General features: G+C 51.4%; 10 protein-coding genes and 2 non-coding genes across 15 annotated transcripts; 6 read left to right on the top strand and 6 right to left on the bottom strand.

The window, feature by feature from the left end:
- The first annotated feature begins 2,930 nt into the window (after positions 1–2,930).
- Positions 2,931–15,497, top strand: PRODH2 (proline dehydrogenase 2). The gene is made up of 10 exons (XM_049786614.1): positions 2,931–3,185; positions 3,309–3,505; positions 3,597–3,729; positions 3,824–3,910; positions 9,377–9,457; positions 9,560–9,715; positions 9,784–9,950; positions 13,163–13,273; positions 13,663–13,748; positions 15,270–15,497. Exons 1-10 carry the CDS (start codon positions 3,012–3,014, stop codon positions 15,437–15,439), a joined length of 1,362 nt encoding a protein of 453 aa, XP_049642571.1. The 5' UTR covers positions 2,931–3,011; the 3' UTR covers positions 15,440–15,497.
- Positions 15,498–26,005: 10,508 nt separating this feature from the next.
- ARHGAP33 (Rho GTPase activating protein 33) lies at positions 26,006–39,091 on the bottom strand. Of its 2 annotated transcripts, XM_049786565.1 has the most exons (21): positions 38,980–39,091; positions 36,631–36,728; positions 36,466–36,550; positions 36,023–36,103; positions 35,782–35,919; positions 35,308–35,400; positions 34,685–34,807; positions 34,524–34,601; positions 34,373–34,439; positions 34,233–34,292; positions 33,994–34,146; positions 33,800–33,902; positions 32,916–33,060; positions 32,757–32,839; positions 32,565–32,672; positions 30,453–30,598; positions 29,687–29,840; positions 29,461–29,606; positions 29,310–29,384; positions 27,725–28,399; positions 26,006–27,638 (listed from the first exon to the last, which is right to left on the bottom strand). In XM_049786565.1, the coding sequence occupies exons 1-21, from the start codon at positions 38,983–38,985 to the stop codon at positions 26,389–26,391; spliced, it is 3,867 nt and encodes a 1,288-aa protein (XP_049642522.1). In that variant the 5' UTR covers positions 38,986–39,091; the 3' UTR covers positions 26,006–26,388. The 2 variants fall into 2 exon arrangements, with proteins under 2 accessions (XP_049642522.1, XP_049642521.1); XM_049786564.1 differs by lacking the exon at positions 38,980–39,091 and having other exon boundaries at positions 36,631–37,096.
- A 3,955-nt stretch (positions 39,092–43,046) lies between these two features.
- Positions 43,047–57,878, bottom strand: PROSER3 (proline and serine rich 3). The gene is made up of 7 exons (XM_049786595.1): positions 57,758–57,878; positions 55,109–55,236; positions 54,895–55,001; positions 53,418–53,500; positions 53,184–53,326; positions 44,228–44,439; positions 43,047–44,113 (listed from the first exon to the last, which is right to left on the bottom strand). Exons 1-7 carry the CDS (start codon positions 57,811–57,813, stop codon positions 43,139–43,141), a joined length of 1,704 nt encoding a protein of 567 aa, XP_049642552.1. The 5' UTR covers positions 57,814–57,878; the 3' UTR covers positions 43,047–43,138.
- Positions 54,287–54,392, top strand: LOC126029140 (U6 spliceosomal RNA). Its single transcript, XR_007502792.1, has one exon. It is a non-coding gene; the product is annotated as a U6 spliceosomal RNA (small nuclear RNA).
- Positions 57,879–61,129: 3,251 nt separating the features above from the next.
- HSPB6 (heat shock protein family B (small) member 6) lies at positions 61,130–62,776 on the top strand. Of its 2 annotated transcripts, XM_049786673.1 has the most exons (3): positions 61,130–61,335; positions 62,239–62,361; positions 62,443–62,776. In XM_049786673.1, the coding sequence occupies exons 1-3, from the start codon at positions 61,153–61,155 to the stop codon at positions 62,614–62,616; spliced, it is 480 nt and encodes a 159-aa protein (XP_049642630.1). In that variant the 5' UTR covers positions 61,130–61,152; the 3' UTR covers positions 62,617–62,776. The 2 variants fall into 2 exon arrangements, with proteins under 2 accessions (XP_049642630.1, XP_049642629.1); XM_049786672.1 differs by having other exon boundaries at positions 62,239–62,776.
- An 854-nt stretch (positions 62,777–63,630) lies between these two features.
- On the bottom strand, positions 63,631–68,183 carry LIN37 (lin-37 DREAM MuvB core complex component). Its single transcript, XM_049786663.1, has 9 exons — positions 67,852–68,183; positions 65,994–66,069; positions 65,782–65,832; positions 65,347–65,376; positions 65,177–65,262; positions 64,929–65,095; positions 64,003–64,122; positions 63,839–63,912; positions 63,631–63,752 (listed from the first exon to the last, which is right to left on the bottom strand). Exons 1-9 carry the CDS (start codon positions 67,883–67,885, stop codon positions 63,671–63,673), a joined length of 720 nt encoding a protein of 239 aa, XP_049642620.1. The 5' UTR covers positions 67,886–68,183; the 3' UTR covers positions 63,631–63,670.
- A 2,387-nt stretch (positions 68,184–70,570) lies between these two features.
- Positions 70,571–70,632, top strand: LOC126029291 (U7 small nuclear RNA). The gene has a single exon (XR_007502914.1). It is a non-coding gene; the product is annotated as a U7 small nuclear RNA (small nuclear RNA).
- A 60-nt stretch (positions 70,633–70,692) lies between these two features.
- On the bottom strand, positions 70,693–71,774 carry PSENEN (presenilin enhancer, gamma-secretase subunit). The gene is made up of 3 exons (XM_049786684.1): positions 71,592–71,774; positions 71,115–71,219; positions 70,693–70,972 (listed from the first exon to the last, which is right to left on the bottom strand). The coding sequence occupies exons 1-3, from the start codon at positions 71,650–71,652 to the stop codon at positions 70,833–70,835; spliced, it is 306 nt and encodes a 101-aa protein (XP_049642641.1). The 5' UTR covers positions 71,653–71,774; the 3' UTR covers positions 70,693–70,832.
- Positions 71,775–72,086: 312 nt separating this feature from the next.
- Positions 72,087–74,576, top strand: U2AF1L4 (U2 small nuclear RNA auxiliary factor 1 like 4). The gene is made up of 8 exons (XM_049786667.1): positions 72,087–72,163; positions 72,320–72,407; positions 72,777–72,843; positions 72,939–72,988; positions 73,063–73,161; positions 73,309–73,442; positions 73,571–73,666; positions 74,292–74,576. The coding sequence occupies exons 1-8, from the start codon at positions 72,120–72,122 to the stop codon at positions 74,374–74,376; spliced, it is 663 nt and encodes a 220-aa protein (XP_049642624.1). The 5' UTR covers positions 72,087–72,119; the 3' UTR covers positions 74,377–74,576.
- A 98-nt stretch (positions 74,577–74,674) lies between these two features.
- Positions 74,675–77,437, top strand: IGFLR1 (IGF like family receptor 1). 2 transcript variants are annotated; one of them, XM_049786630.1, is made up of 5 exons: positions 74,675–74,829; positions 75,288–75,503; positions 75,824–76,011; positions 76,221–76,548; positions 77,068–77,437. In XM_049786630.1, exons 2-5 carry the CDS (start codon positions 75,350–75,352, stop codon positions 77,406–77,408), a joined length of 1,011 nt encoding a protein of 336 aa, XP_049642587.1. In that variant the 5' UTR covers positions 74,675–74,829; positions 75,288–75,349; the 3' UTR covers positions 77,409–77,437. The 2 variants fall into 2 exon arrangements, with proteins under 2 accessions (XP_049642587.1, XP_049642586.1); XM_049786629.1 differs by lacking the exon at positions 74,675–74,829 and having other exon boundaries at positions 75,167–75,503.
- A 248-nt stretch (positions 77,438–77,685) lies between these two features.
- Positions 77,686–99,374, bottom strand: KMT2B (lysine methyltransferase 2B). The gene is made up of 37 exons (XM_049786558.1): positions 99,000–99,374; positions 97,784–97,856; positions 95,459–97,548; positions 95,142–95,255; positions 94,895–95,045; positions 94,331–94,610; positions 94,118–94,173; positions 93,612–93,890; positions 93,226–93,320; positions 92,876–92,974; positions 92,641–92,754; positions 92,349–92,495; positions 92,164–92,259; positions 90,156–90,273; positions 89,610–89,723; positions 89,275–89,459; positions 89,106–89,195; positions 88,924–89,028; positions 88,753–88,826; positions 88,205–88,326; positions 88,024–88,115; positions 87,793–87,930; positions 87,099–87,257; positions 86,740–86,860; positions 86,582–86,660; positions 86,323–86,483; positions 85,127–85,354; positions 83,750–85,049; positions 83,570–83,659; positions 83,387–83,496; positions 79,981–80,118; positions 79,823–79,897; positions 79,548–79,725; positions 78,815–78,922; positions 78,618–78,701; positions 78,363–78,492; positions 77,686–78,281 (listed from the first exon to the last, which is right to left on the bottom strand). Exons 1-37 carry the CDS (start codon positions 99,372–99,374, stop codon positions 78,006–78,008), a joined length of 8,244 nt encoding a protein of 2,747 aa, XP_049642515.1. The 3' UTR covers positions 77,686–78,005.
- A 1,109-nt stretch (positions 99,375–100,483) lies between these two features.
- On the bottom strand, positions 100,484–102,552 carry ZBTB32 (zinc finger and BTB domain containing 32). Its single transcript, XM_049787460.1, has 5 exons — positions 101,693–102,552; positions 101,401–101,474; positions 101,243–101,311; positions 100,960–101,112; positions 100,484–100,770 (listed from the first exon to the last, which is right to left on the bottom strand). The coding sequence occupies exons 1-5, from the start codon at positions 102,550–102,552 to the stop codon at positions 100,484–100,486; spliced, it is 1,443 nt and encodes a 480-aa protein (XP_049643417.1).
- Between the last annotated feature and the right edge of the window lie 19,344 nt (positions 102,553–121,896).

The raw sequence follows: 121,896 nt of genomic DNA, 5'->3' as shown, positions 1-121,896 counted from the left end.
CATGATTTTTTTTTTGAGAGGGGCCACACCTGGTGACACTCAGGGATTATTGCTGGCTCTTGTGCTCAAAAATTGCTCCTGGCAGGCTCAGGGGATCATATGGGATGCCTGGGATCGAATCTGAGTCAGTCCTGGGTCTGCCCTCAGTGGGAGTTTCCCCCTTTCTTTAACATTTTTTTCGAAATCAAGTGTTATTTATTTCCTCTGTCACCATGGATGTCTTTGATGCTGTGGTACCTTTGAATCTTGGTCCAAGAGAAGGCCTCCTCTAAGCAGAGGGACTTTTCTTTGCTCAAGGGTGTCTGAGTAGTTATGCTCCCCTGCTAGACCCTCCAAACAAGCTCTCAAAAAAAAAATAAAGAAAGAAAAGAACCTTCTTCAGAAAGAAGCAGTTAACATCTTGAAAACTAGGGTCTAAAGTGCAAAGACTTTCACTCCACAGTTGGCCACCAACTGTGTGACTTCAGGTAGCTATACCTCTTTGAGCTTCTACTTTTTAACACCTGTAATGGGGGAGTTCGATCATAAAGGATTAAGTTCACACAACTCCTGGGATGAGATCTCAGCTTGTTTAAAAAGAGCTTGTAGTTTGCCTGTGGAACAGCAGTTCTCCATTTGGAAGAGCCGGAGGTGCAGGCCAGTCATGTGGGAGGTTAGCCATGCCCACACGTATGATCTCAATAACACCCCAATTCCGAGGTTCATGAGAACTCTGCTGGGGGCAGTTCTCCACTTACGTTGCTGGGAGAACTGAGCTCTGTTCACTCAATAACTGGGAGAGAAGGGTTTGAAGTTCATGTCTGGCATCTCCTGGGCCCTGCCTGCCTCTTTTCTTGGATCTTTTTGATTTATAACTTTTCACTATAATAAACTGTAACTGTGAGTACAACAGCTCATTTGGTTTTTCTGTGAGTCCTTCTAGTAAAACATGGGACCTGAAGGAGTTCTGGAATAGAAAAATAATAGGCACCAATGAGATTGTGTTTCCACCTGTAACATCACAGTCAGAACTCTCTGAGCATTTATTTGGTACCAGATTGTATGTGTCCATGAACTCACTGGGTCCTCATAACTGTCCCTGGAGACTGATACTATGACTGATTTTAACTTGTACTCTGAAATGTACATTAATTCCAGATGTAGAAAGTCTGTAGATATGGCTTGTAAAGTAATGGGACCAACCATAAATTATCATGAAGTTAAGAAAAAGGATTATGGGGGCCGAGCAGTGGCGCAAAGTGGTAAGGCATCTGCCTTGCGAGTGCTAGCCTAGGATGAACCATGGTTAGATCCCCTGGCCTCCCATAGAGTCCTCCAAGCCAGGAGCGATTTCAGAGTGCATAGCCAGGAGTAACCCCTGAGCGTCACTGGGTGTGACCCAAAACTAAAAAAAAAAAAATTATGTGGACTCACTCCTACCCAGTCTACTTCCTCCCTACTGAGGTCACCACTTCCTGACACACTTCCTCGTGTGTGTGTGTGTGTGTGTGTGTGTGTGTGTGCCACACCTGGTGGTACCCAGGGTTTACTTTTGGCTCTGCACTCAAGAATCACTCCTAGTGGTGTTCATGGGACCATATGGGATGCAAGGGATCAAACCCAGGTCAGCCACTCGAGTAAGCTGCATACAAGGCCAATGCCCTACCCACTATACTATCATCCTGGCCCCCTACCTCCTAACTCTTGTGATAATAATGAGTGGTACCAAAGATTGAACCCAGGGCCTCATACTTGTGAAGCATGCACTTGGCCACTGGTCCTCCTTTGAGTCTTCTTACTCAGAGTGATTCCCCAGACGTTTATTGCTATTTCGTTTTATTTGTGCTCAAATCAATTGCATAGAATAATAATAATAATACATTGTGTCCTGTGTGCCATCTGGCATCTTTCACTCAGCATATGTGTAAGATTTCTCTCGGTGGTTGCTTGGTTTCAGTCGTCCCTGACTATCTTGCTTATAGCGATGAATTCTACCAAAAATATGTCCTTAGGCAATTTCATCACTGTGCAAACTTCACAGAATTTAGTTACACAGAACCAGCTGGTGTAGCCTCCAACTCCCTCAACTTGACATAGGGACCACAGGTTTTGTGGGGGGTTTTGTTTTTGTTTGTTTTGGGGTCACACCCTGCAGCGCTCAGGGGTTACTCCTGGCTCTATGCTCAAAAATTGCTCCTGGCAGGCTTGGGGGACCATATGGGATGTCGGGATTTGAACCACCATCCTTCTGCATGCAAGGAAAATGCCCTACCTCCATGCTATCTCTCAAGCCTCTGGGATCACAGTCTTGTTCTTCCTTAACCAAAACACTGGAATAAGGCAAATGATTGGAATAAGACTTTTTTTTTTTCTCCCACATCTGTCTAGTGCCATATTGTATGATTAGACCACAATATGCTTATTCGTGCTCCAATTGATGGAAGTTTGGGTGGGTCCCACTGGGCTATCCCCAACCATGCTGCTATGGGATTTTCTTTCCCACTTCCTGACACCCACGTTCAAGTTTTTTAAGACTCTCAGCTTGTCACCTGACGAGGACACTGCCGTTGGGGTCAGCCACTGAAGCCACTGCTCTAAGCTGTGGACTTAGCACGGGATATCAGGATTATGGGTTCTGTATGTTTTTGGATATGATCAATATTTGCACTCTTGCCCAGTTTAAGAGAAAGCAATTCCAACCAGAGATTATGGGACTTCCCCAAAGTAACTGACCTTAGATGCTGCCTTGCACCTACAATCTCACTTTGCACCCACAGGTCCCCATTGGGCACCTAATCCTTGGGAATGCCTGTACTGATGGGGGGCTAGGGCTGCAATTTGGGGGGTTTCTTTTCCTCTTGCCCTTACTTTGAACTCTGTTCCCATCAGTTAATCATTAACTGCCCCCCAAAGAGCCTGTGACTCTAAAGATTTATCTTTTCACTGCCTGGTTAATCAGTCACGCTGGGCAAGGGGCTGTCTGCCTCCAGAGGAAGCCCCTTAGTTGAGTGTGGAAAGACTAAGGATTTGGGATGCTCCAGGCCTGGCGAGCATTGTGCTCCAGAGCTGGCCCCTCCACGGGGGGCTGGCAACAGCTGAGTTTCGACAGTGGTGCTTTCCGACTCAGGGGCACTGGGGAGCTGACTAGGGCACTGCTAGTGCTGAGGCTATGTGCCTGGCCCCCACTGGTCACTCATGGGCTGGCGGTGAGCAGGGACCCCAGGGCCTGATCTCAGGACATCCCCACTCTACACACACACACACACACACACACACACACACACACACACACACCCCTAGGTTCTGAGTCCCTATTCTTGTCACCTCAGCTTCAGGCCTGGTGCCAGCGACTCCTGGGTGCCCGACTCTCTCGCTTGCTTCTCAGAGCCTCCTTCTATGGCCAGTTTGTGGCTGGCGAGACCCCAGCAGAAGTGAAATCTTGTGTCCAGCAGCTTCAGACCCTAGGTCTCCGGCCCCTGCTGGCAGTGCCCACGGAGGAGGAGCCCGACTCGGCTGTTAAAACTGAGTGAGTAGTGCCCAGGGCTCTGGGGAGGAGAGGGAGCATGGCAGGAAAAGTATTAGGGGGCCCCAGGCCCTGACAGCTACTGGCTGGGCAGCGAGGCCTGGTATGAGGGGAACCTCAGAGCGATGCTGAAGTGCGTGGACCTTTCACGGGACCTTGCGGAGACCCCAGCAGGAGAGATCCTCATGCAGCTGAAGGTGACAGCGCTGGCCAGCACGCGCCTCTGTGTAAGGGACAGATGGGCAGGAGTGGGGGAGAGTGTGGCGACCCTCAAAATGATTAACATCCCCCCTTACCACCCTACTTGACACTCCATTCCAGAAGGAGCTAACATCATGGATCAAAAGGCCTGGGGCGTCCAAAGAGCTGAGCTCAGAGAGGCTGGCAGAAGCGATGAACTCGGGGAAGGTAAAAACCTCAGGCTGGGGGAGAGAAATAGTTTGGTGGAGAAATGTGAGGGGCTCAGAGTCCCTTAAACTTGGCTTGGTGGGCATGGAGGTGGGATGTTAATGTATTGAACTGCGGCTACTCTAGTCATTAGAATAATCGAGATCAAGGTGACTTGGAGTGGACACAGGTCATGCAAGGGTTCAAGAAGAGGGACTGGGGCTCCGAAAAGGAATGTCCCTGGTCATCCTGTCCTGACAGAAGAAAGTGTGTCACTGTCATTCATTGTCCTACTGGCTGACTCAAGGATGTCAGTGTGGGCTGGTTGACTGAAATGAACATCAAACCAGTAGACTTTGGGTTCATGCATTGTTTATTAGTATTTTTTCTTATTTCTTTTGTTTGGGGACCACACTCAGGGGTGCTCTGAAGTTGACTCCTGACTCTGCACTCAGGGATCACTCCTGGAGGGGCTTAGGGGTTGAGCCCAGGTCAGCAGCATGCAGGAAAAGTATCCTTCCCTCTGTACTACCATCTTCTTGGCTCCCCTTAGTCCTTTTCATCCATCTTTTTCTTTCTTTCTTTCTTTCTTTCTTTCTTTCTTTCTTTCTTTCTTTCTTTCTTTCTTTCTTTCTTTCTTTCTTTCTTTCTTTCTTTCTTTCTTTCTTTCTTTCTTTCTTTCTTTTCTTTCTTTCTTCTTTCTTTTTCTTTCTTTCTTTTTCTTTCTTTCTTTCTTTTTCTTTCTTTCTTTCTTTTTCTTTCTTTCTTTCTTTTTCTTTCTTTCTTTCTTTTTCTTTCTTTCTTTAGTTCTTTCTTTCTTTCTTTCTTTCTTTCTTTCTTTCTTTCCCTTCCTTCCTTTCTTTCTTTTTCTTTCTTTCTTTCTTTCCCTTCCTTCCTTTCTTCCTTTCCCTTCCTTCCTTTCTTTTCCTTCCTTCCTTCCTTCCTACTTCCTTCCTTCCTTCCTTCCTTCCTACTTCCTTCCTTCCTTCCATTCCTTGCTTCCTTTCTTCCTCTTTTCTATTTTGGGCCACACTCAGTGATGCTTAGGAGTTACTTCTGGTTCTGTGCTCAGAAATTGCTCCTGGTAGACTTGGGGGGTCGGATGTCAGGAATTGAACCTGGGTTCATCCTCAATCTGCATGTGCAAGAAAACATCCTACCATTGTGCTATCATTCTGGCCACATAGCTTCTAACATTGAGCTCAGAATTTGCTCCAGTTCTCAGGGGACTATATAGGATGCTGAGGATGGAACCCAGGTCAGCCATATGCCAGGCAAGCACCCTACGCACTGTTCTATCTCTCTAGCCCCCTGTGGTGCCTTATTTAATTCCAGGTAATATGTGTATACATTGCACTGGGAAAATGAAATATATCTTGGATAAGCATTATCAAGAAGGCACATCTGAGCTCTGCAAATTGCTCTGGAGATATAACATAGCCCCAGCTCACAGTGCTCCTTCATCAGGCCTTCCCCCCTGAGAACAACTGGGCAGCATCACTTCTTGTGGGTTCATTTGTTTGTAGTGCTAAGGGTCAAATCTAGTGCCCTGGACAAGACAATGACTTTATCCCCAGGTAGTTGATCCCAGACTGTCAGCGACAATGCTGGATGCTCTTCAAAGCCGCAGCCACATTCTGCTTCTTACTCCTCCACTGGGCCCTAATTTTAAGGTCCACGTAGGTGTCTCTGTGTGTACCTCATCTCGAATCCCTTGCTTCAAATTGCTGCTACTGGGAGGGACATCCTGTCAGAGTTGCCATTGTCCCTAAACAATAAGGGGCCAGAGAGAAAGTATAGCAGGTAGAGTGCTGGACTTGCACATTACACTACCAACCAGGTTGGATCCCTGATGCCCCATATGGTCCCCCTGAGCATGGCCAGGAGTGATCCCTGAGCACAAAACTAGGAGTAGGCCCTAAGCATTGCCAAGTGTGGCCCCCACAAAACAAAAACAAAAAACAATGCTGTGAAGATCATGTGGAATTTTTTTTCTTATTTTGTTGCTTTTGTTTTGGGACATACCCAGTGGTCCTCAGGAATCACTCCTGACCATGCTCAGGGGTTTAAACCTGGGCAGGCAACATGCAAGACAAGTGCCCTACCCACTTACCTATCTTGATTCTTTTTTTTTTTTTTTTTTTTTGGTTTTTGGGTCACACCTGGTAGCGCTCAGGGGTTACTCCTGGCTCTATCTATGTTCAGAAATCGCTCCTGGCAGGCTCGGGGGACCATATGGGATGCCGAGATTCGAACCACCATCCTTCTGCATGCAAAGCAAACACCTTACCTCTATGCATCTTTCCAGCCCCACCACTGTGCTATCTTACCAACGAGATATTTCACTTTGACCTCTGATGCTTTCTTTTCATTTTGATTTTTTTTCCTTTTTTGTGGAGGAGGCTTCCCAAGTAGTTGTCAGGAAGCCTGGGACCATTTGAGTGTTTTTCAGCCAATCAGACCAGTGGTTGAATATGAAGGCATAAAGATGAGGTGTTTCTCAGGACCTGGGGAACTGGGGACCACTACAGCCATCTTAATTGTACTGGAAATCTTCTAGGACTTGGTGATGAAGAGGGTCAGGTATGATATGCTGGAGACTGAACCCAGTGCCTTGCATGTGTCTATACTATTTCCCCAGACCCTTTTCATTTTTGATTTTTAAGTGTAATTTCATTTAACTAATTAATATTTTTTAATTTTGTGGCCACACTCAGCAATACTCAGGGATTACTTCTGGCTCTGCACTCAGAAATTACTCCTGGTGGGCGTAGGGACCATATGGGATGCCGGTGATGTGCCAGGTCAGCTACATACAAAGCAAATGCCCAACCTGCTGTCCCATCTCTCCAGCCCCTTAAGTATAATGTTCGAGACTGGAAAGATGCTCCATGGACCAAGCTCATGCTTTGTTCAGGAGGCCAAGGTACTGCATGCTTCTTTAGTACAGCTGGGAATAATCCCTAAACTCCAAGTTAGAAGTATCCCCCAAGCACCACCAGGAGTGACCCAAAAACAAAATTTGCAATTAAAAAAAATGTGCCATAGGGCCTGGAGAGATAACACAGCAGTGTTTGCCTTGAAAGCAGCCAATCCAGGACCTAAGGTGGTTGGTTCGAATCCCGGTGTCCCATATGGTCCCCCTTGCCTGCCAGGAGCTATTTCTGAGCAGACAACCAGGAGTAACCCCTGAGCACCGCTGGGTGTGACCCAAAAAAAAAAGTGCCATAGAACATGTGGAAGCAGGACAGAATGTTTCAAAAGATCAGCTTTATTTATTTATACCCTGAAGTGCTCAGGGTTTAGTCTTGATGAGAGGGGAATATCTTGAGAAAGAACAATAATATTGGGGACTGGGGATCGAATCTGGGTCATCTGGGTGCAAGGCCTGCGTTCTAACCACTGTGCTATCACTCTGGCCCTGACTTTGTTACCTCAGTTTCCCCACCTGTGAGGCAGAGATATTATAGTGGTGCAAGTAGTGATGACATGGATGGGGACTCTACCAGCAGCTGACACCCCACAGCTCTCCTAAAAATGCCCCAAGCCAGAAGGAGAAAGTTCTTCAGTGGAGGAAAAGTGGCCCAGGACCTCCCTGCTTTAGCTGGGACACAGCTGAGCTCAATCAGCCTGTGCAGAAGAGGTTCACCAAGAGGGGCCTCCTGGCTTCCATCTCCTCCTGTTGGAAAGACCAGAAGTCAAGTCCTTAGTTCTCATTCTTCAACTCCCCAGCGGGGGTCACCCCCCCCCACACCCCATCACGTTCAGTCCATGACTCCCCATAGCAATTGAGATAATGGGGCCAGAGAGGTAGGTTTATTTTTGTTTTGTTTTGTTTTTTGTTTTTGTTTTCTGAGTCACACCCAGCGGTACTCAGGGGTTCTGTCTGGCTCTACACTCAGAAATCGCTCCTGACAGGCTCAGGGGACCATATGGGATGCCGGGATTCAAACCACCATCCTTCTTACTGGAAGACAAACGCCCTACCTCCATGTTATCTCTCCAGCCCGGAGAGGTAGTTCTTATAGGACACCAGCATCACATAGGATCCCTCAGCACCACCCCTGCTTGATCCCCAAATAGAAATAAAAAAACAAACAAAAATAAGACAACCAATGAGAGGGCCCAGAATGATATAATACAGCAGGGAAGATACTTGTCTTGCACATGCCTGACCTGGGTTCAATGCCCAGCATCCCACATGGTCCTCTGAGCACCTCAAGGAAGCACAGAGCCGGGAGTAAGCCCTGAGCACAGCTGAGTGTGGCCTCAAAACAAAAACAAGGACTGTATACTAGGAGTCATCTTCCAGGCCTCCACTAAGTGTTTGTGGAACATCTGCAGGTCTGGGGTGGAGGAGACTGAGCAGGACTGACTGGCAGATGCCCAGCGAATGCCTGCCCTCAGCACTAACTGCTCCTTAGAACAAAACCTAAAGCTGTTGCAGCACAACTCAAGTGACTATCAACATCCCAGGGAAAAAAGGCTGAGGAGGGCTGAGGAGAGTCGAGAAATGCCACCGAGAGAAGTCAGGGAGACCCTCACGGAGGAGGCAATCCGGAACAAAGTCTTGGAAGAGTGTCAGAAAAGGAACGATACAGGGGCAGAGAGTGATTTAGATGGAATTAGGGTCCTAAACTGGCCTGGCCTTGGTCCCTTCAGAGATTAGCAGGAAGGCCCTTGTGGCTGGAGGTGAGAGCTGAGCCTTCAGGCGAGACCTCAGAGGTTGAATGGTGACTTGTGGTATTTTATGAAGAAAAGGAAGTTCCTGGAGGGTCCATTTAAGTTCCAGTGAGAGCTGGCTCTGGCTCAAGTGCTCCAATATGTTCATTCCTCTTTACTACACTCAGAGCTTCCATCTCTGGAAAGGACGATGGAGCTTGGACTAACAACAACAATCCCTTGTCATGGGATTGTTATAAATCATGGGTTTATAGTCATGGATCATTATAAAGAGGAAATCGAGAAGGTCGCCCCTTAATAAACCAGCCCATTGAATGTGGGGGTACGTAGGTCCAGGCACATCTCACCTATGAACTCTGCTGGGTCTATGCTCTTCCTTCATTTTACAGAGGAGGCAGTGGAGGCCCAGAAAGGTTGTCTGACTTGCTGAAGGCGAGGACTATCACCCAGACTCTAGGCTCAGGACATCCTCGTGACCCCCACGTGACCCCCCAGTAACTGCCTGGTGGCGGTCACACTCCCCAACCTTCCTGCTTCCGGCTAAAGGGCAGCTAAAGGAGTTCAAAGATTCTGCAGAGGGTTGGAGTGGTAGTGTAGTGGTAGGGCACTTGCCTTGCACGCGGCTGACCCAGGACGGACCTCAGTTCGATCCCCGGTGTCCCATATAGTCCCCCAAGTCAGGGGTGATTTCTGAACTCATAGCCAGGAGTAACCCCTGAACGTCACCAGGTGTGGCCCAAACCCCCCACCCCAAAGACTCTGCAGTGCCTGAGCCTCATGGAGGTGCCTCCTGTTGCCCTCCAGGAACTCCAGGTTTCCTGCCTCAATTCTGAACAAAACCGATACCTGCAGGCCACTCTGGGCCGACTGCACCAAGTGGCACAGGTAAGTCCCTGCTGGGACCCCCAGGAAGTACCTCTCCCTACTCTCCCTCTCCTAGCAGGTCTGGGGGGGCCCTGACATGCCCTCTCCCTTTCCCTCTCCCAGCGGGCCCGAGACCAACGCGTTAGGCTGCTGGTGGACGCCGAGTACACTTCACTCAACCCCGCACTCACGAGGCTGGTGGACGCCCTGGCACTGCGCTGGAACCACCCTGGGGAGGCCGGGCCCTGGGTGTGGAACACCTACCAGGCCTATCTGAAGGTGCCGAGGAGACTGGGTGGGATGGGGGACTGGCTCTGGGTTTTCACCTCACTCCAGTTGTCCGGCAGGACACGCCTGAGCGCCTGCAGCAGGCCGCAGAGGCGGCGGAGCAGGCAGGCCTGACTTTCGGGGTGAAGCTGGTGCGAGGCGCCTACCTGGAGCAGGAACGAGCTGGGGCCCGGGAACGAGGGGCCGAAGACCCCACTCAGCCCAACTACGAGGCCACCTGCCAGAGGTAGGGTAGAGAGGTTTCCTGAGTGCTCGTGACCTGACCCCAAAGTGAGGGGCATAGGTGTGTCCACCTAGCGCCCTCTCCCTGGCCTGAGATACCCCAAGACACCGCCAGTGAAGAGCAGCCTCTACCTGGGGCTCTCAGTGACCTTCTGTCCCCCCTTCCCAGTCTCTTCCCCACCTGCTGCAGCCAGATATCTGGGAGGCCCCATCCCTCTCCACTCCAAATCTTAGGCCTCCTGCTGAGCCTTCAGATGCCCGGTCCCTGATGCTTGCCCTGCTCCCTCCTTTGCTCCTCACTCAGTGCCTTCCACTGTACTCCCTTCCCACTGCTGAGACACTCCCCCGTCCCTCCTCTGCTCTCCTCACTGCTTTCTCAAGGCTCCTCATATTTTGTCTCAGACAGGGACCTGAGCCATAGCACAATGGGTCGGGCTTTTGCCTTGCATGCAGCTGACCCGGATTCAATCCCTGGCATCCCATATGGTCCCTTGAGCCTGCCAAGAGTAATTTCTGGGCTCAGATCCAGGAGAAACCCCTGAGCACCGCCAGGTGTGGCCCCAAACCAACCAACCAAACAACAACAAAACTAGAACAGGGGCCAGAGCTATAGCACAGTGGTAGGGCATTTGCCTTGCACATGGCTGACCCAGAACAGACCTGGGTTCGATCTCTGGCATCCCATATGGTCCTCCAAGCCAGAAGTGATTTCTGAATTCATAGCCAGGAGTAATCCCTGAGCATCATCGGGTGTGGCCCCAAAACCAAAAAATACATACATACATACATACATACATACATACATACATACATACATACATAAACAGAACATCCCAGGCCTACTCCTACCCAGATTTAGTCTCCTTAGCACTTTGCAGCCAAGGTCCCCAATCATCGCCCCCTCAATCACTGTCTCTCCCACCGGAACTTGGACCCCCAAGAACTGGTGTTTATCATTTGTCTGACTGCAGAATCTCATGCTTACCTACTATCCCAGGTTTGAGCCGGGGCAGAAAGACTCTAAAGTCAGTATTTGTTGTTGTTGTTGCTGTTGTTTTTTTGTTTGGGGGCCACACCTAGCAGTGCTCAAGTACTATTTGTGGTTCTGCACTTGTGGCAGGCTCGGGGGACCACATGGGATTCCCCAGGGATCAAACCTGGGTCCACAGCATTCAAGGCGAGCACCCTACCCGCTATGCTATAGCTCTGATTCTACTATGGATTTGTCTTTCCAGACATTTCCACACATACCCCCTTTCATATCAGGCTCCTTTGTGATCCACAGGTTTTTAGGGTTCAGCTATTCTATGCCTTGACCCAGAACTTCCTCTTTGTGGAGCAGCCACCAACAAACAAACCTTGGGAGTTTCCACTTTAGGGCTCTTGGAAATGAGGCTGCTCTGAGCATGCAGCATGTATTTTTGCAGAAATAGATATATTTTCCATGTTCTGGAAAGTCTGTTCTCTGGGAGCAGAATCGCTGGGTCAGATATGAGTCCCTGCTTGCAGGGTAGGCTATGAGATGTTTCCCGGAGCAGCTGCCCTTTCCATCACACCAGCACGGGATGAGCGTAATGTTCCCTGCACAGCACCATCGAGGTTTGCATCTAATTCTGGAAAACACAATAGATTCAAGTGATTCAACAATTGAGACAACACATGATGAATTCCCTAATTCATCCACAATAATTGCCTTATTTCCCCAGACAACCCTCGCCCATGGACTTCCCTGCCCAGCATTTCTTTTGATTTTCTTTTTTTTCTTACTTATATATTTTTTGTTTGGCTTTTGGGCCACACAGCGGCACTCAGGGGTTATTCCTGGTTCTGTGCTCAGAAATTATTCCTGGTGGGCTCTAGGGACAATGTAGGATGTCTGGGATCAAACCCCGGTCAGCCGCTTGCAAAGCAAACACGCTACCTGCTGGGGTATTTATTACACTGGATCTCCTTCCTTCCTTCCTTCCTTCCTTCCTTCCTTCCTTCCTTCCTTCCTTCCTTCCTTCCTTCCTTCCTTCCTTCCTTCCTTCCTTCCTTCCTTCCTTCCTTCCTTCCTTCTTCCTTCCTTCCTTCTTTTTTTGGAGTTTTTTTTTGGCCATACCCGGTGACGCTCATGGTTACTCCTGGCTATCTTTAGAAATCGCTCCTAGCTTGGGGGACCATATGGGACGCTGGGGGATTTAACTGTGGTCGGTCTGTACTAGGCTAGTGAGTGCAAGGCAGACGCTCTATGCCTTGCACCACCGCTCCAGCCCCCCTTCCTTCTTTTATTTTTTCATTTTTTTCTTCTTTTCTTTTTTCCTTCCTTTCTTCATTCCCTTTTCCTTCCCTATTTCCTTCCTTCCTTTGTTCCTTTCTTTCTTTTTGTATTTTTTTCCCTTTGGGGACCACACCAGTTGTGCTCAAGGCTGCCTCCTGCCTGACTGCCTGCAGGGCAGAGGGGACCAGGCTTTTGCCAAGTCAGTTTTGTTTTGTTCTGTTTTGGGTCACATTCTGCTATGCTAGGGGGTTACTCCTAGCTCTGTGCTCAGGGATCATTCCCGATGGAGCTCAGGAGATTATATGGGGTGCAGGGGAACCCAGGTCAGCCAGCCACATATAAGGCTCTACCGACCGACTGACTCTGACCAACGACAGATTTTCATGACTGTGACCAGAAAATTTTCTTGTTCACTTTCACTACAATGGGGGTGGGGGAGAGGTCTGAGTTCAATTCCAGCACTCCTAGGAGTGAACCCCTTCCCCCACCAAGGCACCACCAAGCCAGGAATAACTCCTGTATACCACTGAGTGTGGCCAACTAACTAACAAAATCTCTTTTTAACCACTGGGTGGTGCCCTGTGCTCTGAGTCCTCAGTCAGTCGGTGCCCCCACTTTTCTCTACAATGGTACGTAGCATTGCACCCAGGTCTCATGCAGACAAGGCAGCCCATCAGTTCCCTGATGGTGGGAACAGGCAGAGCTGCTCAGAATTCTGTGGACGGTGCTGCTGTGGGGCACAGAGCAAATCCTTTGCATGAGGGGCCCTTGAGCCTCCTATCTCCCAGCAGCAACCCCCAACAGGTTAACACCCTAGTACCAGACCAGGGAAGAGGCACAGAGAAGAGCACCTGAAGGCTGGTGCTGGTGGAAGGTGTGGGGCCCATGTCAACTTCCTAGGATGGGCCCCCATCACTATGGCCTGACCCTACTAGAAGCTGCTGGTCTTCTCTCAGTTACAGCCGATGCCTGGAGCTGATGCTGAGCCATGTGGCCCGCCGTGGCCCCCTGTGTCATTTAATGGTGGCTTCCCACAATGAAGAGTCCGTGCACCAGGCGACGAAGCGGTACGAGGCAGGGTGCAGGGGACCAGCCTGGGAAGGCCCCTCTCCTCCTCATGTGCATGCCAGGGATGGGCAAAGAGGGATGGTGTGAAAAGGGTGGGAATAGGTGAGGCCAGTAGGTCCCTAGGGGCCTTCGATCTAGAGATGAAGGAGGTCCCAGAAACAAGGCTTGGGGAACCTGAGGGTTCTGGGAAGGGATTAGTCCTCACAGGGCCACAATCAATGGATTCAGAGCAGTGGAGATAATGCAGCATAGATGGCAGAGCAATGGAGATGCCTCAGTATAGAAGGTAAAATTTCCAGAGCTGGAGCAGCCACTGTCTAGTGTGCAGTGGCTGATGTCAGCTCCACGTTCAGCCTCTGAGAGCACTGATGGGTGGCCTTCTCTGCAGCATGTGGGAGCTGGGGATTCCTGCAGATGGGCCAGTCTGTTTTGGACAACTTCTGGGAATGTGTGACCACGTCTCCCTGGCACTGGGTATGTGACTGTACATGCCCTACCCTGTCCTCGCTGGGGTCTGCCCTCTCTCCTCCCAGCCTCACCACTTCTCTCCTTCCCAAGCAATGCCCAGTGTGCCCAAGGCCTGAAGGCTGAAGACTCAAGGGCTCCAATGCCCACAGTTGCTGTTGTGGGGGAAAATGCCTTCAGGTGCTGCAAGCACAGCACTTCCAGTAGTGCCCTAGGGAGTGGGGCGGTGCTCGGGTTGCACCCCTGAGTCGCACACATGCAAGGCAGGTGCGCTGTTCCTTGAGCCACATCTGGGCTGCTGCAGACTATCTGGTCTTTGTTGCCTCCTCAGGGCCTGAAACCAATAACTCAGGGTTTGTTTCTTCCAGGAGCTAAGGGGCACATATTTGCTTCACCTTAAATTCACTGATGCCAGTTTCTTAAGCCCCACCCCCAAATTTGAGTGCAAATATCTTTTATTCTTTCTTTTTGAGTGCAAATGTTTAAGATGAATCCATGGCTACAGCCTCCCCACCAGTTGCTGTTTCTTCCCAGTTCTGCTTTAGGTCAAGGCTGTTGCTTATGAGTGGAGGGTGGGATGTGGGGTGGGGGAAGAGCTCTGGTTAACACTTCCTCAGTGGAGTGGAATAGGGGGTTTCAGTTTGACTGGGTGGAAAGGGCTCCTTGATAATTTTTTTATTTGTTTATTTGGGGGGCTACACCTAGTGACACTCAGGGGTTACTTCTGGCTATGTGCTCAGAAATCCCTCCTGGTATGGGGGACCATATGGAACACCGGGGGATCAAATTGCGCTCCATCCTAGGCTAGCGCGTGCAAGGCAGACACCTTATGCACTGTGCCACCACTCTGACCCCAAACTTGATAACTTTTTATTTGAGGTTTAGAGCCATACCTGGAAGTATTTGGAGCTGATTCCTGGCTCTGCACTCAGGGGTCACTCCTGACAGGGTTCAGGAAACCATATGGGGCTCTGGGATAAAACTTGGGTTGGCCTTGTGCTAGGCCTGTGCCTACCCGTGTGCTGTCTCCCTAGCCCTGGAGTTTTGTTTTTGTTTTTGGGTCACACCCAGCAGCGCTCAGGGGTCACTCCTGGCTCTGCACTCAGAAGTCGCTCCTGGCAAGCTTGGGGGACCATATGGGATGCCGGGAATCAAACTGGTCTGTCCCAGGTTGACTGCATGTAAGGCAAATGTCTTAATTGCTGTGCGATCTCTCTGGCCCCACTGGAGAATTTTTGGATTTTGGGACACACTCGGTGATGCCTAGGGGTTACTCCTGGATATGTGCTCAGAAATCTCTCCTGACTTGGGGGACCATATGAGAACCAGGGGGTCGAACCAAGGTCTGTCCTGGGTCAGCTGCATGCAAGATATATGCCCTACCACTGTGCTATCACCCCTGGTCCCCTGGAGAAGTTTTGTCCAGCTCACCTAGTCTGCCAGGTTCTGGAAAATGGACTCTGTTCTAGATGGATCTGCGGGAGCTTCGCCCCCATCCATAAGCCCAGCCCCTGCCAAATCTCCCCACAGGACAAGCCGGCTACTCTGTGTATAAGTCCATACCCTATGGCTCCCTGGAGGAGGTGATCCCCTACCTTATCCGGAGGGCACAGGAGAATCGGGGTGTGCTGCAAGGTGCTCGCAGGGAACAAGAGCTGCTGAGCCAAGAACTTCGGAGGAGGCTGCTTGGGGGTGCCTAAAGGAATCCTCTTAGTACCCACCCTGGGGTTATGGGGTCAATAAAAACTCTCAGCAGATTGTGTCCTGCCCTGAATCCACCTCCTTGGGGGAGAGTCTGCCTGGACCTGTCAGCCCAGCTCGGGGGCTCTGCAGCTTGAAAGATCTTTGGATGAAGCTAGATCATAGCCAAACATTGGTAAAGCATAAATGAGGTCTCCCCAGGCCTTGGCCCTGCCAGCCTGTCTGCAGTCCAGTGGGTCCCAGATGAAGATTGGATACAGAACCTCTAAAATGAAGGGCTGAGCCCAGGCCATAGATCCCAGGAGACACAGAAGTAGAGTCAAACCATTTACTTAAGAAGCATTCATTGGGGCTGGAGTGGTGGTGCAGCGGTAGGGCATTTGCCTTGCACACGGCTGACCTAGGATGGACCAAGGTTCGATCCCCAGTGTCCTATGGTTCCCCAACTCAGGAGTGATTTCTGAGCACATAGCCAGGAGTAACCCCTGAGCGTCACTGGATGTGGCCCAAAAACAAACACACAAACAAAAAAGAAGCATTTATTATAATTTCTTTTCTTTTTTTTTTTTTTTTGGTTTTTGGGCCACACCCGTTTGATGCTCAGGGGTTACTCCTGGCTATGTGCTCAGAAATTGCCCCTGGCTTGGGGGGACCATATGGGACGCCAGGGGATCGAACCTCGGTCCTTCCTTGGCTAGCGCTTGCAAGGCAGACACCTTACCTCCAGCGCCACCTACCCGGCCCCTATAATTTCTTCTTTTGGGAGGGCCACACCCAGTGTTGCTCAGGGATCACTCCTGGTGGTGCCTGGGCAATCATCTGGGATGCTAAGCATCGAACCTAAGATGCTAGAACATCTCACTCTGACCCTACTGGGGCCCCTTCTGAGCTAGGCTTTGAGGGGAACAAAACCAAAGACAGGATAGTGACAGAAACACGTCTCTGGGCCCGGAGAGATAGCACAGCGGCATTTGCCTTGCAAGCAGCCGATCCAGGACCAAAGATGGTTGGTTCGAATCCCGGTGTCCCATATGGTCCCCCGTGCCTGCCAGGAGCTATTTCTGAGCAGACAGCCAGGAGTAACCCCTGAGCACTGCCGGGTGTGGCCCAAAAACCAAAAAAAGAAACAGGTCTCTGCCATAGGGCTCTGAGTCCACCATGGTGACCAGATTCAAGCACAGATGGTGGCTACACAGAGTGCTTAGGGCCAGGATGAGGAAGTACAGGCAGAGGACCAGAGTGATGTTGTGGAAAGCCTGAAGGCTGTGGGATACAAGAGAGGCTGGAAGTCAAGAATAACTGGCCAAGGGGCCAGAGCAATAACACAGCTGGTAGAGCCCTTACCCTGCATTGCATGAGGACCAACCTGGGTTTGATCCCCAGCATCTCATATGGTCCCCTGAGCACTGCCAGGAATGATCTCTGAGCAGAGCCAGGAGTAACCCCTGAGCATTGCCTAGTGTGGCTCAAAAGCAGAACAGAAAAAGACCAACCACTGGCCAATGAGATGAATCCTCAAAGACAACATCCTGTGGGGCTGGGAGATGGAAGCAACAAGGATGGAAAGAATGGGGGGGCAGGCCCAGATGCTGTTGGCTTTTGTCAAAGGGGCCCACACCCCATGCAGTTCTTGGGGCTGCATCCTGGTACGGTGAAGGAACCTCGTTTCCTGCATTCAAAGCATGTGCTTCAGCATTGTGAATTATCCGCAATCTAGGATGCCTTGGACTCTGTCCTCTGGAGGGCCTGGAAGGTTATGAACTGGTGCTTAGTCTGATGAAACTTTAAAAGATGCCCCAGCTGACAGCGTGGGAAGAGGAACTGGAGCTTAGGAGAAACTGAGGCAAAGAAAGGGTGCCATGAGCTTGTGGTGCAGGGAGGAGAAGTAGAAAGTAATATGAGGGCCTGAGCCATGAGGAGGATGCATTGAGTGGGAAAAGTTCTTGAAAAAACTGGGGGGGGGGGAGTGAACACACCACTGTGGTTAAAATGAAGTCAGGGGCAGGCCCCACCCCATTAGTGTGAGGGTCTAGAGGACACCAGAGGGAGGTGACACTGTGATGTTCCTGGCTTAGAATAGAGGGGTGATAGGACAGGGACAAAGAAGGACATGGAGAAATGGTTGGCCTGAAAGCTGGCTGGTAGGTGAATGTTGCATGAAAATATAGGAGGAGAGAGAGAGAGAAAGAGAGGGAGAGAGAGAAGAGAGAAGAGAGAGGGAAAGAGAGAGGAAGAGTGGGAGGGAGAACAGGGAAGAGAAGAGAGGGAAGAGAGGATCTCAGGTGGGGAAGCTGGAGCACACCTCCATCACCTCTGGGTTCTAGGGACCCAGTGCAGGGGGTTGGAGCCACAATATGGTGCAGAAGGCCTTTGCTGTTACTGCACATGTGCCTTGAACTCCAGCTGAAAGCTGCCCGGTCACGTGACAATCACGTGAGCATCACTGTTGGATCCCAAAGGTTGGTGTAGAACTGCCAGGACTGTCTGGGCTCTAGACCTCCTGAAAGCCACTGGATCTTCTCAGATCCTCTCCCATCCCACGAATCCTACCTCAGCACTCCCCCACAAAAGTCCTCCCTTACCCCCCATCATTTCCATAGCCCTCACACCCATCCCGTCATCAGATCTGGCTGAGGGTCTGCACAGGACCCTTTTCTGATTCCTTCCTTCCTTCCTTCCTTCCTTCCTTCCTTCCTTCCTTCCTTCCTTCCCTCCCTTTATCTCTTTCTCCCTTTCTTCTCTTTTTCTCTTCCTTCCCTCTCTTTCTCTTTCTTTTCTTCTTTCTTCCTTCCATCTTCCGTCCATCTTCCTTCCTTCCTTCCTTCCTTCTTCCTTCCTTCCTTCCTCCTTCCTTCCTTCTTTCTTTCTTTCTCTTCTTTCTTTCTTTCTTTCTTTCTTTTTCTTCTTTCTTTCTTCTTTCTTTCTTTCTTCTTTTCTTTCTTTTCTTCTTTCTTTCTTTCTTTCTCTTCTTCCTTTCTTTCTTTCTTTCTTTCTTTCTTTCTTTCTTTCTTCCTTCCTTCCCTCCCTCCCTTTATCTTTCTCTCTTTCTTCTCTTTTTCTCTTCCTTCCCTCTCTTTCTCTTTCTTTTCTTCTTTCTTCCTTCCATCTTCCGTCCATCTTCCTTCCTTCCTTCCTTCCTTCCTTCCTTCCTTTCTTTCTTTCTTTCTTTCTTTCTTTCTTTCTTCCTTCCTTCCTTCCTTCCCTCCCTCCCTTTATCTTTCTCCCTTTCTTCTCTTTTTCTCTTCCTTCCCTCTCTTTCTTTTCTTCTTCCTTCCTTCCATCTTCCGTCCATCTTCCTTCCTTCCTTCCTTCCTTTCTTCCTTTCTTTCTTTCTTTCTTTCTTTCTTTCTTTCTTTCTTTCTTTCCCTTCCTTCCTTCCTTCCTTTCTTTCTTTTTTTTTTTTTTTCTTTCTTTCTTCTTTCTTTCTTTCTTTCTTTCTTTCTTTCTTTCTCTTTCTTTCTTTCTTTCTTTCTTTCTCTCTCTCTTTCTTTCTTTCTTTCTTCTTTCTTCTTTCTTTCTTTCTTTCTCTTTCTTTCTTTCTTTCCCTTCCTTCCTTCCTTTCTCTTTCTCTTTCTCTCCTTCTTTCTCTCTTTCTTTCTCTTTATTTCTTTCTTTATTTCTTTCTATCTGTCTGTCTTTCTTTCTTTCTTTCTTTCTTTCTTTCTTGGGGGGCCACACCCTGTGACTCTTCAGGAATCAATCCACTGTCTGTCCTGGATCGGCTGCGTGCAAGGCAAACGTCCTACCACTGTGTTATCTCTCAGGCCCCTTTGTCCCTAACCAATAGCCCCAACCCAACACTGACACTTCAGTCCAGGGCACCCCAACCCTCAGACCCATTCACAAGTGTCTGGTCTTCTTCCTTCCTGTTCTGCACAGCCCTGGCCCACCTCAGACCTCTTTCCCCAGGGAAGCCTCTTCCCAGTACTCCACTTGAAGTCCCATAGCTCAGACCTCTCAGAGCCGAACCTTCAGCCTGCTTCCCTCCAGCCCACTGGGAGTCTTTAGACCCTCTTCTTAAGTGCCCTGACTTTACCCTGGGTCCAAATGTTGTCCTTCTGGTGTTTATACAGGCTCCCCAGATGGAGAACTCTCCATTTTATTTCCACCTCCATTCACCCTTCCACTCTTTTAGGGCACTGAGCTTTTACTACATAGAGGTGTTTCCCAAGTCATCCTTTCTTATGTGAGTGTCTCCCACAAGATCAGAATTTCCTTCCTTTCTCAGACTGCCCCCTATCTCCTACACAGCTATTTGTTTTGGTTTTTTTTTTTTGCCCCCAAAGTTCCTTTTCATCATCCTCTTTTCATCATCTCCCACAAGACCCCCTACCCAGCAGCTGGCTGAGTCTGGAGCCCATTAATGTCCTCCTGGCCCTCGTGTTTCCCAGTGGAGCTGGGATCCAGGATCCAGAAGGGCAGGAGGGCCGCCTGCATGTGGAGGACTCCAGGCTGGGGCCTCCTCCCCTGGCTCCTACTGAAGCTGCCCTTCAAAGAGCAGGCCAATGAGTAGGATGGTGGGTGTGAGATAAGGTGGCCCCTCCACACTTGTTTTCTAGGCTTTTCTGTAATGGGATTTAAGTTGAACATAATTTTGTAGGTCATGAGTGAAATTATAAAGGGACTGAATTTACAGCTCAGCAAATGAGCTTGCCTTACATGTGTGAGGGTTTGGTTTCTTTTTTTTTTTTTTGTTTTTGGGCCACACCCGGCAGTGCTCAGGGGTTACTCCTGGCTGTCTGCTCAGAAATAGCTCCTGGCAGGCACGGGGGACCATATGGGACACCGGGATTTGAACCAACCACCTTTGGTCCTGGATCGGCTGTTTGCAAGGCAAATGCCGCTGTGCTATCTCTCCGGGCCCAGGGTTTGGTTTCTTACTGGGTATGGTGTCTGGCAACACACACACACACACACACACACACAAACCATATGTTACAGGAATTTAAGAGTGATGAGGATAAGTGGGTCTACCATATCCTTGTCACTCATGATATTCCCCTCTCATCACCATGCAGAAAGCTGGGGCAGGAATCCTTTAGAAAGACAGAAGTGGCAGGGGCCGGAGAGATAGCATGGAGGTAGGGCTTATGCCTTGCATACAGAAGGACGGACAGTGGTTCAAATCTCAGTATCCCATATGGTCCCCCAAGCCTGCCAGAAGTGATTTCTGAGCTCAGAGCCAGGAGTAACCCCCGAGCGCTGCCACCGGATGTAACCCCCCCAAAAAAAATTAGAGAATCAGAAGCACTGGAAGGATGCCACAAGGCAATGTGTCTAAGCTGTGAGACACAGGCACTTGTCGGATTTTGCTTCGTGTATGGGATAACGAGGTGCAGGCAGGAACCTGACCAATTCACAATTTTTATGATTGATTTTTATATATTAATTAAATAACCTATCCCCTTCTGAATATGCTCAATAGTTGTGCTTCTGTAGTCTTCACCGTTTTTGATATCTGCAGATAGGGACATTAGTCTGGGGCTTCAATCTTTTTTTTTTTTTTGGAGGAGGGCACACCTAGTGGTACACAGTGGTAATTCCTGGCTCTGAACTCAGGAATCACTCCTGGTGGCATTAGTGGACCACATGGGATCTCAGGATTGAGAGATTGAACTCATGCAAGGCAAACACCCTCTCCACTGCTATAGTCCCCCTCCCCTACAGAGGTGGCCCTGCTCCTAGACTGTGTTGTTGATGGTTGTTTCTCTTTTGGCTTTGATTTTCTAGGTGTGTGGGGTGGAATGAGGTAGTGTGGGCTGGTGGAGAAAAGAGACAGAGTAGGAAAGTCTTTTTGCTAGAAGAGTCTTGTTTTACTTATTTTTTTTGGAGGGGGTGCCATACCCGACAGCGCTCAGGGGTTACTCTTGGCTCTGTGCTCAGAAATTGCTCCTGGCATGCTCGGGGGACTATATGGGATGCCGGGGATCGAACATGGGTCCGTCCCGGGTTGGCCCCGTGCAAGGCAAATGACCCACCGCTGTGCCCCTGGGTTTTGTTTTTTTTTTTAATTTTTTTTTGTTTTTGTTTTTCTTTGGTTTTTGGGCCACACCCGGCATTGCTCAGAGGTTACTCCTGGCTGTCTGCTCAGAAAATAGCTCCTGGCAGGCATGGGGGACCATATGGGACACCGGGATTCGAACCAACCACCTTTGGTCCTGGATCGGCTGCTTGCAAGGCAAACGCCGCTGTGCTATCTCTCCGGGCCCTGTTTTTTTTTTTTTTTTTTAATTTTATCAAATCAAAGTTTCTATCTCAGGGGCTGGAGTGATAGCACAATGTGAGGGTGTTTGCCCTGCAACATAGCTGACCTGGGTTTGACCCCTGGCATCCCATATGACCACCTGAGTCTACCAGGAGTGATCCTTGAGTACAGAGCCAGAAATAAGCCCTGAGCTCTGCTGGTGTGGCCCAAATCTTACACACACACACACACACACACACACACACACACACACACACACACACACACACACACACGAGTTTCTGTTTCAATTTTCTTAGATGATTTTTTTCTAGTCTTGGCTAGGGATTCACATTTCTCTTTTAGATGGGGCATTGGAAGGAGCTGTGCTTCAGGCTGAGAAGCATGAACCATGCTCTGTTCCATCCCACCCTGCTCTCTCCAGTACTGTCCTGTTTCTGCTGAGTTACCTGCACAGCAGGCAGATGCCCGCAGCTGTCCCCAGCTACTGGAAGGTGGGCTCGAGACAAAGCAATGAGAACTGCAGTAAAGGCTTGCCCAGTCCAGGGGGCCTATGAACACTAGAATGGGGGGGGCAGGGAAAGCTCTGAGCCTCAATGCCCCTCAGTTGCCCAGGTGGACAGTGGGAACTCAGCCAGGCAGACGGGTCTCTCCTCTTGGCCGTGTGGCACCACTGGCCTCTGGTGCCAACCCCAGCCAGTGAGTGGCCAGAATTCATGCCTGAATCCTGCCCCCTCCAGGACCTTCTTCCACCTGACCCCTTTCTATCCCCAAACACATGCCTATATCTTGGGACCCACCCTGCCCAGTGCTCTCCTGGCACCCTCTGAGTCACCAGGACCCATGGTGTCAGTTTTCAGATCTTCCCCCCATTACCTGTCATCTCTTTCTTCTTCTCTCCTCCTTCAGTCACTGTCTGTCTGGACAGCAGCACCCTGGTGCAAGCAGCCACTGCTGATGGCAGGGGGGTGGTGTGGGGTGGTGTCATGAGCAGCTGCAGGATAGCAGGGCCACTGCCTTGGACTGACCCAAGCAGGGCAGGGCCAAGTGGACCTCAGCAGTTACCCAGTCACCCCACCTACCTTTAGGGACCCCATCCAAGCTGGAGCTGTTATAGCCCTGCCATACCTACTTATTGGGCTGGTGCATGGGTCCATGGCACCCACTAGTTCTGGGCCTATGGCAGGCCTGGCCTGCTCCCAGCCCAGCCTGGAAGTGACTGCTGCAGGCTGACAGGTAATACCCCAAAGCACACTGGCCCCACCATCAACTACCTGAAGCCATCTTGTGCTGCCATTCCCCAAATATTAAGGCCAGAGTGGGTTTGGAGATCCCCCTCGATTCCAACCTTAGAGTTTGGCCAGTATTGGGGATGCAGCTCTGCACTTTCAGGTCCCCAGGGCCGGCAGAGGACAGACCCCCAAACTCCTTTGGTCCTCCCACAAGTATCCCCTGTGATGCAGAGGGCAAGAAGGACTGAGGGTAAGGAGAACAGGTGGGAGATTAGGAAACACCCTGACTCTCTTTTTGCCTCATTGTATTCCTTCACCATCATGCTAGCTGAGCAGCTGTGGCCCCTGTGACTGGGGATGGGTGAACCCCTTAGAAACTCCGAGAAGCTGCTGCCAGTGCAGGGAAGTCGGTGATACATTTGAGAATATCTCCCTCACACTCATGGTCAATGAGAGCCTCTCACTCACGGGACAGCACAGCAGATACCCACACACCCATCTCACCCAGGTCAGTGTCTGCCTGTCCTCCAGCTGGACAGGGTGGGGAGCAGTGGCCCCTCCTAATGGAATCTGCCAGCATCATCCCTGGGAAGTGGGCGCACAGTTCTGTGCTGTGCCATGGAGGTTGGAGAAAGGCAGTAGGTCACCCTGGGCAGGACCTCTGGGTGCCAGCTCTCACATCTGAAGCTGCATATGGTGACTTTATGTGCTTCTTGCACTACCCCAACCTATTGCTGCTGATGGCCCTGAACCCCTGGCGTCCCTCTCAAGATGTACCTGCTCTTTGAACCCAGGCAACTGAGCTCCTGGCATGTGGGGTTTTTACCCATGGCTCTCATACGGTGTAGCTGCCGAAAGTATGAGTGTCCACTGCACCAGCACTGGCTGCAGCCCAGGTATAGTAGCTTTACCTGAACCCTCCCATGCCCTACATCATCCCCAGCAGCTGCTGACTCACCAGACCCCTTTGCTGCCACAGGCTACAGGTCACTACTGGATTAACCTTGGGGAGACCTGGGTCTGCGCTGCTGCTGCCTTCCAGACTATCCATGGCTGCCACTTGAGCTCATGCTTAGGGATGTGCCTGCCACCACCTGCCCTCTGCAGGTCTGTGTATCCTGGGCCAGGTCTTTAGGTCAGTGACAGCCCAAACCCAACCTCCTTGGGATCCCTCACCAATCCACTCCCCAATCCTGCTTCAAGGTGAGCTGCCTGGGGCTAGAGAGATAGCACAGCAGTAGGGCATTTGCCTTGCATGAACTGGGAGGGACCCAGTTGGATTCCCAGCATCCCATATGGTCCCCCAGCCTGCCAGAGGGGATTTCTGAGTGCAGAGCCAAGAGTAACCTCCGAGCACTGTTGGGTGTGGCTCAATAACCAATAAATGAATCAATAAAAATAAAGTTTAAAAAAAGGTGGGGTGCCTGGAGAGATAGCACAGCGGTGTTTGCCTTGCAAGCAGCCAATCCAGGACCAAAGGTGGTTGGTTCAAATCCCGGTGTCCCATATGATCCTCCAAGCCTGCCAGGAGCTATTTCTGAGCAGACAGCCAGGAGTAACCCCTGAGCACCGCCGGGTGTGGCCCAAAAACAAAAACAAAAACAAAAAGGTGGGGCCGGAAAGATAGCATGGAAGTAAGGTGTTTGCCTTTCATGCAGAAGGATGGTGGTTCAAAATCCCAGCATCCCACATCCCATATGGTCCCCTGTGCCTGCCAGGGGCGATTTCTGAGCATAGAGCTAGGAGTAACTCCTAAGCGCTGCCAGGTGTGACCCAAAAACCAAAAAAAAAAAAAAAAAAAAAAAAAAAAAGGTGGGACTGGAGAGATAGCATGGAGGTAAGGTGTTTGCCTTGCATGCAAAAAGACGGTGGTTTGAATCCCAGCATCCCATGTGGTCCCTTGAGCCTGCCAGGAGTGATTTCTGAGCATAGAGCCAGTAGTAACCCCTGAGCACTGCCAGGCGTGACCCCAAAACCAAAATAAATAAATAAAAATAAAAGGTTAGCTGGCCTTAAGATGACAGCAAAACTGGAGGCAGATGAGAGCTGTGTCCGTATTCACTCCTTACTGGGCCCTTGTTCTAAAGGGGCTGGGGCCTGCTGACCACCAGGGCAAACTGCAAAGCACCTGCTACCTGCTGTGGGCAGCCATGGCTCAGGTAAGAACAAGGGTGGACAGGACAAACCCTCTTCTCGCCCAGCCTCCTATCCATAGGACTCAGTTTCTGAGCTGAGCAGACTGGCCTCCACTGTCCCCAGCAGGTTAGAGGGCAAGATGGTGGCAGTGGTCAAGAGGTTCTTCCAATCTCCCAGCTCATCTCCATTTCCGGTGTGTTCTGGTTTCCTAGAGACTATTCTATGACATAGATCCTGGAGCCAACACTACCCTAGTCTGTGCCCCCTGATTGTGCCTGGTATTCTGCATCACAGGTCAGAATCAGAGAAGGGTTTCTTATGGGTCCTAGGGAAGTTCTGTCCTCTGCAGACCCTGGCAACCTGAGAGTACAGAGCTGCGCTCCTGGCACTGGGCAGCAGTGCCTCCACGGGTCAGCCTATACCCGCCAATATGGCTGCATCCAGGATCCTGGGCACCACCACCACCGCTGAGACACTTTCTTAGTTGGCCTCTATTTCTCTGACTGCTTCTCCTCTGACCAGACTCCCAAGAGCCTCCAAACATCACTGACCCTAACCCTAACCACCACTTAGCCCTATAGGGCCTGGGCCCAGGGACTGCGAGAAAAAGTTCTCTGCCAAGATGCCCTGCAGTGTAGGAGTGCTATGGCCATGAGGGAATGATGCCAAGGCAGGGGGGCACTGTCCTAGGCCCATCTCGATTTCCAGTCATGGAGGCCTGGGGGTCAGCCTTGGCCTTTTCTCAGGCAGGGGCCTGGCACTGAGCCATCACAGGGTATTTCTTCAGCCTGCAGAGGTGAGAAATGGGGTGCTCCCTCTCTTCAGACCCTATTGCTCCCTAGAATGGATCTGCTCAAGGAGATTCTTACTGAGCCTGACAACAGGTTATGCACCCCTGAGATGACATCTTGGAAGCCCATGGTCCCCTCTACAGTGTGGCCCCCAGCCTATCTAGGGCCTATTGCACTGAGTAAAGAAAGGAGAAGCAGCTCATGTCTGTCTGTGCCTTTATTCGTGAAGCCTGGCCCAGCACAACGCTAGCAGCCACCTTGTCACTTTTTATTAATTTTGTCAGATGGTTAGTGGGGGTAGGGGCAGGGGAGCAAAAGCGTCCCCCCACGCCCATGCACGTGCCTGGGGCTCTTGGGAGAGGGAGAGGGAGGATGGAGTGTCATCCTGGCCCTCAGATTTGGGCGTGAGCCCCAGGGTGGAGGGGCAGGGAGGAGGGCGGCTGTGGGAACAGGTTAGGGGGCAGTATCAGAAGCAAGTTACAAAGTTAGAAACCGGGATAGGGGTCCAGAGCTCAAGAAAATATGAACCAGGAGAGGGTGGGGCCACAGCAGGGAGGGACTCGGGGGGCTGAGCCACCTTGGGCTCAGCAGTAGCTGCGGGTCTGGCCCTCGGAGCGGAGGGACCAATTGGGAGTAGGGTAGGGAGGTGGGGGACCAGCCCCCTCCCTTCCTGGCCCATTTCTGTACAAGGAGCCTCGGTGGTGCTCACTCCCTCTGCCATAGGGTGGTGGGGCTGCCCTACGGAGCAGGAGAGGTTCAGAAGGGCCCCAGGGCCCAGGTACCCTGTGAGGGGTATGAGGACCCCAGGGGGACCGCTGCTTCTGAGGGAGGCGGGGGGCTGGGGGCCCTGGATCTGAACGGCTTCGGGGGTGGGCAGGAGGAGAGGAAGAAGAGCAGGAAGAAGCAGGTGAGGGGCCCCTGGGCCCAAGGGCCAGGTTGACATAGAGGGGCTCGGGCCGCGGGGGTCGCCGCACAGATTGCTGGGGGGCCAAGTAGACCATGTGGTCATGGGGAAAGCAGGAAGGGGGCGGGGGGTAGCTGAGCAGGAAGTCGGGGGAGCTATGGAGTGGAGGTGACTGGCCAAGCATGCCATAGGAGGCATTGAGCCGATCGGGGGGCACAGAGCGAAAGGGACTCCAGGATCGGGGGGGACCAGAGTAGGGAGACCCCTCACCCGCCTCAATCTCATAGTACAGGTTCTCTCCTCTATCCAGTGCTGTTGGGCCCTGAGGGGTCCTCCAGACCGGGGCTGGGGAGCTGGGCTGGAAGGATGGGGAGCCCAGGGAATAGAAGCCAGACTTAGGGACCCCCAGGAAGGGTGGCAAGCACTCCCGGGGGGCTGAAAAGCTGGGCGCAGGGAGCTGTGAGGGGACAGGACAAGGGAATTGGGCTGCTGTCTCGGGGGCCTCTCTGCTCCCATCTCCCCTAAGCGGGGCACTGGCCTGGGCAGTGCTTCTGAGCCCCCTCCTGGAGGTGCCTGGGGGCCTCTGGCTCCTCACCAGACTCCCATCACTTTGCTGCCTTGGGAGGGAGGGTAGGGGGCCCGGAGCCCAGGCACCAGAGTGGGCTAGGGAGTTGGAGGGGAGCCCACTCCCTGGGGTCTCTGGGGACTCACTGCCCACCTCCAAGGACAGTGAGCGGCGGAAAGGGGAGCGGGAGGCAGATGGGGTGCTCCTGTGCTCCTGTCGGCTCTGTCTCTGGGCCACCTGCTGAGCCCGCTCAGCTAGGGCCAGGGCCATGAGGCGTGCTGGGTTCTTGGGGGGTGGGGGCGGGGCTCCCCCAGGCCTCAGGAGGGAGAGTGGAGGGGCCAGTCGTGGGGAGTCCATCCTGGGACCTGCAGGAAAGGAGGGGAAGGAGGTTAGCCAGGCTGTGGATGCCACCAGGGCCGGGAGGAATGCTGGCTAGGCAAGGTTCACTCACTGGGCTGGCCTTGTACACCCCGGGGGCCTGGCAGTGCCAGCTTGCTGCTGATCTCCTGTTGGCAGTTGTCACTCAACTGTGCTTCTGCACCTCGCAGCAGCAGGGGGATGAGATGAGGGCGCAGGTTGGGGCTGGAGCTGAGGGCTGGTGTTGGGGTGACTGAGGCAGGTGTGCCCCCTGCTCCCAGCAGCTCCAGGACGGCAGGTGGCACTGAGACAGCCAGGGGCTCTGAGATGTCCAGGGCTGTTGGAGAGGCAGGACTGGTGGGGCCTCGGGGGGAGAGGGTCTTGGGGGTCGCCCTGGGTGGGAAGGCAGAGGCAGAAGCAGGGGGAGCTGGACTGGCTGGAGGTGCAGGGTCACCGGGAGTGGGGCTGCTGCAGCGGAAGGTAAGGGGGTCAAAGTCAAGGCCCCGGAGCCCCTCCAGGCAGCGAGGCGGGCTGAAGTCCAGCTCATCACCATCATCCAACCAGGCAGAAGTACGGTGCGGGGGAGAACCAGAGAGCGCCCCCAGCCCAGCTGCTGAGGACTCAGAGGAGGACCCGGATGACGAGGAGGAGGACTCGGAGGAAGAGGAAGAGGAAGACAGACTCTCACAGGAGCCTGCTGGTGCAGGGCCCACCGGGAACGCATCGCTGCTGGAGTGTGGCCGCCGGAGCCTGTGCAGCCTCTGGAGGCCTGGAATGGTAGACAGGAATTGGGGTGAACCACACACCCAGACACCCATGAGTACCTGGCACTCTTCAGTGGTGGGGGACTGTGAAGGAAGGGGCAGTTCCTCCTGGAACACTTTAGATTCAATTTAGCATTCAGACGCTCAGAGGATGAAGGAAATTGGATGTAAAGGCCAGAAGAGGGCCAGTGCAGACAAGCAGGAATGCAATTAGATGGGACATGGCACAGCAAAGAAGAAACTTCCCTGCCCCTGCACTCGGCCCTGGGTTCTAGCAGGTGTGTGCCCTTCAACCCCCAGGGAGAGATCTCTGAGTGCAGAGCCAGGAGCCTGCTGGTGAGAACCACACCTGGGTTATTTGACTGTGGGCCACCCTTTCCACACCCCACACATTGTCCTGGTCCTGTAGTGTGGAGCGTGAAGCTAGCAGTCGGCAAAACCCCTGCTCTGAGGATGGAAATGTCTGAGGGGAGGGGACATGACACTGTGCTGGGTAAGCCAGTAGGGTAGGAGGGAATGGGCATCGCCACCACCCAGCTTGGGGAGGTTGGAGGCAGAAAGGCCCACCCCAGTGCTGATGGGGCCTCCTGGGAGTTTCACAGGAATAGCAGTGTGCAGAATGCATGCACGGATAAGGAGTGACTGCCCCACATCCAGAGGAGCCTGGGGTAGGGATGGGCAGTACAGGTGGGAGAGGGGTGAGTGGCTGAGTTCTGCCCAGTGGGCTCCCAGATGCTCTTTATATTGTTTACAAATATTTTCTAAGAAAAGTGAAAAAACACAAGAACAATATCCCACGAGCCCCAATGTATTGCTGATCTTGGCGCAGCATCTGCCAGAGAAGACGCTTTCTCTCCCGCACTGAACCTCACACCCATCAATCTCATTCCAACAAGCCCGCCGAGCCCCACTCACCAGCCCCGCTGGCTTGCGATGACAGCGACTCCTCACTCTTGGCAGAACGCAGCGTGACTGTGTCAGGGCGACTGCCTGTAAGAAGATGGAGAGGGGAGTCATGGGCACATTCCACTGCCTCCTGCCCACCCCCAACTACCCAGCCTCTGACCTGAAGGCTGCGCTGGGGTGCGAGTGCCCCCCAGCCAGGGCAGAGGCTTCTTCCGGGGGATGCTGGGGCCCCGGCCCAGGGCAAAGAAGGTCTTCCAGCTGCTGCCTCCAGGCTTCCGAGGCTTCTCACCTCTCTCCCCCTTCCTCCTAGAGTCCAAAGGGGAGACAGATTGCGTAAGGAACTGGGGGAGCCTTCAGGAGGGCCCCCTACCTCTGGAACCCCTTACCTTTGGGCAGGTGAAGCTGGGGCTTTGGAAGCGATGGGTTCCGTGGGTGTCCCCAGCCGGCCCTGGGTGCGCGCCTGTGCTTCTTCCAGCGTCAGCAGGCGGGTGGACTGGCTGCTGCCCGCAAGGGACTTGGGCCTGGGGAGGAGGCAGCGGCCTGGAGAGTTGGAGAGAGACACTGGTCAGCCCAAGGAGCCATTCGAGTCCACAGGCAAAGCCAAGCTGGACAGCCCAAGCCCCGGCCCGACAGCGTGCCCACCCGGGCTGGCAAGGCAGGGCCAAGGTGGATCAGGCGGGAACGGGTGGGCAGCAGGCAGGTGAGGTAGGAGTGAGGCAGAACGAGCTGATGGAGGCAGCTCCCGGCAGCCAGCGAGGGCAGCGGTTCTGGCTTGTTACCTCAGGCCCGGGGCCCCTCCGACGAGCTGAATCCTGACTGGGCTGGGGTCCGGGGCAGGGTGGGGATTCTGGGGGGGGTTGGGGAGGGACCAGGTCTGGGGGCCTCCCACCTCCTCCCAGGTGGACCCACAGCCCCAAGAGGCCCCAGGAGCTACAAAGGGTGAAGGAAGAACGATGTCCGGGCCAAGAAGTGGGAATCCTGAGCGTAGGAGCTGAAATGAGAAGTGGGGGGGCAGGGAGAGGCCGGGGCGGGGTCCTCAAGGGGCCGGGAGGGAGGTCCAGCCTCAGTGGGGTGAGGATAGAGCCGAGAGCCCCCCTGCCCTCCCACAGCAACAGGGGCCCTAGTTAGGAGTCAGGGCTGGGCCGGGTTTACCTGCAGGGTCCAGGCCAGCCGAGGCGAAGGTGTCGCTGAACAGGACATCCACATGTGTGAGCAGGAATTCTACCACAACCGACTGCACCCGCACCTCCCGGAAGGCAGCAGCGCCGCCCAACCCCACGGACTCCAGCTCCATAGACCTGGGGGGGGGGGGGGAAGGTGCTCTGTGTCAAATGAATGGGGATTCTGCTAGGCCACTGGGGGACAGTGGGAGTGATGCAACAACTCTGACTTGTCAATCCCATCACAGCTGGAACTGGGTCCCCAGCCTCTCCTGAGTCAGCTGTCACTCCTCATGTCCTTGCTATTCTAGGGATTCAGGGCAAATGACTGGATGCCACTGGGGCCGGGTAGGTGGCGCTGGAGGTAAGGTGTCTGCCTTGCAAGCGCTAGCCAAGGAAGGACCGCGGTTCGATCCCCCGGCGTCCCATATGGTCCCCCCAAGCCAGGGGCGATTTCTGAGCGCTTAGCCAGGAGTAACCCCTGAGCGTTAAACGGGTGTGGCCCAAAAACCAAAAAAAAAAAAAAAAAAAAAAAAAAAAATGACTGGATGCCACTATCCTGCATGCCTAACTCTAATCTATCTGTCACCCCCCACAAAATCATTCCAGAACTGAAACTGCACCATGCTGATTTGACTGCCCCATCTGGGTTCCTCATACAGCTTGAGAGAGGTTCAGGTTCTGTTGGCTCAGCAGCTGAGGCGCTGGTGGAAGTCAAAGTCCTCGCCATAGCCACCCGCCCATATGGCACAGCTCTTTGGGGGCCCCTTATTACCTCTGGGCCATCACCTCCTCTCCAAACCCTCCATTCCTCCCTCAGCTCCAGCCACGCAGGATCCCTGTGGCTTCTCCCCTATGTGACATGATGCTGACATAGCCCCTGGCCCTTTGCATTCACTGTTTTCTCACTGACTTGTTCCTCCCCGAGAATCATAGGAGCCCACCCCAACTCTTTACCAAAATATTACTTTTGCAATGGACTCTATGCCACCTACCTTTTTTATTTTATATGTATATTTAATTTTGGAGGTTCTGGGAGCAAACCTAGGGCCTCACAAATGAAAGGCGGGTAGGTGCTTTCCCATTGAGTCTCATCCTAAACTCTCAGTCACCTTAATTAAAATTGTAAATCCAAAGAGCTGGAGTGGTAGGACAGCAAGTGTTTGCATTTCATGCATTTCATGTAGCTTACCCGGGGGTTTGATCCCTGGCACCCCATCTGGTTCCCAGTTCCCGCTAGGAGTGATCTTTAAGCACAGAGGAAGGAATAAGCCCTGAGCACAACCAAGAGTGGCCCAAAAGCCAAAACAAGATTATAAACCCCCATTTCTCTCCAGGTCTTTCTTTGCCTCCGGAGTTCATGTACTACTATCTGATATATCAGAGATTTTATTACCCCAGAAGAATGTGAGCAGAGAGGCCAGATAGTACAGTAAGTAGCATGCTTGCTTTACAATCTACCAAACTAGGTTCAATCCCTGGCATTCCGTATGGTCTCCTGAGCACCACCAGGGGTGATTCCTGAGTACAAAGCCAGGAATAATCCCTACACATTGCTGGGTATGGCCCCCAAACAAACAAAAAACAAATAAAAGGGCTGTGAGTGTAGGTTGCATGCCTGCTGGATCATCTTCAAACCTGCTATCCCATTTTCCCTTGCACTCTATCTACAAAGGCCAAAATGCAGCCAGGGTTTGGTGTGGTACAGGGGGTATAGGGCATGCAGCTGACCAGATTTTATCTCTGGCACCCCGAGCCTGTTTGGAGCAAGCCCTGAGGACAGGCGGAAGCCCTAAATGTTGCTAGTTGAGGCCCCAAACAAAAATAAACTAAAAAACTCAAAATGTCACAGTACTGCACACCTCCTTTTCCTGCTTCATGTCTTTCTCTTGCACCCCTCACCATCAGACAGCACCCTGTGTCTCCTGGTGAGGGTCACTGTCTGATTCTTACACTGTAATATGAACCCCAGAACTTGCTCAAGTAGTCCCAGTGCCGAGGAAAGGGGTAGATCCGTGGAAAGTATGAACAAGAGTCAAAGTTCCTGAGTCCCTGGGATGGGGGTAGCTAGGCTAAGGGAATGGAGACAAACTGCTGAGCTTACCGTAACAAGTTGGGTGCCCAGACAATGGCCAGGTTGCGGGCATGCATGCTGGTGTTGGCACTGTGTTTTGCCATGCGGGCCAAGTGCCTTAGCAGGTACTCAAGGGTCCTGGGGGCAGAGATAAATGGAGACATCTGAGCCTCAGCCTCCTTGGGCACCTACCACAGCCTTTCCTGGCCTCTGCTGGCTTACCTATAGTGCGGCGGGGGCAGCTGCTGGATGACATCATGGACCCGCACCAGGCGTTCCTCCTCCCCTGGCACTGACATGGCTTCCTAAGATAAAGGACGGGCATGCTGGGCACAGGCCGACCACCCAGCACCCACCTGCTGTGCCAGCTCCCTTACTCACACTGAACTTTCCATAAAGCTGATAGGTGAGCAAGGGGTTGGGCAACTCCCGAAAGTAGAGTTTACAGAGTGAGGACACGCTGTGGATGTCCTGCAGGAAGGCGGGGCCAGACAGCTGGGGGATCCGCTCACTGTCAAACTCATGCCTGCGGCCCAAGAAACAAGAGGGAAGCAGAGTCGGGCAGAGCCGGCCCAGAGTCCAAAGTATCTGGGTCTCTCCTTGGTGAGGCAGGACTCGGAGTCCCACTGCTCAAGGTGACCTCATGCCTGGTTTCTCATTATCCTCATCTTTGGCACTCACCTACGTCTCTCCCTATGTCTGTGCCCTTGGTCTTGGTTCATCCCAGGATCCTCTGGCTGCTTCTCAGCCCCTAGAAACTCCAGCCACATCACTCCTTCCATGTCAACTGCAGCTCTTTCCTCCCTGTGTGTTTCTGTGCCTTGAAGGCTCTCCCAGGACACCTGCAGGCTCTCCCCTTCATATCCTTCAATGCAAGCTCCCCTTTTGGCTGGCCCCGGTCCAACTGTTCTTCTCCTCTGCCCCGGACACTCACAAGGAAACTTCCTCAAGTTTCCCCTCCAGCATGGGGGTCCTAGTGGAGGGTTTCTCTGCTTGTCACCCTCATTATTGTGGTCCCTGTTCCTAATACTTGGCTGGTGATGAGTGCTAAGTAAAAGCTCATCCCTCTGCTATAAATATGAATTCCTCTCTCCTGTCTCAGGCCTCACTGTTACTTCCTCCAGATAGTCTTCCATAATGCTTCCCACAAATCCAGTTCCACTCTGCACCCTCCTAACTCCCCAAAACTGTCCTCAGCACAGGGCCTAGACTAGAGAGACTGCTCAGTGAAGCCTGTGGAAGGTAGGGCAGGTAGCAGCTCTCACCGCAGCCTCTGGATGTTGGACGACACGCCTGAGAGCCGGTAGATTCCATCCACCACCCCATGAGCCTCAATGAACTCAGAGCAGCAGCGAAGCACCTGGGGCACTGGAAGGGAGAAAGCAGTGGTGTCAGGCTGAGTTGTTGGCAGCCTGGGAGGGAGGGCTGGGCGGGGTTGGGGCAGGAAGGTGGGACGCACCATCCTGGCCGGAGTTGCTGAGATGCTCCCCGAGGTCACAGCCAAACACTCTCTGACGAAGAATGCCCCGTTGCCTCAGTCGCTGCCGTGATGGACGTGAGCGCATGAAAGTTCGGAGCAGGCCAGCCAGCTTTCCACGTGGCCGGGGCACAGCTGTGGGCAGAGGTGGGTCACTCAGTTCAGTGGAGCCACCAGTGTGGGACCATCGGGGCTGGGGCCTGACCCCTGATTCCTATTACCTGAGGTCAGTGCAGATACGCCCTGGGCAGCTGGGACACCACTGAGGGGACTGTCAGCATCTGTGGGGGTGAACGTGGCAAAGGCTCAGTGGACAGCAGTCAGGGCAAGCGGACCTCCCCACCATGCCCAGGGCTCTTACCCCCTTTGAGGCCCGGGCTTGGCCGTTCAGTGAAGAGTTCTACACACTCGCTGGGGAAGAAACCAACCTGTGGGGTTTGCAGGGTCAGTAACCGGCCATCTGAGCTGGTCTGGAGACCCCTGTCCTCCCAGCCACCCTCCACCTGGGTCACCTGAAAGCCTCGCTTGCCCCGCCACCAGCTCCGGTCCTCTGTGGGCGGCATGTCAATCACAGACACGATGTCCCCCACCTGACCAAGGCAGGGGTGAGGAAGGAGGGTCAGAAGCAGCCGGGAATGGGGCAGCCCACGGGTCTATTCCCTGCCAGCCTCACCTCGAAAGACAACTCGTCAGGTGCCTGGGCTGTGTAGCGTTTGACCACATGGGCCGCAGCCACAGCCGGGACATTGAGCGAAGCCTCCTCGCTAAGGAGCAGGCGCCGGCCATGGTTGTCCAGCTGGGATGGGATGAGAGTGCGTGCAAGGAGAGATCAGAAGATGACAATAAAGATGCTGGAGAAGATTCTTCCATGTCCATGGAGGCCACTACCGGGACCCCATCTGAGAACCCCTGGCATCCACACTGACTACCTCAGTCCTCACTCCTCTCTTTCCCCTACATGTCCCACATCCTTGCACACCCACACCCACCCACAGATGCAACATGCTTGCCTTCTAAAAGCTGCTTCAGGTCATTTTTAGGTGCTCAGAGTTCAGCTAAACCCATTTATTTTTAACTAATATACCTTGAAATCCTTTCAGTCTCACAACCCAATGCCTGCTCACATGCACACTGTCACACGGGCACGCACTTGCTTCCCTCACCGGCAGGCGCCCACACAGACACTGAAATGCCAGCGCCGCCTCTGTCCCAGCTCATTTCTGTCCTTCGCCTACACGCTCCCAGACAGGCTCTTGGCTCCCTTCCTGCCCCCTCGAAGCCCCCCCCCCCACCTACCTCCATCCAGGTGAGCACAGGCCCACAGTTGAGGTTACTGTCCACCAGTCCTGACAGCGTCTCCAGGTACTGCAGCAGCAGTGGAACCAGCATCTAGGCAGAGGATAGGAGGGAGGACACTTGTGGGGGACCCCTAAAAAGAACACACAGCTGTCCTTTAATGCCTTAACTTGCTCTGGGTGCTGAAATCCAACCCTTGCAGTAACAAGGTGCCCCCGGTACCCCCACAGCTCTGGCCTTGCTGACCTCCAGCAGGGTGCCTGAGACTCCCTGTGGTGATGAGACTAAAGGCAACTTCCAGAACCCTGCTGCTGTTCTCAGCCTCTCCACCACAGGTTTCTCTAGAGAACTGGGAGGGAGAACGGGACATTTGTGCTGAAATGTTCAACTACCCTCATTCAGTGATTTCACATACGGCTGAAGCTGAGGACACATCCCCAGGTAAGGCAGGGCCTGGGACAATGAGTGGATTACCTGCGCAGCCCTGGCACCTTCTGGGGGTGGGGGAAGCTCTGGAAGGCAGGAAAACCTCCGGTCAAATATGCATCGGTGGAGGTGGGCATCCAGAGAACGAAAGTCATCATAACTACGGAGAACTGGCCAGGAGCGACCCTGTGCAATAGGGAGAAATGGGAGAGAGCCATTCGCCTCTAGTGGGCTGAGGGCCTCGAGGTCCAGTCCATGGGGCAGCATTTGAGCAGGTAAGTAGCCTCACCTGACAGGTCACCTGCACCCCAAACACCAGCTCATTCTCTCCAGAGAAGCTGAGGCCTTCGCGCTCTGGAGACAGCAGAAGCTGGGGGGGAAAAAGGACCAGAAGGACCTCTTATTTCAGCCTGGAGCTGTCCAAGTTAACTCTGCCTAGGAAGGGGTCAGGTCTTGTCCACCCCCGCCCCTCTGGGACTACCCCCAAGGGCAGTGCCTGGTGATGTCTCTGTCAAGGGACAGGCTTCAGGCACAGAACGTACAACTAATGAAGAGTAGTTGCGAATGGATAAAAGAATAAATGAATGACATGCACCAGCAATTTCTCCCAAGGACTGCACAGATGGCTGGAGCAGCTAGTCCGGAGATAAGTTTCAGGGAAAAGTGACTGACACTGCTTCAGGTTGCTGGGGGTGAATCTCACCATCCCATCTGCATGCTGAGCCCCCATACCTGGATGTGGCCAAAGTCAACGTTCTCGTAGTGGAAATGGGCACAGTCGGCCAGCCGAGGGAAGGGGCCTCGTGGAGCAGAGAGCCTGCGGGACAAGTGGCACATCACTGGCGGCTCCTGCGCTTGGCCCCCCCACCTATGCTGAGCCTCGCCCTCACCTCTCACCTCTTCCCAGGCTTCCCCTTCACACTGGGCCCCCCAGTGGGGGGCAGGGGCTGCACTGAGCCCTCCCCTGGGCCATCCAGGCTGTCAGTGCTGCGAGCCTTTGGAGCAGAAAGAAGAATCAGAGGCCCCCAGAGATGGGAGCAGAGATACAACGGGAGCATTGTTATCTGCCAGTCTGGGCACAGAGGCCCAGATCATGCCACACAGCGTGAAGGGTAGGTGGTTTGTGTGTGTGTGTGTGTGTGTGTGTGTGTGTGTGTGTGTGCGTGTGGGGAGGGTGGGCTGAGTGAGGATAGGCCTGCTTGGTGTGTGGTCTAGAATGGGAGATTCAAGAGCTAGGGCTAAAGGAGACAGATCATGCTGGCATCATCTTGCCCAGTTTAAAATCCTCCTTAGAAGCCAGGGAAGTAGCTTAGGGACAGCATCTATCCTTCACAGGTTCAAACAAGCCACAAGCAACCACCCCAGCTCTGTCTGGAGCACCTGCAGAACTGTCTTCTTCACAGGAGGTCCTGTCCACCATTTGCCTTCCTGTGTCAACACTCACAGTTCCCCTCTGATCAGTTTATTAGTTTTGTTTTTGAGCTACACCAGGTAGTGCTCCGAATGTACTCCTGGCTTTGCAATCAGAGATCATTCCTGGTGAGTTCTGGGAACCATATGGAATACTGGGGATTGAACCTGGCTCAGCCACATTCAAAGCAATCACCTACCTACCTTACTATCACTCTAGACCACTTCCCAAACTGTTTTATGACGGCTAGCTCCCCATTCTTGCCAGGCGCTTCACATCAAGCAACCACTGATTTTTCCCAAGTCGCGAATCTGCCTCAGTCTGTCTCTTCTGTGGTTAAAGAACTTCCTGAATGTTCAAGGGAACTACTTGATTTTCTGAAATCTATTCACCTCTCTTGGGCCACCTGCATCTTCCCACTACCTTTACTCAGAGTTCCCGACACTTGAAAATTCCAACAAAAGCACTATCTCTCATTTCTGTCTCTGTCTTTACAAAGGTGGTTCCCTCAGTGTGACACACGCTTCCTTGTCCTGTCACCAGGATCACTCTCCTGCATTCCCTTGAGGGTCTTGACTCTCAGTTCCCTCCTCTGGGATATTAAGACCCTCCAATCAATGCTATGTTCCTCTTTAGAAATCCTTGAAGATCATTGATCCTGGGGCTCAGGACTATCCAAGTTCCAATACTGCCCTGGGTGCTCTGAGATGTCATGGGTGACATCTTTGTCCCTTGCTGGTTCAGAACCTTGCCTGGAGCATTGGGGCCGTGACCCCAGCACAAAGCTGAACACAGAAGCAGAGGTCTCCTCACATCAATCTTGACTCATAGCCTTGGGTCTAGTCTCTTTGCAGAGCTCAGTGGGGGTAAAAATCTGACAAATACAGGAACCAGCAGCGGCCAGCTGGGGATTCCCCAGCCCGGAATCTAATTTCTGCCTCCACATCCCTGCAAACCCAAATCCATCATGCTTGGGTCTCATGCATCCTCCTATCCGCCCCTCCTCCTGCCCAGGCAGAAATCCTGGATGGGCTGGATGAATGGGCTCGATGGATGGGCTCAGACTTGCTCTGGTGTCTCTTGCAGGGGTCTGCACAGAGATCTCAGTAAATGTCTTGTAAAGCCAGCGAGCCAGGGAGGGAATGAATGGATGAATGAGCAGGAGTGCTGGGTGGTAGAGGGAGGCCAAGGAAGGAGGGAGGAGGAGGAGGATGAGAAGATGGAGAGGACCCAGCCTTCAAGTGGGAGGCATGCTGGCTTGGAGTTGGATGGAGTGAGGAGGAGGGGAGCAGCTGGTGGGCCCCGAGGCATGGATTCAGAGGCATGGATTCAGGGTGCTGGAGGGGTGGCTGGTAATGTCGAGGAGAAGAAAGGAGGCTGATGGAGCATGTGGGGGTGGGGCTCCAAAATGAGGGGCTATAAGGGAAGAAGAGGGGGGCCAAGCAGTGGGTTTGGGGGCAAAAGGCTGGAAGAGGCCCCTGAGGATGGCTCTGGGTTGGGGCGGGTGGAAGATACCCTGAAATTTAGGGGATCCAGCTGGGGGCCACTAGGGGCTCCCTGCTCCAGCCCCTCCTCCCGAGCCCAGGTCCTCGGGGCCACGCTGTCATCCTCTCCTGGGGCGTGCAAGTGGGGGGATAGGGAAAGGGGCGGGTCCGGCGGGGACTGGGGGTTCAAGACCCGGCCGGGGACCCGAGCGACCCCCCCAACTTGGGGTGAGGGGCGGTGCAGGCCGCGGGGCTCGGGCGGGGCCGGGGGCGGGGCCGCGGGCGGACAGACAGACTGACACGCGGACGGACGGACAGACGGACCGACGGCCGCGTGGGGGCCCCCCTCACCACCATGGTCGCGTAGCCCTCCTCAGGCGCCGGCCGCGCTCGACCCCTCACTCGTCGTCCTCGCCGCCGCCGCCATGGCGACACAAAGGGGAGGGAGCGAGCGGCGCGCGGGCGGCTGCAGGCTCCGCCCCTAACGGCTTCCCGTTGCCCAGGCGCGCGCTTCCAGGGGGCGGGGCTCGAGGTAAGCGGCTCGGCTTCTCATTGGTCCTAGGCAGAAGCACCTCCCACCTTCCGGTTTTCCATTGGCGGCGGCTCGCCCAGGAGGGCGGTTCCTAAGTCGAGGCACCGCCCCCGAAGTTTGACAGCGCCACGCCCAGGCCCGCTCGCCATTGGCTGTCATTCAGCGCTCGGACACGCCCCCCGGTCCTTTATGCTCTGCTTCCCTGGTTCCTAAGACTTAAGCAATTGGACCTCCCCATTCTGTCCAGTTTTTTTTTTTTTTTTTTTTGGTTCTCTTGGGCCACACCCGGTGGCTCAGGGGTTCCTCCGGGCTAGGAGCTCAGAAATCGCTCCTGGCTTGGGGGGACCCTATGGGACGCCGGGGGATCGAACCCAGGTCCGTTCTAGGCTTGCGCGTGCAAGCCTTACCGCTAGCACCACCGCCAGTTTTAAAGCCCATTCTTCCGTTCTTTAATCGGACGCTCAGGACTTTTCTCCATTGCCCCAAGTTAGCCTTTCAAAGTCTTAATCCTTTATTTGCACTTCCACAGACCTGATTTGGACCTTGCCCACAGAAAACCAGGGGTGGCTTTCATTGACTCAGATGCGGATAATGGACCTAACTCCAGGCATTCTGGACTTGACCTCGCCCTCACCCACTGGACGGTTTGTTTCATCGTCTCTTTTGCTAGATTGTTACAGGCCGACCTCCAGACTTGACTCCCTTCCTAGAAATATGTTAGGTCACAATACCAGACCATGACCGTGCCTCCCATGTAACCCATCTCAGTGCTTTCCAAGACACTCTGTAACAATGTCTTTCCAAAAGGAAGCTCCCACCCAGCATATCCATAATGAGTCCTCCTCTCACCATCCATGCTACAGTTATTCAGTCAGCTACTGTGGTAACTTAAATTGTGGACACAGTAATAACCAAAAAGAAAAAAATTAATCCCTATCTACATGAAACTCTAAAGCTAGTGGGGAAAGACAAATATTTAAAATACCAAATATTAAGTGAGAAATTATATAATAGAAAAAAAAGAGGGATTGGAAAAGGGGATGTTGGTTGAGTGGCAATTTTGGGGAGAGGGCTATCTCTGAAACCTTGGCTACCTATGCAGTATTTTTTTAAGCTCTGATAATTGGGGGATTGGATTTAACTTTATTCTGTTTTCCATAATATACCCAAAAATCTATACTTATGCCAATAAAGTAAGCCCATTGCCTTTTAAATTTAAACAAAAACCAAAACCTTCAGCTTCCTACATGCAAAACATGCACTCCAGCCTGTTGAGTTATCTTTCCGGCACTTCTACCATTAATATTTTATATTTAGTTTTGGTTTTTAGATCATTCCTGGCATTATGGGGAGTGAACATGGGTCAGCTGAATGCAAGGGAAGCATCTTACCTGCTGTACTATCTCTCTAGTCCCTATTACATATTAATCTAAATTTTTTTTGTGCCACACCTAGTGGCGGCTCAGAAATTGCTCCTGGCATGCTCGGGGACCATATGAGATGCCAGAAATCAAATCCAGGTCTGTCCGTGGTGGGCCGCATGCAAGGCAAACGCCCTACTGCTGTGCTATCCCTCCAGCCCCTAACTTTTAATACATTTCAAGATAAATTAGATGTTTATATTATGTATTAAATGTATAAATATCTCAGCATGCATATCTTTCAGTTTTGCTTCTGATGAAAATTTGAATTTGAAAATTCCCATCGAATTTGAAATTTTCACTGACTGGGGCTGGAGCGATAGTGCAGCAGTAGGGCATTTGCCTTGCACGTGGCTGACCCAGGATGGACCAAAAAAGAAAAGAAAATTCTATTGAATTTGGACAAGTTCGTACATCAGTGTAACTAATCTCCTACCCAACATGGCAACTAAACTTTTCATATGGTAACCCAGGGATCCAAAGCAAGTATTGGGGGTAGAGTGAGGGGGCAAAGAGAACAAGATGGAAAACTGTAGCATCTTTCCTAGTCATTATTAAAGCAGGATTGCTTCCTCTGTGTCCTGTTGAAGGAGTCACCACAGTTCTTTGCAGTTTCAAGGATGAGTAACGAAGACTATTTTTGGATGAGATATCAAGACAAAACAGACTTTTCAACAGTCCAGACTGTTGTTGATAGCCTCGACCAGGTCAAAAGCAGGATTAGGGGAGAGTTTTATTCTGGATAGATTTGGGGAGGCTTCTCTCTCCCCTCTCTCCCTTGTCTTCACTTTAGTGATAACTGGTGGTTGCACATGTGTCTTACTGTAACACTTAACACTTAGTTTCTTTTTGCACACTGAGGGCCACCCATCAGGTGCTCCTCAAGTTTTGTGCTCACTCCTTCAGTCACAGTGTTTACAAGTACACTAGCTTGGGCAAGCAGACTCTGCTGAGGTGCTGCTTTCTGAGGTTCTATGATTGTGCACATACATTCTCGCCAGAGGTTGAACATTCTGGTTCTGGTGCTCATACATTTTTCCTAGCTCACCAAGGACCTCACTCCCCTTTTGAGAGAGAGAACATTCAGCTGTAATCAGGGATTATTCCTGACTCTGCACTCAGGGACTATATGGAGTTCCAGGGACCAAACCCAGTTCAGCCATGTGCAAGGCAGGCACCCTACTTGATGTACTATATCTCCAGCCTGGGCCTCACGACTATTTGTGGAATTTACAAATATTGCACTGCAATGTGGACAGAAATACAATTCCTAGCGTAGTAAACAGTAGCTTCACTAGCAGAGGTTGAGTATCATGTTCATTACATATATGACATGTGGGATTTGACCTCATGACCATACTCTTATAAAATAGGAGCTCTAAACAACTATGTCATTTCCTCTGGGCCTATTGGATAGTTGTTATTTTATTGGATGGGGATATTTGGGGCCATACTTGTCAGTATTCAGGATCTATTCCTGTCTCCAGGTTCAGAAGTCACCGCTCCTGAGTGAGTCATTATTCAGGGGAACACAGAGAGAATTAAACCATGGTTGGCACACAAGTGTCTTAACCCTAATACTATCTCTCCAACTCCCTCTGGATAGATTCTAAAGATAGAGAGAATAGCTATTGCTGGTTAACTATAGATATCAGGAAAAAGAGATGACTTTTGGCCAGCAGGTAGAAAGATGAGACTGAGGAAAGCAAAGGAATAGATTGAGGAGGAAGAATGAAACTCCACTCAAGACCAACAGAATTCCAGGTATCTCTAGAATCTGAGGGTAGAAGCAGTGAACAGTCCAGGTCTTTACTCAAGAGAGAAATTTGGGGACTATCAGAATTAGAGCTGAGGTTTAGAGACAGGCTAGATATCACCTAGGAGTGAATGTGGAATAATCAACCAAGGTCTGAGCAAGCAAGATGAGAAGGCACAACCAGAGAGGTGAACAGAAGGTGGGGTGCAGGAAACCAGGATAGGAAACAGTAAAAAGTAGGAAATCAGTGCATGGAATGCTGGCTGACTGTGGTGACAGAGGAGGGATGATCATGTGACACTGTTGGTCCATCAGTCCCCCGGTCTCATCTGAGACAGGAAGGCACACCCATTCCTGAGCTGAGTCAGATAAGGTGAATCCCAGGCTTGCTGAGGTCGCCCAGGAACCCCTCCCCAGAGGAAGTAGCATGACCCTTGCCCTTTTCGAAACAGCCCCTTTCTTAGACAGCAGCTGAAAATGAAATCCCAGTAACCTGTAACAATATTTCATTGGGAAAATACAAAATGTGTACAAAGTCATCTCCTTCCCTCTGCAGTCACACCATCAGGGAATCTGAGGATGAACTCAGCTGAAGGTTAAGACCCTGTGTATCTTCAGCCTTGTTCAGTAGGAGAGACAGTTGGGCTTCCACTTGCCTGAAAAAAAGGTTGGGAGGGCGAAGGCTAAAGTAGGTGCTCAGCACGGGGGATGGATGGCAACTGCTGTGGGCAGTTAGTTTCAAGAGAGGGGGTTCAGACTGGGCACCCAAAGGACGTGTCAGAGATCTTTGGTGTGGGGGGATCACCTTTTCTGGCTCCGCAGCTCTGCTCTCTGTACCCTTAGCACTTGCAACACAGGGTCGTCCTGGAAGTCATTGCCGTCGGAGTCTGGAGGGAGAAGAGCGAGCTCTAGCCAGGTGATGGAGGTACTCAAGGGGGGTCTCCGGCCTAGCTTACCTTCAGCAGCTTCTAGGAGCTGGGCGGCTTGGGCCAACAGGTCCTCCGAGGGGGAATGGTCAGGAGCTGTTGGGGTGGGCGGGGCTCTAGCACGAGCCGCCTCCTCCCCTCCAACTGCAGGGCTAGGGACCTGAGGGTGTGGACCCCGAGTTCCCGCCACCGAAGTGTCTCTGTCTTGGTCTGATCCCACGTGGAGAGGCGTAGCCCTGGTGTTCCGGGCCTTCGATGGCCTTTTTGGCAAATGCGAGAGATGGGGCATCATCTCGGGTTTGGAGGGTGTGGCACAGGCTCCTGGGGAGTGTGGTGGTGGAGGCGAGGTATTGGGGTGCGGGGACATGTCCTCCAGGCTGTCTGCGAACAGGCGGGTGGACACCACCTGGCCCAGGGCGCCTCGGAGCTGCGGCGTGGGCCCCTCATCGGTAGCTCTGACACCCCCAGCTCTGCTCCTATGAGGCTTACGACCCTTCGGCTGGGTCTGGGGGGAGCAGCAGCTTGGAGCAGGGGGCGAACGTCCATGGGCTGCAGCATGAGGCGTGGGAGTGGAGGCCGAGGGAACAGGGGGATTGGGGGGAGGAATGGGAGGAATAGGAGGAATGGCCCCGAGCGAGACCCAGGGTCCAGGTTGCGGGGTCCAGAAAAATGCAGGAGGGCTGGGGCCCCAGAAGACTTGGGGTGGGAAAGCTGGGGGAATAGGAGGTCCCCCCACATGGAAGGCCTCGGTGGGGCCTGGCGAGGCCACGCTGCCTCCCAGGGGGGCACAGGGAGGCTGACTTCCAGGCACAGGAGCAGGCACAGGTGGTGGACAGATGGGGGCAGCAACCTATGGGAGAAAGGGCCAAATCCTCTGATCCCTGCAGGCTTCTTCTCCACCCACACTCCATCTTCTTTTAGGACCCCCCTCCAGTACCCATGTTTCTTCTGTCCCGCTTCTCACTGGAGGGATGCTGCTAGGGGTCTGAGGGCACACCCAGGTTCCATCTTTCTGGCCTCCGGGAACCTGTTGAGGCCTTGAAGCCAGCTGGAGCTTCTGGGCCTGTTCAAGTTTCCGCTGCTGCCGCCACTGGTACAAAATGTCATCCTCTGGCCGCAGAGGAGTCTGGGAGGAAGTTGGGGGTACAGTAGGAGTGGGGTCCGGTGCTGGAGTGGCTGTGGGGTAAGCCAAGAAGAAAGGGGTCAGGGCGAGAAGGGAGATGAGATGGGTACTCTGAGGAGGGTTCCCCCCCCCCCCCCACATACTAAGCACACCTGAAGATTATGTGGCTATGCTTTGCAGGCCCTGCCTTAACTCATCACAAGTGGCAATCGGGGAAAGGCTCAGTCAGAAACTTCAGTTTACCTGCTCTTCACCACAACACTGGGCCTTACTATGTGCCAGGTATGATTCTGAGTGTCAGCCATGAGCAAAAACCTAACTTCTCTCACTTCCCTGCTGCACCAGGTCCCAGGCATAAAAACCGCCTTGGGGGGCCGGTGAGATAGCATGGAGGTAAGGTGTTTGCCTTGCATGCAGAAGGACGGTGGTTCATATCCCAGCATCCCATATGGTCCCCTGAACGATGCCAGATGTGACCCAAAAACAAACAAACAAAAACAAACAAATAAACAATCAAAAGCCCTCCTTGGCCACAGAGTGTAGCAAGCAGAAAAACTGAGTGGAGAAGGAGAAACACAAATACGAAAGGATGGAGGCCAGGGGTCAAGTGGTCTCAGGTGCATTGATGGTGGTAAAAAAAAAAAAAAAATCAGAATTGAATATCCAAGCCAAAGGCAACAACAATGGAATCAAACTGTAATAATCTAAACAAAATGGGCCTGTTATGGAGCCAGAGAGATAGCATAGAGGTAGGGCGATTGCCTTGCATGCAGAAGGATGGTGATTCGAATCCCGGCATCCCATATGGTCCCCTGAGCCTGCCAGGAGTGATTTCTGAGTGCTGCTGGAATGTGACGTGACCCAAAAACCAAAAAAAAGGCCTGTTACACTGACAGGTTGGAGAGCAGGGGGAGTGATATGGGATGCACTTAGGGAACATTGATGGAGGGAGGTCGACACTGATGGTGGGATTGGCCCTGATTCACTTTATGTTTGATGAAACCCAACTATGAAGAACTTTGTAAACCACAATGGTTTCAATAAAATAAAATGACACGTAAAAGAAGGCTCCTCCTGGTGTCTCCTCTCAGCACTCAAGCTGCTCTCACTGTCAGCAGAAGAAGACTGAATGCCTGCCTCAGTCAGTGCTCCTGCTGAGCTCTCCTCAGGCTGCAGCTGGGAAGCAGCAAAGGCCTGGGGTGTGGAGAGCTCAGTGGCTGAGCACATGCCTTCCACCTAGATAGCTCTGTTGGCTGTCACTGGCTATCCTTAGTTCAGCAGGGCAAAGGGACATCATCTCCTCCCCCAGAGAACCCTTTCCTCAATCAAGACTAAGGCCTCCCTTATCTCTCAGAAGCCCTCCCACCGGACCCAGCACAAAGGAGGGGTTCTCAGCCCAGATATCTCTATATCCCGGGATTTTGCCTCCGAATCAACACGTCGTCTTGTTCTGCTCCGTGAGTGTGTGTGTGTGTGTGTGGGGGGGGGTGTCTTTCCTGGCTCTGCACTAGGGAATCATTCAGGCAGTTTCATTCAGGGGACCATATGGGATGCTGGGGATGGAACCCGGGTCGGCTATGTGCTATTGCTCTGCCCCCAACTAGTGACTATATTGACACTCCTCCAGGCTCGCCAGCACCCAGCATGACCAAAGTTAGTGACCTTCCATGCTTCGGGGCCTCTGCCACTCTGACCCCTGGTGCTTGCTGTAGACAGTCCACCCTTTCATCATGCTCTTCTACCCAAGTTTTCTGGATGGGCCAGAGGGCTGCTTCCCGCCAAACCACTCAAGACCCCATGGGCTGGAGAGATAGCATGGCGGTGGGGCGTTTGCCTTGCATGCAGCCAACCTGAGAGATCCCGGTTTGATTCCCAGAATCCCGTGTGGTCCCCCAGACTGCCAGAGGAGATTTCTGAGTGCAAAGCCAGGAGTGACCCCTGAGCACCGCTGAGTGTGGCCAAAAAATCAATCAATCAATCAATCAATCAGTTAAAGGGTAAATAAAGTTAAAAATAAAGACCCCAACTGCACAACACCATGTCCATGAAGTGCTCCCTGACACTGATTTTTGGTCACATCAGCATCCCCTTAGGGGGTTATAAATTGTTCTCTGCCCCTTGCTGTCTATGTTCTGAGAGCCCCAAAAGTGAAACCATGTGTACTTAGTTCACTGTGGCAGCCCCAATTCTGCTCACTGGCCTTGTAAACAATCAGTATAAAAGTGTGAGTTGGAGGCTAGAGAGAGAGCACAGTAGTAGGGCGTTTGCCTTGTGTGCAGAAGGATGGTGGTTTGAATCCCGGCATCCCATATGATCTCCCGAGCCTGCCTGGGGCAATTTCTGAGCACATAGCTAGGAGTAGCCCCTGAGCAATGCTGGGTGTGACCCCAAAAAACAAACAAACAAACAAAAGTGTAAGTTAGATGAAAGAGTGAATACAGTCAAATTGTGAAATCTGGGCCTGAGCAAGTAGAGCAATTGCTTCACATGTGGCCAATCCAAGTTCTATTCTCAGCACCCCAGAGGTTTTATCAAGCCCTCCAGAAGTGGCTAATGACTACAGAGACCGGAATAAGCCCTGAGCATTGCCAGGTATGGCTCCCCACCCCCCCCCAAAAAAAAGGGCAAAAACAACAACAGCAACAACAACAAAAAAGCCCTATGAAACCCACTTTACAGATAGGAAAAAAGGAGGCTCAGGAAAGTGAGATGAATAAAGAGAATGAAACAGCAACAGCAAATGCTAGGCAGGATCAAGCACCTTGGTTTAGCTGTGCTTGCCTGTGCCCATTCGTGGTAGCCCTGAGAGACATGGGACACCCATCCTGTGTATACCACCGCACCCCAGAACCTGCTGGGTATAGAGTAATAGTAACAACACTGTGGCAATGATAGCAGCTAGGACCCCTGCTGCCCTCTGTCTTTATCACCACCATAATCTAATGAATCTCCTCAGAAGGCCCACTGAGAAGTCTTCCCTCAGCGTAGATGGTTGACCAAGATTTTTGATAGTGAAAGGTGATATTCTTTTTTTTTTTTTTTTTTTTTTTTGGTTTTTGGACCACACCCAGCGGTGCTCAGGGGCTACTCCTGGCTGTCTGCTCAGAAATAGCTCCTGGCAGGCACAGGGGACCATATGGGACACCGGGATTCGAACCAACCACCTTAGGTCCTGGATTGGCTGCTTGCAAGGCAAACACCGCTGTGCTATCTCTCCGGGCCCAAAAGGTGATATTCTTTTTTTTTTTTTTTGGTTTTTGGGCCACACCCGGTAACGCTCAGGGGTTACTCCTGGCTATGCACTCAGAAATCGCTCCTGGCTTGGGGGACGATATGGGGGCGCCGCGGGGGGGGGGGGATTGAACCGCGGTCCATCCAAGGCTAGCGCAGGCAAGGCAGGCACCTTACCTCTAGCGCCATCGCCCGGCCCCAAGGTGATATTCTTATGCTTAATAACAAACACTTTTTTGGTCTAAATATAAATCTCCCTTTTGCTGTATTAAGTGTGTATATAGTTGAACCTTTCACTTCCAAACATAAGGATTTTTTTGTTTGTTTGTTTTGTTTTGTTTTGTTTTGTTTTTGGGCCACACCCGCCGGTGCTCAGGAGTTACTCCTGGCTATCTGCTCAGAAATAGTCCTGGCAGGTACAGGGGGACCATATGGGACGCAGGGAATTAAACCAACCACCTTAGGTCCTGGGTCGGCTGCTTGCAAGGCAAACAATGCTGTGCTATCTCTCCTGCCCCAAACATAAATTTTTTTTAAAAAACATAAGGATTTTTGTGGGTTTTTTGGGGGGGAGTCACACCCGGCAGTGCTCAGGGGTTACTCCTGGCTCCAGGCTCAGAAATTGCTCCTGCCCCATATGGGGCGCCGGGATTTGAGCCGATGACCTCCTGCATGAAAGGCAAACGCCTTACCTCCATGCTATCTCTCCGGCCCCAAACATAAGGATTTTTAAAGGCAACTAAACTCTTGATTTGGGTGCTGGAAAACTCAGCACCAAAATATACCCCAAAACAACTTTATTTCTCTTTGTCTTCCATATGTCCTTGCAGTTTTAAACAGAAAGAAATGTTCTGCCTTTTGGAGATCTCTAAAAGGCTTTTGAGCATTTGCTAATTCTTGCCTCAGAACTTACATCCAAAGTTTTATCCAGAAAACAGCATTGAGCTATTGAGAAAACCTTCACCAGGTAGGTTTGCATCTCTTTCAGATAAGTTTGTTTTCCCTAAAAACTTTTTCTTAGTCAGACCTTATAGAAAGTTAATTATCTGTATTAGCCCCGAAAATTACAAAACCTGTTCCTCAGAAATTAGGAAAAACCGGCTCCTTGCAAACTCCCCATATCAGTATTGACATCTAGGACTACCCGGACAGGAACTGCTTGAAGATGTTTTTTAACTCTGGATTCTTACTTGAAACATATCTACTCGTCAGGAGCCATGTGAATTGTTTTGTTTTTCTGTTTACAAGAGAGCCATGTTATAATTTAACATAGGAGAGTATTCTTTTCATGCCATAAAAAAAAACTATAGCTGGTAGTCCTCATTTATACCTCTTTATTTTATTTTATTTTTTTTTTGGTTTTTGGTTCACACCCAGCGGTGCTCAGGGGTTACTCCTGGCTGTCTGCTCAGAAATAGCTCCTGGCAGGCACAGGGGACCATATGGGACACCAGGATTCGAACCAACCACCTTAGGTTCTGGATCGGCTGCTTGCAAGGCAAACACCACTGTGCTATCTCTCCGGGCCCTCATTTATACCTCTTATTCTTCACGCAACAACTCAGAATGCTGTTTCTCTCACACGCATTATGTAGTCTCTCTTTTCTTCATATTTCACTGTTCGTGTCACCCACTCTCCTCGAGGGAACTCAAAGTTCTTTAACGCAACAACACCCAAAAGCTAGCCCGTGGCATGCCTTCTAGTTTCTCTGGGTCACACTTGACAGCACTCTGGGATTACTCCTGGCACTGTGCTCAGGAATGACACCCTGTGGTACTGGGGGACCAAACACAGTTTTCAGTATGTTAAGCCTTGGCTCCAGCCTTTGTGCTGGCTCTTGGCTCACTCTAAAACCACAGGGAAGAAATTTGAGAGTTTGATAGTGTGTTTGCCTATTTAGTAAAGTTACATAGTACAAATGGCATAAAAAGGAATCTGGGGGGTTGGAACAATAGCACAGTGGGAGGGTGTTTTCCTTGAAGCTGACCCAGGATGGACCTTGGTTCGATCCTGGTCATCCCATATGGTCCCCCAAGCCAGGAGAGATTTCTAAGTGCATAGCCAGGAGTAACCCCTGAGCATCACTGGGTGTGGCCCAAAAAAAAAAAAAAGGAAGGAAGGAAGGAAGGGTGGAAGGAAGGGAGGAAGGAGGAAGGAAAGAAGGAAGGAAAGAAGGAAGGAAGAAGGAAGGAAGGAAGGAAGGAAGGAAGGAAGGAAGGAAGGAAGGAAGGAAGGAAGGAAGGGAGGGAGGGAGGGAGGGAGGGAGGGAGGGAGGGAGGGAGGGAGGGAGGAAGGAAGGAAGGAAGGAAGGAAGGAAGGAAGGAAGGAAGGAAGGAAGGAAGGAAGGAAGGAAGGAAGGAAGGAAGGAAGGAAGGAAGGAAGGAGAAAGAAAGGGATCTGAGAGGGCAAAGTGAGTAAGGCACTTGCCGTGTTCTGTCTCCAGAGCCCCATTAGGAATGAGTCCTCAGTTCAGAGCCAAGGAGTAACCCCTGGGCATCTCCAGATATAGCCCCAAAATAAAACAAACGGAAAAAGGGGTCTGGATATTGGGTTAAAAAAAAACTGTTCTCAGAATGAGTGGGACAGTCTCCTTCCTGCCTGAAGGCACAGCAGGCCACAGGCATACCCATCACCCTCTAACAGAAATGGCCCAGATCCATGACTAAGTACAAATAACATGAGCATCTGAACCTTCTAAGTGGGACCAGACTATGAGCTGAAAACTCTGAGGTATTACTGAATGGGAATAGGCTAAGTGTCCCACACATGTCCCATGTACCCCACACATCCACCACCAGAAAACCCAGCAGCCTTGCCCCCACACCTGCCATCTTCCTGGTAGAAAAATGCCCCCCCCCCCCCACTAAGCTCCAAAAGAAAATGATGGTCACCAAGTCAACCCAGGTTGTCTGGTCCAGACTGAAAGCTCTGGCGACTTCTCAGAATGGATGAGGGCAGATTCCTTCTTCTGTCTGAAGCTACAGCAGCCTAGCACCACACCCAACACTCTGGACAGAAACAGTTGAGCTCCCCAACTGAGCCTTATCAAACAGCCAAGCCACCAAGCTCCGGATCTAAAGATACTACTGGATCACTTGTGGTTACACAACAACCCTTAATTTCATAAGACTGTCAGGCCAGTAGGATCACAGAAAATATATGGGAAAGTTACCCAAAAGACCACCAAACTCAGTGAGCCCAAACAGTAACCAGAAGGCTCAATTAGCACTAACCACAGCCCAGTAAATCCTTAGATACACTGACTTTAGTAACAATATGGAGATAATTATTTCAAAATGATCTTCAGTTATCTAAGTTTTGACGATTCCATTTGTCATAACAAATGATATAGATTTATTGTGTGTGTGTCTGAAAGAAAGCAGGCTAGAGTGGTGGATGGTAAACTGGGGACACTGGTGGAGAGAAGGTCACACTAATTGTGGGATTAGTGTTTGAATATTTAATGCCTGAAACACCTGCATTATATACAACTTTGTAAAGCACAGTGTTATAATAAAAATGTTTAAACTTGTTTGAAAATATGGTGCCAATAAATAAATTTGAAACTAAGGGGCAGAGCAGTGGTGCAAGCAGTAGGGTATCTGCCTTGTACACGCTAACCTAAGATGAACTGAGGTTCAATCTCTGGCATCCCAGAAGGTCCCCTAAGCCAGGAGTGATTTCTGAATGCATAACTTGGAGTAACCCCTGAGCATCATCGGGTGTGGCCCAAACTCCCCCCACAAAAAGAAAGAAATTTGAAACTTGAAAATAAAAAATGAAATTGTATGGTCTACTGAGCACTTCCAGGAGTGATCCCTGAGCTCAAAGTCAAGAGTAAGTCTGTGGCCCAAACACATCTCGGCAAAATTGACAAGTATGACATTTTCTAGTTGTTGTTTATTTTTTTGTTTTTTGGGTCACACCCTGCATCGCTCAGGGGTTACTCCTGGCTCTATGCTCAGAAATTGCCCCTGGCAGGCACAGGGGACCATATGGGATGCTGGGATTTGAACCACCATCCTTCTACATGAAAGGCAAACCCCTTACCTCCATGCTATCTCTCCGGCCCTGAAATTTTTAATATTAAACCATTTTAGTGGTTTTGAATTGTCAATATTAAACCATTTTAACTACACATAAAGACAAAATATTTCATATAGTTTGGTGTCATACTCATAGAAAAAATTACACATTTTCACTGTTATAGATCTATTACTTAAACTACATGATTTATATATAAAAATGATACATATAGGGACTGGAGAGATAGCATGGAGGTAAGGCATTTGCCTTTCATGCAGAAGGTCATTGGTTCAAATCCCAGCATCCCATATGGTCCCCAGAGCCTGCCAGGGGCAATTTCTGAGTGTAGAGCCATGAGTAACCCCTGAGCGCTGCCGGGTATGACCCAAAAACCAAACAAACAAACAAACAAAAAAGACATATATACATAATTTTTTTTTTGTTTTTTTTTTTTTGTTTTTGGGCCACACCCGTTTGACGCTCAGGGGTTACTCCTGGCTATGCGCTCAGAAGTTGTCCCTGGCTTGGGGGGACCATATGGGACGCCGGGGGATTGAACCGTGGTCCGTCCTATGCTAGCGCTTGCAAGGTAGACACCTTACCTCTAGCGCCACCTTTCCGGCCCCACATATATACATAATTTTTAAATAACTTCATATTCTTTTTTTTTTTTTAATCTTTTTTTTTTTCCTTTTTGGGTCACATTCAGCAGTGCTTAGGGGTTACTCCTGGCTCAGAAATCACTCCTGGCAGGCTCGGGGGACCATAGGGAATGCCAGGAATCAAACCCTGGTCTGTCCCAGGTTGGCCGCATGCAAGGCAAATGCCCTATCGCTGTGCTATCACTCCAGCCCCTTATTTATTTTTATTATTTTTTGAGCCATACCTGATTGTGATCAGGGTTTAGTCAGGCACTGTGCTCAGGGATCAATCCTGATGGTCTTTGGGGGACCATAATACAATGCCAGGGACTGAACCAGAGTTTATTATGTGCAAAGACAGTCCTTACCCATTATACTATTTCTCCAGCTGCTAGCTCCATAGTCTTTAGGTCAGACTTTGCTGGGAAATCAGGTATGGTACCAAAATTAAGAAAACCTTCTGATTTTGGAGCTTCATGTTCAGATGTGCAGAGAGAAGCAAAGAACCTGTGAATAAAGCCAGGCCCAGTGCCCCATGTACTTCCCAACTCCAGGAATCCTCCTCACAAGACTGAATTCAACTTGTTTTTGTTTTTGTTTTTGGGTTACAACCGGCGGCAGTGGTGCTCAGGGGTTACTCCTGGCTCTCAGCTCTCAGAATTTGCTCCTGGCTGGCTCGGGGGACCATATGGGATGCCGGGATTCAAACCACCGTCTGTCCGGGATTGACTGCATGCAAGGCAAACACCCTACCACTGTGCTATCTCTTGGGCCCCTGGAGTCAACTTTTAGCCCTATTGTCTTAAAGTTATGGGAACCAGGCCCCAAGAGATGTAAGTGGCAGAGCTGGAATCCACACCTACACTGCCCTCAATCCTTGCCTCAATCCAACACCTACCAGATACCCGGGAACAGCAGTTCTTGCTGGAGTCAGCGGTGAAGGTCACAGGGAAGGGAGAAAGGCCATCGGAGCTAACAGGCAGTGAGGAGTTGCTGACATCACAGGGGCTGAGGGAGGAGGAGGAGGAGATGGAGGTCTTGCTGGAGGGAGAAAGCAGAGTGAGGTCACTAGGTCTCTGAGATGGGCACGAAGAGTGGGGAGTGGGCAAGCAGATGCTGCTAAGGGAGTTACCTGCGTTTGAGAAGCCTGTCAGCTCTGCTCTGCAGGCTCAGTGTCTCCAGGTCTAGCAGGGATGAGTTCCACGAGTTGAGGCTCTGTGGGGTGAGAGGGGTCAGAGGTCAAGCTTCATCCCAAAGACTTGTTGGGAAAAGGAATCTGATGTGGTTAATGGCAAAACTATCTTGTTTCATGGGGCCAGAGAGGTGGCGCTAGAGGTAAGGCCTTGCAAGTGCTAGCCTAGAACAAACCATGGTTTGATCCCCCGGTGTCCCATATGGTCGGTCCCCTGAGCCAGGGGCGACTTTCTGAGCACAGAGCCAGTAGTAATCCCTGAGCATCAAATGGGTGTGGCCCAAAAAACAAAACAAAACAAAAACAAAAAAAACCTATCTTCTGGTTCCTAATGATTGGCTCCAGGATAAGGGAATGAGAAAAAATCTGGGAATTTAAATGGGGCAGTAGAGAGGCTAGAGTCATGTACAGCAAGTAGGCCACTTGATTTGTTTGGGCCAACCTTGACATCTCAGATGGTCCCCCAAGACCACCAAGGGTGATTTCTGTGTGTTGAGCCAAAGGCAATCCATGAACACTTCTGGGTGTGGCCAAAAAACCAAAACTGCCCTGCTAAAAAAATTTAAAAAATAAAATAAGGGGGGCCATGGAGAGATCTCCCTTTTCCACTGGTATAACTAAAAGTCTAGAGGGGGTCCAGAGCAATGGCATGGCAGGTAGGGTACTTGCCTTGCATAGGGCAGACCTGGGTTTGATCCCCAGTATCCTATATGGTCCCCCGAGCTTGCCAGGACTGATTCTGAGTATAGAGCCATGAGTAATCCCTGAGCACCACCAGGTGTGGCCCAAAACACAAAAAATAAAATCTATTGCTCGCTTCGGCAGCACATATACTAAAATTGGAACAATACAGAGAAGATTAGCATGGCCCTGCGCAAGGATGACAAGCAAATTCGTGAAGCGTTTCATATTTAAAAAAAAAAAGTCTAGAGGGGTAAAGATAGAGTGTTTGTCTTGCATATGGCCAACCAGGATTTGTTCCCCAGCACCCCATATGGTCCCCAATTTCTCCAGGAGTGATTCCTAAATGCAAAGTCAAGAGTAATCCCTAAGCACTGCTGGTGTGATGCCAAAATTAAAAAAAAAAAAAAAAAGCACCAGGATCCAGTCATTCCTCACTGTATTAGTTTTAAAAATCCTTATTTGTTGACTCTTCCTTGAATTCCTTTGTTTGCTTGTTTGTACCATACCTATCAGTGCTCAGGGGTTACCCCTGCTCACACTCATGATTCACTCCGGGTGGTACTCTGGGGACAATATGGGATGTAAGGGATCAAATCTGTGTTAGCCACATGCAAGGCAAAAGTGCCCTATCCACTGTATTATCTGTCTGGTCCCTCGGTATAGACATTTATGTCAAACAGGGCTGGTAACAGTCGTCCAGATATGTAAGGGAGAGAGTAGATTGAGATGTCACCTGTTTTATTTCTTGAAGAGGAACCATTGTGTTAATCTTGGATGCACTGGCCATTTTGGTCAAAGTTGAGACTGCAGTATTGGGTCTTCCTTCTGGTTCACTGGTTCCTGCTAAAGAAGCCCCAACTTGAGTTAGGGGGAACATGTGGAGTGGCTGCAGGGGCACAGGTCAGGATGAGTGTTAGGCTAGGAGTGGATGGGGTGGATGCAGGTACCTGCAGCAGGTTGGCTGCTGAGGTCTGGACAGTCAGGCTGAAGCCACCAAAAGTCAGCTGGAGTTGGCCCTGCAGACTGGCGTTCCTCTCGGCTTGTTGGCTGGGCCTGGCGGAACCTGTTTATGTATCTGTGAAGGCAGATGGGGAGAAGGGCCAAATACAAATAGTAACACCAACCCTAGTCTCTTATTTCCTTAAGTACTTAGAAATAGAACTTACTACTTTGGGACTGAAATGACTCTAGCTTCTGGTTTCTTTATTATTTTGGTATTAGGGCCACACCCAGCAGTGCTCAGGGTTTACTCCTGATTCTGTGCTCAGAAATCACTCCTGGTGAATCAGATCGGGTGGGTGTCTGGGATCGAACCCGGGCTGGCCATGTGCAAAGCAAGAGCTTTGCCTGTTGTACTTATCTCTCTAGCCCCTGAATCTACTAATTTTTTTTTTCAGTTTCTGGGCCACACCTGCCAATGTTCAGGGGTTAGTCCTGGCTCTGTGCTCAGGAATTATTCCTTTGGGGTTCAGGGGACTATATGGGATGCCTGGGATTGAACCTGGGTGAGCTATGTGCAAGGTAACTGCCTTACCCACTGTATTATCTCTCCAGCCCCTGAATCTAACCGTATTTTTCCCCCTCCATTTGCTTGCTAATAAAAACATTATTTTATTTATTTATTTATTTGTTTGTTTGTTTATTTATGTATTTATTTATTTTGGTTTTTGGGTCACACCCAGTGGTGCTCAGGGGTTACTCCTGGCTGTCTGCTCAGAAATAGCTCCTGGCAGGCACAGGGGATCATATGGAACACCAGGATTCGAACCAACCACCTTTGGTCCTGGATCGGCGGTTGCCTTGCAAGCTGTGCTATCTCTCTGGGCCCTAAAAACATTATTTTAAACATTAGAAAAAGAACAATTGAGCCCAGAGAGATAGCACAGCGGCGTTTGCCTTGCAAGCAGCCGATCCAGGACCTAAGGTGGTTGGTTCGAATCCCGGTGTCCCATATGGTCCCCTGTGCCTGCCAGGAGCTATTTCTGAGTAGATAGCCAGGAGTAACCCCTGAGCACCGCCGGGTGTGGCCCAAAAGCCAAAAAAAAAAAAAAAAAAAGAAAGAAAAAGAACAATCATATCAGATACTGTTTGTTGAATAGCAGCATCATAGTACCAGTAGCTATGCTTCACAGCATTCATCTTTAGGATATGGTAGAGCAGTTTTTATCTGTGCACATAACTGATCATTTATACTTATATTTTCCAGGTATCCTTGTAGCCTATGGCTGGGTAACTAGGTTCCTGATCAACTGAGTATGAAGAGACGATTCTGAAAAGTGGTTGTGGTTCGAAGCCATTTAGCTCCAGAAGTGTAAAGTGTAAAGTGATGCTGGTGGCTTCTGTCTAAACTACTGGGGAAGGGAGAAATCAATGTCTTTTTTTGTTTCAGCCACAAATAGTTTGGGACTCTTTTTGTTACACTAGTAATTTGTGTCCTACAAATCCAATTTCTCACTATATATATGATGACACTGTTAATGATGCTTGATAATAGTAACTCACTGAAAGCTTAAAACAAGCCCTAGGAGAGGCCGGAGTGATAGTACAGCAGTAGGGTATTTGCCTTGCACATGGCCAACCTAGAATGAATCTGGACTCGATTTCCAGCATTCCATATGGTCCCCTGACACTGCCAGGAGCAATTTCTGAGTGAAGAGCCAGGAGTAACCCCTGAGTGCTGCCAAGTGTAGCCCCAAAACAAAACAGACAAATAAACAAACAAGCCATAGAAGGTAAATGCTATAAATCTCACCAATTTGCTGATGAAGTAACTGAGACCAAAATTCTACTGTGAGTGACAGAACTAGGATTTGAACCCAGGCAGTCTAGTCTTAGGAACACTACAAAGTTGTCCTTATTTTGGAGGGGGGTGTTAGGGCCCCACATCTGGTGGTGCTTATTCCTGACTCTGTACTCAGAGATCACTTCTGGTGTTGTTAGGGTTCAATTTGGAGTTCCAGGGATCAAACTTTGGTCAGCCATGTGTAAGGCAAATGAAATGCTCTTCCTGCTATACTAACCCTCAGACCCCACAAAGTGCAGTCTAACAAGAGCTGCATAAGAGGGCTGGAGAGATAGCACAGTGGTATGGCATTTGTAGATTCAGGAAGAATGGTGGTTTGAATCCCAGAATCCCATATGGTCCCCCATGCCTGCCAGAAGCAATTTCTGAGCACAAAGCCAGGAGTAACCCCTGAGCAGTGCTGGGTATTATCCAAAAATCAAAACCAAGCAACAACAACAACAAAAGAGCTGCATAAGGGCCTGAAGAGAGTACTCTGGCAAGGCATGTATTAGGCCTCAAGCTCAATCCTTGGCACCATGTGTCCATTTCCCCCTACCATACCTGCACTGGGTGTCTCCTGAGCACTGCCTGGGTGGCCTTGGTGGCCTCCAGAACTATTGGGACCCAAACAACAAGTATGGTCAGTCAAAGCACCAGGCTTTTAAGCTCACACTACAAGGCTGAGAGTGGTCCTGAGCACCACTGGGGAAATACTTCCCCCCAAAATAACAGAGTACTTTATAAATAACCACTGTTGTTCTCTTTTCCCAACTCAAACGCTTCTCTGGTGCTGTTATCTGCTGGTACTTACTTGGCCACCACAGAGTCCCCACTGTCAAGCAGGGTGGGTGGTGGGGAAGCTCCCATATTTTCCTCGGGGGTGCTGGGCAGGGAAGATGTCCCTGAACTGGATGGCCAAGACTCCTCAGTCAGCTCAGCCTGTGTAACTTCTGAAAGACTTGATTTTTGGGATCTGAATGCACTCAGGGGCTATAATAAGAAAGAGGATAGAAGGAAAAGTTAAGACTGAGGGGTCACCCCTAAAAGGAGCAAATTCCCCCCAAGAATTTTCAGTTCAGAGAGGAAACACACTAACAGTCAAGTGGCAAGGGTGTTCTGGGTGGGAGGATTCCAGAAGGCAGGGGTGGGGGGCTGAGAAAAGAGGAGAGAAGGGAGGAGGGAATGTCTTTCAATCACTCACTCTCGGGTTTTTGGCTTTTGTTTTAGGTGGTGGAGGGGAACCTATACCCAGCAATACTTAATGGTTACTCCTGGCACTGCACTCAGGAATCACTCTAGGTGGTGCTTGAGGATCTTATGGGTTGCTGGGGATGGAGCCACATGCAAGACAAAAGCTCTACCTGCTATGCCACCCCCTCACACCTGGTTTTCATCATTCTTCCCTCTAGTTGCTCACTCCTTGCTACTGGGCACACACAGCATTCTCTGGGGGACATTCTCACCTTGAGGTGCTTGGCTTGCCTTCCAGATGGCCAGCAGTTGCTTTGACTATGTGGAGCATATCCAAAGGGGCGATTTTGCAGGGAGGAAATTGGCAGGCTGCAAAGGAAGAGTGAATTTATACCCCTGGGGATGGGGCCCTGGGGTGGGTCAGGGTCAAGTTATGAACACACAGGTTAGAATACCCATGAAGTTACACAGTCAAGGTAATGATGCTAAAGGTACAATTCCCACCAGCCCAAAGCAGTCTAGGAAGAATCCAGGAATTGCCAGCCAGTAGTCTCAACCCATAATTCAGTCTTTAAAAAATATAGGCATGGGACTGGAGCAATAGCACAGTGGTAGGGCGTTTGCCTTGCACAAGGCCAACTGAGGACGGACAATGGTCTGAATCCCGGCATCCCATATGGTCCCCCAAACCTCCCAGGAGCAATTTCTGAGCGCAGAGCAATTTCTGAGCGCAAAGCCAGGAGTAACTCCTGAGAAATGTTGGATATGGCCCAAATATATTTATTTCTATATAGACATATAGACATGCAGTCCTCACCCCATACCAAATTAATCAACCTATATGCAAGTGAAACTAGGTAGCATCTTTTTCACAGTCTCCAGGTGACTTGGACATGGAAGTGAACACCGGATTAAAAACCAACCTAGAGGGGCTGGAGAGATAGCATGGAGGTAAGGCGTTTGCCTTTCATGCAAGAGGTCATTGGTTCGAATCCCAGCGTCCCATATGGTCCCCCGTGCCTGCCAGGAGCAGTTTCTGAGCATGGAGCCAGGAGTAACCCCTGAGCACTGCCGGGAGTGACCCAAAAACCACAAAAAACAAAACAAACAAACAAAAAAAACCAACCTAGAAACTGGGAAAGTAGAAAAGAGGGTAAAAGCGCTTACCTTGTACACAGTCAACAAGGGTTCGACCCTCAACATTGTATACGGGCCTCTGTGCCTCACCAGACGTGATTACTGAACACAACTGAGTGTGGCCCTCAAACCGAAAAAGAGCCGTGGCTAGCAGCCAGAGAGATTGCACAGCGGGAGGGCGTTTGCCTTGCATGAGGCTGATTCAGGAGGGTCTGAATTCGATTCCCAGCATCCCATATGGTCCCCAAGCCTGCCAGGAGTGATTTCTGAGTGCAGAGCCAGGAGTACTCCTGAGTACGGCTGAGTGTGGTCCAAAAACCAATCAATCAATCAATCAAGTTTAAAAAGAAAAAGAACCATGGCTAGAACACAGCACCTTACATGGCCTATTAATCTTTGGACTACAAACCCCATCTATATCATTGGACTCCTTTGCAAGAGTACAAAACCAACCCCCACGGAAGTCTAGGAACAATATCAAAACGATAAAGTGAACCCAAAAGTTGCTGGTGGACCCTTTTTAGAGTTCAAGAAAAAGGAAAACCTACAAGTCCTGGAGCTACTTAAGAGAGCTGAACGTGGACATTGCAGGACCCTCCAAGGAGAAGATGCAAGTCAAAGACTTGCAGTTGCACAGGCCAAGCGCTGCGGAGCATCATGGGAATTGTAGTTCCATGCAGTGGAAAACGCGGCAATCCTGACCCAGCCTGTATTGCCCTAGCCTAGCCCCTCGCCTCGCCCAGGGCCCTGGACTCACCTGCGCTCCATCTCGCAGCGACTTCAGTACTTCCGCCTGCTGGTTCCGTTCCGCGGCAGGCCCGAGGCGTTGCCTCTCCGTCGCTTAGCGACGTCCGCTTGGCCCCGCCTCTATGGGCGTGTCCGCGCGGGAAGAGCGCGGCCTCCGAGTCGACCAATGACAGACAGGAACAGAAAAGGAACGTCAAGAAGCCGTCCCACGATTGGCCGTCACGTTCGGCCTGCCTGAGAGGGCAGATCTGATTGGCTAGTCGGAGTGTAACTGTCACGTTCCTGGTCCAATGGGAAGGGCCAAAGGTTGGCCTGGCTGTTAGATGCTATAAAGCGACACTGACTTTCCAGCCCGCGTGTCCCCTTGCCACGCCCTCTCTCGCAGAAACCGTCTCTGGACCTCCTGGGGTCTCTACCGTTATTTCCCCCGTTGAGAACCAAGCTGGCAGCTGTCCCTTCTCTGATGGCTTGTCCTTCCATCCCTGGGACCAGCCGCTTTCTGGTTGCTGCAGGAGCAGCTGGCTCTACAGGGTGCCAATCCTGGGCTCCAGGCCCAGGTGGCTGGATCAAAAGGAGCTATTTCAGGAACCCAGCGTGGGCCCCCCCTGTAAGGCAAGGCCAGCCTGCACCCCCTGGCAACCACTCACCTGGCTGTCTCCGCTGTCCTGCACACCCTGGCTGAGTCAGAGGCACAGAATTAGTCCTGGCTTAAGGGGTGGGAAGGGGGTTGGGCCTGGAGCAGGGTCTGTTCTGTGTCCTCCTGACAACCTGGCCCTGCAGCCGCATTCCCTTTACTCCTAAAAGGGCCATCTGCGTCATCCGCAGGGCTGCCTGCGAGGCGGGGTGGTGGATGAGAGTGATTGGAAACTCGGCTGTGAGTGTGGGCCCTACTTTGCCTCCCCAGCCTCAGTTTCCCTTTGGAACTTTGGCTCTTACCGGCATCTCGCAAGCATTCATCAGGAGCTTAATAAAACAGTCAAGTCATCCTTGGGCTTGCTAAATATGGCCCAGTCTGGCCCAGGTCCCGATGTTCCCGGGCGGCCTGCCGAAAGGGCGGACACAGGGTGTACTTAAAGGAGGAGGCTGCGGACGTTGGGGCACTGCAAGCCCAGGAGGCAGAGAAGAAGCAGGATGGAGATCCCGGTGCCTGTGCAGCCTTCTTGGCTGCGCCGCCCCTCGGCCCCCTTTCCTGGGCGCCTTTTCGACCAGCGCTTTGGAGAGGGGTTGCTGGAGGCAGAGCTGGCCACCCTCTGCCCCGCTGCACTGGCACCCTACTATCTGCGGGCACCCAGCGTGGCTTTGCCCAATGCCCAGGTGAGTGACCCGAGGGGAGAAGTGGCAGCCCGCTTCCCAGATCTAGGGGTCTTTCTTGGTCATCCAAAGCAGGATGGATGTTGCATGGATTTTGCAGGGCTGCTAGCAGAGGGAAGATCAGAGGCAGGCTGAGTGTTGAGTGAAGTGGTACAGTCCCCAAGGATCTAAGGAAGGGATTGATGGGAGGTGTCTTGGTGACTCTTTTTATTTTTTACTTATTTATTTATTTTTGGTTTTTGGGTCACACCCAGCAGTGCTCAGGGGTTACTCCTGGTTCTATGCTCAGAAATCGCTCCTGGCAGGCTCAGGGGACCATATGGGAGGCCAGGATTCGAACCACCGACCTTCTGATTGCAAGGCAAACGCCTTACCTCCATGCTATCTCTCCGGCCCCTTCTTGGTGACTCTTAATTGGTCTAGAACCCAGGACTCTGGGGGTAAGGGCCTCCATGACTCCTAAGGGGGAATGTTGACTCTAAGGACTGGTGACTTTCCGGGAGGAGGAAGGGTCCTGTGACTTGAAGAAAAAAGGGGTTGTTCCCCTGAGGAGTGTAGTGGAGCACCTTATATATGCTGAGGACTCGTGACTGGAGTGGGAGGAGAAAGGACACTGGAAAGTCTGACTTCAGGAATCTTGGCCTTTATTTACATAGGGGGCCCTGGGGATCTGGGAGGTAGGGAGACCCAAAAGGAAAATGACTTATACAATCATCAGCCTGGCTGGAGGGGGCAGTGTCTATGTGGCAGAGGGAATGATGGCAACCTTTTTGTGCCAAGAGGTCCTAGGCTGGGGTGGGGGTGGGCTGATGGATAAAAGGGGACCTCTGGTTCTGAAGTTAACTGTGGAAACTCAAGGGTGAGTGAGGCCTTTGCTACACCCAATGTCCACCTGACTTTGCATAGGTGTCCACCGACCCTGGCCATTTTTCTGTGCTGCTGGATGTGAAGCATTTCTCCCCAGAGGAAATCGCTGTCAAGGTGGTTGGTGACCATGTGGAAGTGCACGCACGCCATGAGGAGCGCCCGGTGAGCCGGCTGGTGGGGACTGTGAGGAGTGGGGGGTGGACAGGAGCAGGGGCCTCGCCGCTCAAGCCTCTCTCTTTCCAGGACGAGCATGGTTTCGTCGCTCGTGAGTTCCATCGCCGCTACCTCTTGCCACCTGGCGTGGACCCTGCGGCCGTGACCTCCGCACTCTCCCCGGAGGGCATTCTGTCCATCCAGGCTGCCCCCGCACCCGTCCAGGCCCCACTGCCAGCGCCACCAGCGGCTGCTGCCAAATAGGGGTCTGCGCGTGCCTGAACCCTGAGGCCCCCCCGAGGCCCTCTTTTAAAGCCGACCTGACTCCACATAGCCAGAAGTCCGGAATGTGTCAAGACCACCCTCCCCTTCAACCTGGAACATTGCCCTGACCCTTCCAGCCAAACCTTTCCAGGGCATGCATGCCTCCTTAGCTATCAACACCACAGCCACACTTCCCACACTCCGCCCCCAGCGCCCAGAGTCTGTAAGCAAACTCCTTAGCTCAGGATGTCCCACTGCTGTGGGCCCCACTCTATCACAGGACCTCATTAGAAATTCCTTCTACTCAGTGACCCACAAATTCAAGCCTCATTTTGAGCTCTAACAGACAGGCCTCACCCACCTGAGCCCAGACCAGCTCTGGAAGGCTCCAAACCCTGCATAGGCTGCCCACCCTGACCATCCACAGCTGGTCCCTCATACATCCTCCGCTTTTATTAGGGGGCCCCACACTTGGTGGAGCTCAGGGGGTTACTCCTGGCTCTGCACTCAGAAATCACTCCTGACAGGCTCAGGGGAACATATGGGATCCCGGGGACTGAACCAGGTAAGCTTGGAAAATGCCCTACCTGCTGTGCTATGGCTCCAGCCCTCACCCTTCACTATTGTCTCACCTGAAACTCCAGGTTCCCCTTCAGCCCCCTTGCCCCTTCCTTCTGACCCTCTCCCCTTAGGCCACCAGTACTCTTAAGCTCACATTGTATAATATAACCCATTTCCCTAAACCTGTAGCCATTTCAGGCTCCTCGTCCTAACTCTAAGCAGAAGTACCCCAGTCATTTTGTCTTCCAGCCCCATTAACCCTGGTAAATCCATCTCCTGTCCATTTTCCCTGAGCCTCCACGACCCAACCAGCCCCTCTTAAGTCCTCACCTTGAGTCCCCTGTGCTCCATCTATTTATGCTCACCCCTCCCCATCCCCAATAAATGTCCAATCTATGCCAATTGCTTCCTGTCTGGGAGCAAAGGGTGGGCTGGAGCAAGCGGATGACAGCGTGGTGGTGGGGATGTTTATTGGGGGAGGGCGTGGGGGTCATCACTGGCGCTCGTACATCTCCCGTAGAATCTTCATGCTCTCTGAATACCTAAGCTGGTTTCGATGAGACGCCTCCTTCGACCTGGGGGCGGGAGGCAAAGGGAGGACTCAGTGATTAGGGCCTTTTGGGGTCGGGGGGAGAGGGACGTGCAGGCTGGGGATCCTCACCTCTGCCGGATACGCTTCCAGCGCTGCATGTTGCAGTAGATGAGTGAAGAAGTTGAGGGTTCTGGCTCTGAGGGCTGTGGGGACAGAAAAGCTGGGCCCAGTGACCAGGCCAGAGCCCCAACACACTAGCCCTGCCCAGAGCCCAGGGCTAACCGCATACCTACCTCATCCTCTGGGGTGCTCTGCAGGGGAGATGGTATGCGGGACCTGCAGGCTTCTCCAGGGGCTGTGGGTGGAGGCAGTTTGTAGACATCCCGGTTCTTGCTGGTGGTGACCTCTGAACCCTAGGGACAGAAAAACCCCAACCCAGGGCCAAGAAAGTCAGAGCAGAGCAGAGGACTTGCATCTCACTTCGCCTGTTCCATACAATAAATAGATGAGAAATCTCAGGAGAGAACTATGCTTAAGGCCATGTCTGGGATTTTGTTTTTGTTTTGGAGTCACACCTGGAGGTGCTCAGGATCACTCCTGGAGTTCACTCAGGGGACAATAAGGGGTACCAGGTCTCAAACTTGGGTTGACCACAAGCAAGGCAAGCGGCCTTACCTGACATGCTATCACTCTAGTTAGGATCACTGTAGGAACACTTTAGCCAGCTTAGAGGTTGAGTTCATTGGCTTTGGGGCCCACTGTTCTATTTCAAGTCACATAGCCCCATTCACCACAGTCTAGCAAGGGACCCCATATCACTTCTTCCTAGCTCAGTTCAAGAAATTCCCATGGGGGGGGTCAAAGTGATAGTACAGTGGGTAGAGCATTTGCCTTGCATGTTCTAGCTCCTGTATATACAGGTTCTAGCTCCTGTATCCCATACGGTCCCTTGAGCCTGCTGGGAGTGATCCCTGAGCACAGAACCAGGAGTAATCCCTGAGTGCAGCTGAGGATGGACCCCCTCCTGCAAAAAAAATTCCCATGTATGGCAAGGGGGTCACTACCTGTTGGCATGAAGGTTCCCATCCTGCCCCTCAGTTCTTCAGGTGACACCTACCACTCCAAGAAGCCCTGGCTCCTCTACTTCTAGACCAGAAAGTCATTTTTATTCCCATAGTGGGAGATGTTGGGGTGGGGTGGAGGGCAGCCACCAACCCACCTCCTCGTCCTCAGGCAGTGGGGGCAGTGGGGAGCCAGGTGAGCGCTCCTGCTCACGGACTGTGGGGCTGTTGCGCATCCAGGCACGGCAGATGGGGTATAGGGGGGTATTCTCGCTGAACTGGGCCAAGTCCACACTCCGGTCAAACAGCTTGATCACATATGTGTCTGGAGAAGGGATGGAGGTGAACCTCTGCCTGCAGTCCCCATTCCTTGTCCCCCACTCCACTACTCTCTCCCACCACTCACTGGACCGCTGGGGTCCTCCTTCAGCCAGTCCATCATCCATCTCTCTCCTCTTCTTCCTCCGCTGGTGAGGGAAGCGTGCTGATGGCCTGTGCAGAGGCAGAAGGTTATGCTGGGGGCTGGGCCCCCTCACAACCGCTGGCCAGACTGTGGGCCGCCTCTGTGCCTCTTACCGTTTGCCGGTGGCTGTAATGGAGCAATCCCTGAGGGGAGAGATGCAAGTTGAGAAAGGAAGGCATCGAACACCTTCCCAAGGGCCCCCAGGGGTGTGACCAGAGCGCTAGCACAGTGGGTAGGGTGTTTGCCTTGCATGCAGCCAACCCGGGTTTGATCCCTGGCAAATGGTCCCCTGAACCTGCCAGGAGTTAACTTCTAAGCTCAGAGCCAGAAGTAACTCCTTAGTGCTGCCAGGTGTGACTCAAAATTTAAAACAGAAACCTAGGGCACCTGGGAATACTGAGAAATCACACTCATCTGGCCCTTCTCAAGCCCTAGAGTGGCTCTGGCTCTCAGACACAGAGCATGGTGGTAAAGACTGACAGGGAGGAAGAGGAAAGAGGGGTGTACCAAAGAGTCTCAGAGACAGAGCCCGCCGTGGGCTTACTTACTTGCTGTGGGAATCTGTGGGGGTCTTCCCGGCTTCCTCATCTAGATGCTCCCTGGTAGCAAGACAGAACTATGGGCTCAGGGTTCCAAAGGCCCAGAATGCAACAATGCCCAGTGGTTTTCCTCTGGAATACCTGCCGTCCCCAAGCTAGTATCTGGGATCCCACTTAGATCCACCAGGACTAGAGTGTCCAGGGTGGGGCCAGCTCCCCACCTGTCCATGTGACTCTTCTCCAGAAGACATTGAAGAACTGCGTCCAACTGGTTCCGGGCCTTGGTCATCTCCATCTCTGGCAAAGATAGTACCACGCAGAGGTCAGTACTTGGGCCCAAAGAGGTGGATAGTAAACTGGGTGGGATCATAAATGTATGTCCATGGGGCCGGAGCCATGGCGCACCAGTAGGGTGTTTGCCTTGCACGTGGCTAACCCAGGATGGACTGCGGTTTGGTCCCCAGCGTCCCATATGGTCCCCAAGCCAGGAGTGATTTCTGAGAGCATAGCCAGGAATAACCCTTGAGTGTCACTGGGTGTGCCCCCGCAAAATATATATGTCCACACCCTACTATGGAAGGCTATGGAAGGAAGGCTATGGCACACTATGGAAACCACAAGCAGCAGCACTGGTTCCCACATGCTCATGCAAGATCGAAGGCAGGGCCTCTCACTGTGCTGAATTTGTTTCCCCTACATGAATATGGGTCTCAAAAACTCTCCTGCCAGGGCAGTTTTGAAATTTCAATAAAGCTTTGTTGTATACAAATCTCTTGGAGTGATGCAATGGCAATAAATAAAATGTACAGAAAGCTTCTAAAGCATCAAGTATTCCAAGAACAACACACACAAACACACACACACACACACACACACAAACACACACACACATTTGGGCCAAGGGACCAAGTAGCACATGGTTGACAAAGATCAAATCCTAGGACCCTACATGCAAAGTGTGCACGCTAATCCTTTGAGCTATCTCCCAGCCACGTTGCAGGTAAAAATCTACTTGTTCAAAGTCACAGAGAAATTGAATTGAATTGCAGGTTGAGATTTTGTGTGCAGGTCACTATGGGGTAAACTGGGTGGAGAATTCAGCCCCCCAGTGTGCCGTGCATCTGAAACAGTGGTGTGATCTCACATCTGAATTAATGAGTGAGTAATGAATTAATAAACGAGCTGACAACGTGGAGTAACTGTAACATGATTCAAATAACTATTTCTAAATCCTTCCCCAAAGGAGATATATACAGCGGTCAGCCTGTATTACAAATTCTCTGTTACAGAATCAAATGAGGTGATCAGGGGGCTGGAGTGATAGCACAGCGGTAGGGCGTTCGCCTTGCATGCTACCGACCAAGGTTCGATTCCCAGCATCCCATATGGTTCCCCCAGCCTGAACGCAGAGCCAGAAATAACCCCTGAGTGCTGCCGGGTGTAGTCCAAAAAACTCAAAAACAAACAAAAAACCATCAAATGAGGCGATTAACCTTTCACCACTTCCAACAATTTAGCACAGAGTTCTGATTCTATGCAGAAGGTTGGTTCTATGCCTGAAAGGTTTATTGCCTGGAAGGGTCATTATGAACTGGTTTTGTCAGCCCTGGTGACAAAGTTTCCTGAAGAAACCTGGAAGACAGGGACCACTCAGGGGAGCTAAGAGTGGAACTGTCAAAGGGTTCCCCAGTTCTTTTGTCTGTCTGATTTTGGACCATACCCGTCAATGCTCATGGATCACTTCTGAAGGACTCCGGGGTTGCTGGAGATAGAACCTAGGCCGGCCACCTACAAGGCAAACACCCTACCCACTGTACTATCGCTCCAACCCCTGGGTCCCCATATCTCCACGCATCCCACTGCCAAGACTCTACCACTCATTCTTCCAGTTATCCTGAGCACAGAAAGACCCTGAAGGTACTGAAGTGGGAGCAATCGCATCGCTCTTGCCTGATAGAGCGACTGTCAGAGGGGTTGGCAGAGGGGAATCACAACCTGTTTACCAAGACACCCCATAAGCAGATCACTCCGGAGCTCTTCTTCTACAGGTCCCCAACTTCGGGGTTGGGGGATCCTCACCTGATTTCTCCACTTTCACCTTCACCGGGAACATGGTCTGGGTCTGGGGTCTGTCTAGTTGAGTCAAAGTAGCTCCCAAGGACCTGGGGTCACAAGTCAACAGAGGACGCAGGCAGACAAGGAAAGGTCAAAGGTGAGCTTCGAAATACAGCCAGCCCTGCGCCGAGATCGCGATGGGCCACGATCGCTGCCGCTGCCGCTGCCGCCACCTTCTCCGGATCCCCTTCTCTGGGAGGGCCCTTTCTGCAAGTCTTTGTTTCCATTAGTTAAGATGCCAGTCGATCTCGTGCTCCGCCCAATGGATGGATTGCAGCTAATGTCAACTTTCCAGCTTCAAGCCCCACCTTTCTGGGGGGTTCGGCTTCCGAAACAAACCAACGATATCCGGCAGTGAATTCTGGGAGTTGTAGTTCTCGCTGCCCTCGAAGAAACGTTTGCGCCTGCGTCGCGCGAGGCACTGTGGGAATTGTAGGAGCGGAGAATCGCAAAGCTTCTTGGGATTTGTAGTGTTCGAAGCGTTGAGTGGGCGTCCCCACCAGGAGTTACTGCGCAGGATTTAATGAACAAGAATTCTTCTTGCCCCTAGATAAGCTTAGCTCCCCCTTACCAAACACTCTTCAGTTACCCGTTAATTTAGCTTTCAGACAAAAACATTATGTTATTAATTTATCAGTTATTGGGGGATATTAGTGAACAAAAGAAAATCCTTGTTCTGATGAAGCTTGTATTTTATTTACTTGTAACTATTTTTCTTTTTTCTTTCTTTATTTTCTGTGCCAGGAAGGTAAGTGCTCATTTGTCCATAAAGTATTTTATTTTATTTTTTAAAAATAATATCTTTATTTAAGCACTGGGATTACAAACTGTTTGTAGGTGGTTTTCAGTAATGAAAAATGAACACTTCCCTTCACCAGTGCAATGTTCCCACCACCAATGCCCCCCAACTCCCTCCTCCCCCACCCACTGCTTGTATTCAAGACAGGCATACTACTTCTCTCACTCACTACCATTGTCATGATAGTTGTTAGTGTAGTTATTTCTCTAACTGCACTCACCACTCTTTGTGGTATGCTGCATAAAGTGGCCTGGTCCTTTCAGCCCTCATCTCTATTGTCTGGGTGTTATTATAATAATGTCTTTATTTTTCTTAAAACCCATAGATGAGTGAGACTATTCTCTGTGTGTCTCTCTCTCACTCTGACTTATTTCACTCAGCATAATAGTTTCCATGCCCATCCATGTATAAGAAAATTTCACAATTTCATTTTTCCTAATGGCTGCATAGTATTCCGTTGTGTATATGTACCAGTTTCTTGGTTTTTTAGTTTGTCTGTTTGTTTATTTTTTGTTTTGGGGTCACACCCAGTTGTGCTCAGGGGTTATTCCTGGTTCTGAGTTCAGAAATCACTTCTAGCAGGCATGGGGGACTGAAAGGGATCCTGGGATTCGAACCATCATCTGTCCTGGATCAGTTGCGTGCAAGACAAACAACTTACTCCTCTGCTACCTCTGTGGCTCCATATACACGGTTTCTTTAGGCACTCATCTGTCACAAAGTTTGTGTGTGTGTGTGTGTGTGTGTGTGTGTGTGTGTGTGGTTTTTTTGGGTCACACCTAGCAGTGCTCAGGGGTTATTCCTGGCTCCAGGCTCAGAAATTGCTCCTGGCAGGCACGGGGGACCATATGGGATGCCGGGATTCGAACCGATGACCTCCTGCATGAAAGGCAAATGCCTTACCTCCATGCTATCTCTCTGGCCCCTGTCACAAAGTATTTTAAAGTGTGGTAGACAAACAAAATTTTTAGGATAAAATATAATAACGGGCTGGAGATAGTGCAGTGGGTAAGGTGCTTGTCTTGGATATGGTTGACTTTGATTGAATCCCCAGCACATCATACGTCCCCCAAGCCTGCCAGGAATTATCCCTGAGCATAGCCAGCTGTGGTTCCCAAACCAAAACCAAGGAAAAAATATGAGAAAAAAATAGTCTAAAAGAGATATGGGGTAGACCAAGGGGATCACAATTTTTCTTCTTTTTTGGCATCACAAATTTTAAAAAGATAGTAAAAGAACTATTTTCTGGTAAGGCTCTAGAGCTGGTAGATTTCTATTTACCAAGTATGCCATGGACCTATTAAATTCTTTTTTTTGTTTGTTTTTTGTTTTTTTGCTTTTTTGGGTCACACCTGGTGACGCTCAGGGGTTACTCCTGGCTATGCACTCAGAAATCGCTCCTGGGTTGGGGTCCATATGGGACGCCGGGATCAAACCTCGGTTAGCGCGCACAAGGCAAAGGCCCTTTTACTTGCGCCACTGCTCTGGCCCCAGACCAATTAAATTCTAAGAGACAACATTGTGATCTGAATGTCTGTTGTATGGGAACATATTTCAAACATTTCGAGTTATAGGACAGCAGCCCCTGGTGATGGAAGTATTCCTTTCTTGGGTCATTGTGTATAGAAAAGTTTCTAAAAGTAAAGTTCCTATTTCAGGGGGTCCAAATAGAGCAATAATTCAGCGTGTAGAATGTTTTTTGCACATGGCTATCCTGGGTTTGATCCCCAGCATCCTCTGAGCACCACCAAGAGTAATCCCTGAAAGGTCCGATTTCAGAGATTTATGAGTAGTTTTCAGTGAAAACGTGTATGAAGGACTAAGCCTAGCACAAAGTGAGCATCATGAAATATTTCTAAATACTAAAATCAATCATCAGAATGCTAGTGTTACGGCTCTTTTAGAATTTGTCCAGCAGGCCTTCTGGTCTCCACCGTAAGGTCCAAAAAAGAAGAAAAAAAAATCAGAATGCTTCCATTTCCAAAAGATCCCAGAAAGCCAATATAGAGAGTTAGGGTATTTTTATTGAGGGATGTCAGAAGAATACACAGGGGAGGGGAAAAGTCTTCAAGGGTTGAGAGAGGTTTTAGACCTTTGGAGCCCATTCTGGAAGAATGAGCAGCTTCCAGAGATTGCACAGAAGATGTCAGGGGGTACCCAAGGGTATGGTGAAAGAAAGATAGTCCCCAAGGGCACCCCAACGGGGCCGGTAGATCTGGAAAATGGTGATCCAGGTGGTAAGTACAATCACCCAGAAGAGGAAACCCACAGCTGAGCGCCAGACATCTGGAAAAGAGGACAGGGGTGTGGGGAAGCTGATATCTCCCCCTCTCTACCACTAATGCCCTGGAATCTCTGCCACCTTTCCCTCCGAGGGTCCCCCCAGTCCTCCCCACACAACCTAGGATCTCCTTTGCTTTGGACTCACAGCCTTTAATTTGGCTCTGTTCAGTGTATGCAGGGACAATGAAGGCCTCTCGGAAGAACCAGAAGATATTTACCAACCAGAGGAAAGGTAGGAAAGCAAATCCACCTGAAAGATAAAACAAAATAAACAAGCAAACAAACAAGGGAGAGATTAAGGCAATGAAGGTTTCCCTGCAACAGCCCTCTCCCGCCCCTAGCACCCTCAGAGGCCTGACTGGAAGATCCTCTGCGTACTCAGATTCAGAGATCTCTGCCATCAGGGACCCAGAAATCCAGGAGCCCCAGCCCTGTCCCTGCACATTCAAGTCCCAGGCTCTTTGGGGACTTAAGAAACCGAGATCTCAACGTCCAGGTCCTTCTGGACACAGGGCCCAGCGGCTTCTAACGTTAGATCGAAGCACACAGGCTTCGGGTCCTCTAATCCAGCCCCCCCCCCCCCGCATTTCTCCTGGGACCCTAAAAAAAAACAGGCCCTTACCCAGGTAGTACTTCCGGCATAGGTTCAATTTCTCCTCGTTGGACACCCGCTCCAAATTCATCGTTGCGCTGGGTGGGCTAGGTGGTCCCGGGTGGGTAGGCCGGGCAGGACCTAAACCTCGATCCTATTACAAAACAAGGCTAAATGGGGGGACAGGAAGAAAGATACCCCCGCCTCACCTGCAACTGCGACGTTTGGTGTCAGCTGCGATGCGCAACAGGACCCCCCAACTTGCCTCTGCTGTCGACTTCCTCCTGCTGGACCGCCTCTGTCAATTTCAACCCTGAGCGCATGCGCGAGATGTCCCAATGCTTGCTGGGATTTGTGGTTTTTTTGTGGCTCGGCAAAGGGTGGCGCGCATTACACATGCGCCCTTCGGCAGTTGGGAGGGGGGAAGAACAAGGAGGGTTTCTTGCACGCACGCGCACTGTGGCGCCTCTGCTGTCACAGCGACGAACTACATTTCCCAGAACTCTTAGGCAACAGACTTGACGCAAGGCGCAGGCAGTTGGAGGGTTCGGATTAAAAATGGCAGAATATTTAGCTTCGATCTTCGGGACTGAGAAGGACAAGTGAGAATGGGCGCAGGGGAGTGCCCCCTCCCCACACACACATCGGGGATCCAGGACTAGGGCATTCGATGCTTCTGTGGCTGGGCGGCTTGGGGGAGATATTTCTGGGGGGTATCCGGCCCACTCGATTCACCTCTGTCTTTGCACCTCTTCCAGGGTTAACTGCTCTTTTTACTTTAAGATCGGGGCCTGCCGGCACGGGGACCGGTGCTCCCGGCTTCACAACAAACCGACTTTCAGCCAGGTGAGATCCTGCATAGAGCCGGGTGTTTGAGGGGGGGGGGTTATTTAAGGCCTCCTTAGCCTGTCCCCCTTCTGTTGTCTTATCATCACGAGGTCCCCCTCCTTTTCAGGATTGCTAACTCCCACCCTAGGCCGGCCCATTCATTATGAGACCGTCCAGGCAATGTGGCTAGTCCTCGACCCCCGCCCCCTCACTTTTAGGTCCCCTCCCTTCTGGTTTCCTTAGGCACTTGCATCACTGATGCACCTGCGAGGCTTATTAGACTGCTTCTGAGGTGCCGGGTCCCGCTCCCCCATCTTCATCTCCCATCCCCTTTGCATGCAGCCCCGCTCTCTGAACTCAGGCCCCGCTCCCTGACATTCTATTCAGACCATAGTGCTGCTCAACCTGTACCGGAATCCACAGAACACCGCCCAAACTGCAGACGGATCGCACTGTGAGTGGGGGTGGGGGTGGTGGCTCGACCTTTGGGAAGGTCAGCTTCTTACAGACCACCCCCGATCCCATTCCCTCCGTGTCATCCTCCTCTAGGTCACGTGAGCGATGTGGAGGTGCAGGAACACTACGATAACTTCTTCGAGGTGAGGCCTGGCAGGGGTGATTTGAGTTCCCGATGGGCCCGGAGCTCAGCTAAGTTCTGTCTGGTCTTCTGCAGGAAGTCTTCACAGAACTGCAGGAGAAGTACGGGGAGATTGAAGAGATGAATGTGTGCGACAACCTGGGCGACCACCTTGTGGGCAATGTCTATGTCAAGGTGCCTGTGCTTCCCCCTTAGTGCCCAGAGGCCGAGACATCTCTGAAGCCTCATAGCTTGCTGGCCATTCATAAATCCAGTCTAGATGCCACTAGTTGCTTACTAGTTTCCTGAACTAGTTGGCTGACCTTGCCAACTTTCCCCTAGTTCCGGCGTGAGGAGGACGCAGAACGGGCAGTTGCTGATCTCAATAACCGCTGGTTCAATGGCCAGGCAGTGCATGCCGAGTTGTCTCCTGTCACCGACTTCCGGGAGTCGTGTTGTCGACAATATGAGATGGGGTATGGTCATGAAATGAGGGGGTACTGGTAGTGAGGGAGATGGGATGCTGAGGCACAGGAGAAGAGTGCTTGTATCTGGAGGAACGGTCAGAAATCCTGCTGCCTCCATCTGTTCATCTTCTGTCCAGGGAATGTACCCGAGGTGGCTTCTGCAACTTTATGCACCTGCGCCCCATCTCCCGGAATCTCCGGCGGCAGCTCTACGGGCGGGGACCCAGGCGCAGGTACCTCAAGGCCTGCCAAGGACTATTCCTATCCTACCCTGAGTACTCTGCCCTGAGAAGAAACCGATTCAACATGCCAGTGACCTTCTTCCCAGGCCTTGTGTTCTAAAAGCCCTAAGCCCCATTGCAACTCCACAGCTAGCTCAAACCTCAAAGTCTTGTTTTAGGTTTTGTTTTTGAACCACACTTGCATCAGTCAGGCAGGGGGACTATATGGGATGCTGGGGAATCGAACCTGGGTTGATCACATGCAAGGCAAGCGTCCTACTTGCTGTATATGTGCTACCTGCTCTAGCCCCCAAGCTCCAAATTCTTGTTTTTGTTTGGGCTATATCTGGCGGTGCTCAGGGTTTGCTTGCTCCTGGCTTTGTGCTCAGGAATCACTCACTCCTAGTGGGGTTTTGGGGACCACATGTGGCACAGGAGATTGCATCCAAGTAGGCTGTGTGCAAGGCAAACCCCTTGCCTGCTCTGACACTCAAACCCAAAGCATTTAATCCTAAAATCAGACTGCTCCCCAATCTTAGGCTTGCCAAAAACTTATATTACCCGCCTTGTCCTGTTCCAAGGAAGAGAAACAGAGTTGGAGGTCTATACTAATCTCCCTTTCTTCACTCATCTCCAGGTCACCCCCAAGGTCTCATACCAGCCACCGTCCTCGAGAAAGGAACCGACGACACTCACCAGACCATCGCCATGGCCGTTTTTGAATCCCTCATCCCCTTGTCCTCCACCCATCAGGCACAGACATTCTGGCCAGATCCCTTCCTCTTTCAAGTTTCCTATATAAGCCCCAGGGCCAGATCTTCCCCCACTGGCGCTGGGGTTCCATGATGTAACCTATTCAGCACAGAGACTTTTGCCATTCCCCCCCCCCAATAAAGTTCTGTGATAAGGGTTGTTAGCCTTGCCTAGTTGTGGGCTGGCGTTTCCTTTCAAGCCCACGTTTCCTGACTAGTGGGGCTGGGCTCTGACCACAATATCAGTTGAAGAACTTGAAACAGTAGGTCGGAAAGAAAGGGGTCCAAGAATCTAGATACATTTGGGAGGGCACCATCGAGACAGAAACCTCATCCCCTCCATCTGAGGCTTCTCAAGGGGGAAACCTGGTGGTGGCAGGTTGGAGGATTCCAGCTCAGAGGAGACTGGGCTTAGGAACTAAGGTAAGATGGCTGGGTGCCAAGTGGGAACCTCCAGTGGGGGGCGGGCTGGGGCCTGAGTGTTAGCTGCGCTAAAGTGGGTGCTGACAATATCTAGTATCTTTAAGCATCACACTTTCTAGTAATTTATTTTCTAGTTACCCCCAAGGATACTTAGGGTTTACTCCTGGCTCTGTGCTCAGATGGAGTCAGGCAGACGTGGTGCTGGATATCAAACTCAGGTTGGCCATATGCAAGGCAAGCACCTTACCCACTGACTCTGGATCAAACTGTATTCTATACAATGATGTTACGAGGAAGATGCTATTACCCCTTTTTTTAGCTGCGGGGAAAGAGAGGGCAGGAAAACGCGAAGGTGAGCCTCTGACTATCAGGCCAGGAGATGGATTGGCTGGGTCCCCCTGGCCCTCCTCTGTACCCACTGGTGCCTCCTGTCCTGTTTCCTCCTATGTGTGTGACAGGGCGACAGAAGTGGGCTGTCTGGAAGTCCTGTGGTCACGACCTCCAACGCAGGCCTTTCCCAATGGGGCCCAGATTCCTCCTGAAGGCCGTGTTGCTCCTGGCCCCGCCGGCGTCGCTGCAGACCTCGCAGCACTGTGGCCGCCTGGAGTACTGGAACCCCGACAACTTGTGTTGTGCCAGCTGCCTGCAGCGCTTTGGGCTGCCCCCCTGCTCCGGTGAGGGGTCCACAGTGCATCGCAAGGGGCTATGCCCAGGAGTGACTGGGGGGGAGCTGCGTACTGGGGTGAGGGTGGCAGAGTGGGGCATTGGTACTGTCACGCAAAGGGGTGCGGCCTGTGACGAGGGACCCAGAGGAAGGCGGGGGCGGGGAGTGGTGAAACCCCTGTCCATGTGGTCGTCGAGAAGTGGGGGGGCGGAGCCTGGTCAGCGGGTTTCGGGACTGGTGGAAGCAGGCTGGGCCCGGGACTGGAAGGGCTGGGGAGGGGCGTGAGGGAGGCGGGGCTCGGCTGCCGGAGCAAGCCCTGTGTACCTCTAGGCTACGAGTTTTCTGAGAACTGCGGACTCAATGACTTCGGAGATCACGTGGCACACCCCTTCCAAGAGTGCCCCCCTGGGCATTGCAACCCCCAAGGCGCCCAGCTATGTAGCCCCTGTGGCAGCGAAGCCACGGTTCCCGCTGCCGTGGAGAACAAGGGGAGAACCCGGGCTCCCCGCTGCAGAGAGGTGCTGGTTGGGGCAGTGGCCAGGGTGCAGCAGGCGGGGGCGCTGGAATGCTGGGTTTGGGGTGTGGGATCGGATGGATGGGCAGGGTCTGGGTGCTGTGGTGGGATGAGGGTGGGAACGTGGTCCCATGGAATAATGATGGAAGTTGGGGGGGGCAGGAAGTGGACCTAGCCTCAGCTTTTCTCCAAGCTCCCTTCCCCCATTTCTAGAAGCCGGTCCCCGTCGAGGAGCCCTGCCCTCTTGCAACTTCCCGCATCTCCCAGACAGCGGAACCCATACAAAGTGTCTCCAAGCCAAGCTTTGTCCTGCTCGCGATGCTGGCTCTGCTGCCCGCTGTGGCAGTGGTTCTTGTGTTTGCTCTACAAACGCATTGCAGTCGCCGGCGAAGGAAAAACAGTCCTCATCCTTATCCTGGCTTTGCTTGCAAGGATCTTGACCCCCGCTTCAAGCTGCACTGGTCCACTCCAGGCTCCCCCAGCACTTCACAGGCAGGAGAATCCAGGAAGGCCGCGTCTCTGCTTAAGCAGCTAGGCAGTGGTTAGTAGGGCTCATGCCAACAGGGGAGGTGGATTCAATGGATTGAAGTTCTCCTTGGGGGTGACAGTACAACAGGTAGGGCACTACCTTGTGTGTGGTGGGCCTGGGTTTGATTCCCAGCACCCCATTTTCTCCAAGCACCTCCAGGAATGGTCCCTGAATGCAGAGCCAGGAGTTAGCCCTAAGAATCACCAGATGGGGCCCGGAGAGATAGCACAGCGGCGTTTGCCTTGCAAGCAGCCATCCAGGACCGAAGGTGGTTGGTTCGAATCCCGGCGTCCCATATGGTCCCCCGTGCCTACCAGGAGCTATTTCTGAGCAGACAGCCAGGAGTAACCCCTGAGCACCGCCGGGAGTGGCCCAAAAACAAACAAACAAAAAAAGAATCACCAGATGACACAATTATTTATGTAATCAAGATGTTTAAATAAAGAAAAAAAAAAGGAAAAAAAATCACCAGATGTGGTTCCCCCCCCCAAAAAAAAAAAAACTAAAGCAAGCCCCTTTTTTGTCTCCCAGAGCTGCCAAATCTGACCTCACAGCCCCTGTCTCGGCTCCTGGATGAGCTGGAAGTGCTGGAGGAGTTGATTGTGCTGCTGGACCCAGAGCCAGGGCCTGGTGGGGGACTCGGCACCACGCGACATCTGGCTTCCAGATATGGCCTGTCTGCAGTCTGGTCCAACTTTGCCTACTCGCTGCGACCAAGCCACTCACCTCTGCGTACCCTGATTGAGGTGGTGGTGGCAAGGGAGCCCTCTGCCTCTCTGGGTCAGCTTGGTGCACACCTCGTCCAGCTGGGACGGGCAGATGCACTGCAGGTGCTGTCTCGACTTGGTGGATCTGGGGCTTGTCTGGCTTAATACTCTATAATAAAGTTTTCTTGAACTAAGTGTTCATGGACTCCAGGTTTCGTTAAGAGGCCCCTCTCTCCAAGTTTTAGGCAGGTCAGGATCCCATAGACCTCCTCCCATATTTCTTGGCCCCCTACACTCCCCTGCTTCTCTCAAATATAACCCTATTCCAGGAATTCCCAAGGCCTAGATTCTGTGGTTGGAAAATGTAGCTCCCCAACTTACTAGTTGTAAAAACTGATGTCTCCCTTAGTTGCTCCCACACCAGACAGATGGGAGGACCACCTTTCCAAACATTGACAGACTTTATTGTGGGGGGTTTCCCACCTGGGATCCCACCCTCTTAAATAAAAAAGTGCATAGAAAAGAAGGGATTTAGAAACCTTTGTACAGTATCTACATCTTGGGCCCCCAGAGTAGGTAGAGGGCGATTGCTGGGTGGACTGGAGAGGGTTGGGGGACAGCATCACAGGCTGCCACTAGGATGCCCACATCCACCATGAACACAAGTAGGGGTGAGATGCTCTGGGAGGAACTAGGAAGTCCCCAGGTCGGGGTAAGATGGCAGCAGGGATTCTGGTGTTATCTTGCTGGGCAGCCAAAGCTTCAGTTTAGGAAGCGCCGACAGCGCTTGGCGCCACAGTTGCAGGGCAGCTTGTTGCTGGCATCTTCGATGGGGAACTTGTAGTCATAAGTGAGCTCCTCACCACGCAGGATGCGACGCAAGGCAAAGATGACAATGTGCTTCTGGCCCTCCACGTGGATGACGCGCGAAAAGCAGTTGGGCTCACACGAGTGGTTGATAAAGCGGGCGGCATTGCCGTGCATTGTGGCATCCACTACATCAAAGTCATCCATGCGGAACATATAGCACCCGATGCCCTACAGGGATGAGGTGAAGTGGTCAGGCGTACTGTTCTCCGGAGCAGCCCGCGCCTTACCTTCCGGCCTGACAGTGCCTACCTTCCCGTCATAGAACTTCTCCCGCTTGTCAGTCAGCACAGAGCGAATGACAATACCAGAGTATTCAATGACCATCTCGCCCGCGTCGATATTGCGCTTACAGAACAGGCCCCGCCCATGGATGGCAGATCTGCAGGGCAGGATGGGCAAGGGGATGATCAAGGGTAGGGGGAAAAAACCCAAAAGAACCCCCCAAAGGGTGCCTATCCATCCACCCAAAGGGGAAACTCCCTTATGTCCCCTAGCCCCACTAACCTGTAGACACCCACTGCCTCTTTGGATGTCTTCTTGAGGTGGCGAAAGCGCATGGCCATGGGCAGCTCCAGGCTGGTGGCACGTCTGGTGGGAGACCAGAGTTATAGGCTGATACCAGCAGTGAGCACTGGGCCTAGCACTTTAGCACCCTTTCAACAAACCAGCCCAAGCAGCATCCTGACATACTGCCCTCATACCTGGTTGACCTGAGCTGCACCTCATCCTCTTCTTCATCGCAGGTGGCACCCTCAGGTAGAACACGGTGCTGAGAGGCCAGGAAGTTGAACATGTCAAAGGTGCACTTCCTGCAGGGTAGGAAGGAAAGGGAGAGTCAGAGCTATTCCTTTTGAGAGGAGCTACCCTGCTGTACTGTGCGTGAGGAGTGATGCTACAGTGAATCGCTGTTTGCCTAATGTAAACTCAAGGAGCAAAATAAAGGAATTTGCCTTTACTTTGTTGATTTGTTTTTGGGCCACACCTGGTGGTGGTCAGGATTTACTTTTAGTTCTGCACTCAGGATCCCCCGATGGTACAGGGGACCGTATGGAGTAAGAAATCAAACTCATACAGTTCACCTGCAAGGCAAATGACCTCCATCCTGACCCCATTGCTCCAGCCTGTTTGTGTGTGTGCCACACCCAACAGTACTCAGAGCTTACTCCTGGTTTTGAGCTTAGGATCACTCCTAGGGGGTGCAGTGGACTATATGGAATGCTGGAGCTCGAACCCAGGTCAGCCACATACAAGGTAAGCTCACACTGTATTACTACTCTGGTGCAGTATGAAATTATTTCTAGATAAACCAAATAACTCTTGGCCTGTTATCTTCTCTTCAGGACTCAACTTCCAAAATGTTTCCAATCTAGTATTTTGCTCCCACCCTTGAAAACTCCCACTGGACTCCCCAGGTATCACCCTCAAACCTCTCACCGGAGATAGACCTCAGCACGGGCTGCCCCATGGGGATTCAGGGGTGGTTCCTCCTGGCCCTCTCCCTGCTGGTGGTACCGGAACTTATAGTGCTGGCAGCGCTGGGCCCCAGGCAGTTGCTCTGCCAGGAAGATGACAGCATCGTGGTGGATGCCCAGGAGCCTTGCCCCACTCATTCCTGGAGAGAGTAACAGGTTAGGACATATCCCAGTCATGCTCAAATCCCAGCCTGCCCTCAGAAAGTCACTGCAGTGCCCCCTCTCAGGGACACTTACCACTAAAGGAGAGATGCCTGAGCCGGGCATGCCCTCGAGCCTCTTGCACTTTCTCAATCAGAGTTCTCCATGCCCCTGAGGAAAACAGCAGGTTCCCAGCAGTAAGGCATGGTGTTCTCTGGACACTTTCCCACCCAGTGAAGCTGCTCCTCACTTACCCTCCAAGCTTTCTGCCTCCACACTGAATCCATCCTCACTGCTGATCTCAAAGCGCAGATGTGGGCCAGCCCGTTTCGGGGCCTGATTCTCTTTGTCTTCTGGAGATTGAGGCTCTTCCTCAGAGCTCGAAGCTTCACCTGGTTCCAAAAAGCAAGTCAAAGCAAGTGAGGATCATTCTTTTCTTGTTCAAAAGCCCTGATTGCCCCCTGCTCTACTTCCTTCATGACAGAAACAGGATCTCATGATCCCTTCCTTTTGATTATTCCTGACTCTGTGATCAGAAATTATTCCTGGTGGTACTCTGGGGACCTTATGGGGTGCTGAAGATAGAACCTGAGATGAATGCATGTAAGACAAATGCTCTACCTATTGTGCTATCATCTTGGACCAGGACCCCTTATGACCCCTTAACTTTAACCTTTCCCACACCTTAGCAGGCCTATGGGCCCTTCTCTCCAGGACTTTGGACAAATGATCAGTTCCATGAAATGTTGTAGCTCTGCAGGACATACTTGCTTCATTCAAAATCGACCGACCATAAATATCTAACATTCCTCATTCCTCTCATACAAAATACAAGAGAATCTTTTTTTATTTTGGTTTTGGGGCCATACCCGGCAGGCAGCACTTGGGTTATTCCTGGCACTGTGCTCAGAAATCGCTCCTGGCAGGCTCAGGGGACATGGAATACCGGGAATTGAACCTGGGTTTGTCCCAGGTTGGCCACATGCAAGCCTGCCCATTGTGCTCTGGCCCCCAAAAGTGGAGAATCATATTTCACATATTTGTTTTGGTTTTGGGCCACGTTAGGTGGTGCTCAGGGGCTACTCCAGACTCAGTGCTCTGAGGCCACTCCTGGCTTCTGAGATTACACAATACCAGACATCAAACCAAAGCTCTTGCATGCAAAGCATGTGCTCCAGTCCACTGGAGCTCCAGTCCACTCATTCAGGCATTTTTCACATATTCTAAATATATAGACCCAGACTTGCATAATCAGAAGAAAAGGCACTTACTAATACAGGAGATGTAGACATGAGAGAAAAATGGGCAAAAAACAAGGCCAGGGGCCGGTGAGATAGCATGGAGGTAAGGTGTTTGCTTTTCATGCAGAAGGATGGTGGTTCGAATCCCAGCATCCCATATGGTCCCCCGAGCCTGCCAGGGGCAATTTCTGAGCGTAGAGCCAGGAGGAACCCCTGAGCACTGGCCGGTGTGACCCAAAAACCAAAACCAGAAACAAAAAATAAGGCCAGAGCAGTGGCGCAAGAGGTAGGGCATTTGCCTTGCATGAGCTAACCTAGGACGAACCACTATTTGATCCTCTAGCATCCCATTTGGTTCCCCAAACTAGGAGCGATTTCTGAGCGCATAGCCAGGAGTAACCCCTGAGCATCACCAGGTGTGGCCCAAGAAGAAAAAAAAAAAAGGGCAAAAAAAAAAAAAAAAGAACATCAAAAATAACTCTGAGATCTATGGCCATAATTAGAAAAGCAAAAGTGCCTCTACCTTTGGTAAGGGTAGGAGAGGGCAAAGTTTGGTGTAGATACCATGAACTATTTAAGACTGGACTATTTAAGCCTAATTTGTTGAGAGGAAGAAAGCAGCAGGGTACAGGAGTAGTCAGCAGTTTGGAGACTATCAGAACAGAGATGGGGTTTAGAGCCAGAAAGTAGGAGTGAGAAGGAGAATAAGTCAAGGCCACGGTCCTGAGACAGGCCAGAACTGAAAGGCCAGAACAACAGGAAGACACAAAGACAGGGTGTCCAGAGGGCTGAGAACCCATTGAGAGGTGCTTCAAGGTGGAACAAAATAGAGTGATAGCTGCAGCTAGCACAAACCAGTTAATGGCTGAGATGTGGGAGCTGCCCTGCAGTGTGTTGGGCAAAGTGTTTGAGTCCTCTTTGAGAGATTGGATGCTCATTCTCCCCACATTTCCAAACCCGATTCTCAATGGGTGACCAACATCACCTTTAGGCCTCCGTGTCCCCTTAGGTCCACCCGACTTCTTCTTTTCTTCAGTCTCCTCCTCATTCTCCCTGCCCTGTTCTATGAGTCTGTACCTAATATCTTCCCATTTCTTCTTTCTCACATGCAGCAGATTCCCTTATCACTTATCAGTGTCTGGTCCCTATGAGCAAGGACTACTTTGTCAGTCACTGCCACACACATGCATCTCTGGTACTCATAGGTAGCCTTAAGTGCTTTTCTTCCCCCTCACTCCATTCCACATTCAGTAGTTGGTCAGTGCTGAAAAATTGACACATCTAGATAAGAAATTCCCCCAAAAAAGTTTGTTCTGTTTTTGGCCACACTCGGTGGTGCTCAGGGACCATCTGGGGTGCCAGGGATTAAACATTGATTGGCTGCATGCAAAGCAAGTGCCCTATCCATTGTACTCTTGCTTCAGTCCTGGATTCTGACCCTTGAACTGCTTGACTGATAACTGGTTTGGCTACAAATCCCCCTCTCCCACTGTCTCCTGTGACCAAGAGAATACCACTTCCTTTCTGGAGCCGTAAGGCACGGTCCCATCCTGTATATCCATGTCTCTACAGTTAAACCTAACTTCCCACCTTTCCCTCAGCACAGGTCTCCTAGTCAAACCTCCCTTCCCTCCCACCCCTTTTTCTCATGCATCTGTGGCTTTGCTTGTCTTGGTCTTCATGCAAAACATTTCTTTTGTTTTGTTTTGTTTTGGGCCACACCCAGCGATGCTCAGGGGTTACTCATGGCTATAGGCTCAGAAATCATTCCTGGCTTGGGGGACCATATGGGACGCCGAGGGATCAAAACGTGGTACGAATGCCCTAGGTTAGCACGTGCAAGGCAAACGCCCTACCGCTTGCGCCACTGCTCCAGCCCCATGTGCAAAACATTTCTAAGCTGCTTCCTCATCTCCACCTAGAAGCTCAACTCAGATTTTGGCAGGGTGCCTTTGTGTTGTTTTGGCTTCAACCACACTGTCTTCAATTCTGGACTGACACATATTCCCCACAGTATGCCACCTGCCCTCTCTGCACATCAATTTCATATCCCCGAGGCTGGGGGTGCTATGCCTACTCACTACTCTCTTCCCTGGTCCTCTAGCCATGCCCATCATCTTCCAAGGTGTGCTCTACTCTCTATGAATGAGTCTCAAGAGTTTCATCTGCAGGTTTCATCTGAACCTAGGACTGGCACAGACCAGTCTCTGAGGTATGCCTGGCATGCCGTGGGCCACCGAATAGACCACTTTCAGAGGATGTCAAGAGGACAGCAAGTGCAATGTCTGCTCTGAGTTTTGCCAGAGATGAGGAGTGCCCAAGGACGTGCCTGTAACTTGAGAACGTGGGGTGGCGAGGTGGTGTGCGACTCCACTGGGCAACACCCAAAAGGGTTATCAGGGAGAAGGCTGCTCCCTACCTGAGTAGTGGTGCCACTGGGACTCGAGCAGCAGGTCTGATGGGCCATCACAGACTACTGGAGGCCCAGCTTCTGGAAGTGGCAGCAGAGGGGAGCTGTCCTGGAGGGGCCTGTGAGGAGAGACCTGTCAGAAGGGGAAGAGCCCAAGTCCCAGACTCTCCAGGAAAGGAGACCGGCGTTCACCTTGGGCTCTCCTCCCCAGTGGGCTCCCTGGGCTCATCCAGGTCTAGAACTCCACGCACAGTAGGTGTTTTCATGCGCACTCGGCTAAACCTGGGATGGGTGGGAGCCACATGAAGGCTGAGCTGCAATCTTCCTGCCCACCCTGCTGCCCACCTGTGCAGCTTCAGTACAAGGATTTACCTGCTACCACTAATCCCTGGATCTTGGGGGTTATCTTCCAAGGACTCCCCATCTTCCTCCAGCCGGGGGGTCTTGTTTGGAGGTGGTGCTGGTGGGGAGCGGCCAGAAAAAGTGGACACTCTCTTGACGCGAATGGCCTGGCGGGGAGGGCTAGGGGGCCCACTGCTCAATACCAGTGTCAGTGGAGGAGGTGGAGGGGGTGGAGCAGGGCGGACCACCCCCACCCCTACGACTGGCAACACACCCAGCAGGGGTCCTGGGGGCAGAGTCCAGGAAGTGGGGGCTGTAGGAGGGATGGGAGGGGACAGAGGGGACTGCTTCACTGGGGGGGAGACAGGCTCGCCTTCCCCTGCCATCTTCACAAACACTTGCCCCAGCTTATTAACAAGGATGATTTTAGATGTGGCAGGTTTTGGGGGCTCAGGATTAGGGCCCAGGCTCAATACTCGAACCCCCGGAGCCCCCGGAAGCCAGGCAAATGTCCGGGTAGGGTCTGCTGGGCTAGGGGACAAGCCCTGGGGGGCCTGGCTACCATTGGCCAAGGGAGGAGCTGGGGGGATTGGCTCCTCTCTGGGCCCAGCACCTCCTTCTCCAGGACCACCTAGGTTCTTCAAGACAAAATCCACAATTTCAGAAGGCAAGTCCTCAGGAGGTCGGGCCCGGTCCCCTGCGGCTCCAATGACTCCAGCACGGCCTGCTCCTGGCCCTGAAGGAGGCGTTCCCTGACCTCGAGGCTGCTGGATGGCCTCGGCTTCGCTGTCCGTGCCATCATCTACTCCATCGAGCTGTTCGATGCGGGGCATTCCAGGGAGGGGGCCTGGGGCCAGAGCTGGACTCGATACAACAGTCACAGGGAAGTGGACATAGCGGTGGGTGGAGCTGGCCTCCTCTTCTGAGCTGTCCCCTGCGCCCCCATGGCTGCTCCCTACTGCCCCTGCAGCCACAATCTCTTCCTGGAAAGGCTCAGTCCCCAGCAGGCTGGCCGCAAAGTCCAGATCAGCAGCGCTCAGTCCTGACACCACCTCCATATCCTCAAAGTCTGGGCCCAGGTCTTCAGAGGGTGGTGGAGACGGGACTGGCCCAGGGGGAGCCAGCTCCCCTGAGGTAGGTGTGAGGGCTCTAACAACTGAGGTAGGAGGGGGCACCCTGAGCTGAGGGGAAGTTCTGAGTGGTGAGGAGGCCCGCCTTGATGCTGACAGCCTGGGAGCAAGGGGACTAGGACGACGAGAGCGCCTGGGGGGAGCAGGGAAGTCCGGGTCTCCCACGGTTGGGATGTGATGAGTCAGAGAAGATGGACTTCCTGTGAGAAGAAGGTCAGTGTCAAGGAGTGCCTCTGCCCCACCTGTACTACCCTGCCCTGACTCACCAGAAACTCACCAGGGGAAGGCAGGGGTCCGAAGGAGACACCCCCCAAGGGCCTCCGGGATGGCGAGTAGTTGGGCACTTTGATTCGAGCCCCTGAGAAGGAGCGGGGCGCTGGAGGAGGGACACTGCCTGGATCTGGCCGAAGTGGGGGGTCCAGGTTCTGAATGGGTGAGTGGTGCTCAGGAGCTCCAGAGATAAGGGCGTCTGTATCTGGTGGGGGTTCCACATGATCTGGGGGCTCTAAAGAGGCATCAGAACTGCATCAGAGATGGAAGGGGCTGCCTGCCAAAGTTTCCCACCACATGTGCACCTTTCCTTCGCGCCAACTATGCTGCCTCCACCTGGGAGCTCCATTTCCAGTGCCCACCCAGGCTGGTTCCCAACAATCACTCCTGCTCATTCTCCTGTGGCTTCTGCACAACCTCTGTGAACCCCTGGGGGCTGCTTCCCTTATGCTCCATACGCCTCCACCTCCTTCCCCTTTGGCAGCCAACTGCCTTCTGAGGACCCGTGTGCATGGAGGCATTGCCCTCTTTAGCATAGTCAATACGGCCACTCTCTTGCTCTGCGCATCCTGGCCACGTCAAATGCAGCACCTACTCTGGAGCTTGCCGCTCACCATTCCCTGGCCCCACCCAACCCACGCAAGCTAACCTCTGCTTCCTGCTGCCAGTTTCTAGTCATAGGAGAAATGCACCTTTTGCTCCTTTCCATTTCACGTAATGCTGCACTTAGAACAAATCCCTTCCTACAAACAATCCAAATTTCTTCCTTTCCCGGGCCACCTGGGACTCAGCTGCATCTTTAGACAGCATGGCTGTTAGGTGGGAACTGAGTTACACCCTAGTTCTACCAGGTTACTACAGTGGAGCAACTGCTCAGGAAAGCTGTAGTACCACAGAATTTATACTTCCTCAGAGGGCTGCGGGAACATTACTCAAACAGAGCCCAAATCGAGAGACTACAAATGCTCTCGACATCTGTCTCGAAGTTGTCATCCCACAATAAGCAGGTAGCATGGTGCTTTCCCCCCTCACTATTGTGAAATGAAGGGCACAGCTCCTGGCATGTAATGCAAAGCCTAGAAATTACCAGATGGAAGATAGTAAGCACCCTGGGGGGTTTTAGGGGAAAGGGAGGTGGGATAGAAGGTAACCACTGTGGAGAAGGCAAGGGGATTTTCTGGGAGTTTGAGGACTGCACTCCACCTGAGGATGGGGCAGGGCTGTGCACAATCGTCTGGTTCTCCTCAGCGGCCTCCAGATAAACTGGCTCTTCCCTGGGCCCCCACGGCCGATACTCCAGGATCCGGCACCGATACCAGCAGCGCCGCCGAGCATCCACAGTGCTCCAGTACAGACGAGAACACCTACAGACGACATACGGGGTCAGAGGGGTAGGACCTCCTGAGGAAACTGATTCAGTTCTGAAGACCCTCACCCACCCAGGGCCCCAAGGTGAGCTCACTGGTAGCCAATGGGGAAGAGCCGTCCCTCGCAGTCTGAGAGGTCCGACAGAGTACCCAAAGAGTCAATTCGAATCGAGCCTAGGGTGCAGAGGAGGCACATAGGATCAGGCCAAACTAAAAGCATCACGAAGATGGGCGTGAGGAATACATAGCTTACCAATGAGCACATTGATGGCATCAGGCTCGAGCCCCGTCAAAAACTTGCGCTTGAAGTTGATGCCCTCAAAGTCCACGTAGACTCGGCGGAGAACATCAAATCCATCGGGGGTCACGATCTCCTGGGAGGTGGGTGGCGAATGGGGTTGCTGGATTGGTGGGTGGTGAGGGGGATGCGAGGGAAGGTTCTGGAGGCAGGGACTGGACAGTCTGGGGCTTGGCTAAAGGACACTGGGAGAACAAGGAGGAAACACTGAGAGGCAGCAGGGACCAAGCCTAAGGGGCCATGGCGGGGAGGGTCCCTGAGTGGGTGGGCAAAGCGAGAGAGAAGGTGCTGTCTCCCTCACGGTGAAGGCCCACCTTGCCATCCAGCAGGTCCGTGTGTTTCTGGCAGAAAACTTTCTTGTCATCCTGGAAGATGCAGTAGCTGGCCCGGGCACACATAAAGTGGAAGTTGCTGAGGCAGGAAGACAGGCAGCAGCCCACCGTGGCTCCAGGCTTCAGGCAGAGTTCACAGCGCTGTGGACAGAAGCAGCTGCTAAGGGGAGAGGCCATGGACTAGCACATACAAAGTCAAGGCACTTGCTAAACACAATTTCCAACCCAGCTGCCTCCAAGGCCCAATACACAGAAAAATTCCCTCAGGTTAGGGGAAGCAACACTAAGTGAACACTAAGCAGATTTCTCCAGCTTTCTGACACTGCTCTAAGGAGCAACCTGCACTATTCCACTTAACCCTATTCAGCCCTGGGCTGCTAGCTCTGTCATCGTCATTCTGAGCAATCTGCAATCCCTCAGCTAAAGGCACTGACCCAGACAGATAACCACCTCAGACACACCTCAACCACCTCAGACACACAGGAAGACCTAAATGCCACACTGGACGGAAGTGACCAGTACAGAGTCTGTGGATAGAATCAATCTAACATTAGTCCCCTGTACCACACACTAAAGGCACATAAAAGAAAAAGCACTGAGGTCTCAGGACAAGCAAAAAAGGAACCTAGGATGGCAGAGCAGGGAATGTGCCCCAAGAACTCGCCCTTGCCCTTACCATCTGCCTCCCCCGAGCCACAGCAGCGTGCACATTCTTGAGGGAGCCGTCATTCTCCTCAAACACCTCAGCTGACCAAATGGCACAGTTGACATGTGTCCATTCATTCTGCCCAATATACAGTAGCCGTCCTGCCTCCTAGGGACAGAGGAGTCATGGTGAGATGGGAGATTCCAGGAGGGGTGGGAAGGAGTGGGCTAGAGGATTTGGGTCTACTGCTGCAGCCCTCACCTTCGAGTCCGCATCTCCATACTTGAGGCAGAGCGCACACTGACGGGGGTCCTCCGGGTGCGAGAAAGTGGCAGGATCTTTGCCCTGGGAAGCTGGAAGACATGTGGGAAGAGAGGCCTAAGAATCAGAACCCAGGGCCTGGCTACTGATAAAAGGGTGCTGGCTACTCACCACTACTTACCAGTCGCTGCTGATGGGTCCCCTGGAGGCTGTCCAGATTCTGGGGTCTCTGGTTCCTGCTGTCTCCACTGAGCATAGACGTGGTCAAGGGATGGGGGCAAAACAGCATTGGGAAGGACTCCGCTGTAGACAAGGCAGGATGAGATGACACTTCCAGAGTGGTACACTAGAGCCCACCCCCAGGGTTAGCCTAAACACGAACGACAGCCTCTATTGTCTCTATGTGGTCATTCTTTCTCCCAAACACCAGGTCTGCAATATTCTTCCTCTCCCTCTCTCGCAGATTAAGGTGCCTAGCAGGTACCTCTTTCTGAAACCCTAGCCCCCATACAGTTCCCCAACAGGGCACAAAGTGCAATACAGCCGCCCTGCATAATCCCATTGAGTAAAGAAATAAAGTGGGAGCTAAGTGCATGCTCAGAGGCACTGCTACTCTGGAACTCCTCCTCCTGGCCCCAATCATCTTCCTTGGCCCTTCCTGGTACAGTGAACCCTAGAACCCCAGGTGCCCACACCCTGGATCCCAGCCTGCTACCCAGCCTTGCTCACTTTGGCAACCGGGCACTCCGTCGCCAGTACTTGGGGTCGTGGGCGTCGAACCAGCCGAACGCAGACTCTAGCAGCTGAGAAGTGGGTTAACAAGATGAGGACTGGCTGCCCCAAGTACACCATCTCCTCCCCACCACTCAGCCCTGCTCCAGGTGTCCAAAGAGAACATACCTTCAGTAGGAGTCCCTTAGTCTGGCCTCCTGCACGGCGCTCTGGGGTCTCTCCTTCCTCGGAATGCCTCATCAGAATGCCCACCACGTCCTCCATGAAGCTGTGCTGTAAGGGGGCTTGTCAGGATGGGAGCCCCAGCCCCTTCTCTTGGCACCCACCTGTGTCCCCGCAGTCCTGCTCACCACTGATTTGTAGTTGCCTTCCTCGAAGCGCTGACTCACAGCTTGTAGGTCACAGGGCCCTGGATGCTGCTGCTTTCCGTTTTGCACACACTGCAAAGCAGGGCAGTCAACAGGGCTAGAACTGGGCTGTCCCCGCAACTCCCCTCCTGCCTCCTCGAGCCCTCCAAACCTGAGTGCACAGCAGCAGTGGGCCCACCACTTTGGAGCTCAGCAGGCCCTGGAGCACCTGGCGTAGGCCCCCCTGCAGGGCCCCGCTCAGGGCCTCTCGCCAACGGGGGTGTGTCTCTCCAGCACAGGGTCCGCAAGTGTACAGCACCGAGTCCGGCAGCCCCGAAAGGATTTCGTAGTCTTCATCTAATCAAGCCAGGTGAAGGAAATGAGGGTACAGGAGCATGTGAGGGCTCTGAGCAGCCCCTTCAATGCCAAGGCCATGTAGTTCCCTTGTCCTCTGAACATCCAAGGATCTACACCTCCAGCTGCACCCCAGCTCCTCTGCGCACACACCTGAGAGTCCTTCGCACTTTGCATGCACCCAGTGGTCACACTGTGCGCACTGCATCATTTTGCTCTCATAGTCGTTGTCTTCATAGCAGCGGGTGCAGATCGGGCAGTAGTTACCTGCGGGAGGGAGAGCAGGTCAGAGGTGTCAAGACCACAGTCAAGAGTCTAGGGACAGCCACTGGCTATCCTGTATGTAGAAGTCATTATGGGCTTCTCCCTCAGAACCCAGAAAGCTAGTTGAGAGAAAGGGCTATTTCCCAGCTCCAAGTACAATGCCTCACCAAGAGGAGGACCTGGCTCCAGATGAGGGCAGTCCAGGTCTGCAAACTGCTCAATGGATATTAGGAAGTATCTTAGGGTCTGCTAAGAAATCAGGGTCCCCCACCCCTTCACTCCCACTACCCTTAAGAGAAGTTCTATACTGTGTTCCCTGAATGGCAGAAGGTTCTGCAGTTGAAAGACAGTGGAAGGCACTCAGAGTATCTATTCTGCCTGTTTAGGGGTGTGGCCCATTGCCCAGTGGCTCCCAGGACCCTGCCAGGTCCCCACCTTTCTCAAAGAGCTGGGTGCACCTGGGGCAGAGGCTGTAATCTCCAGACCACTCGACGTCCCAGTTCTTGCCCGGAGTGGCGCCGCAGCTCTTACAGCGCACACAGGCTGAGCAGATCTGGGGGGCAAGGTGGTGTTAAGGGAGAGCTCCACAAGGGCACAGAAGGGGAAGGCAGGCAGGAAACACAGAAAGACATGGAAAAGAACGAAAGTGTGTACGAGGAGTTAGGAGGAGGAAGTAAAGGAGAGGAAGAGATGGGCCAGAGGAGAGGGCTAGGAAAGGTCTGAAGTGGGAATATTGAGGGGAGGAAGAGTGGGGAGTAGAGGGAAGAATGGACATCCTGAGCCTAGGACTATGGACCAGAGCCTCGGAGACCATTTTGAGACCATACAAGTTCTGCATATATGGGGATAGGATCATTGGGTGTGTGGGAGCCTGGGAACCCTGGTGGAGGGAAGAAAACTGGTGGTTGGTTTAGTGCTGGGACAGTTTGTCTAAAACACCACTATCAATAATTTTGCTAATCACGATTCTTTTTTTTTTTTTTTTTTTTGTAGTTTTTGGGTCACACCCGGCAATGCTCAGGGTTTTTTCCTGGTTCCGTGCTCAGAAATTGCTCCTGGCAGGCACGGGGGACCATATGGGACGCCAGGATTCGAACCGATGACCTTCTGCATGAAAGGTAAATGCCTTACCTCCATGCTATCTCTCCGACCCCATCATGATTCTTTTTTTTTTGGTTTTTGGGCCACACCCGGTGGTGCTCAGGGGTTACTCTTGGCTGTCTGCTCAGAAATAGCTCCTGGCAGGCACGGGGGGACCATATGGGACACTGAGATTCGAACCAACCACCTTTGGTCCTGGATTGGCTGCTTGCAAGGCAAATGCCACTGTGCTATCTCTCCGGGCCCTATCATCATGATTCTTTTTTGATTTGTTTTGTTTTTTGGTCACACCAGGCAGTGCTGCTCAGGGGTTCCTCCTGGCTCTGCACACAGAAATCGCTCCTGGCAGGCTCAGGGACCATATGGGATGTCAGGAACCACTGTCCTTCTGCATGAAAGGCATCCATGCTATCTCTCCGGCTCCCAATCGTGATTCTTTTAAAGGTTTCAAAATAAGGGCCGGAGAGATAGCATGGAGCTAAGGGGGTTTGTCTTGCATGCAGAAGGTCATTGGTTCGAATTCCGGCAACCCATACGGTCCCCCGAGCCTGGAGTGATTTCTGAGTGTAGAGCCAAGAGGAACCTGAGTGCTGACGGGTGTAACCCAAAACAAACAAAAAAACAAAAAAAAGGCTTCAAAATAATATGCATATAAATCCTGTCTGAGTGATCCAATCCTTATTTCCCATCTTCCCATGTAGGTGCAGCTCATGACATGAAGCTCAACACATAGAGTTATGAGTGCAGTTAGAGAAATAACTACACTGAAAACTATCATAACAATGTGAATGAATGAGGGAAATAGAAAGCCTGTCTTGAGTACAGGTGTGGGTGGGGTGGGGAGGAGAGAGATCTGGGAAACTGGTGGTGGGAATCTTGCACTGGTGAAGGGGGGTATTCTTTATATGACTGTTATCATACAACTACAATCATATTTGTAATCACGGTGTTTAAATAAAGATAATTTAAAAAAAATAAAAATAAATCCTGTCTGAGTGAAAATGGTTTTTTTTGAGGGGAATCACACCTGGCAGTACTTTGGGCTTAGTCCTGGCTCTGCACTGAGATCACTTCTGGTGGGCTTGGGGAATCAGAGAGAATGCCAGAAATTGAACCAGGGTCAGTTGCATGCAAGGCAAGCATCCTATCCGCTATACTATTGCTCTGGCGCTTGAGTGGAGTTTTTGTAGAGGCAAAGTTCCATTATCAAACCCAAAGAACACCAACAATCCATCCCCTTCTCACAAGAGCTATGGCCTAGAGTTCTCTCATGAGAATCGGGTAGAGTGGGGATAGAGGCATCAAGGAGAAAGAAGTGTGAAACAAGGATCTCATCTCTCACCCAGTGGCGTCGTTTGCGGGTGGCCCGGGTTGGGTAGCTGGGCCCCAGGCAGGCAGGGTGGTAAGCATGGCGGCAGCGCTCACACTCTAGAAGGTGCTATTGGATTTGGAGAGAGCAATAGTAGCAGAATCTACTGGCAGAGGGACACCCCTAAACACTCACCCCAAAACCCCCGGGGCCCCAACCTTGGATCCCCGGCCTTTGCGCCCACAGACATGGCAGAACTTGCAGCGGCGGCAGCACCAGGTGTCATGATGTTGGGGCAGGGGTCGTTCTGCTTCCTCCAAGCAGAAAGGGTGGAAAGGGTCACAGCACACTTGGCAGAACACCAACTGGGGACAGTGAACAATGGGCACATGGTGAGGCCAGGAGACAGGAGAATGAGACATTGCAAGAATTATATATATATAAAAAAAAAATTAAGGCAGTAAGGGCCAATGGAAATCAGGGGTATGTGTAAAATGTCAGAGACAACACCTCATGCAGGCCTTTGCTGGCACACAGCAAGCACACCATTGGAGGGCCCCCTGGCACGGAGGTAAGCACGCTCAGGCCGCCCATCAGCCACACATTCTCCAGGTCACAATCCTCCTGCGAGAAAAGGACACCATCAGGAAGACAGGCTATGACCATTGGTAGAGACCTGGTTTCTCACTCACTATCTACAAGTTTCCTCCCACCATTGCTTACAGACCTTCCCCAGCAAAACTACCTTAAAATCCACACGGACCCGGTGTACACCATCAGGGGACTTCTGTTTTCCAGTCCAGCCATTAGGAAAAGCAGCAAAGGAGCCAGGGGCCAATGCATCCTAGGAAGGGAAGGTGGGGTTCAGTAGGCTGACAATCTCACCCTTTGCCATGTGTTTCTCTTCACTGCCCTCTCGCCCTGCAGTCCAACCCTGCCTTTTGCTCAAATCCTCCATTGCTTTCCTGAGGACAGGCCAGCATCACTCCTTGGGCCTGTCTGTGTGGACACACAACATTTGATGAGTCCACGACTGTGACTTGTCAGGAAGTTTCAGGCCTGTCTCTAAGCTTGGGGTTATGGTGGGGGCCTGACCTTGTCCAGGCGTCTCCGAGCCTTCAGCTGTAAAACGGGCTGCAAGGTGGGTTTGCGGGGTCGGCTCTGCTCCTCGGGTTCAGGCATTTGAAACTCTAGGCAGGACAGCTCAGGGTAAGGAAGGTTCTTCCTCTTCCCTGATCCCACTCCTGCCAATCATAGGGACCTGAATCTCCAGGCCACCTTCATTTAATCAAGGTCCACAGGGATGACTGGAGGAGCTACTTGAAAACGTCACAAACCAGTTCTCCCTGTCCACCTCCAACCAGCCCCTCTATTATTTAGCCACTTTCTCTACCAGACCTATAAAATCCTAGGTCAGAGAGCCCCAACACTCCACACAGAAAGACCCAAGACAGATAAAGAAAGCAATAAGTAACTCGCACCATTTTCTCGGTGAGTTCGACGCCGAGGAGCAGGAGGACCCCCAGGGTCTGAGTCATCCGAGTCCTCAAAGATATCATAGGAGGGTCGCTGTTTGACACAGCGTCGGGCTGACTTGCGTTGTAGTAGGAGGCAGTCCTGTTCCTCAGATCCAGGGGGGGCCACCACCTCCTCCCGGGGCCCCCCAGCTCCCACCCCCCGGCGTGGGCCTGGAGGACCAGGAGAGGCCTCAGGAGATTCATCAGAATCCCAGGGCAGCAGCGTCTTCACTATCGTCCGGCCTGTGGAAACAGGGGATTTAGTAGGATGTGATCTCAACCAGGGCACAAACACTGGGATGGAGGAAAGCCAGAAAATGGGGCAGAACGGGACAGCAAGGCAGAGAAATAAAAACACAGGATGGACAGCACAGGCAGTCTGCAAAGATATGAGGAGGAAAGTAAAGAAAACAAGGGTTTCCTCCACCCCACAAATCAATCTGTATCAAGTGCTCCTCAAACCCAGTTACCTTTTTTAGCCAGCCTTTCCATCTTGCGAGCCTCTATCTTGTCGCACCTCCGGTATCTGGGGAGGGGAGCAGCACGTCACCAGGGTAGGGGACTGTGGTCTGGGGGAAGAGAGGAAGCTCTCCACCAGGATGCCAATCCCTCTGCTTTGATGGGGCAGGAGGCCAGAGTGACCAACAACCATAGTGAGAAGAGGTTGTAACCCAGCTACTCACACACAGCACTGCTTCTTGGTGTTAGGACCCCCAAACTTGGGCTTGTCCAGGCAGTTAACACAGGTCCCACAATCCTGCACGCGCAGGCAGCCCCGACAGTGGCCACATCGTGCCATCCGCATCTTCTTGCCATGGTGGGAAGGCAGTGAGCGTCGAGGTGTATGAGCCAGGGTCGCTGCAGACCCTGCAGGCTCTGAGTCTCCTCCAGGTCCTGCTAATTCTACCTTTTCTCGCTGGGACCGTGAGGGTACACTCTCGGTCTCTGATGCTGATGAGGTATCTAGTACACACAAAGAGAAGGTTATGGAGGCACCAGTCACCAAGCACTGGGCTTCATTTTCTTATTTTTCTCCCCTAAATTCCTTTCAATTGGCCATCTAGTCAATTGAACGCTACACTACATAGAACAGGTGTCTCCAGTATTGTCTAAAGCCTGACACTCCAGGTCATTTCTACTTATATCAAGCATGCAACTAGGCTTGGTAACTCTCCTAATTTTGGCGCATTCCCTCAATCCCAAATCTAAGAGACATCAAACCTCCCCACACATACATCTGGCCCTACCCTCGGTAGCGAGGTCCTGCCGGTCCCGAAGGGGGAGAGCACTGAGGCGGGGGACATCTTCAGGCACCATGGCCCGGGCCTGACCCAGGGCCACAGCAGCATGACGGCAGACGTGCTTGATGCGGGGACCTTGCACAGGGGACTCGGGGCCCTGAGGAGGAGAGCGGAGGGGTACATGCGGGGACCTGCCCCTGGTTTTCTGCTGCCAACTTTCTCCAAAGGACACCCCTCCTCCTCCCAACCATACCGATGGTCGCTCTCTCTTAGCTTCCACAGTGTCATCTTCACACTTCACGGAACCTCTATCTGGAATCTGCTTGACAGTCCCCAGGCCTTCCTCTATGGGCCCATCAGGACTTGGCTGGTAAGGGAAGAAACAGGGTCAGAACCAAAAAGGGAGGAAAGAAGGAACCAAGGGTCTAGGATGGGGTGGGATTGGTCAAAAAAAGACAAGCTAAGAGTACCTCAGAATGCTGGAGGGTTCAGAGGAGGATTGGGGAAGGGATGCTGTGAGTCTGAGCGAGATGACTGCATGCAGGGGTGCAGATGAACCCCCACACTCACCGGCATCAAAGATGCCACCTTCTGCTGCTGCTGCTGCTGCTGCTGGTCGATCTTGAACAGCTGCACCTTGGCTCTCTTGAGAAGGGTGAACATTTTTTCCTCCACACCAGATAGAGGTAAGGAAGCCAGGCTTGCTATTTCGGCCTTTTCCAGCGATGGTAGCAGCTGCTGTGGCTGTGGTGGCTGCTGTAGTGGCAACGGCTGCTGCGATGGTAGCTGTACTTGTACCGGTGGCTGCTGTGGTGGCAGTGCCTGGGGCAGCAGCTGTGTTTGCAAGGCTTGGAGGGGCTGCTGTAAGGAAGGTTCCTGCCCATTGCTCAGAACTGGAGCCCCAGGAGGGGCCACCTCGGTCTTAGCAGGAGTGGCGACCACAGGGGCAAATCGAGGCAGGCTGAGGTGGTTGGTGCGGCCCACTGCCCGCAGCTCAGGTTCAGCTGGAGAGTCATCAGCGGGAGGAGGCTCTGGCTCAGGGGCTTCTGGGGCCCCAAGAGGAGGAGTGGTAAGCACCGATTCGTAGATCTTCAAGTGAGCTTCGCTTGGGGTAAACTGAGGGGCCCGAAGGAGCAGAGGCTTCCGGGGTGGAGTGACAGGGGCAGGAGGTGGGGCTGGAGGAGGTGGGGGCAGTTCCCGTGTGAGTGAGGTCCAGCGAAACGTGGGTTCCCTTAGAATAGACCTTCGTTTTTCAGGGAGTGGGGCAGGTACAGATGGGGGAGTTGGGGCACGAGGTGGAGAGGGAGCTGATGGTGGTTCCTGGGGGGCAAGTGGGGAAAAGGCAACAGGAAGCTTCTGAGCAGGTGAGATCTCCACCTTCAGGGGTTTTGGGGGGTCTTCATCCATAAAGCGCCGGGGTGTCTTGATGACACGGGAGGAGCGGGCACTCACCACAGGCATAATAAACTGCCGGATGTTCTTAAGGAAGGTGGTACTTTTGGGAACCACAGTGGGACTGTCTTCCAGAAGGCCTCCTGTGGTGGCACTGGGGGTTGGAGCAGGTGGTGAGGTGCCCTCTGGCCCTGCCCGAGCAGCTTCCCGCTCTGCCCGCTGGCTAGGCGTCAGGGGAGGGCGGCCCCTCCTCCTGGAGCAAGTGGCTGGGATCACAGGAGAGGGGGATTCTTCTTGTTCCTCCAGAGCAGGGGGTGGGAGAGGGGATGGCAAGGGTGTGGTGGACACAGAGGGTGGTGGAGGAGGGGTCGAGGTGGAGGGGGGAGAAGGAGGAGGAGGAGGAGGAGGAGGAGAAATAGCAGGAGGAGGAGGAAGAGGAGAAGAAGGAGCGGGAATGGGAGGGGGAGGAGGAAGGACAAGTGGAGTCAGGGGTGGAACGAATGGCTTTGACTCTTCTTTCTCCTCAGCTAGCTCCATCTCTTTCTCGGCTACAGCTCTCTCTTTCTTCTCTTCCCCTTCCTCCTTCTCTTTCTTTACTTCTCTCTCCTCCTCTCCCTCTTCCTCCAGCTTCTGGGCCTTCCTCCAGCATGGATTCTCTCCCTGTTCAGATCCAACTTTTCCTTGGGGGGCATCCTGCCAGCTTTCCTCATGTTGCTTTTGACCCTGACCTGATTCAAGTCCCAAGGACAATCGGCCCATCTTCACTTTTCTGGCCTTTGAAACAAACTTGATCACGAGGGGCAGCCCACCTCGGCCTCGACCCCTGCCTCCACGGCCTCCTCGCCCAGACTGTCCTCCACGTTTGGAGGTCCCAGGGCCTGGGCCCGGGCCCTCTTTGCACTTCCAGCTGCCAGTTCGGTGTTTTACGGGAAGCACAGGAGGTGGGGGCTCAGGAGGTTGGGGGATTGTCACAGCTGCTTCTGCCACCACCACTGCCTGTTGCTTCTTTCTGCAAGGGCCTGCAGTCCGTCCTGGAGGCCGTCCCCGAGAACGACGAGGGGCAGAGGGCTCACATGCCCGGTTCCGGGGGGCTTGGGGTGCCTGAGCCCGCCGGAGAAGTTCAGTCAGTGCCTGCACCATCCGTTCTGTGCCCTCCTCACCCCGTTTACGGGCAGGAGTCTTTGTGGGAGCAGGAGGCACATCATTTAGACGAGGAGGGGGAGGGGGAGTCGTCTTAAGCTTGCGGCCCCGACCTCGGGAGGCTCGACCTAAAAGGAAAACAGGTGCGGGGAGATGGGTCAAGCTAGCCCTGTGGACCACGAAAGGTGCTCCAGGAGGGAGGGACTAAGTCTTTCTTGTCTGATTACCCACAGCCCAGCCTCGCTTGTCTTTAAATACCGACACACTTGGTAACTGATAGAGTAGCTGAACAGGGAAGAACTGATACAAAGTGAGAATAACATTCCTGCAAAGCTAGAGAGGCAGAGTTTCCCCATCACTCACCTCGCTGGGATCGGAGCGCAGAGCGCAGGGAACTGGGGGCCACATCTTCATCTGAATGAAAACCCTGAAACTCCTGATATAGAGGACCAAGGGTGGAGGGGAGAAACAGCAGTCAGTGCCCAAGCCCTGGTTCCACCCTAGACTCAGGTACGCCCAGCTTCCCTTCTACCCTCACCACTGTCTGTCTACAAAATCAGAGACCATTACAGGTGAAGGGAGGAGAAAGTTGCGGCTCTGTCTAGGTAGAGGGACAGCCCGGGGCCACACCAGCACCTCACTGGCTGGGCCTGGAGTACAGAACAAGGCTCTGAGGGTCAGGGAGTCCAACACTACCCTCAGATTCTCTTCTGTGCATCTATGAAAATGTGAGTCCTGTTTCCTCCCCCTCCACCCAGCCAGAGGGTCATCCTGAGTGAGACTGTACTTCCCAAGCCACCGGAGGGAAGAGAGGGAGAAAGGGAGAGAGAGGGAGAGAGGGAGAGAGAGAGAGGGAGAGGGGGGGAGGGGGGGAGAGAGGGAGGGAGAGAGAAAGAGAGAGAGAGAGAGAGTGTGTGTGTGACAGAGAGAGACAGAGAGGGGAGAGACAGACCGACAGACAGACAGACACAGTGAGCCTGTAAGTCTGTGCGTCTGCGTGTACGTGTGCAGCAATCGGCTCCTCTCCGGGTCCGTCGGGGATAGGCTGGACTGTGAGGCAGGTCACCCCAACTCAATCCCAACCCTTCCTGCCTCTTCTGAGCATTTGGGGAGAAAGCCTGAGCTAAGTCAGACCCGCTGGCCAGTGCAATCTCGGCCTTCACTCCCTGTCCCTTCACTGTGGAGGCCTTCGCCTTGAGAAAGCAGCTCCCACGGTCGGTTCGCAGAGGCGCCAGGCCGGGAGCAGCCGGACTACGTGGGAGACAGCGAGGCCAGCCGGGGCAGCTGCAGTCTCAGCCCGGCTGCGCTGGGCACGCTGCCGCTGTCAAGCACCACGGCCCGGCAGGCCAGGCGGGACCCGCCGCCCTCTGGCCCCCGCACACGTCGGCGGGCTTGCAGCCCCGGGCCGAGCGCAGCGCTGCAGCCGGGCTGCCCGGCCACTTCTGCAGGCGCTCCCACCGACCGGCCCGCGCGGCCGGCCGGCTCCTCCCGGGGGGCCCCGAGGCCCGCTTTCCCACGCCGCCCCCACCTGGACGGAACCCCCGATCCGGCCTCCGGAGGCCCCGCCCGGCCGCCTCACCTCGTCGTCCGAGTCCCCGTCGCTGCTCGCCTCCTCCTCCTCGTCCTCCGGCGCGCCGCCCCGGCTCGAGCCCCCGCCCCGGCCGCGGCCCCGGCCCCGGCCCCGCTGGGCGCGCGGGCCGGCCCACAGGCGGCGGAGGCGGCGAAGGCCCCGGCGGAGCCCCAGCAGGCGCAGCAGGGCCGTGTCCTCCCCGGGCTCGGCTCCGCCCGGGCCCGCCGCGCCGCCGCCGCGCCGCAGCGCCACCCGCACCCTCTCGGCCCCGCTGCCGCGGCCGCCGCGGCCCCCCGCCCCGCCCGAGCCCCGCGGCCGGCCCGGGAAGCGGCCCCGCGCGGAGCCAGGCCCGGGGCAACCGCCGCCGCCCGCCGCCGCCGCCATCTTGGCACCGTGAGAGGGGCCGGGAGGCGGGGGAGGGGCGCTGCGCAGGCGGGGGGAGGGGAGCGAGGGAGGGGGCGGGGCGCGGCGCGGACAGGCCAGGCGAGGCGCGGCGCGGCGGCGGCTGCGGGGCGAGCGCGGGCGGCGGCGCCGCGGGGCCCGCCACGCGCGGGGCACCACGGGAGCGGGAGGCCGAGGCCGCGGGGCCGGCTCCGGGACTGCGCCTGGAGAGCACCGACCCCGCACCGCGGCCGGGGCCGGGCGAGGCGCGCGCGGGGGCCTCCGGGAAATGTAGTCCGGGCGCCCGGCCGCGGGCGCCGCGAGAGCTGGGCGGCGGGGTTCCGACCGGCCCGCCACGCCAACGTCAGGGCCGCCGGGAGATGTGGTCCTCGCCCCCGGCGCCGCCCATCGTCCGGGCCGACGCGGGGCCCGCGCGAACTACCACTCCCAGCTGCCGCGGGCTCGGCCTGGGAACCCGAGGCTGGGGACCGACTCCAAGTTGGCGACTCCCGGAGGCGTGGGCCGGGCAGGGCCGGCGGCCCCGCGCGCCGCTGAGGGGAGCTGCAGGACGGGCCTTTGGGCTCCGGGGCGGAGGCGGGCGGCCGAAAGCGGGCGGAGCTGGCGTTCCGCTCGACCCCACGTCGGGCTCAGCACACTCGGCGCACCTTGCCTGCCATGAGAGGGCGAGCGGCTGTTCTCACCACCCCCGCGCGGCCCAGCTGCTACACTGCTGGTCCCCGAGCCTGGCGCAGCCCTCACTCGGCTCCGGAATAAAACGGGAGCCGGGCCGGCCCCGCGGAGCCGCAGAGGCAGGCCGCCAGGGGCCGCTGCAGGACAGCGGAGAGGCCGAGCATCCGCCTCCCGACGGACCAAAGTCTGGACTTGACTTGCTCCTCCTGGAAGGAGGCACAGGAAACTTTATTTTGGTGCCGCACCTCCAGAGTCACCCCTCACTCGCGCACACTCCCAACCCTCGGGCCCCCTGCCCCTAGCACAGGCGTCGGCGGCCGCGGCCGGCAGGGAGAGGGCTCCGCTTCAGTCAGCCCGCGCGCGGGGCGTCCTTCCTTCTGCACTTCTGTCCTGGCTGTGGCCCGGGAGCTCCCGACCGCCCGTCAGGTGGTGGAGGAAGGGGCGCTAGAGGGAGAGGGCGAGGGCGAGGCCCAGGCCCTGGCAGGTCGCGAGGAGGAGTAGAGGAAGGTGGAGCGGATGGTCCATCCGGGCGGGAGCTGGCTGGGCGAGTGGCCGCGCATGTGCGCCTGCATGGAGGCCAGGCTGGGGCAGCCAGCCCGGCACAGAGGGCAGCGGTAGGGTGCGGCCCCGTGTGTCCGCAGGTGCTTGGTCATGGCCGAGAAGTCCCGGGAGCGTTGGGGACAGAGGCTACAGGAAAAAGGCTTCTCTCCTAGCAGGGGTGAGGGGAAAGCCGGGGAAGAAAAGAAGGGCAAATGCAAAGGTGGTGTATTTTGACCTAAGGGTTGGTAGTGCCAGGGGTAAGGAAGCCGCAGGGAGCCAGACCTACAGAGTGGGGCTCACGCTAGCCACCAGGTTTTGACAGCAGGCAGACCCTTCCGAACGGGCAGGGCTCCCCTACCTGTGTGGACCCGGTAGTGTGTCTCCAACTGATGTTTGAGTGAAAATCGCTTGCCACAGACGGAACAAGAATAGGGCCGAGACCGAGCAGGCGGGGGCAGCTGAGCCCGGTGGCCTTCTGTGCCCACTTGACCCACACAGGCTGCAAAAGCATCTGGGAGGGCGCAGAGAAGGCAGAGGGTAGGGCTGGGACTCCCAGAACCAGGACATGGGTACCCAGACAAGACCTCAGGGGACAGAGAGCTACTGAAAGATGGAAACCAAAATGCCCTGTCCCTGCTCACCGCTGGGCCTCCGGTCACACTTGTCCATCTCCCCAGGGCTGAACTGGGTGGAGCCCTGGGGGAGGGAACCTGGAGGAAGCAGGAACAGGGTGCTTTACTCAGGCTGAGCAGAAGCACTACCATATTATAGGTTTGCCCAAGAGCAGCGAGGGCTTTACCTGGGGTAGGGCTGGAGAAGGCCAACTGGTTCTGGCTCCAGAACCCTTTGTGGGGATACAGGGGTGGTAAGATCCTGAAAGTGGAGTGGAGGAAGAGTCACAACCTTGCAATACCTGAGGGAGCCTGATCAACCCCTTCCCTAAGTCCTCCCCAGAAGCTGGGCTTGCCCTGTGGCGTGTTCTAACTTGATCCATGCCCAGCTCAGAAAACGCATTTGGGATAAGAAATGGGGTGCCCTGCCACCCCCATCACCACTGCCTCTCCTTCCCAACCAGGAAAGTCTTCACTCACCTCTGGTCCCAAGGCCAGACCTGCCAGGCTCCAGTGATGGGGGTGCTATGGGAGAAGGGATTGCCACATCTGGGTGGCAACAGCAGGATGCTCCACAGGGCAGGCTGGCCCTCCCCCCACCATGGGGCTCCAGCTCGACAGGGCCTAGGGATGCTGCTGGTTTGGAGGGAACTTGGTGGAGGGATGGGGCCTGGGAACTCCCCAAGACTCTCAGAACCTGCATTTTCCCTTCTCGTGATTACTTCTGGTTTCCCATCTGCCTCCCGGTGGTCCAGGGAGGACGGGCTGGGCTTCACTGCTATCATCTGCTCTCCTTCACCCGTCTGCATTGCCCTCGCCAGCTCAGGGCTCCTTCCTGCTGGCCTGTGCTCCTGCTGTTGCCCCCCACCAACACCAACAAACTTCATTAGTCGTCTTTTCTCTTCAAGAACCCCTAGTTCACTCTCAGAATTCCACGTGAGTTTGTCTGGCTCCTGATTCTCCTTCATCCTAGAACCCATTTCTTCTCTAGCCCTGTTCCTTCGAGCCCTCCTGCACACCTCTTCCAGGGACTGTACTTCCAGGACCTTGGCTGCTGCTTCAAGGGGCTCCAGTTCTCCAGGCTGCAGCTCTACACTTTCCCCATAAACAAAGTGTAACACCTGGGCAAAGGTAGAAGGGCTGATGCCTTTTACCAGAGTCCAGTGGCCCTTGCGGCCCAGCTGCTGGCTCACACCTGCCAGCACCAGACTGTGGGCAGGAAACTCTTGGCTCTCCACAGTGATCAGTGTGTCACATAGTGCTGGTCGGAGTCTGGCTGCTAGACGTACTAGCCGCTCAGAGCCATAAGGACTAGACAGTATTACTGGAGACTGGGGCATTGCTGCTATGACAATCTCAGAAGTTTTGAGTTAAAGGCCACAGTGTGGGGTCCACGGTAGAAAGGGGTGGGAAGAACGGCATATTCTCAAGCCTGTGGAGGTGAGGGGAGAGACAATGAGTGACTGGTTCCAAATGAATGCTCTCTGTCCTGAATGGAATAAATAAACCATAACAGAACCTGACTTTGTTCAGAATAATAAGGTGCTGGGAGTGGGATGCTGGTGAGAGAATGGAAATTACACCAAATTCAGGATTTAAAGAGCAAGTATTACACTGGTTTTTTTTTGTTTTTTTTTTTTTGGTTTTTGGGCCACACCCTGTGACGCTCAGGGGTTACTCCTGGCTATGCACTCAGAAGTTGCTCCTGGCTTCTTGGGGGACCATATGGGACGCCGGGGGATCAAACCGCAGTCCGTCCTAGGCTAGGGCAGGCAAGGCAGGCACCTTACCTCCAGCGCCACCGCCCGGCCCCAAGTATTACACTGTTAATAACTCAAATATTGGGACACATGCTAGTATAAACAACCCTACCTATTAGATACCTACCTATCTTGACTTTTTTTTTAAGCGCTGCAAATGGTGATAATTCTACCTCTCCAACGCCCTCTGAAGGGAAAGAACTGAATAAGCCTGGTTTTCCTGATTCCAACTAAAACAACAGCAAACTCTAGACAATCAGGGATGGAGAAAACCGAACTTTGGGAGTTTTCAGAAAGCTGTGTGTCGAGGCTGAAAGCATCAAGATGGGAAGGAGCTACGGTCTCCTTCTAACATCTCTCTGTGGCTGAATCTTCTAGAATGTATCCTGAGAGAAGGAATTGGAGGACACCAATGGCTTCTTTAGAGAGTAGGTATAGACCACAGGGAAGAAGACTCCTCACCCCAGGGAGACATTTTAGAGAAAACTTGGGCTCTCCAAAGGAAACAGGCAAAAGGAAAAATGCGAGCCATAGAGATGGGGAGGCTCTTTTTTTTTTTTTTTTTTTTGGTTTTTGGGCCGCACCCGGCGGTGCTCAGGGGTTACTCCTGGCTGTCTGCTCAGAAATAGCTCCTGGCAGGCATGGGGGACCATATGGGACACCGGGATTCGAACCAACCACCTTTGGTCCTGGATCGGCTGCTTGCAAGGCAAACGCTGCTGTGCTATCTCTCCGGGCCCGGGGAGGCTCTTTTAAGGTTAGAATAAGAACACAGTTTAATTTTGCTTTCCAAAAGCCAAAAGGAGAAAGAAAACAAGCCAGAAGTTTATCACTCATTAAAACCACCTTACTGACTTAAGAAAAGAACCAAGAACCCAGATAGAAGGAGACAGACCGGTCTCAGTGTCTCAGTTCCAGCAGATGTATTCCTAAGATGGGCTCACTGCTCACAAGGACCCATCTGGGAAGGAAGACATCTGGACACAGACAGAGCCACAGGTTGGCAGGAAGTAGACAGAAAAAAGTGTAATGGGAGAAAGTCTCAGCTGGGGAGATGCAACTCACCAGTTTTTGTCGGTTCCTCCTGGACACCACATGCTCTGAACTGCTGTTGGGGCTCCTACACCCCCCCCCCCCAGCTAGCCACGCCTCTAACCTCACTGTCTTCCATTGGATGTCCAAGTAAGTACTAGTCTGCTTCAGTCCCCCATAAGGGTGTGGTTTCCCCCGCCTTTGCTTTATCTCCCCAGGTGCCATCATTCCTTTTATTTCCAGAACCTGGGCATTTTGCCTTCTATCTCTGACTCTCAGTTCATTTGCGAACTTCTAGAGTTATAATAATGTAGCTGAGGCAATAGTAACTTTGAAAAAACATCACTCCTGCATTTTAGATACAACTGTGTGTCACTGAGCCACCTTAAGCAAGTCATCTTTTAGGTCTTACTAAAAGTCACCTTTTAGGATGGAAATAACCTCTGCTCACCTCATTTGAAAATGGGAGTGACTATGCAATAACATGCATATGAAAGTGGCTTGGTGGTACACAGCACCAGTCAAGTAATATTCAGTTTCTTAGAAGTATCTGTAGGGTTTTAGCAGCTGGGTGCTATTTCCAATACTTCAAAAAGGGGTGGAAATCTTTGATCTAAAGAGAGCAAAGGAGGGCCCAACTCATGCCTCCTCCTCCTCCTCCTCCTCCCTGAATTGATTTTGAAAAAGAAGACTCCAGTACTCTGTGGGAATGACCCCTGTCATCAGGGCCACCACTGGGACTGGTTGTATGGATGACTCAGATCCTCCCAGCAAGCTCTAAAGGGGGCAACCCCAGGAAGATTTGCGGTGGTCTTTGAAGAAAAAAAAGAAAACCTCTTGGGCTGATGACAAATGACATTTCTCTGAAATCAGGACTCGGGTCTGTCTCACTTCCTGCCCAAAGAGGCCTGGTCCTCAGGTTTCCCCTCCTTTCATACACTGGGGAAAGGATGAAGTCTAAGAGACTTAATTTTGTTTTGGTTTTGGGTCACACCCAGAAGAGCTCAGGGCTTACTCCTGGTTCAGTGCTCAGGGATGACTCCTTGTGGTGCTCAGGGGACAAGATGAAGTAACAGGAATAAAACCCAGATTGATCACTTGCAAAGCAAGCATTCTATCTCTCTATCACCTCTTAAATTTCCCTTTCTTTTTTCGTGATTCTATTAATGCCTTATCCTGGAGAAAAATATGCATCTGTATGCCTAATATTCCCAATGACTCTAAATCAGACCTTACATTCCTTCCCTCTATCATTATGGCTTCAGGTGCAGGCAAAAGTTAACCCTTTCTAGATCATACAGGGTGTGCCAATGGGTGGAGCTGATAAAGGGGCATACTAGGGTGGGGACAGGGGAAGGTGAGTCAGAGTGAAAGGGAAAATGCAAATGGGCAAGCAGTATTCATTTGCTACTACGAACGTTAAATATTTTCCATTTCTGAGCTTTCTAACTCCACAACCACACTCAGGGACTCTATTAAAGGCACTTGAATACATAAAACTATCTGAAACATGTATGTGGAGTGAAACTTTACTATAATGTTGAAATAATTCCTGAAGATGTGGAATACATGGGGAAAGTCATGGGAAGGTACTCTTTTTTTTTTTTTTTTTTTTTTGGTTTTTGGTTTTTGGGCCACACCCTGTGACGCTCAGGGGTTACTCCTGGCTATGCGCTCAGAAGTTGCTCCTGGCAACATATGGGGACCATATGGGACGCCGGGGGATCGAACCGCGGTCCGTCCTAGGCTAGCGCAGGCAAGGCAGGCACCTTACCTCCAGCGCCACCGCCCGGCCCCGGGAAGGTACTCTTAAGTGTAGAAGTAAGGGTACAGGGGTCTGTCAGGGTACAGATTTCCCCTCCTACCCCTACATTATGTGTCTATGACTCAGGTCACCCTTGTGTGGCTTGTCCATTGATGGAGAGAGCTAAAGACTGCTCAAAGGGCAACTATACTGTGTACGCAAATGCAATTGATGGGAGTTGTCAGTGGGCTTTCGCAGAACCCAAAAGGGAGAAAAAGGGGCAAGGGGATTCCCCACTCAGTGAGCAAAATCTTCCAAGAAAGGGAAACCCCATCTTGCCTCCTACGTGGTGCCTAGCCCATCTAAGGGTATCCCTTTAGAGACAGGTTCCTGAGAAGTATCTCCAGGGTCCTCTGCACCCCAGCTCCTTAAGACCTTAAAAGCTGGTACCAAGCTAGGCCCTTCTCTCTCCCTTCAGTCTAGACTGCACAGTCCAATTCATCCTGCATGGAGCAGTGTCAGCAGAAGCAAACAGCTCTTTGACTTGGAAGGGGCGAGACAATGCTGACTTGTTATAATTGTCCCCCTCTCTAGTTTCAGGAACTATGCTTATTATTCTCCACTTTCCATGATAAGGAGGAATCCCCAGGACTCATCTCCAGAAGTGAAGCAAGAAACTATAGGTTATATATTATATACCATTTTGCATACTGGGTGTGAGGGACGGAGAGTAGGAGGAGAGATTAGGAAAGAAATCATTGGGAGAAAGTATATGGGGTAAAGTTTATGATTTTTGCCCTTTTGGCGGGGGGCACATCCAGTGATGTTCAGGAATTACTCCTCACTATGCTCTCAGAAATTGCTCCCAGCTAGGGGAACCATATGGGATGCTGGGGATCGAACCAAAGTCCATCCTGGATCAGCTGCATGCAAGGCAATGGCCTACCACTGTGCTATCGCTCCAGTCCTGCCTCTCAGACTTTTCCATTAATATCCTTATTACTAAATAAATTTGGGGGCCTCACTCAGCAATATTCAGGGGTGACTCCTGGCATTGAGCTCACAGAAATTACTTCTCACAGGCTCAAATGATACCAGGGATGGAATTCAGGTCAGCTGCGTTCACGGCAAATGCCCTACCTTCTGTATTATCATTCTGGCCCCCTAAATAAATTTTTTATCTGGTGTTTTTTTATTCTTACTGATTTGGCTAATGAGACAGTTGGGAGAAATGTCTGAAATACTCAGCACACACCTTGGCTAAAAATTAGTTTCCTGGGGCCGGAGTGGTGGCGCTAGCGGTAAGGCATCTGCCTTGCCCATGCTAGCCTAGGATGGACCTCGGTCAATTCCCCAGCCTCCCATATGGTCCCCCAAGTTCAGGAGTGATTTCTGAGTGCATAGCCAGGAGTAAACCCTGAGCGTCACCAAAAAAAAATATATATATATAATATATATATATCTATATATATATATATATATATATATAGAGAGAGAGAGAGAGAGAGAGAGAATGTTTCCTGATACCACTATGTGCCTGTATGCCTAATATTCCCAATGACTCCAAAATGCTCAGACCAGCCTTCAAAACTTCAGGTATAATCCAGCTTGATATAAAAATGTCAACATTGGAAAAAAAAAAATGTCAACATTGGGGCCGGAGAGATAGCATGGAGGTAAGGCGTTTGCCTCTCATGCAGAAGGTCATCGGTTCGAATCCCGGCGTCCCATATGGTCCCCCATGCTTGCCAGGAGCGACTTCTGAGCGTGGAGCCAGGAGTAACCCCTGAGCACTGCCGGGTGAGACCCAAAAACCAAAAAAAAAAATAAATAAATAAAAAAAAAATAAAAATGTCAACATAGTAATACAGGTATGGATTCTCTTTAGACATTATAATCAAAATTAAATCCTCAGAAAAGGCCATTTCATAAAGAATGTTCTTCCTTAATCTCTTAGAGTATCTCCAAAGTCAAATTAAACCAGATTTAATTTATAAAAATTTATGTGAATTTTCCATATTCCCCAGATACACATCTCCTTCAACAAATTAAGTTAAACTCTACAGAGCATTTCATATAAAGATCACTTCTGTAAATCTTACATAAACTTCACTCTTTCTAGTTAGATCATTCAATACAAGCCAGAGAAGGAACACCAGAGTGAAGTTATTTCTTCATTTAAACTGTGTTCTATATGACCCAAGAACCAATACAGTCACTGCAAGTGAGCCAAAATCTAATCAGAGACTAGATCATAACACACCTTTTGTGGATTAAGTTGGGGAAAATACACTAGGACAAAAAACTTGGGTTCCACAGCATTTTCACAATGTATTGAGATAATGCTTCTGGCACATTCGACCTCTTTAAAGGGATTGTTTTCAAGAAAATAATTAAATATCATTATTGGTTTAAACCCAGATGTACTCACTCTCTGTAAGTTGAAGACTCCGGGGCCGGGTGGTGGCGCTAGAGGTAAGATGCCTGCCTTGCCTGCGCTAGCCTTGGACGGACCGCGGTTCCATCCCCTGGTGTCCCATATGGTCCTCCAAGCCAAGAGCGACTTCTGAGCGCATAGCCAGGAGTAACCCCTGAGCATCACTGGGTGTGGCCCAAAAACCAAAACAAAAAAAAAAAAGTTGAAGACTCCAAGTGCATCTAGGAAGGATCCACCTGGAACCTGGAACCTACAACTCTTAACTAATTTCTGGCAATTCAGAACCCTGAATCTCCTAGCCCAGAGGGCTTTGAGCCACTTTTAGGGCCTCCATAGACCTCAACCATTGGTCTATAGTCATGAGAGTGAACTATGTAACGGATGTATACCATACTTTAGTTTCTAATTGTGTGCAGGGGATATATATATCCCTTACATCTCGAGTGGTGTACCAATAGCAAGTAAGGGAAGGAAAATATACCCCCAAAAGAAAATAAAAGTGACTCTTAATATCTTTAAATTAGAACCTAATGCCAAAGCATTGACATTAGTACTACTGTATAACCATGTTACCAACTAGCACTACCATATTGAAAATTATAGGAATGAAAAAAAAAAGGGGGGTGAAGAAAATTATAGGAATGGCCCACTGAACACTCCTTGTAAGTTATCCCACAACAAGAGAAAAAGCATCTTTTTAAGGAAAAAGAGTAAAAAAATTAATCAATAAAAAGAGAAAATATATTTAATGTACTGAATGTATTTATACTATAAATTTACCATTTTTCTTTTTGTTTTTTGGATCACACCCAGTGATGCTCAGGGGTTACTCCTGGCTATGCTTTCAGAAACTGGTCCTGGCTTAGGGGACCATATGGGATGTCAAAAATTGAACCTAGGTCCATTCTGGGTCAGCCACGTGCAAGGCAAACGCCCTACCATTGTGCTATCGCTTCGGCCCCTAATTTACCCTTTTTTTTGGGGGGGAACCACACCCAGTGGTGGCACTCAGAGATTACTCCTGGCAGGCTTGGGGAACCATATGGGATACCAGGGATCGAACCCATGTCTGTCCCAAGTCAGCCACGTGCAACGCAAATGCCCTACTGCTATGCTATCACTCTGGCCCCTAAGTTCTCCTTTTATATTTACAGTATGGACTGCATCTACTTCAATATTGTCAATATTAAACAAAGCACTGTAGATTTTAGACATATCACTAACACTATATATAAAAATTTAAATATGTGATAAATAATTTCATAATTATTTTCATGTATATCTATTCACACATCTTTATTGAAAAAAAAGCTCTATTTAATAAGGCCACACAGTTCAAATGTATTGTTCAAGGGTCAACTGTGCTTTCTTCTTTTAAAGGAATATTTATTCTTTGTTTTTTTTTTTGTTTTTTTTTTTTTGGGTCACACCTGGTGGTGCTCAGGGGTTACTCCTGGCTTTGCACTTAGAAGTCGTTCCTGGCAGGCTTGGGGAACCATATGGGAAACCGGGAATTGAACCATCATCAGTCCTAGGTTGGCTGCATGCAAATCAAACACCCTACTGCTGTACTATCTCTCCGGCCTGCAATACTTATTCATTTTTTGTTTGTTTTTTTTGTTTTTGGGCCATACCTGGTGATGCTCAGGGGTTACTCCTGGCTATGCACTCAGAAATCTCTCCTGGCTTGAGGGACCATATGGGACGCTAGGAGATCGAACTGCTGTCTATCCTACATCAGATGCATTAAGGCAAATGCCCTTCCATTGTGCCACTGCTCCAGCCCCTCCCTGCATTATTTATTTATTTATTTATTTTTTTTTGTGGTTTTTGGGTCACACCCGGCAGTGCTCAGGGGTTATTCCTGGCTCCAGGCTCAGAAATTGCTCCTGGCAGGCACGGGGGACCATATGGGACGCCGGGATTCGAACCGATGACCTCCTGCATGAAAGGCAAACGCCTTACCTCCATGCTATCTCTCCGGCCCGCATTATTTATTTTTAATAATTACTTATATTTTTTGAATATAACATCTAAAATATAGCCAAGATTTTTTTTTTTTTTGGCCACACCCAGCAGTGCTCAGGGTTACTCCTGGCTGTCTGCTCAGAAATAGCTCCTGGCAGGCACGGGGACCATATGGGACACCAGGATTCGAACCAACCACCTTAGGTCCTGGATCGGCTGCTTGCAAGGCAAACACCGCTGTGCTATCTCTCCGGGCCTTATAGCCAAGATATTAACTCAAAGAGGCAAACCCATGTCCACAATCAAAATCTTCCAAGTTGATAGATAACTGAGCACTAGTGAATGCACCTGGCTCTGAGGGAATAAAGTCAAAGCGATTTTAATAGTTTATAGAATAAGAAACTCCATTTAACCCAAATATGATCATGTTACTTAAAAAATATATTAAAAAAAATAATGAGGGGCCGGGCGGTGGCGCTGGAGGTAAGGTGCCTGCCTTGCCTGCGCTAGCCTAGGATGGACCGCGGTTCGATCCCCCGGCGTCCCATATGGTCCCCCAAGAAGCCAGGAGCAACTTCTGAGCGCATAGCCAGGAGTAACCCCTGAGCGTCACAGGGTGTGGCCCAAAAAAACCAAAAAAAAAAAAAAAAAATGAATGAGGGAACTGGAAAACCTGTCTAGAGTATGGGGGGGGGGGGATGGAGGGAGATTTGGGATATTGGTGGTGGGAATGTTGCACTGGAGATGGGGGGGTGTTCTTAACATGACTGAAACCTAATCACAATCATATTTGTAATCAAGATGTTTAAATAAAAATATTAAAAAAAGAAACTCCATTTATTTGGGTACAATGTAGAATAAAATGTAAAATATCTATTCCCAAAGGGAGGTAAAATTTCCAAATTTTGAAATGACCCAGGTAGAGAAAAATTAATTTCCAAATAGCTTTGTACACAATTTTTTGGGAACATCTTTAAAAAATAATGTAAATCCCCCATCATAGAAACACCAGTAGAACCTGCCCACACCAAACATCTTCCAGAATAGAATTTCCCTACTTCCACAACTAATCTCAATTACCAAGACACCAAATTTTCAGTTCCATAGCTCCTGGAGTTCACAACTGAGCAACACTTCCAAATATCATAGTACTGCCATTCCAGTAGGACCACAGGAAATTTGATGGGTAAGTTATGTAGAAGATCACCAAATTGAATGAGTGAAATCAGTAACACAAAAAGTTCAACTAGAATTAGTCAGCCCAGTAAAACCTCAATGACTCTAGTAGCACCATTGTGAGATACAGCAAATATCACAAATTCACTTCTCATCTAATCTTTTTATAATTCCATTTGCCTCTGTGTTGTAACACGCAACATATAGTAAATTTGTTTGCACCTTCTAAGCAAGCTAGCTTCAGTGGCAGGTGGGAAACTGTGACATTGGTAGAGGGAAAGTTAAGACTGGTGGTGGGAGAAGTACTGAAATACTGCATTTCTAAAACAAATGTATTATGAAAATCCTGAAAAGCACACTGTTATAATAAAATTTAATTTAAAATGAGGAATATTATAGTTTTCTCAGGCCCTATAAATAATGAGTCTCCTTATTCCAATGACTTGGGGGGTTGTAACACACCGAGTAGTAGTCAGAGGTTTCTCCTGGCTCTGTGCTCAGGGATCACTTCTGGCAGGGCTGGGGGACCCTATGAGATACAGGGGATTAGAAGATGGGTTTGCCATATGCAAGGCAGATGTCTTACTACTGTACTATCATACCAACCCCACATGCAATTATTCTTAACCTTTTCTTGTGGGTTTGGGGGGTATGATAATATCTCTTTGAAAATAGCAGACATTGGGCCCGGAGAGATAGCACAGCGGTGTTTGCCTTGCAAGCAGCCAATCCAGGACCAAAGGTGGTTGGTTCAAATCCCGGTGTCCCATATGGTCCCCCGTGCCTGCCAGGAGCTATTTCTGAGCAGACAGCCAGGAGTAACCCCTGAGCACCGCTGGGCGTGGCCCAAAAACAAAAACAAAACAAAACAAAACAAAAAAAAAAGAAAAGAAAATAGCAGACATTGTAAATCACATAACCTCATTGCTTTAAGTTTTAAAATGTTTTAAATCCACAGAAACAACTATATCAGAAAAATTGTACAATTACAAAATATACTGTTTTGTATCTGGATAAAAAAATTCATAGACTTTTCTAAATATTTTTCTTATGATTTCTGACCTTGAAATGGACTCACGAATTGATTCTCTCTGCCGTTCCTGTTCCTATGTAAGGACTCTGGCTTACATGAAAGCTCTCTGAAAGCGTTAATCCCATGTTGAACTTGAACAGTTGAGTGGAACTAGACATCATCATTCTATCACAGAAATATAAGATCTGAGCCTGATAGTTGCAGTGACGCAGATACAATTTCCAGTAGCACTTGTGGTCTCTTGAGCCCTCTCAGGAGTTATCCCTGAAAATAGCCAGGAATAAGCCTGAGCAGTTGAATGAGACCCAATTATCTATGCACAACCATCTTATGTAAGAGACAACCTGGGTGATCTCCTGAGGAGCAGATCTCCCACCTGGACCCATGCTCCACTATGACATTCCTCTCCCCTGAGATGGCTATTCTTTATTCTGGCAATCTGGAAAAGACCAAAAAGGAGAAGATCTGGCCCCTAGATCAAGGCTCCAAGCATGACCCAAAACAGTCTGTTTAGCACACACATATACACACAAACACCCCACCACCAACCACCATACTAGAGTCTAAGGGATGCAAAGCTCCAAGCATGACCCAATACAGTCCGTTTAGCAAACACGCAAACACACACACCACACCACACAGGCCACACTGCTTCTCAAAGGGCCAAAAAGCCTGGCTGGAAGTGCAGAGAAAAACAACACTAGATTCACCAGCCTGTATGGTCCAACCTGCACCCAACATTTTAAAAAGTGCCTCAATCAAGACTCCTGAGAGACTTCCCCCTTAACAAAAGAGAGCTCGTTGCCACACACACACACACACACACACACACACACACACACACACACACACACACACACACACACACACAATGTCTTGGAAATATTCCAGAAAACATCTCAAGTATAATTGAGCTTCACCTCCTCACCATGAAGAGTGGGTGAGTGCAGTTAAGAGAAATAACTACACTGAGAATTCTCATCCCAACAATGTCAAGGAGGGAGGGAAGTCTCGAATACAGGCAGGGGTGGGGAGGGAAGAGGGGGGCATTGGTGATGGGAATGCTGCACTGGTGAAGGAGGGTGTTCTTTGACAGAAACCCAACTACAATCATGTCTGGAATCAAGGTGCTTAAATATAGCATTAGTAATGTTGGGGGGGGGGGCTTCCTCCTGGCTCTACGCTCAGAAATCGCTCTTGGCAGGCTCAATGGGGGGGCCATACGGGATGCTGGGATTCGAACCACCGTCCTTCTGCATGCCAGGCAAACGCCACACGTCCATGCCATCTCTCTGGGCCCTAAATAAAGATATTATTGAAACAAAACAAAACAATTGAGTTTCACCTCAGGGTCACTTACTCCCCTCGAGCCCCAGAGGGCCATCATAGACGGCTCCTCTCAACTACCACATTCAACCAAGTCCTGATACCTCAGTGTACCCCCCAGATGACCTCTCAGGGCTCACAGGCAAGCAGCTTCCACGTCAGACGGGCCCCAAGAGTCACAGACGACGCCAACTCGCCTTCTGCCAAGCCTGGGCCCGCAGGTGGGCCCTCAGCCATCACTTCTCACACCTCTGTGGGGATGCAGGCCCAAGCCTTCGAGCTCCATTTTCGTGTGGTCCACAAGCAAGGCCGAAAGAAACGGGAAGGAAAAACCTGTCACCACTCACCCACTCCGTCTCTGGGCCTCTCTCCATTGGTGAGGCGCCTCACACAGCCACACGCCAGCAGGCGCCACCTGAGGGACCGACCGTTACGGTGTGGACGGCGGGCGCGAGTGAGGCTGGGGAGAAGAGCGACGACCCGCCACGTGAACAGAACAGCTCGCCCGCTCGCCCCTCCATCCCATAGTGGGCTCTGATTGGCTGCAGCGCTGGCCACGCCCCCTCACTAGCTCCCGCCCCCCCAGCGCGCCTCAACGATCAACGGCTAGTGAGGCGCTGCTTTCTCGAGCTCGCCCCTGATTGGTTGTCAAGTCCCGTGCCCAGGGGCGGGGTCTTGGATCTGATTGGTCCGTAGACTCCGACGTTGCTGATTGGCTGTGGCTCTGGCTCGGGTCTCAGGAGAGAACCTTGAAGCAGTTGTCTCTGTCTCTCTCTCTGTCTCTGTCTCTCCTCTCTTCTCTCTCTGTCTCCTCTCTCTCCCCCTCTGTCTCTCTTTCCTCTCTCCTCTTTCTCTCCCCTCTCTCTGTCTCTCCTCTCTTCTCTGTCTCTCTCACCTTTCTCTCCTCTCTCCTCTTTTCTCTGTCTCTTTCTCCCCTGTCTCTCTCCCCTCTCTGTCTCTCTATCTCCTCCTCTCTTCTCTCTCTGTCTCTCCTCTCTCTGTCTCTCCTCTCTCCCTCTCTCTGTCTCTCTCTCTGTCTCTCCTCTGTGATTTTACATTCACAGGGCTCTTGGAACCCACTGCCATCTCTCTCTGTCTCTGTCTCTCTCTCTCCTTTAAAGGCTTCTAAACCCATATGCTCAGGAGATACTCCCCACTTTCTTGTGCCTTAATCCAGAGTACCTCTCATGACACATCCCTTTCTTTCAAACTCTATTACCTTTCTTTATTTATTAATATCTTTATTTAAACACCTTGATTACAAATATGATTGTAGTTGGGTTTCAGTCATGTAAAGAACTCCCCACTTCACCCGTGCAACATTCCCATCACCAATGTCCCAGATCTCCCTCCTCCCCACCCCATTCCCACCTGTACTCTATCTAGACAGGCTTTCCACTTCCCTCATTCAGTCACATTGTTAGGACAGTTCTCAATGTAGTTATTTCTCGAACTGCACGCATCACTCTTTGTGGGGAGCTTCATGTCCTGAGCTGGACCTTCCAGATCTCCTCTCATTGTCTCTGAGGATTGTTGCAAAGATGACTTTTATTTTTCTTAAAACCCATAGATGAGTGAGACTGTTCTGCGTCTATCTCTCTGCCTCTGACTTATTTCACTCAGCATAATAGATTCCATGGACATCCATGTATAGAAAAATTTCATGACTTCATCTCTCCTGACGGCTGCATAATATTCCATTGTGTATATGTACCACAGTTTCTTTAGCCATTCTTCAGTTGAAGGGCATCTGGGTTGTTTCCAGAGTCTGGCTATTGTAAATAGTGCTGCAATGAATATAGGTTCCACCACCCTTTGAGGGGCTTTGGCAGCTCCCCTTTTCCTTCCTCTTGCCCTCCGTCACAAAACTTACTGTTGCAGACAGAACTCACCCTACAATACCAGGGAAGTTTTGACAGGGGAGACACAAAACCAGAGAGCATTTAGATTTGTCTTGAGTTAGCCTGACTGCTCTCCAGTCAAATTTTCATTGAAGTTTCCTGTCAGTGAAGGCAACATTAAGGGTCCGGCCTATCGCCACCTCCGCCTTTAATTTGCCTGTGGTTGGAATCTAGTCAGAAGATGTTTTCTAACTCACTGCTGACTAGAGCGAATCGCACTCGTCCACAGTGCGGCTTCAGCAGCGGCCGCACTGCTGATTGGATGGTTCCCTTCTTCTAATTGGCTACTCCTAGGGCAAGCATTAATAGCCAGCCAATCAAGTGCGACTACACTTTTATGAGGCGGGCGTTGTCCACCGCTTTCACTTCTGATTGGTTGCCAGGAGTCTGAGGCCAGTCCAACGGCTTCAGCGGATGGTTGGAGCTGCCTCTCAGCGCTTCAGTTATCTATCTGCTCCTTATCACCTCACCAGTATTGTCTGGCGCCCTCTGACTAGCTGAGGGGCTGGGTACCGAGTAGGTCAGGCAGGAAGACTGACTGGGGAGCCCAGAACAACAGCCGGATCTGATTTAAGAAAAGCATCCCGCCTGTGGGAGTCAAGCCCTCAAAAAGTAGAGAAAGAAAGACAAGGGCTGAGGTGATAAGAATAGCACCAAGGGCCAAAGCGATGGCATGGCGGGGAGGACATTTGCCTTGCAAGCAGCTGACCAGGGTTCGTCCCCTGAGCATCGCCGGGTGTGGCCCAAAAGCAAAACCAAAAACAACGAGTTAACTCCAGCTTAGTGAATAGGAAATGTTGTGTATCCACTCACTGAATCCCAAATAACCTTCTAACAGACGACGACTTATGCCAACTTATGGGCAAATCTCTGTGGGTCATGAGGACATCTTGAATGTCACACAGCGAGTCTGATGTTGGAACCAGAATGGGGTTAATTAAGGAAGATTGCTCTGGGGCCGCAAGTGTGGCTCAGTCTTGCCAATATAAGGTTCAATCTCCACCTCTACCCCCTTCAGTCCATTCCTAAGTATCAGATAAAGATTCTGGACTCAGGATTCAAATTTGGACTCAACAAGTTGCTTAAACTCCCTTGGCCTCAATTTCCTTCTATCCAGAAACTTCGCTGGACAGGACTGTAGAGAGAATGAAAGGGACCACTATATCTTGTCTCTTTTATGCCCTAAATTTGAGTTTTCTTCTTGTGGTCGATCTCACCTGCCTGGACTCTGATGGAGACACTGAATTCTGGGCTCTCTGATGGAGATATTTCGGGGGGGGGGGGGAAATGTTCTGAGAGGGAAGGAGGTAGCAAAGCACCGAGGCAGGAGTGACCTCACTATATTTGAGGTACAGCCAGGCATCCAGCCAGTAGAGTCAGATGAATGACATGTGAACTGTATTTCTAAGAGATGATAAAATGACCCAGTGTTTTTAATAACACAAAGGACTTTCCCCCCAGTTCATCAGAAACTTATTCAGTTACTTAATTTTCAAGGTCTTCGTCCAAGTCCAAAGGACTCTTCCTTTCAGTTTCAGAAACCTTGACTACATTTTAAGGCCATGACTAAATGGTAAGGCTCTGTGTCCAAGGTCACAAGAATTTAGAGATAAAGTTTAGAATTCAGGGCTTCTTGCTCCTCACCCAACATTCAGGTATTATTATGACTAAGTATTTTATTTATGGAACTAAAATGGCATTCACTCAGTTATTAAACTGAACAGCCTGTCTTCTGTCAGTGGATGCTTGCCTCACTGAGCCGTCTCTCCAGCAACGAAGTTGGTTAAAGCTTTATTTTTTTTTTATTTTTTATTTTTTGTGGTTTTTGGGTCACACCCGGCAGTGCTCAGGGGTTATTCCTGGCTCCAGGCTCAGAAATTGCTCTTGGCAGGCACGGGGGGACCATATGGGGCGCCAGGATTCCAACCGATGACCTCCTGCATGAAAAGCAAATGCCTTACCTCCATGCTATCTCTCCGGCCCCAAAGCTTTATTTTTATTTTCTTTTTTTTTTGTAAAGCAAGATGGGTTTTTTTTTTTTATTGAAACTTAAGATATGTGATGGTAGGGAAAGAGAGAAAGCATGTGTTCATTAGAGGATACAGACTATGGAATGGAAAGATACATAGAGACAAGCATGATGCATGTTCAAGGAAGAACACAGGCTTGTACAGCAAGGCTGAGATCCTTAAAGCTTTAACTGGGCTTGCATGTGGGAAGCCCTGGAGTTTGATCTCCTTTACCACATGATCCCCAGAGCACCGCCAGATTGATTCCCTTTTGAGTACTGAGCCAGGAGAAGACCCAGGACACCACCAGGAGCATCCTAAACCCTAACTCGCAGCTATGCAAAAGTTTTAATCTTATCAAACCAAGGAGAAAGTGGCAACTGAAACCCAGAAAGGACACTGAGGACAGAGATGGGGACAGGAATGGTAGAGAAAAGATTTTGCAGAAGAGAGGATGCCTGAATCTTTTACATACCTGCTGTGTATCTGTTATGGTACTTTGCGTGCGCACGCGCGCACACACACACACACACACACACACACACACACACACACACACACACACACACGAAATGCCAAGCAAGAAGAGATCGAATGTTTTAATCTAATGGGACTTTAGACACAAAATGTCATAGGTAAGGAGGTTTAAACTTCAAATTTAGGCACCAGAACAATGGGACAGCCGGTAAGGCCCATGCCTTGCACACAGTCAACTTAGATTTGATCTCCAGCACTTACTATGGTCCTTGGAGCCCCTCCAGGAGTGATCACTAAGCCAAAAAGAAGGCTTGAGCACCTCTGGGTGTGGCAAATTGTAGAGAACAGGGTAGCCCTTTTATCAGACTGCTATAAATGAACGGGAAAGTGAATTCTCACTGGTCATCAAGTCTGCTACTAACTTGATCTGACTTCCCAGCTTCAAAAAAATGTGAGAAATAAATCTGTGCTATTTATAACCTATCTGTTCTTTATTTTGTTACAGAAGCCCACTGGGTGAACATAAGATTCCATCTGATTGGATTAGGAACCCACTCTCTTTCTTTCTTTCTTTCTTTCTTTCTTTCTTTCTTTCTTTCTTTCTTTCTTTCTTTCTTTCTTTCTTTCTTTGTTTCTTTCTTTCTTTCTTTATTCTTTCTTTCTTTCTTTCTTTGTGTCTTCCTTCCTTCCTTCCTTTCTTTCTTTCTTTCTCTCTCTTTTCTTTCTTTCTTTCTTTTTTCTTCCTTTCTTCCTTTCTTCCTTCCTTCCTCCCTCCCAACCTCCTTCCCTCCCTTCCTCTCTCCCACCCTTCTTCCCTCCCTCCCTCTCTCTTCTTTCTTTCTTTCTTTCTTTCTTTCTTTCTTTCTTTCTTTCTTTCTTTCTTTCTTTCTTTCTTTCTTTCTTTCTTTCTTTCTTTCTTTCTTTCTTTCTTTCTTTCTTTCTTTCTTTCTTTCTTTCTTTCTTTCTTTCTCCCTTCCTTCTCTTCCTTCCTTTCTTTCTTCCTTCTTTTTTTTTCATTTTTGTTTTTTGGTTTTTGGGCCATAACCAGTGATGCTTAGTGGTTACTCCTAGCTATATGCTCAGTAATTGCTCCTGGCTTAGAGGACCATATGAGACGCCAGGGGATTGAACCAGGGGACCTTCCTAGGTCAGTGCATGCAAGGCAAACACCCTACTACTTACACCACCGTTCCAGCCCTTTTTTCCTTTCTTCCTTCCTTTTTTCCTTCCTTCCTTCCTTCCTTCCTTCCTTCCTTCCTTCCTTCCTTCCTTCCTTCCTTCCTTCCTTCCTTCTTTCCTTTCTCTCTCTCTTTTTCTTTTCTTTATTTTGCCACACCTAGCGTCACTCAGGGTTTACTCCTGGCTCTGCACTCAGAAATACTTCTGGCAGGCTCGAGGGACTATATGGGATGCCGGGTCGAACCTGGGTGGACTTTGTGTAAGGCAAACGACTACCTGATGTGCTATCTCTCCAGCCCTGAGCCAGACTCTTAATGATGTCATTTCACCTTAATTCTCTCCTTCAATATAGCCACATTGAAGTCATTTTTTGGTTTGGGGACAGACACACCAGTGATGCTCAGGGGTTATTTCTGGCTCTGCACTTAGTGATGTGTGGCTCAGGGAAAGATATGAGATTCTGGGGTCAAACTTGAGTTGACTACATGCAAGGCAAACACCTTACCCACTGTACTGTCTCTCTGGTCCTGAACTCCCTTTAACATAAAATTTGGGGTGTCACAATATTCAGTTCACAATACTGACAAGCTGAAACTATTGGAATTAACAAGTTGAATTTGTAATATGTCAGCTCTGGAGTCATACTGACAATTTGGTTCCTAGCTCGACATTTACCAACTGTGTGAACTTGAGCTAATCTTTTTCTCATTCCATTTCTTGAGAGAATCAAATGAGCAGACTCTCATGACATTCTCAGAATTGTCCCTTGCACAGAATAGATGCCTATTAAATATTAACTATTGTTATTACTTGTAAGTAAAACTAAAAACTAGACTTAGTGCTCTAAAGAAAAACCACATTTCACTTTAAGAAAGTAAAATGGGACTCTACCCTGATTTGAGCTTTTAAGAAAGACTTCCTGGGGCCGGGCGGTGGCGCTGGAGGTAAGGTGCCTGCCTTGCCTGCGCTAGCCTAGGACAGACCGCGGTTCGATCCCCCGGCGTCCCATATGGTCCCCCAAGAAGCCAGGAGCAACTTCTGAGCGCATAGCCAGGAGTAACCCCTGAGCGTCACAGGGTGTGACTCAAAAACCAAAAAAAAAAAAAAAAAAAAAAAGAAAGACTTCCTGGGGCCAAAGTGATAGCACAGCGGGTAGGTCATTCGCCTTGCGTGGCCGACTAGGGTTCAATCCCAGCATTCCATATTGTCCCCCAAGCCTGACAGGAGTGATTTCCAAGCAAAGAGCAAGGAGTAACCTCTGAATGCCACCGGTGTGACTCAGAAACAAAAAAAAAAAAAAAAAAAAAAAAAAGACTTCCTGGAGAAAGTGATGTTTGCACTAAAATCTGAAAGTAACTCACTAACCTGACTAGGGAGAGGGGAAAGTCTTCCAGGCAAGAGGTAAAAGGGTTCCTGAGCTCTGGGTCTGAAGAAAGTGTAATCCAGAAATTTGATGCTGCTAGACTGAAAAGCAAGGTGGGGCAAAGGGGCATGCGGAGAAGAAAGTCTGGAGATGGTTGGCAAAACCTGGCCTCATAGGGAATGCTCAGGAATGCTGGCATTATCCTAGGAGCCACACAAAGTCACAGAAAAAGTGGGATTTTTGGAGGAAGAGTGGGTATGGAGCTACGCCTACCAATGCTCAAGGCTTACCCTGACACTATGCTAAGAGATAACTCCTGACAGAGCTCACTCTGGAGTACTAGGGTTGGAAACCCAGTAGGCTGTGTGCAAGGCAGGTATCCTGCCTACACTGTACTACCTCTCAGGCCTTAGGAAGTATTTGTTGTTGTTTTGCAAAGAACAGTTTAATAAATGCCAGTGTGTACTCATCTCTCATGTGCAGTTATCAACAGTCTGCCTCATGTTTTATCAATCCTCTCAATTTTGTAATGTTTTTAACACACTCTACTTAAGCTACTGGAATAAAAATCTCTTGAGAAAAAGGAATGTAATAAACATATTTGACTATTATTTTTTGTATTAATTTATATATATAATTTTTATTTCTTTTTTTTAAACACCGTGGTTACAAACATGATTGTAGTTTGGTTTCAGTCATACAAAGAACACCCCCCTACACCAGTGCAACATGCCCGCCACCAATGCCCCATCTCCTTATTTGACTATGACTAAACAGTAATATATTGTGAACCATCAATAGGTTCCTACTCGAGTTGCAATTTCATCTTTTGTAAACTAACCTTATAACCTTCAATCTTGCTTTCTCCTGGTCTGTACATAGGGATCACTCCTGGCAGTGCTTGCGAGACCATATGTGATGCTGGGTTCTGGGAGATCTTATTGGATTTGACTACATGCTAAATGACATTGGCCCCTACTATTTTTCTGGCCTTCAGTAAACTTATTTTAGGAGGATTGGCTCTACCCACTTGGGCTCAGGACCTATTTCAGGCTATGCATTCAGGGATAGAATGCAGAGAAGCCTGTTAGAGCTTAGGAGAGGGGGCTCCATATGGGATGCTGGGGATGGAACCTGGTTTCGATGCATGAAGGGCAAATGCCTTACCACTGAACTATATCTCCCCCATATATCAACAAACATATATTGAAGAATTTAAGAAGGTTAAGGGTACATCTAAGTGGTTAGTGTAATTTCATGAGTTGGACCTGCAGCGCCA

This window comes from Suncus etruscus, chromosome 14 (genome assembly GCF_024139225.1).
Source record: "Suncus etruscus isolate mSunEtr1 chromosome 14, mSunEtr1.pri.cur, whole genome shotgun sequence".
Lineage (NCBI taxonomy): Eukaryota > Metazoa > Chordata > Mammalia > Eulipotyphla > Soricidae > Suncus > Suncus etruscus.
Note: the sequence above shows the minus strand (reverse complement) of the source record. Positions and strands in the feature narration are given on the sequence as shown.

What these genes read in the sequence shown, in the direction of transcription:
- PROSER3 (XM_049786595.1), bottom strand. Translation starts at nt 57,813, where the DNA reads ATGGGAGCTTCCCCACCACCCACCCTGCTTGACAGTGGGGACTCTGTG. An exon ending in GGGGACTCTGTGGTGGCCAA is followed by an intron (nt 55,237 to 57,757) that starts GTAAGTACCAGC and finishes CTGCCTTCACAG; the next exon opens with ATACATAAACAGGTTCCGCC. An exon ending in CTGCTGTTCCCGGGTATCTG is followed by an intron (nt 44,440 to 53,183) that starts GTAGGTGTTGGA and finishes CTTACCCCACAG; the next exon opens with CCACTCCAGCACCGGACCCC.
- LIN37 (XM_049786663.1), bottom strand. Translation starts at nt 67,885, where the DNA reads ATGTTCCCGGTGAAGGTGAAAGTGGAGAAATCAG. An exon ending in CACTGCCTGAGGACGAGGAG is followed by an intron (nt 64,123 to 64,928) that starts GTGGGTTGGTGG and finishes TTCTGTCCCTAG; the next exon opens with GGTTCAGAGGTCACCACCAG. An exon ending in AGAGCACCCCAGAGGATGAG is followed by an intron (nt 63,913 to 64,002) that starts GTAGGTATGCGG and finishes CTGTCCCCACAG; the next exon opens with CCCTCAGAGCCAGAACCCTC.
- ZBTB32 (XM_049787460.1), bottom strand. Translation starts at nt 102,552, where the DNA reads ATGCCCCAGTCTCCAGTAATACTGTCTAGTCCTTATGGCTCTGAGCGG. An exon ending in GTCTGGCCTTGGGACCAGAG is followed by an intron (nt 101,475 to 101,692) that starts GTGAGTGAAGAC and finishes CTCCACTTTCAG; the next exon opens with GATCTTACCACCCCTGTATC. An exon ending in GTGTGACCGGAGGCCCAGCG is followed by an intron (nt 101,113 to 101,242) that starts GTGAGCAGGGAC and finishes GCGCCCTCCCAG; the next exon opens with ATGCTTTTGCAGCCTGTGTG.
- IGFLR1 (XM_049786629.1), top strand. Translation starts at nt 75,209, where the DNA reads ATGGATTGGCTGGGTCCCCCTGGCCCTCCTCTGTACCCACTGGTGCCT. An exon ending in TGGGCTGCCCCCCTGCTCCG is followed by an intron (nt 75,504 to 75,823) that starts GTGAGGGGTCCA and finishes GTGTACCTCTAG; the next exon opens with GCTACGAGTTTTCTGAGAAC. An exon ending in GGGCTCCCCGCTGCAGAGAG is followed by an intron (nt 76,012 to 76,220) that starts GTGCTGGTTGGG and finishes CCCCATTTCTAG; the next exon opens with AAGCCGGTCCCCGTCGAGGA.
- U2AF1L4 (XM_049786667.1), top strand. Translation starts at nt 72,120, where the DNA reads ATGGCAGAATATTTAGCTTCGATCTTCGGGACTGAGAAGGACAA. An exon ending in ACAAACCGACTTTCAGCCAG is followed by an intron (nt 72,408 to 72,776) that starts GTGAGATCCTGC and finishes CATTCTATTCAG; the next exon opens with ACCATAGTGCTGCTCAACCT. An exon ending in AACTGCAGACGGATCGCACT is followed by an intron (nt 72,844 to 72,938) that starts GTGAGTGGGGGT and finishes ATCCTCCTCTAG; the next exon opens with GTCACGTGAGCGATGTGGAG.
- PRODH2 (XM_049786614.1), top strand. Translation starts at nt 3,012, where the DNA reads ATGCTCCAGGCCTGGCGAGCATTGTGCTCCAGAGCTGGCCCCTCCACG. An exon ending in CCTACCAGGCCTATCTGAAG is followed by an intron (nt 9,716 to 9,783) that starts GTGCCGAGGAGA and finishes GTTGTCCGGCAG; the next exon opens with GACACGCCTGAGCGCCTGCA. An exon ending in GTGCACCAGGCGACGAAGCG is followed by an intron (nt 13,274 to 13,662) that starts GTACGAGGCAGG and finishes CCTTCTCTGCAG; the next exon opens with CATGTGGGAGCTGGGGATTC.
- KMT2B (XM_049786558.1), bottom strand. Translation starts at nt 99,374, where the DNA reads ATGGCGGCGGCGGCGGGCGGCGGCGGTTGCCCCGGGCCTGGCTCCGCG. An exon ending in CCCGCAAACGACGCCACTGG is followed by an intron (nt 90,274 to 92,163) that starts GTGAGAGATGAG and finishes CTTGCCCCCCAG; the next exon opens with ATCTGCTCAGCCTGTGTGCG. An exon ending in CGTGCTGAGGTCTATCTCCG is followed by an intron (nt 78,923 to 79,547) that starts GTGAGAGGTTTG and finishes CCTACCCTGCAG; the next exon opens with GAAGTGCACCTTTGACATGT.
- ARHGAP33 (XM_049786564.1), bottom strand. Translation starts at nt 36,791, where the DNA reads ATGCTCCCGTTGTATCTCTGCTCCCATCTCTGGGGGCCTCTGATTCTT. An exon ending in AAGGTGCCAGGGCTGCGCAG is followed by an intron (nt 35,401 to 35,781) that starts GTAATCCACTCA and finishes TCCTCTGCCTAG; the next exon opens with ATGCTGGTTCCACTGCTGCT. An exon ending in CGTATCTGCACTGACCTCAG is followed by an intron (nt 34,147 to 34,232) that starts GTAATAGGAATC and finishes CTCTGCCCACAG; the next exon opens with CTGTGCCCCGGCCACGTGGA.
- HSPB6 (XM_049786672.1), top strand. Translation starts at nt 61,153, where the DNA reads ATGGAGATCCCGGTGCCTGTGCAGCCTTCTTGGCTGCGCCGCCCCTCG. An exon ending in TGGCTTTGCCCAATGCCCAG is followed by an intron (nt 61,336 to 62,238) that starts GTGAGTGACCCG and finishes GACTTTGCATAG; the next exon opens with GTGTCCACCGACCCTGGCCA.
- PSENEN (XM_049786684.1), bottom strand. Translation starts at nt 71,652, where the DNA reads ATGAATTTGGAGCGGGTGTCCAACGAGGAGAAATTGAACCTATGCCGG. An exon ending in ATGCCGGAAGTACTACCTGG is followed by an intron (nt 71,220 to 71,591) that starts GTAAGGGCCTGT and finishes TTTATCTTTCAG; the next exon opens with GTGGATTTGCTTTCCTACCT. An exon ending in ACAGAGCCAAATTAAAGGCT is followed by an intron (nt 70,973 to 71,114) that starts GTGAGTCCAAAG and finishes CCTCTTTTCCAG; the next exon opens with ATGTCTGGCGCTCAGCTGTG.